This window comes from Bufo gargarizans, chromosome 2, assembly GCF_014858855.1.
Source record: "Bufo gargarizans isolate SCDJY-AF-19 chromosome 2, ASM1485885v1, whole genome shotgun sequence".
NCBI classification, from domain to species: domain Eukaryota; kingdom Metazoa; phylum Chordata; class Amphibia; order Anura; family Bufonidae; genus Bufo; species Bufo gargarizans.
The window spans coordinates 212,002,629-212,146,807 of NC_058081.1; the positions used below are offsets into that span (position 1 = coordinate 212,002,629).

Consider the following 144,179-nt stretch of genomic DNA (forward strand, 5'->3'; position numbering starts at 1 on the left):
TTGCCTAATAAAATATAATGTTCTATGCATACAACAACCGATTTTAAAATGAACAAAAATTAAAAAAATCTAAAAATATTATGTATAGTCACAGTCCTTCTATAAATATAGTGCGGAGCTCTCGTACTATTCAAAAAATCATTACGTTCCACAGCAGTATAAGACAAGTTGATCAAATGTCTTGTCTTGTTAATACTTTTCTTATTCTAGTGTTGTTATTTAGTTTAAAGTTGCCACTCTTTGAAACAGTGCCAAATGTGTGCAGTTGTAATGTGGTAATTCTATTGTCACTGTTTGGATCTGCAGCACTATTTATGCGCAACAATTCGGCAGTATATGATGTAAATTGCTTATCATTTCATATGGAATGCGCAATAATTGTCAGGTGGTTTTCGTCACTCCCACTCAACTCATTCAGCAAATGGTGCAGTTACTGTGCGAAATGATCGAGCAGAATATGTTAACTGCTTACCGGACCTGTTATCTATCTATGGATCATGTGACTTGTAAACTCTGGACCGGACTATGGCATATGAGTACGGTTAGACAAGACCTGGACCGGACTATACTTCATCTTTATTCTTGTATTCCATCCAGACGTTCTTTTGTAAATGGACTCCATTAACAGACTATATTGTTTTTTACATATCATATGTTATATTCTGGTGATCCCTATTCTGGGCTGCAAAATCTTATAACTAGATATCTCGCATATAATGTACTTTCACATTACTTAAATCATATATATTAGAGATTATTCAAACCCTGCGGTTTGTGCTACATTATTCCTAGCATATTGTATATAATTTATACCTCCAAATTGTATAAAAAAAAAAACATGTATTTTTTTTTATACAATTTGGAGGTATAAATTATATACAATATGCTAGGAATAATGTAGCACAAACCGCAGGGTTTGAATAAGCTCCAATGTATGATTTTAAAGAGGGTCTGTCACCAGCATTTCACTTTTTTTTAACCCTTCCCACAGCTCCCTAGCATGCTTACAGTTAATAAAAACGTTACCTCTGGCATCAATCCTGGACTTATAAAGATCGTTTTTGATGGTTCTAGAAGATATGCAAATGAGGGCTCGCAAGTGCCCAGGGGTGCCGTTACTCTTGGGTGCCCTGCTTGCTCAGCCTTTTCATTACGTCCCCCCCCCCCCCCCCCCGCCCCTTCCTACCCTCCGCCCGTCCCATCCTTTCCCTCTGACTGCCTTTCTACTAACTTGTTATTCTGCCGATATCCTGCGCACTGCGATGCCCATTCCATTGTACGGCATCACAGTAACTATTGTGCATGCGCCGATGGACCGCCTCCTTTCGCGTCGTTAGCCGGCGCATGCGCAATAGTTACTGTGATGCCGTACAAAGGAATGGGCATCGCAGTGCGCAGGCGCGGGATATCGGCAGAATAACAAGTTAGTAGAAAGGCAGTCAGAGGGAAAGGATGGGCGGGTGAAGGGTAGGAAGGGGCGACGGGATGCAATGAAAAGGCTGAGCAAGCAGGGTACCTAAGAGAGTAACGGCGCCCCTGGGCACTTGCGAGCCCTCATTTGCATATCTTATAAAGATCATTTTTGATGGTTCTATAAGTCCAGGATTGATGCCAGAGGTAATGTTTTTATTAACTGTAAGCATGCTAGGGAGCTGTGGGAAGGGTTAAAAAAGTGAAATGCTGATGACAGACTCCCTTTTAAGTAATGTGGAAGTACATTATATGAGAGAAGATTTTGCAGCCCATAATAGGGTTCACCAGAATATAACATGATATGTAAAATAAACAATATAGTCTGTTAATGGAGTCCATTTAGAAAAGAATGTGAACAATCACGTCAGAATGGAATACAAGAATAAAGATGAAGTATAGTCCGGTCCAGAGTTTAAAAGTCACATGATCCATATATACAAATAATGATCTTTGTGTCCCTCATTCTCATATTTTCAACCACTGGGGAAGAAACCCGTGCAGTTTCGAAATGCGTCTGGGAATTAAAACCACAGCGGTACATACAGAGTGTGAATTTCCACATTGATCTTTAGTTGCAGAGTATCGAAGTCGGCGTTACAAAGAGACTAGCCTGCATGCGCCAGAGAATAGTGCTGGCACTAGCGCACATGCAGGAAGGATAACATGCGCTCTGTGAAAGAATTGAAATACAGCCACGTATGTACCAATCATCATTGAATGTAGCAACAGGTCCGGTAAGCAGTTAACATATTCTGCTCGATCATTTCGCACAATAACTGCAGCATTTGCTGAATGAGTTGAGTGGGAGTGACTAAAACCACCTGACAATTATTGTGCATTCCATATGAAATGATAAGCAATTTCCATCATATACTGCCGAATTGTTGCGCATATAATATAATAATAGTGCTGCAGATCCAAACAGTGACAATAGAATTACCACATTACAACTGCACACATTTGGCACTGTTTCAAAGAGTGGCAACTTTAAACTAAATAAGAACACACTAGCGTTGTTTAAATCCGGCGTTCAATTCTGACACCGCCACTGCCTGCTGGATCCGGAAAAAAACGTGTGAAAACGGATTACATTTGAATCCTGATCAGGATTTTGATCACAATGTAAAAATGCATTGGAAAAAACGGATCCGTCATTTATGGACTTTAACTTTTTTTTTTTTTCCCTCACATTTTTCGGGTTTAACATGCAAAAGCCCGATCTGGTTTGACTGAACACACGGCGCCGGATCGGTGTTCAGGATTTTTGGCCAGAGGTAAAAATACTGCATGCTACGGTTTTCTGAAAAGCGTGATCAGTCAAAAAGACTGAAATTGATGCATCCTGAACGGATTACTCTCCATTCAGAATGCAATAGGAAAAAACTGATCAGTTCTTTTCTGGATTTGAGCCCCTAGGATGGAACGCGGCACCGGAAAAGAAAAATGCTAGTGTGAAAGTACCCTTAAGAATACATTGTATCGACTTGTCTTATACTGCTATGGAACGTAATGATTTTTATTTTATTTTTTTAAAGTATGAGAGCTCTGCACTGTTTCATAGAAGGACCGTGAATATACATTTTATTTTTGTTCATATGCATAGAATGAAATTTTATTAGGCAATAATAAATGTGGCTATATTAACGTAGAGAACCCAGCCATTTATTACTATGTGGCAATAGCCAGGAACTGATTTCAGCTCTTTAACCCTAGATGCAGCATATCTGTGGTTAAAGAGGTTGTCTGAATCCCCCCCACCCCCCTTTCATCCTCCATGACGGCATACCATGAGATGACCCGCCTCCAACCAGGTAGGGACAGGAAGTATAAATTTGACCCTCCTTCGGCTCTTCCTCAGTGTCTTCCTATCCCTCCAGGTAGGAGATTGATCATCCTCATGGCATACGCTATGAGCCTGTTTCTGTTCCAGGCAGGCAGAGGTGGTAAGAAGAAAAGAAATGCCTTAAGGCACATGAGGGAAGCAGGCAGCACCTGTGCCCTAGTTGGGTATTTAGGGGCTGAGAAGACTATCAGGATCCCTGCTCCTTACTGCCCACACAGCGCGTTGGGCGTGGAGGTCCATGTGCGACTGGACACACAGGGAGTCCCTCCGGTCTGTTAGCAAGCTCCTCATCGCGATCCAATAGTTTCAGCACTCATGCTGACGCCACCGGAAGTCGTATGCGGCTCACATGAGTTCCAAGAGGTACTTCAGGTCTGTGGAATGCACGCTGAGGAGGCGGAGCTACAATTGGCATGCAGGACCATGGTGGAAGTTGCCCGCTGATCTGAGGTCTGTAGGTAAGAGTATTTAAAAGAGGGATCATAGGTGATAGATTTAAATATGTCTGAGCCGTGTGCTGGTCAGATGGAAGACTCTCAGGGACCCTCTATTGTAAGTAAAAAGTCTTGGGGGGAGAGAAAGATGTCAGAAAAAAGCTAGTCCAAAAACGAAAAAAAATGTATTCAGTTAGATTGCCTGACACATATAACAAAAAAAACTGCAAAAAGTGTACCTCTAATATAGTAAAGGACCTGGTCCTGTCTATTAGGGAGAAGCTAAGAGATGTAATAAGGGAAGAAATGAGATCTGCCCTAGCAGAGAATCCTGTTGTTACCCTGGGGACATCTAGCGCAAAACAGAGATACAAAAATGAGTATCTCTGGCTCATCATCATCTGACTCAGAGCAAGAATTAGATTCAGAGGATCTGGACTCTGGGGAGTCATCTGGGTCTGATTCAGAATATAAAAACGTCCTCTTCTCCTCGGAGGACACAAAAGAGTTAGTAAAAGCTATCAGGGCAACTATGGGTCTTTCGGACGAAAGAGTGCAGAGGTTCGTCCAGGACCAAATGTATAGCGGACTGGAACAAAAGAAAAATAATTACACTTACCGGTAATCGGATTTTCCAGACCCCATGACAGAGAGAGAGATCCACCCCCAGGGACAGGAAACCTACAGAATAAAAAGGCGGAGCCTCTCTACCCATTCAGTGGATTTCAGAGCAAGAGAGGGACTCCTACACAATTAACCATTCTGAACCAGCATATAGACAAAATAATCAACATGTTTTATTTATTTTTTGCTACTCCATGTTAACACACAGAACCCATCACCAAGGGAGGGAATTAGGAAGGGTGCTGTCATGGGGTCTGGAAAATCTGATTACCGGTAAGTGTAATCATCATTTTTTCCCCTCCCCACGACAGCACCACAGAGAGAATTAAAGAGGAATAGAACCCTTCCTAGGGAGGGACCACCACTTGTAAAACTTTTCTACTGAAAGATAGATCAGAGGAAGAGTGCAGATCCAAACAGTAGTGACAGGAAAAGGTACAAGGCGAAGACCACGTGGCCGCCTTACAAAGTTGAGCAATTGAAGCCCCTGACCTTTTAGCCCAAGAAGTGGAAACAGAGCGAGTACAGTGAGCCTTCACCGAGACTGGAGGAGACAGAATCTCCTCCAAGTAGGATTGTATAATACCCAGTCTAAGCCATCTAGACAAGGTACTCTTGGTAGCCTTCTTCCCTTTATTCAATCCTGAAAAGAGAATGAACAAAGCAGAAGGCTTTCTCCATCCTTCCGTAACTTTGAGATATTGTAACAAGCATCTCCGGACATCTAGAGTATGAAATGCCATTTTCCCAGAATTTTTAGGATGGACACAAAAGGAAGGAAGAATTATTTCTTTGAACCTATGAAATTTAGAGGACACTTTGGGTAAAAAGGCTGGATCAGGTTGAATAATAACTCTGCCATCCAGAACCCTAGTGAAGGGAGGATTAATGGAAATAGCCTGCAACTCGCTTATTCTTCTAGCAGTGGTGAGGGCTACCAATAAAACTATTTTGTAAGTAAGATTTTTTTTTATGCAGAAGAATCCAGGGGTTCAAAGGGTGCCTTGGTTAATGAATTAAGCACAAGATTAAGATCCCACAGGGGGACCCTGGGGGATAAGACTGGCGTCATCCTATCAACTGCTTTAAAAAAATCTAATGATCCATGGATTTGAGGCAAACTTTTGTTCAAATAGTACCGACAGGGCAGAGACATGAAAGACGTTCTGTAAAAATTCCAGGACCTGGAAAATAGGGACAGATAAGGGTACATTTTTGGGGTTAACTTTACCAAAATCTATAAACTTCCTCCAGGTACTAGCATAGATGAACCCCTTCCTGATCAATAAGTTCTGCTCAAATTCCAAGCAGTCAGATGGAGACCACTGACTGCTGGATGAAAAACCGGACCCTGGGACAGCAGATCCGGGATGTCTGGTAGAATCCAGGGGTCTGGTACCGACATGGTCCGGAGGAGAGTAAACCCTGCCCTCTTGGGCCAGAAGGGGGCAATGAGGATAACCCTTGCCTTGTCCTTTCTGATCTTTTTTAGGACTGCTGGGATCAACTGGAAGGGGGGAAAGGCATAGGCTAGGGGGAAGTTCCACTTCAGAAGAAAGGCACCCAACCCATAGGGGAACTTCCTGGGATTTAGCGAGCAAAAAAAGGTCTATTTGGTTCAAGCCAGAACAAATAAGTAGATCGATTACCGGCATGCCCCAAGACTTTGTGATCATGGCAAATATTGAATTGTTCAGGGACCACTCCCCTTGCTTCAAGGGGTACTTGCTTAGGAAGTCTGCATGAACATTCTCCTTCCCTTTTATATGGAGAGCTGATACATGACTGACTTGTTTTTCTAATGTTCCTAGCAATCTTCTCGCTTCCCACCCTAGGGTTATCGATCTTGTTCCCCCCTGGTAATTCACATATGCCACGGTCACCTGATTGTCTGAGAGAATCCTCACGTGATCTGTGCCAAGAAGGGACTGCGAAGCTTTGACAGCCAGTCTTACCGCCACTAATTCTTTCCGATTGGAAGAGAACAATCTCTGACTTGGGGACCCTGACAACTGTACCCTTGAATATGGGCTCCCCACCCCCAAGGGCTTGCATCAATAGGATCTGGATAGGACCAATGGACTCCCTGAACTAGATTGTCCCTGTCCAGCCACCAGGATAGACTCTTTACTGTCGTGCTTGAAATGTTTATTCTGACATCCAATGCCCCCTTGTATTTTTTTGAAGGCTGTTAAAACCTGACTGTAACTGATGGGAGTGAAGTTGTGCCCACTCCACCGCAGGGATGCAGGAAACTAGAGACCCCAGAACAGACATTGCCTTCCGAAGAGTCAGAGAGGTGGAGAAAAGTGACCCGATTTGTTTCCAAATTTTAGAAATTTTTTCCCTCTGGAAGATATACCTTCTGCGTTTCTGAATTCAAAACCAGGCCCAGAAACCTCTGTATTTTTACAGATTTTAATCTGGATTTTTTGCAGTTTATTATCCACCCCAGTTCTTGAAAAGTCTGTACAACCATCTGAACAGTCTTCTTGCAATTGAGCCAGGACTCCTCTATGGTAAAAAAAAAAAAATCGTCCAGGTATGGAACTATCAACACATTCTTGATCCTTCTGAATGAAATCATCTCTGCTACTACCTTTGTGAATATCCTTGGGGCCAGGGACAGGCCAAAGGGCAATGTCTGGAACAGATATTGTTGAATGTGCCCCTCCATCGGAATCACCACCCTGAGCTACTGCTGAAATTACTGGTGCATAGAAATATGAAAATAGGCGTCTTTTAAATCTATCACTGCCATGAAACAATAAGGAAAAAGAAGCTGGACCGTATTCCTCATTGTCTCCATTTTGAACTTTTTGTACACCAGAAATTTGTTCAAATCCCTCAGATTGATAATAGTCCTGTGAGAACCGTCTGGCTTTGGAACTAGAAAAAGATGGGAGAAATAGCCTTCTGATTGCTCTTCTAGAGGAACAGGAATCAGGACATCTTTCTTTATAAGGTCGAAGGCTGGGTTCAGACCTGAGCGTTTTACAGCGCGTTCCTACACGCTGTAAACCGCTCAACAGGCAAGAACCAATGATTCGCTATGGGAATGGTTCTCACCTGAGCGTTTTACAGCGCATACGATCGAGCTGTAAAACGCCCGACACCCCAAGAAGTACAGGACCTTCTTTGGGGCGTCTTGTCGCATGTTCCCGTACATAGACTTCAGCGGGAACGCGCGACAATGGGCGTTCGCTTGTCTCTGTATGCACGATTGCAAACGCGCATACAGAGCGTACGCTCAGGTCTGAACCCAGCCTAATACTTCCTTTATTATGGGAAAACAGCCTTTTACACAAATTCTTTTTGTAATAACAAACCTTTGCGGAGACCAGGAAATAAATTCTGGTTTTAGACATGAACAAATGACACCCAAGGCCCCGTAATCTTTTTTTTTTTTCCCAGGCTGACTGGAAGAATTTTAGCCTTCCTCCCATTCTTGACCTGGCGTCATTGAGGTTGTTTCTTATTTGTAGAGGAAGAGTTTCCAAATAAGGAACCCCCCCCCCCCCCCTTTCAAATCAGCAAAAAGACACACCTTACCATCGAGGCCTTCTGCAATTTTGCTGATAAAGATATTAGCCACCTCAGCCCCCCTAGCTTAAACACCCTTAATGATCAGACCACTTTTTACAATTCTGCACTACACTACTTTCACCGTTTATTGCTCGGTCATGCAACTTACCACCCAAATGAATTTTACCTCCTTTTCTTCTCACTAATAGAGCTTTCATTTGGTGGCATTTCATTGCTGCTGACATTTTAACTTTTTTTGTTATTAATCGAAATTTAACTAAATTTTTTCAAAAAAATGACTTTTCACTTTCAGTTGTAAAATTTTTCTATATCTATATACAATTTTCCTCTAAATTTATTGTTCTACATGTCTTTGACAAAAAAATAATAATAATATATGTTTAGGGAAAAAATGGTTTGGGTAAAAGTTTACAAACTATGGTACAAAAATGTGAATTTCCACTTTTTGAAGCAGCTCTGACTTTCTGAGCACTTGTCATGTTTCCTGAGGTTCTACAATGCCCAGACAGTAGAAAACACCCACAAATGACCCCATTTCGGAAAGGAGACACCCTAAGGTATTCGCTGATGGGCATAGTGAGTTCATAGAACTTTTCATTTTTTGTCACAAGTTAGTGGAAAATGATGAATTATTATTTTTTTTCCTTACAAAGTCTCATATTCCACTAACTTGTGACAAAAAATAAAAAAACTTCCATGAACTCACTATGCCCATCATGAAATTCCTTGGGGTGTCTTCTTTCCAAAATGGGGTCACTTGTGGGGTAGTTATACTGCTCTGGCATTTTAGGGGCCCTAAGGTGTGGGAAGTAGTTTGAAATCAAAATGTGCAAAAAATGGCCCGTGAAATCCTAAAGGTGCTCTTTGGAATGTGGGCCCCTTTGCCCACCTAGGCTGCAAAAAAGTGTCTCACATGTGGTATCGCCGTACTCGGGAGAAGTTGGGGAATGTGTTTTGGGGTGTCATTTTACATATACCCATGCTGGGTGAGAGAAATATCTCGGCAAAAGATAACTTTTCCCATTTTTTTTTTTTTATACAAAGTTGGCATTTGACCGAGATATTTATCTCACCCAGCATGAGTATATGTAAAATGACACCCCAAAACACATTGCCCAACTTCTCCTGAGTACGGCGATACCACATGTGACACTTTTTTGCAGCCTAGGTGGGCAAAGGGGCCCACATTCCAAAGAGCACCATTAGGACTTCACAGGCCATTTTTTTTTTACAGATTTTGATTTCAAACTACTTCTCACGCATTAGGGCCCCTAAAATGCCAGGGCAGTATAACTATCCCACAAGTGACCCCATTTTGGAAAGAAGACACCCCAAGGTATTTCGTGATGGGCATAGTGAGTTCATGGAAGTTTTTATTTTTTGTCACAAGTTAGTGGAATATGAGACTTTGTAAGAAAAAAAAAAAATAAAAATAAATAAATAAATAATAGTTTTCTGCTAACTTGTGACAAAAAATAATAAATTCTAGGAACTCGCCATGCCTCTCACGAAATACCTTGGTATATGTAAAATGACACCCCAAAACACATTCCCCAACTTCTCCGGAGTACGGCCATACCACATGTGTGACACTTTTTTGCAGCCTATATGCGCAAAGGGGCCTAAATTCCTTTTAGGAGGGCATTTTTAGACATTTGGATCCCAGACTTCTTCTCACTCTTTAGGGCCCCTAAAATGCCAGGGCAGTATAAATACTCCACATGTGACCCCATTTCGGAAAGAAGACACCCCAAAGTATTCAATGAGGAGCATGGAGAGTTCATAGAAAAAAAAAATTGGGGCACAAGTTAGCGAAAATAGATTTTTTTATTTATTTATTTATTTTTTCTCACAAAAAGTCTCCCTTTCCGCTAACTTGAGACAAAAATTTCAATCTTTCATGGACTCAATACCTTGGGGTGTCTTTCCAAAATGGGGTAATTTGTGGGGTGTTTGTACTGCCCTGGCATTTGAGGGTCTTCGCAATCATTACATGTATGGCCAGCATTAGGAGGTTCTGCTATTCTCCTTATATTGAGCATACGGGTAATAAGATTTTGTGGAGGAAAAAAATCTCTGCCCAAAACTGATGGAAAAGGCGTCTGCCAGGACATAGGAGCTCCGCCCAACATCCATACCCACTTAGCTCGTATGCCCTGGCAAACCCGATTTCTCCATTCACATCAATCAACGTGGATGAATAAATCATTGCCGGGATTTATTTTTATTTTTTATATACAAAGTGTTTGCCAAAGCATATGAACACCGCCGCCCCCTCAGCTCATATGCCTCGGCAAACGTATCTTTTACTGCAGAGGAGAAATCTCGTCTTGCAGCGCCGCATACACTGACTTTTGTGTAATCTGACAGCAGCACAATGCTTCTGTCAGAATGCACATCAGTGCTGCAGCTAGTCGATCGGTTGGTCCACCTGGAAGGTAAAAATTAAAAAGAAAAAAACAGGCCGCAACGCAATCAATATATTAACTTTATAATAACATTTGAACGGAACATATAAACTTTATTTAAACTTTTTGAACAGAACGTTAACTTTTTTGCTTACCAGTGATTTTTTTTTTTTTACCTTTATAGGACAAACCTCTCCTTCCCCATGGGACAAATGTGCAAAGCGCCCAAAGATGTGGCGAAGTACATTAAGCTCTGTGTGAATGGGCCCTAATAGCCCTGTGTGCCTGTCCTGTGAGATGCAATCCCTATGCTAAGTGTATCTGTGTGTGGTACTTCCGGAAACACTCCCCTAAGCATAGGGCAGGGTGGTCAGGGCAGTCAGGACAGAAATACCGGGTGTCACGCCTTATTCCACTCCTGCTACAGACACGACATTTTTTTCGGGGTGGCGGTCAGTTTGAGGTACCAGCAACAACACTGGGGAAATGTCGCTCGTGTTGACGGCTCACTAGACTGGTGGATGGGGCCACGGAACCTCCTGGATACAGGAGGTTCTCGATGATCTCTTCCTGAAATTTGAGGAAGGATTCTGTTCTCCCAGCCTTACTGTAGAGAACAAAACTATTATATACAGCCAATTGAATTAAATATACAGACACCTTCTTATACCAGCATCTGGTCCTGCAGGAAAGTAGATAAGGAGCCAACATCTGGTCATTGAAGTCCACCCCTCCCATGAGCAAATTATAGTCGTGGACACAGAGGGTCTTTTCAATGACACTGGTTGCTCGTTCAATTTGGATTGCCATGTCTGTGTGAATGGAGGAGAGCATGTAAACGTCACGCTTGTCTCTCCATTTCACCGCGAGCAGTTCTTCATTACACAAGGCAGCCCTCTCCCCCCTTGCAAGACGGGCAGTAACGAGGCATTGGGGGAAGCCCCGGCAACTAGCTCACGCGGTGCCACAGCAGCCAATCTGTTCTAGGAACAAATGCCTGAAGAGGGGCACACTTGTGTAGAAATTGTCCACATAAAGATGGTACCCCTTGCCAAATAAGGGTGACACCAAGTCCCAGACTCTCTTCCCACTGCTCCCCAGGTAGTCAGGGCAACAGACCGGCTCCAGGGTCTGATCTTTACCCTCATAGATCTGAAATTTGTGGGTATAGCCTGTGGCCCTTTCATAGAGCTTATACAATTTGACCCCATACCGGGCGCGCTTGCTTCGGATGTATTGTTTGAAGCCAAGGTGCCCGGTAAAATGTATAAGGGACTCGTCTACGCCGATGTTTTGCTCAGGGGTATACAAATCTGCAAATTTGTTGTTGAAGTGGTCTATGAGGGGCCAAATTTTGTGGAGCCGGTCAAAAGCTGGGTGGCCTCTGAGACGGGAGGTGCTGTTGTCGCTAAAGTGCAGGAAACGCAGGATGGTCTCAAATCGTGTCCTGGACATGGCAGCAGAGAACATGGGCATGTGATGAATTGGGTTCGTGGACCAATATGACCGCAATTCATGCTTTTTGGTTAAGCACATGTTGAGGAGAAGGCCCAGAAAAATGTTAAATTCGGAAACTTGGACGGGTTTCCACTAGAAAGACTGGGCATAATAGCTTCCCGGGTTGGCGGCTATAAATTCAGTGGCATATCGGTTTGTTTCCGCCACAACTAAGTCCAAGAGCTCCGCAGTCAAGAACAGCTCAAAAAACCCCAGTGCTGAAGCGATCTGAGCTGTCTCAACCCGAACGCCAGACTGGGCGGTGAAAGGGTAAACTACTGGTGCGGCTGAAGTTGGGGGGCTGCCAATCAGGGTTTGCCAACACCTCAGGGTCTCTACGGGCCTGTCTGTGCGGTGGCTGGGACGGGGGAACTAATGCACGTGCCACCGTACCAGATTCAACTGCCCTTCTGGTGCTCGCCACTTCACCATGTTGTACGGCAGTGCTGGTACTAGGTCCAGGATGGGCTGCGCTGCTGGTGTATGCCTCACCACGTAATCTGACAGCGCCAGCTCCACTCTGCTGCCCTTGAAGCGGATCCTGCGCAACCTGTGGTCTAGCAACATGAGGCCAGGTACGCCTGGTGGTATCAGGGACCTCAACCTCCTCATCCGAACTTTGGGTCAGACTGCCACTGCTTTCTACAGGTTCATATTCTGACCTGCTGGATTCGTCAGATGAGGGTTCCCATTCCTCATCCGACTGGGTCAGAAGCCTGTAGGCCTCTTCAGAAGAATACCCCTTGTTTGCCATTTGGTCAACTAAAATTTAGGGGGTATTCCCTGAGACTACCCAAGAAAAAAAAGCAAGCCTGTCTTACAAATGGGAGGCTAGCAAAGTACCGGAGGCCGCTGCGATTGCTAAATATCAAAACTGATTTTTTTATCGCCGCAGTGCTTGTAAAGTGTCACTGCGGCGGGGCAGGCGAACACACGTGTGGGTGACCAATCAGGCCTGATCGGGCAAACACTGCGTTTTGGGTGGAGGGCAAACTAAGGTGACACTAATACTATTATAGATCTGACTGATCACTTACAGATACTATAAGCGATACACTAATCAGCGACTGCGGTGGGCTGGGCGCTAAATGATCGTTAACTACCTAACCAAGGGGCCTAAACTATCCTAAAACTATCAGTCAATACCAGTGGGAAAAAAAAGTGACAGTTTACACTGATCACTTTTTTCCCTTTCACTAGGTGATTGACAGGGGCGATCAAGGGGTTAATTGGGGTGATGGAGGGTGATCTGGGGGCTAAGTGTAGTATTGGGTGTACTAACTGTGAACTGTGCTCCTCTGCTGGAACCAACCGACAAAAAGGACCAGCAGAGGAGAAGAGAAGCCATTTAACACCTTATGTTTATAAATATAAAGTGTTAACTGGCTTCTGATTTGATTTTTTGAAAATCATCAGCCTGCCAGCAATGATCATTGGCTGGCAGGCTGATGACAAAATTGTGCTATAACTTTTGCCGGCCCAAGATGCGCATGCGCGGGCCGGCTTTGCCCGAAACATTGTTATAAGGGAAAATAATAGCATTCTGAATACAGAATGCATAGTACAATAGGGCTGGAGGGGTTAAAAAAAATAAATAAAAAAAAAATCATAATTTAACTCACCTTAATCCACTAGTTCGCACAGCTGGCATCTCTTCTGTCTTGTTCTGTGAGGAATAGGACCTTTGATGAAGTCACTACGCTCATCACATGATCCATCACCATGGAAGAACAAGACAGAAAAGATGCCGGCTGCGCGAACAAGGATTAAGGGGAATTAAATTATTATTTATTTTTTTAACACCTCCAGCCCTATTGTACTATGCATTCTGCATTCAGAATGCTATTATTTTCCCTTATAATCATGTTATAAGGGAAAATAATAAAGATCGGGTCCCTATTCCGATAGTCTTCTAGCAACGGTGCGTGAAAAATCGCACCGCATCCGCACTTGCTTGCGATTTTCACACAGCCCCATTCACTTCTATGGGGCCTGCGTTGCGTGAAAAACGCACAAAATAGAGCTTGCTGCGATTTTCACGCAACGCACAAGTGATGCGTGAAAATCACAGCTCATGTGAACAGCCCCATAGAAATGAATGGGTCCTGATTCAGTGCGGGTGCAATGCGTTCAACTCACGCATTGCACCCGCGCAGAAAACTCACCTGTGTGAAAGGGGCCTAACCGTTAATTTACAAATCTAGATTTCAAAAATGCAATTTCCTGCTGCATTATGGAGAGCTGTCTACAGATCAGACAGTATCCAAACCTCCGAAGAGTGGAACCTGAAATAAAAGCACAACAATTCCTGCACAGAACCCGGTCTGCGATTTTAAAGAGTGGAAAGATTTTAAACAAACAAATCTTACTTTTTTTTTTTTTTTAGATTGTATCCACCTCCAGATTACCTCCCGAGTATCTCCTGAATATCTTAGATGCACTTTTAAATGCAGCACTTTAGAATGCAGCAAGCTCATGTTATGCCATCATGGAGGATTCAAGTAATATGGTTTTCTTGTTAATTACTGGGGTAAAAATATAAATGTCTTGTAAAAGAGTGGCAAAGGACAGGGTGATTTAAAAGTAATCACCTTTATCTGGCAGTTAGAATGTAGGTGACCATATCACAAGCATCATCACTGTTGTCCTTTGCATCTGGTAGTCAACATGGAGAAAGGAGATGACATTGTGGATTTGATGACTTACTTATCACAGTAGGATGATGTTAAAGTTATGGGTCTGACACTGTGCATTTGAGCCAGTGTTCAGAGCATCCCTCCAGCTCCTCCTTCAAGTTAATTTGAGGTCCAATAGAAGGAAGATATTTCAGATAGTTTTCCTGATGATTAATTGTATGAGAACAGTCACCGTTTACACTGCCATGAGACCTTGACTGAATTGTACTTGTGTTAATGGTAGTAAGGGCACCCTTAGCAATAGTGATAGTGGCTCTAAGGACAAATATAGGAGGTGTGAATCATGGTATATCACAGTCTGAGAAAATTGGCAGGGATGATTGTGTGTTGGACAGAACCTGGAGACCAAATCATGGTGACAAGGAGGTGATTACATCAGCAGAGGGTGGTTGACATATGGCCAAAACATAAAAAAACCCTGATGGGGCATATTTGCTTCTACTGCAGTCAGCTCGAGATCAGGGATTCCACTCCTCCTCCTCCTCCTCCTCCTCCTCCTCCTCCTCCTCCTCCTCCTCCTCCTCCTCCTCCCAAGTATCCAAGTATCCAAGTTGCTGGAATTGCAGTCACTGCCCTACCACTTAGTGGATTTCACTGCCTTTGGGAAATTGATGGTATGCACTTAGCCTCAATGGGGGAAAACAAATTCACCATTTTCTACATTTGAATCTCTCCAATTTTAATTTAAGACAAATCGTGAGGTCTCATAAAATATTCATTAATTAACATTCCCCGTAATGTCTAAAACTTTTTTCACAAAAGAAAACAAGAGAATATCCCCCACATTTTGCTACCCACCTTCTAGATATAGCAAGATCCCCAACTGTGGTCATAAACTTATTTTGGGATACGCCAGGGCTCAGAAGGGAAGGAGCGGTATCTGGATTTTCTAACATGGAATTTTCCGTCATGGTTTTTAAGAGCAAAACTTTACATTTTTTGTTGAATGAGCTGCGTGGGGGCTTATTTTGTGCGGGACAAGCTGTAGTTTTTATTGGCACCATTTTGGGATACATTTGGCTTTCTGGTTACTTTGTATCATTTTTTGGGAGGCGGTCACAAAAAAAAGCTGTTTGGGGTCACTCTATAGATTATTATTTACTTGATAGGGTAGATCATGTGATATTTTTATAGATCCGGTCAGTATGGACGCAACGATTAAAAATCATGTTTTTGTGTTGGCATTTTCTACAAGCCATTTTTTTCATTTTTCTGGCTATAGTCTCATGTGAGTGTTTGTTTTTTGTGGGATGAGGTGACTTATTGCTACCATTTTTGGGGTACATACAACTTTTTAATTAACATGTTTGTTTTTTTGGGAGGTGAGCTAACAAAAAAAACAAAACAAAAAAAAAAAACAGTTTTGGTGCAATGTATTTTTTTTTTATTTTTTTTTACAGCATTCGCCTGATGGGGTAGATCATATGATAATATTATAGACCCAGTCATTGAGGACGCAGTGATACCAAATATGTCATTTTTTTCTTCTGTTTTTAACATACTTCTGGGGAGCATTTAACTTAAATTTTTTTTATACCATTAATTTCTCCTGTAACTGGGGCTGACATAGTAGCCCCAGTTACAGTGGAAATACACCCTCTAGAGAGGCTGTACAGCATAATGGAAGACCCGTCAGCTCCTGCACTCACCCGACCCCGGGGTCACGATCACCGGGCCAGGACAGGAAGCAGCAGATTGCCTCCTCGGCTGTATACACAGCGCTCGTTGAGCGCTGTGTATACAGCGATCTAGAAGGCAGGGACACCCAGGAACGGTCCCTGCCTTCTCTCTGGGGTGTCCTGGTGTCACTGACATGAGGCCTTCATACTCTAAAGCAACAGTCTTTGGGTATCAAAGATATGCTGGATTTCTCACCAAATATCATTCCAGTCCATAGCATTCCAGGTTACTTGTTCACGACACCACTGCAAACAAAGGTAACAATGGCTGGCAGTCACTGGCATAACAGGTAATGGGCACCGTCAAATTTAGTTATGCTATGCACCTGATAATGGTGTGTAATGAAGGTGCTGCCTATGTCTGGATAGTGGGCAATAAAACTGTTGGAGCTGCTCATGTTTGTCAACGGATCAAACTATCCTCTTTCCTGGCAGTCTGTCTAGGCCAGGCATGCTCAACCTGTGGCCCTCCAGCTGTTGCAAAACTACAACTCCCATCATTCCCAGACAGCCTAGAGCTATGAGCCTACAGAAGGGCATGGTGGGAGTTGTAGTTTTACAACAGCTGGAGGGCCGCAGGTTAAGCATCCCTGGTCTAGGCCACCTGGAGCTTGTTCACCACGTGTGCGCGCCCTCATTTAACCACTGCTAACAGCTTTGTCAAAACTGCCTAGATGGCAGGCACTTCAACGAAAAAAAACATCTTGCTTCTCTGTCAAATGATGCACACCCTTTCAGAGTCAACTGTGCAAAATATATTCGAATGCACCTTAGGGTATGTTTACATATGCAGCATGCCTGATCCAGCACAAAATGGTAGATAGCGGCCAGATCACCACCGTACCTCATTTTAGTAATGAGAATCCGTTGAACTCTAGCAGCCTGTTCTGTGCTGGAAAAGATGCCGCATATGCAAATGTACCCTCAGAGGCATGTTTAGCAGTCAATGATCTCTCACTAGGAAGTACACTACCCCAAAATAGCCTCAGGTCTTTTTTTTTTAGGGCAGCGAGAGAAGCACTTTTATGGCCTCTTGTGGCATGACCCAGAATATAAAATCAGATCACACCTGTAAATTATATATCTGCATGCAACATTTTGATCTGGGTGAGTTTTGTTTTTTGTTGTCGTCAATGAGTGTGGCAGAGAATATAGGTCGCTCCTTGGAACAGTTGCTGTGCAGCAAGTTGCATGCCTCCATTGACACATGGGAGCAGCTATTACAGCCAGAGACAGAGCATAACTTTCACTGCCCACTGCAACAAAGCCAGATGCTACCTACTGACACCGCTAGGTCTGGTTCCTACACTGGCAGGTGAACGCACATCCTTGACAAACATTTTCCCGTCCTGAACAGAAAACAAGGTAGAGCAGGGGTAGGCAACCTCCAGCTGTTGCGAAACTACCCCTAAATGCTGAGAATCATAGTTTCATAACAGCTGGATTACCAAAAGGTTGCTGACCCCTGGGGTAGAGTGCCGCTTCCACGCCTCTTTCATAAGTTGAAGTGCTGCAATGCTGTCTTACAACTAATGAGCCTGAAAGCCAGACAACAGTAAGCAGCAAGCAGCAATTTTCCCACTGGACATTTCCTTAACAACTACAAATCGAGCAACATAGTCAGTAATTATGGCATGGATAACCAAAGGGCCAAAAGGCTTAGAAAACCGTAATATGCACATCCCAAAAAGTTATTTTATTAGACAAACACCTTAAAAATTTGTATACAAATCGATCATGTGATGGTACAGATAGATCCAGACACAAACACTGCCCACCAATAGGGACAAAGCATATATAGTCCGGAATAATTAAGTAAACAATGTCACAAAAAAAAATAAAAGAACAAGCAAATTATAATATAGCATCAAGAAATATGAAATACCACCCAAGGAGAAAAAAAAAAAAGCAATAATGTGAAATGCAGACTGTGTGAGTGGGCCTGTGTCAGAAAGAGATCGCCCCACACGTATCGCTGGTGAAGTCCGGCTTCCTCAGGGGTAAAAGTCTGTATGTGTCAATGCCCTGTAAATATCCATGTAATTGATGCTTGTGCAAAATGGCCGCAAATCGGAAATGACAGTGTGGGACCACAAACAGGAAATACGCATTTACGAAATGGAAAGAATCTGCGATCCAAATAAAAAAAAAGGAAGTGTAAAGAGTGTAGAAGGAAACAAATAAGGAGTGCTGTTCAATGGCAAACATCGATATACTTGTTAGACCATAAACAATACGTATGCAGAGTAAAAATCAATATGTAGAATATGCATAGTTAGGGTATGAAATACAATAATTTCATAATTCTCAATTGGATATCCCAAAATATTGATCTAGACATGATCATAAGATTGTTTAAGGCCGTCTGGGCAATCCCACAGATCATCCCCCAACCCCCCTTGTACTTGTTCTGCTACTTGCAGGCTGCACAGGCATGACTTCAGAACTTCAGTCCGCAATTCTGCGGCACGTGATCCCGCGAGTGATACCCCTGGGTGATACTAAGTGCATAGATACTTGAAACATGTAACCTCGAAATATCTTAAAGTGTGAGACAACCAACAGGAAATGCGCATTTCCAAGATGGAACGCAAATGCGCTCCAAATAGAAGGAAGTATAAAGACCATAAGAAAAATATATATAACTTACTAGACATAAGACCAAATATAAATCAAGTGTTTATGGCATAAACATCATGGTCGAGAACTGAAACCACGGGCTCACATGATAAATTTGGTGGTGCAACATTTTCTAAAACTGTATTGTGGCTTACAAGAAGGTACTGTCCATGTCTAGGAGTGTGTGCCCATTTCAACTGTTCTAGGAGGGCATTCTTGGACACACAAGTGCACAGTTTGATCTGTCACTTTACAACTCGCCGGAATTCCACATTGCTGGACTGTCTGTACAAGGAGCATTAAATGGTCACTGATTACATCATGCATGAGACCACCCCAGCAGGGTGCATGTGTTATTGTGAGCTCAGGCAGTGGAAGCTCACCAGGGACATGTCATATGCTCAGGCCCTTCAAAGAGGCCACCGGTTTTATTCTTAGGGATAACAGCAGCATCAACTAGATCTACTCCCTGATACTCTTGGAGAAAATGGTCACACTCATGCATCAAGGGATGGAATAGGAAGAACACTGTCCACATCTTAGTCGCCACACTGTAGCTGTTGGGGACCAGCACGGATGGTGTTGTTGGCAGGAGGAAGTCTAGGCAGATGAGAAGCTATGGCTTTGGGAGGATGAGGTTTACACAGAAACAGCTAGGGGACAAGGCTGACACTTATTGTATGAACAAATGTGGTAGTGCGGAGCAGACACTGAAATTGGCTCCTTGGGCAAGCTATTATATTTTTAGCATCAATCACTGGAAAGATTATTAAATAGCCATGCTTTTAGACTATGTCTGTAAAGGGAAAAGTCTGGACTTTACCAGATTCCAAAAGGGAGCTAAAATTGTGGCAAGCTGGATACAGTGCATATCCTGATAATATGCCAGCTTTTGCTAAACAGATGCCTGATAATCACGTGTGACCAGGAACCTCATTCCACTGCCTCTGCCAGCATTACCACTACAGCGTGTAGCAGAAGCAGCTGCCAACATAATTTGCTGAGCATGATGGAACAGTTTTTATATATTTTTTGCACCAAACTGATTCATATAAAAAAATGGATACGCACTGGCTTAATGACTAGGTTCAGTCATACCTGGACTGCCATTTTTCTGGCAGGTACCATGATACATAACCCCATAGACTTTTGGGTCAGCAGATTGCAAGAGTGGCAGGAACTGGCCCAGTTTGCCATCAGTGTACTGTATTGTCCATGCACTTGTGTGATGTCAGAAACAGGTGGCATCACACTGAAGCTTACAAAATTGTCCTCCACAAGTGTGGAAAACATAACATTTGTGAAAAGGAATCAGGCATCCTCACACACCTTTGGGCCGACGCCAATGAATAGATCTGCCATTGACGATAGGGAGGACTTGTCACCAGACCAGGCCACTGCCAGTCAGTTATATTCCATATTGCACTGCTGTTGCTGGGAACGCCATTATGCATGGTATAACAAACCTGAAATGCCTCCCAAAAATGGTTGTTGTTTTTTTTGTGTGACTTTTGCAAAAGCCATTGCTTCTTCACTACATAATGTTGCTATTCCCCCAAAAAGGGCTAGTTTTGGAACCACATTGCATCTTCCAATACCAGCATGTGTTTTTGTTACCACTAGCTGCCATCCATTTACTCAGCCATATACGTCACTGGTACATTGCCTGTGTTGTCTTGGCCTGAAAGCGGTTGAAAAGGGCTGGATACGGTTCCAGGAGACCCCAGAGTGTCACGCACAACTTATCAGTACAACTGGGTTACTTTCAATTCTGGTCAAATTTATTCAGACCAAAAGATAAAATTGGAACAGCAATGACATGACTACAGCGCCAAGGAAAAGAATGCTTTAATAATCTTACAACTATTTACAATATATCAAGGAAAAAGTCACAACTATTAATTTACATAGGTAATTATTACACGTAAATAGCAGATATCTATCATTTCTGTACTGTTTTATTCAAGTGTTTCACACACACTGAAGAGCACAGCAGACAATCTTGTTTTGTAGACTTTATGAAAAAAAACATACATAGAATTTTTTTTTTACTCAAGCAAGTCCAGCTGCTCCTTCATGTAACCTATATTCTCCGTGTATATTTCACACTCTTACGCCAGGTTAGAGGACAATACTTAACAGGAAAAGGGTTCCATTTGAATATATTCATCTTCTCTGAAGTATCTGCAACAGACACCTCCAAGGTTGCACTGCAAGCTAATTCAATGCAATCATTTTCAGTGCCTGCTCCTGTGTTCATCAAAATACGGCATTATGTATACATAATGCCATTTTTTATTATATATAAAATGACATTTTGTATTATATATTTTTCAGCTGGAATGATTTAGAATTATAAATCCCAAACCTTTTTTTTATTTTTTTATAAAAGGACCCCTTGCTTATGTTCTGCAGGTGTTGGGAGCAGGTAAAGGAATGTGAGCAGGAGAATAAAAGGGCGTAATTGCAGAGGTATTTGGGATAGTGAAATTGGAAACATCGGAACCAAAAAAGGGTTGAACGAGACCTGTAATTTTAGTGCTTTCTTATGATGACTTGTGTAGACAGGTGTCACCTCCTGCATGCATGAGTAAGTGAGCAGTGAGATGTCAGGCTGATGAAAGACTTTGCATCCTGCATATTTTGTTGACTGTTATATACGAAGGAAATTGCATTATAATAGAAGAAATTTTACACCCAGGGATTCAAAAGTATGGATTGTTTCACTCATTTGAAAGCTATATGAACAGTTAGTTGCAGGTCTCTAATTTGGATTGACCGATTTAACGTGAGGCGAGACTCCTGGCAGAAGCAGCCTTAATCATAGTAAACATGGGTCTGCATTCCTTTTAGGACTGCATGTTCTGCCTCTTCCCATTTCCTTACTGGTTAGTCTAATTTAAAGAAACATCGTTGATAGATTGCAATCAGCAGCCTTCAGGAGATGGTGCAAAGAAATACATGGCAAGTAATATGAAGTAAACCATTACCAAGACAGTTCCTGCAAAGAGAAACAATACATCAACATTCATCTGAAGCGTTCCTTAGCTATAATCTGTACACAAAGTGGAGAAGTGTTTATACAACAGTCAATTATCCTATAGCTTAAGAATTGCTCCCAGCCCAGAAATCACAGAAGAGTCTACAGCACTGGGGGAATTGATCAGGAGGATAGTCAAACGTATCCAGTGTCATATGTGGTTTGTTAAATTTGGCTAATCTTTAAAGGGTTTCTGTCATCATAAATTACGTTATGTAGCTGACTGACATTAGCGATGGGCTAATGTCAGCAGTACATAACGGTATGCTTTATAACTCCTGCCTGCCGCCGTTCTCTTAAAATAAACACTTAAAATATGCTAATGAGCCTCTAGGAGCTATGAGGGCATTGCTTCAGCACCTAGAGGCTCGGTCCACTCACCCAGGTCCCGTTGATTGACTTGCGAGTTCTCCTCTTCATCCAGTAAATCTCACGCCTGCGCCGTCCCGTTTACTATTCAACGCAGGCGCAGTGAGTGAAGGATGGGCTCCTGCTGCTGGCCTCGATCACTGCGCAGGCCCGTTTAGTAATCTGTGCAGGCAGTGAAGCACACGCTTCAAGCGAGTCCTTCACTCATTGCGCCTAATACCAAGCGGGTCAGCGCCTGAGCAGTGAGTGAAGCCGGCGCGAGCACAATGAGCAAGGCCGGCAGCAGGAGCGCGTCCTTCACTCACTGCGTCGGATATACTGGACGAAGATCAGAACTCGCCAGTCAATCAACGGGACCTGGGCGTGCCAAAGGGTGAGTGGACCGAGCCCTCTAGGTGCTGAAGCAACGTCCTAATAGCACCTAGAGGCTCATTAGAATATTTTAAAAGTGTTTCTTTTAAGAAAACAGCGGCAGGCAGAGACTTAAAGCCCACTGTTAACGTAATTTATGATGACAGAACCCCTTTAAAACAACATTTTTGTCTAGAACTGCTACTCCAGGTTTCCTGTGTCACTCTTGTACTGGAGTAAGTTTGCAACTTTTTAACGTCTCAGTGATAAATCTGGAGTTAAACTCCTTAAATGGCTAACCATGCCCACTTTATAAAACTGGAGCAAGTAATGTAAAATGTAAAAATGATGTAAAATAGGTTCCCGTTTTATGACTTTTTGAAGGCAGAATTCTGGAGTGCAGGGTGTGATCAATTCCCTCCATTGTTCTTTGGTACATCAGGAAACTGTTCTCTCTAGTTCCTCAATATATTTTCCTCTTTACACACTCCTGCAGATACGGAAGCATAGCCACAGAAAAATACTGTATTTTGCGCTTTATAAGATGCACCCCAGATTTTAGAGAAAAAAACAAAAAAAAAAAAAAACATTCTTCAGACCTCAGATCTGACCCCCATAAATATCAGAACATTACATCAGACCCTCATATAAGCCTTCAGAACAGCTGAGGTAGATTTTTTTAATATATTTTAATAGTTTGGACTTTTCAGACGTGGCGATATGTAATGTTTATTTATTGTTTATATATTTTATATGTAAAATTGGAAAAGGTGTGATTTATACCTAATAGTCTTTTTTTTTTACTTTTTATTTAATAACCATTTACCCCCTTAGGGGCTAGAACCTGGGATCTTTTAATCCATTGTCTTATTTACCCCAATAGAGCTCTATGAGGGTGAAAAGGATCTCAAACACCCCGTGGAGCCCTGGGCAGCAGGGAGCTTACCATAGAACCCAGGGCTCCAGTAGCATCGTTGTAACCGATCGCAGCCCCAGGATTACACTGCTGGGGCTCCGATCAGAACTGCCACCAATGAATGAAAGGAGGAGACCCTGTGGCCACTGCCACCAATGATTTTAATACTGGAGGGTTGGCGGCACACTGTGCCACAAATGTTTTTTAATACAGGGGGGGTTGCACTGCGCCACCAGTGATATCTAACCTTTAATACAGATACAGGAGGCAGGTGCCGGCGGCAGAAACACATAGCCGGCACCTGACCTCTGACAGGAAAGTTAATCCCTCAGGTGCGGCAGGATCGCCGTTTAACACCTCTGTGAAGTTCGGGTACCAAACATGCAGATTTTTCTCACGCGCGTGCAAAACTCATCAAAATGTTTTGCACTCACGCAGAAAAATCGCACATTTTCCTGCAATGCACCCGCATCTTATCCGGCCCAAATCCATGACGCCCGTGTGAAAGAGGCCTAAGAAATCCCAGTGGACTAATGAGCTTTATGTCATAAGGCTTATTCCCCTCCAAAAAAAAAAAAATATATTCAGAAGCTCTGCATTCCAGACCTGTATCACTGATGACCTAAGCCAGTAAGGGAATGGTGCTATGTACTACTATTGGATGTACAGTATGTGTAACAGTAAAGCTCCATATATCATGTTCGTGCTGTATGTAAACATAGTGCCACCACTTCATCTCACACTACAGGGCTCTCTACGACCATATAGAAAACGATTGTGTACCATATTTGAATACAGAACTGCATAGAAGGATCAGTGAGCTCTGTCCCATTGCCTTAAAGGTGTATTTCTACATTGGTCCCACCACTAACTACTGACCTGTGCTGGTTAGGCTGCAGCCAAATTTTGACCCATCTACAAGATGTGGCCACTTTTAGATTTTTTTTTCCAAGGCTGCTCTAAGCTCCCAATCTGCCCATGAACACAGACTATACAAATCTACTTACATTTGTGTTAGAGCTATACAAAAACCAACAAGTCACAAAACACATATCGTTCCAGTCCTTACCTTGAAAATAGTCACACTTTCCATCCATAAAGATGTAGTTCATCAAGATAACACTGAACATGCTGGCCCACAGGTGCAGATCACTAAATACCAAAGTGAATGCTGATGGCTGAATGGAGAACAACTTAAAATCAGAAATCATAGGACAAGAATCACATCTGTACTAGTTTAAGCAGTAAAGTGCCACTTCAGCCCCTTGGAACACCTTGATGGACATACAGTATACATCACAGGCATGCGAGAAGTGTATGGAGTGGGTTCAAAAATGGAGAGCCACAGATCAGGGGTGTAGCTTAAAGGCTCATGGGCCCTGGTGCAAGAGTTCAGCTTGAGCCCCCCTTCTCTGTGCTTTATGGCCAGGGGTGCACATATTCTTTGTGCTGCCCGAGGTAAAAATTGATCTAACCCCTTCCCTCCAGCCAGAGGTGTAACTTGACCAGTATTCACTTTCTATAATACCAGTGTCTTATGTGGTGCAAGGGTCTTTGGGGCCCCCTCAGGCTCCTGGGCCCGGTAGCAACTGCTACCACTGCACCCACTATAGCTACACCCCTGCCACAGATAACCCCTAGCTCCGGCAGCTGGAATCTGTGAGGACTCACATTCCAGCCATTTAATCCCTTAAATGCTGTGGTCAATTGCAACCACATTATCTAAACCGTTAATGGGGCACCCCATGTCTGTGCCATCTTGTTTGTCAGCTCTGGAAAGAACTAAACTAAACTAGAGTAAGCGCTGTATAATGTAAGTAATGCAGAGTACTGTTATTTCATTTTTATCTTCATATTCACTTCCATTCTGATGCATTGCTCCCACAAACAGCAGTAAAGTGCATCGAGAGGACTTCTGAGCTCTCACACATAATGGAGAGGACTCAGAGGAGCTTTCTTGGAGCATAAATGTCAGGATGCAAGTATAAAGATAAAAATTACATAAATGGACTCTGCATCACTTACACTATACACGGCTTACTCTAGTTTCAGAGCTGACAGATTCCCTTTAAAAATTGGGTAGTGAAATGCCATAAATGTGGAAGTAAACTGCTCTTTACGTACTCTGCAGGGCTCAGGAGGCAAAAACCACATTTTGGTTTTTGCAACACAGATTTTGATGGATTGGTTTATGGGTGCCATGTAGCTTTTGAACAGCCTCTCAGGTACCAGTACAGCCATTTTCTGACACCCATACTTTTTTCCCCCTAGGATATCCCTCTATGACAGCACAACTGGAGGGAGGATGTCCCATTGATATCTGTAGGGACAGGAAGCGTAAGAGATTAAAAAGGCCCCTTCCTGCACCCATCTCCAGTGTTCTTCCTGTCCCTACAGGGATTGAGAAGCAGAGAGTTGTCAGGGGGGATGGGGTCCTGCCTCTAAAGGGCCCTCAGCTAGCACCTCTCTGGGAAGATGTCCCCTAGCTCCCCCGTTACCAGTCAAGATGAACATCAGCCACGGCTCCTCTCTCTCTCTCTCTCCTCAGGCCTCCAGCTTGGCGGCAGGCCGGCATGGTTTGGAGGATTCCGTATTGGGCACATTCAGGACGCCGGCATGTGTGTGGCCGGCTCTACACGCATCATGTGACAACCAGAATTTCGGGCGGCGCCAAAGAACATGATGCTGGAGGCTCCCAGGATGAGCCTCGTGTCGGGGGTCGACTCTTCCTTAGAAAATTGAGTCCCCCAAGAAGGAGGAGCTGCGCGGCTGCAGGGGGTGGACCTTGTAAGGTAGGACCATTTATGTAGTGTCCCACTAGGTAAATGTGGGCACTACACAAGGGTCAATATGGCCACGTTATTGTCCACGTCCTGTGGAACATGGTCATTGTATTTTATATGATGTTTTTATGTGTTTTTCCTGGTATCTCCTGCATCAGGCCTGTTAGGGGTAGTTCCTCCTCCTAGACAGTAGAGGGAGCTAGGGAACCCTTAGTATATATAGTTAGGCCCAAACAGGAAAGAGGCAGTGCAGTATAGTCCAGGAGGCTAGTCAGTGAAGTCTAGCCTGCCTGAGGTTCCTGAGCAAGAGAAGCTCAGAAGATACATCCAAGGGAAGAGTTGCCTCCTGAGAAAAACTAAGTTCCTACAAAGTACAGTGCAGAGCCAAATTGATTCCAGCCAAACTGAGAGCTGAAGGGCAGAAGGATCTATTTAAAGCAAGGAGACACATACCTGAGGAAGTTTTCCCTAACCAAGGATAAAGCCAGCAATAGGGCATATGGGCCTTGGGATAAAGAGAGACAGGATTCTGAGGAAAGTGCAGCCAGATCTGTAAGTGTTTAACCCTCTAAGTATCTTGCAAGAACATTGTGCCTGCCAATTGATGTAAAGCCTGCATGTTACTACCTCTTACATATGGAACTTTGACCAAAGACTGTATATAGTTAACTGTTCCAGTAAACAGAAGTTTTGGTTCACTGCAACATGTGTTCCTCCATTATTACTCCAATAAATCGGTGTGCCACTGTTACCGGCACTGGCATCCCGAATTTAAAGGGATCTTGCCACCGGCACATTAAAAACACCTGCAACATCCAGGGCACCTCACCTACCATCAGGCCTGGTCCCTATACACAGAGTGCCCCAGAGGAACCCTGTGCCAACCTATCCATCACTGCTGTACGCCTACCCAGGGTATATAAAAGACTGAGTACTACAACCACCCTCGGTTAGTATCGGTGTATCCCATCCTGTGTATTATGTCAAGTATGGGGACGTGAGACCCTTTCTCTATCTCACCCCTTAGGTGGAGAAAGAGATGGGACATAAGTCCCACCAGGAAGAAAAAAGAAAAAGGGGAAGGGCAAGAACAGCCCTCTTTTTGTAAGATTTAAGAGTAATAAAGGGAAGAGGTCCAAGCATCCGTATCCAGCCTAGTCCCTTCTCATGCTACATCTCCGCCACCTGCTAAAAGACCAAGAGCTCTGATGGAAATCAGACTCTGAAGACGAGGATGGTTTATCGTTTTCTGAAGGAGTTAAAGGACGACGATGTGATATCTGTCCATTTCAGCAGAAGAATCAAAGAAATACCTGTTCTGTAATCAAGATCTAGATCCCCAGTTATCCGCGGTCAGACAACCCATGGCAGTGGAAGACCAGACCAAGACCCATACAGGACAAGATGTTTGGGGGTCTAAGAGCAAAAAAGAAAAAAGGCTCTTTCTAGTTTATCTAAATCTCAGAGAGATGATTAAAGAAGAATGGGAGGACGCAGAGAAGAAATTATACTTACCACGTGAATTCAAGAGCTGTCTATTATTTAACTCTGTAGAAACCAGGTTGACATCCAGGTGGCTAAGGTGGCAAAGAGAACCACAATTCCCTTTGAAGACCCCTCACAGATAAGAGATCCAATGGACCGGAAAATAGACCAATAAAGAATGCGTGGGAATCTGTGGCGATTTCAATAAACACAAACATTGCGGCCACTTCAGTAGCCAGAGCAATGGGTCTCTGGCTGGATCAATTAGAAAATCACTTCACAGACTAAAGACCACAAGAGAGGAGATTTTAGACTCCTTACCGCTAATAAAGATGGCTACAGCATTCATGGCAGATGCTTCTGCCAAATTAATACAGTTTGCAGCCAGAAATTATTTGCTCACTAGTACAGCAAGACATGCTCTATGGCTAAATCCTGGTGGGACAAACCAGTAAGGGGAAGACTGTTTCTTCTGGCAAGAATGGACGCAAATTACCAAAAATCAATGGATCATAAACTCAGTCAAGGAAGGATTCAAGCTTGAGTTTCGGTCCTCACCCCCTCACAGATTTCAGATAGCGGAGTTTCTCTCCTCCTTGCTACAACAGCTTGTAGGAGATTTACAAAAATGATGCAACCTACAAGCAGTAGTTACAGTTCCTCAGACAAAGATCTGCGGAGGACGCGCCGTTATGCGGGGGATCTGCGGAGGACGCGCCGTTATGCGGGGGATCTGCGGAGGACGCGCCGTTATGCGGGGGATCTGCAGAGGACGCGCCGTTATGCGGGGGATCTGCGGAGGACGCGCCGTTATGCGGGGGATCTGCAGAGGACGCGCCGTTATGCGGGGGATCTGCAGAGGACGCGCCGTTATGCGGGGGATCTGCAGAGGACGCGCCGTTATGCGGGGGATCTGCAGAGGACGCGCCGTTATGCGGGGGATCTGCAGAGGACGCGCCGTTATGCGGGGGATCTGCAGAGGACGCGCCGTTATGCGGGGGATCTGCAGAGGACGCGCCGTTATGCGGGGGATCTGCAGAGGACGCGCCGTTATGCGGGGGATCTGCAGAGGACGCGCCGTTATGCGGGGGATCTGCAGAGGACGCGCCGTTATGCGGGGGATCTGCAGAGGACGCGCCGTTATGCGGGGGATCTGCAGAGGACGCGCCGTTATGCGGGGGATCTGCAGAGGACGCGCCGTTATGCGGGGGATCTGCAGAGGACGCGCCGTTATGCGGGGGATCTGCAGAGGACGCGCCGTTATGCGGGGGATCTGCAGAGGACGCGCCGTTATGCGGGGGATCTGCAGGAGGACGCGCCGTTATGCGGGGGATCTGCAGAGGACGCGCCGTTATGCGGGGGATCTGCAGAGGACGCGCCGTTATGCGGGGGATCTGCAGAGGACGCGCCGTTATGCGGGGGATCTGCAGAGGACGCGCCGTTATGCGGGGGATCTGCAGAGGACGCGCCGTTATGCGGGGGATCTGCAGAGGACGCCGCGTTATGCGGGGGAATCTGCAGAGGACGCGCCGTTATGCGGGGATCTGCAGAGGACGCGCCGTTATGCGGGGGATCTGCAGAGGACGCGCCGTTATGCGGGGGATCTGCAGAGGACGCGCCGTTATGCGGGGGATCTGCAGAGGACGCGCCGTTATGCGGGGGATCTGCAGAGGACGCGCCGTTATGCAGAGGACGCGCCGTTATGCGGGGGATCTGCAGAGGACGCGCCGTTATGCGGGGGATCTGCAGAGGACGCGCCGTTATGCGGGGGATCTGCAGAGGACGCGCCGTTATGCGGGGGATCTGCAGAGGACGCGCCGTTATGCGGGGGATCTGCAGAGGACGCGCCGTTATGCGGGGGATCTGCAGAGGACGCGCCGTTATGCGGGGGATCTGCAGAGGACGCGCCGTTATGCGGGGGATCTGCAGAGGACGCGCCGTTATGCGGGGGATCTGCAGAGGACGCGCCGTTATGCGGGGGATCTGCAGAGGACGCGCCGTTATGCGGGGGATCTGCAGAGGACGCGCCGTTATGCGGGGGATCTGCAGAGGACGCGCCGTTATGCGGGGGATCTGCAGAGGACGCGCCGTTATGCGGGGGATCTGCAGAGGACGCGCCGTTATGCGGGGGATCTGCAGAGGACGCGCCGTTATGCGGGGGATCTGCAGAGGACGCGCCGTTATGCGGGGGAGCTGCGAGGACGCGCCGTTATGCGGGGGATCTGCAGAGGACGCGCCGTTATGCGGGGGATCTGCAGAGGACGCGCCGTTATGCGGGGGATCTGCAGAGGACGCGCCGTTATGCGGGGGATCTGCAGAGGACGCGCCGTTATGCGGGGGATCTGCAGAGGACGCGCCGTTATGCGGGGGATCTGCAGAGGACGCGCCGTTATGCGGGGGATCTGCAGAGGACGCGCCGTTATGCGGGGGATCTGCAGAGGACGCGCCGTTATGCGGGGGATCTGCAGAGGACGCGCCGTTATGCGGGGGATCTGCAGAGGACGCGCCGTTATGCGGGGGATCTGCAGAGGACGCGCCGTTATGCGGGGGATCTGCAGAGGACGCGCCGTTATGCGGGGGATCTGCAGAGGACGCGCCGTTATGCGGGGGATCTGCAGAGGACGCGCCGTTATGCGGGGGATCTGCAGAGGACGCGCCGTTATGCGGGGGATCTGCAGAGGACGCGCCGTTATGCGGGGGATCTGCAGAGGACGCGCCGTTATGCGGGGGATCTGCAGAGGACGCGCCGTTATGCGGGGGATCTGCAGAGGACGCGCCGTTATGCGGGGGATCTGCAGAGGACGCGCCGTTATGCGGGGGATCTGCAGAGGACGCGCCGTTATGCGGGGGATCTGCAGAGGACGCGCCGTTATGCGGGGGATCTGCAGAGGACGCGCCGTTATGCGGGGGATCTGCAGAGGACGCGCCGTTATGCGGGGGGATCTGCAGAGGACGCGCCGTTATGCGGGGGATCTGCAGAGGACGCGCCGTTATGCGGGGGATCTGCAGAGGACGCGCCGTTATGCGGGGGATCTGCAGAGGACGCGCCGTTATGCGGGGATTGGAGGACCTTGATCTGCAGAGGACGCGCCGTTATGCGGGGGATCTGCAGAGGACGCGCCGTTATGCGGGGGATCTGCAGAGGACGCGCCGTTATGCGGGGGATCTGCAGAGGACGCGCCGTTATGCGGGGGATCTGCAGAGGACGCGCCGTTATGCGGGGGATCTGCAGAGGACGCGCCGTTATGCGGGGGATCTGCAGAGGACGCGCCGTTATGCGGGGGATCTGCAGAGGACGCGCCGTTATGCGGGGGATCTGCAGAGGACGCGCCGTTATGCGGGGGATCTGCAGAGGACGCGCCGTTATGCGGGGGATCTGCAGAGGACGCGCCGTTATGCGGGGGATCTGCAGAGGACGCGCCGTTATGCGGGGGATCTGCAGAGGACGCGCCGTTATGCGGGGGATCTGCAGAGGACGCGCCGTTATGCGGGGGATCTGCAGAGGACGCGCCGTTATGCGGGGGATCTGCAGAGGACGCGCCGTTATGCGGGGGATCTGCAGAGGACGCGCCGTTATGCGGGGGATCTGCAGAGGACGCGCCGTTATGCGGGGGATCTGCAGAGGACGCGCCGTTATGCGGGGGATCTGCAGAGGACGCGCCGTTATGCGGGGGATCTGCAGAGGACGCGCCGTTATGCGGGGGATCTGCAGAGGACGCGCCGTTATGCGGGGGATCTGCAGAGGACGCGCCGTTATGCGGGGGATCTGCAGAGGACGCGCCGTTATGCGGGGGATCTGCAGAGGACGCGCCGTTATGCGGGGGATCTGCAGAGGACGCGCCGTTATGCGGGGGATCTGCAGAGGACGCGCCGTTATGCGGGGGATCTGCAGAGGACGCGCCGTTATGCGGGGGATCTGCAGAGGACGCGCCGTTATGCGGGGGATCTGCAGAGGACGCGCCGTTATGCGGGGGATCTGCAGAGGACGCGCCGTTATGCGGGGGATCTGCAGAGGACGCGCCGTTATGCGGGGGATCTGCAGAGGACGCGCCGTTATGCGGGGGATCTGCAGAGGACGCGCCGTTATGCGGGGATCTGCAGAGGACGCGCCGTTATGCGGGGGATCTGCAGAGGACGCGCCGTTATGCGGGGGATCTGCAGAGGACGCGCCGTTATGCGGGGGATCTGCAGAGGACGCGCCGTTATGCGGGGGATCTGCAGAGGACGCGCCGTTATGCGGGGGATCTGCAGAGGACGCGCCGTTATGCGGGGGATCTGCAGAGGACGCGCCGTTATGCGGGGGATCTGCAGAGGACGCGCCGTTATGCGGGGGATCTGCAGAGGACGCGCCGTTATGCGGGGGATCTGCAGAGGACGCGCCGTTATGCGGGGGATCTGCAGAGGACGCGCCGTTATGCGGGGGATCTGCAGAGGACGCGCCGTTATGCGGGGGATCTGCAGAGGACGCGCCGTTATGCGGGGGATCTGCAGAGGACGCGCCGTTATGCGGGGGATCTGCAGAGGACGCGCCGTTATGCGGGGGATCTGCAGAGGACGCGCCGTTATGCGGGGGATCTGCAGAGGACGCGCCGTTATGCGGGGGATCTGCAGAGGACGCGCCGTTATGCGGGGGATCTGCAGAGGACGCGCCGTTATGCGGGGGATCTGCAGAGGACGCGCCGTTATGCGGGGGATCTGCAGAGGACGCGCCGTTATGCGGGGGATCTGCAGAGGACGCGCCGTTATGCGGGGGATCTGCAGAGGACGCGCCGTTATGCGGGGGATCTGCAGAGGACGCGCCGTTATGCGGGGGATCTGCAGAGGACGCGCCGTTATGCGGGGGATCTGCAGAGGACGCGCCGTTATGCGGGGGATCTGCAGAGGACGCGCCGTTATGCGGGGGATCTGCAGAGGACGCGCCGTTATGCGGGGGATCTGCAGAGGACGCGCCGTTATGCGGGGGATCTGCAGAGGACGCGCCGTTATGCGGGGGATCTGCAGAGGACGCGCCGTTATGCGGGGGATCTGCAGAGGACGCTTATGGGGGACTTGTGGATGGCACTGTTATAGGGGATGTGCGCTATGACGCATAGGGCCATGAGGGGCACTAGCATAAGACACTTGTGGTCATGGCTACGGCCAAGAGATATCCGAAGAGCCCTAAGGAGAGAAACAACGGGAACAACCTAACCCAGCTAGGCGTGTCTTAGCTAACCTGACTAAATGGCTTGTTGTGTGCCCTAAGCCATGATCGTGGGTAGGCCTGTAATGGGCAAAAACCAAGCCAAGTAAGGTAGAAAAGGAACTCTAATGGCATGTGCAAACTAATCCCCAAGCCAACTGCAAGGTGTCAGGGATCTAGAGCGAAAAATTCGGGGTGTATGAGGCAAGGCCAGAAGGAGACCTACAACCCATCTTGTGGGTGACAAGGCCAGAGACATGATGCTCAATATTGCGGATACTGCCCAAAAGCAGAATGGAGGACCGGGAATACGTTGTGAAATGGATCATGAAAACCAACTAAACCTTGTAAAGTTTTGGTTCTAGGGAGTACTGGCAATGCCCTAGCCTCAGGGGATAGTGGGACCGAAACCTAACGCCTAGACTATGCAGGAATGAGGGCCAAAAATAACTATGTAGATAGGAAGAGAATCCTTGAATAGTTCCCCAGACAACAGCTATCTGCTAGCCGTGGTCCGCGCGTTGTTCTACTGTGTTCCCCTGAGAATTGTTTTAACGCTTGAGACGTGAAGTCTGACCTACTATCTGAATCTTCTACCATGAGGAAATGCTGAACCTTGTCCAAAACCCGATTTAACATGGTTGTAGGGAGTCTGAGGTTAGTGCGACAAAAAGCTATGAGCAGGGCCGTCTTTACCAAGAGGCAAAAGTGGCAGCTGCCCTGGGCCCAGTTGCTCCTGGGGGGCCCCAAGGCAGCTGCCTCTTGAGCCCTGCTAGCTACTGCCCCAGGTGTCAGGCTGTCGGCTACACAGGCATCATGATCGTACTGTGTTAATGCTCTTAATTCTAGGACCTTAATGAGTTTTGCTCTAGGACCTTAATGACATCATTACCATGTGACCAGTAACCTAGCAATTACTGGTCACATGGCTATGAGGTCATCACAGGTCCTTGAGTGTTGCAGAAGTTAACTGTGGAGCTTTTTTGTGTAAAGATTACATCAGAAAAAGGTGACAGGGGCTGTTATGTTAATATACTGTAAACTACTGTATAGTGGGGTGCTGTATACTGTGTGGTGGGCTGTATATTGTGTGGTGGGCTATATATGGTGTAATGGGCTGTATACTGTGTGGGAGGGGGGGTGGCCTGTACACTGTGGGCTGTACTGGGGGCCTGTATACTGTGGGGGGCCTGTATAGTGTGGGGGGCCTGTATAGTGGGGAGGGGGGGGGGGGGGAGTGCTATACTGCTGTACTGTATAGTGTGGGGGGCTGTATCGTGTATAGTTTGGGGTGCTGTATACAGTGAGGTGTTGTATACTGTGGGCTGCTATACTGCTCTACTATATACTGTGGGGTACTGTATAGTGTGTGGTGCTAAACACTATAGGGTGCTATACTGCATACTGTGGGGTGCACTGTAACACTAGGGTGAGCCGAGCCCTGGTCTCCTTCCTGCAGAGCGGTGCCCACTTCCAGCCTGAGCCCAGCTGCCAAGAGCACTGATCCTGAGCCGCTGGAGTCTTCAGAACTGGAAGTATTTACAGTCATTCACTGTACTCTACCAGATGTGTGGATTCTTTGTGTGTGTGTTGTGGTGGAGGGCGTGATTGCCTGCCAAGGTGTGGGAAGGCGGGATCCAGGGGGCCCAAGTAAATTTTTGCCCAGGGTCCAATCAATATTAAAGACGGCCCTGGCTATGAGGCCATAATATACAAGATTCTGTCTATGCCCTCCCATGAGTGAGCGAATGCAATTGCAATGAAGCTACCGGCGAAAATGAATTCCTGGTCCTGGTAAAAAGGCACAGACAACCATTGGTTGGAACCCTGAAGCCATGGGGCCGAAGCTACCACCAGGGGCCCATGGGGCTGGGCAGCCGCTGGGGTGCGAACCTTAGAATTGAGGACGGCTGGGAAAAAGATTGGGGCTTAACCCGACGGGTTTAGTAATCAACCGGGACTCGATAACCTAGAAAGACAATGACATGGGGTAAAGCTTCTTAATGAAATGAGGCTGAAATGAATCGCAAGTACTAATCTGTAAAATATAAATGAACAAAAAGAAAACGTCTGAAAGGTGTGCCATGGAAAATAGTATCAGATGGCCATATGACCTACCAATGTCGATGACAATTGTGAAATCCTCTAAGCCAAGAGCCATGCGTGCGAGTCCCTTATGGCGGAAAAAAAAGTATCAGGTGGCCGTGCGAACTACAAGTGTCGGTGCCAATCGTGAGGTCCTATAAGTGAACAGCCACTTGGGCGAGTCTTAGTTTTTTTTTTTTTTTTTTTTTTTTTTTATAAACCACTTATGCAGCACCAGAATGCCTTGGGGACTCGCATAACCATGACCGCCTCCAACAGCAAACCTGGGACACTAACCAGCCTACAACTATGTCGTACCCCTAACAAACAAAACATGAAAAACGGTCAAGGGGCCCCCGGAGCCATGAGGCCGGATCAATCATAGGGCCCCCGAAGCCAGGTCGATGACGATAAGTAATTAAAACGTAAGCCGGACCTGATGGGATATGTAGAGACTTGAATGATTGAATTGGCTAGAAGGTGGCCTAAAGAACATAACTGCCAACAGGCGTTGAAAATAGACATTAGTTATCCGAAGCACGTGCATACATAAAACACTAACCACCACGAACCATAAAACGTAAACATGAAATTGAAACAGAGATGGGAAAAAAAAAAAACAAGAGCCTGAGGCATTGCAAGTTCACTAAGAGAAGTCTCTTATCGTGACAAACAAATGAACAGCTTGTGAAAACATAGCAGGAAACGTAATCCTATTGGCCGACTGACCTCCGCTGAGGAACTGTTTGGTGAACTGGGGCAGGAGACCAATCTAAGTAAATATGAACCAGAAGTAAAAGGAGACCAGTCTGAGTGATCATGAACCAGTATTAAACAACCAGAGCGGTGGGTGCAGACTGCCCCGGTGAGACTATTGAGTAAAACCATGATGTAGCAATGAACAGGAGAATGCAGCTTTGAGTGGAAGCAGAGTACAATACATGATGTAACAACAAATGGGTGAATGGAGCTTTGGATGTCAGTGGTTCCCTAAAAAACATGGTATGGGCGCAGCTCCGAGTATGGGTAGCGCATGAAAAGCATGGTATAAGCAGATGTATAAATGCAATCTGAAAGCGAGCAGAGTATTGATGTGATGCGAAGGCAGATACGTGAACGCAGCTCTAGTAGTGAATGGAGTATAGGACAAGATGTAAAAGCAGACATGAGGACGCAGCTTTGGATGTGAACGGAATATTAACTTGATGTGACAGCAGACATGGAAAGCGGCTTTGGCGAGTGGGGTATACGACCTGGTGTAGCAGTATAAGGGTCCATTCACACGTCCGTTTTTTCTTTCCTGATCTGTTCCGTTTTTTGCGGAACAGATCAGGACCCATTCATTTTCAATGGGTCCTGGAAAAAAATCGGACAGCACAATGTGTGCTGTCAGTTTCCGTTGTTCCGTTCCGCATGTCCGTTTAAATATAAAACATGTCCTATTATGTTCCTGAAAAATCGGATCCTGGTACAATGCAAAGTCAATGGTTCCGCAAAAAACGGAAGACATTCGGATGTCATTCCGTATGTCTTCCGTTTTTTGCGGAATCCGTTCCTGGAAACACATAGCAAATATTTTTCTTTATTTATTTATTTATTTATTTTTCAAAGAAATCCAAACAACTTTATTTGATTATTGAAATGTATACATGTTTCCGTTTTTTGCGGATCCGCAAAAAACGGATGACATACGGAAACATTTTCAGGAACAACGGATCCGCAAAAAACTGACCGAAATTCGGATTATAGAAAAATACTGACGTGTGAATGTAGCCTAAGTGTGAACACAACTCTGGGTATAAGCAGAGCATGAAATTTGGTATAACAGCAGCTCTGGTTGTGAACGGAGCATAACAGATGTAACAGCGACATGAATGCAGTTCTTGAAATGGGCTTGGAAAGAACCTGTAGTATAGGACGTGTGAACGCAGCTCTTGGTGTGAGTAGAGTAAACCCGATATACCGATACAGTGGGGTATGGCAGAGACTTATTCTAACAGCAAAACATGACATAGCGTAGTATCAGCAGCGGCTGAACTTGACGGTCCAATTGTCACCCAACATTTAGCTTGTCCTGGGCGATCCAGGTAACAACACAAATGACATAGAATGGTATCTGCAGTAGCTGAACAAGGTAACATGCGGCCTGTGCACCTGAGAACACACGCCTGTGAGTGAGGCTGTGGCTCGTATATGAAGAGCCTCCGCCCCTCCCACAAATGCAGGCTGACTAATCAGCCTTACCAACATATAGCATCTTATGCTGGTCCCTCTCATAGCCCTATGTGTCCCCCTCATGTTTCCTAAACTGCGCACATAACTGGCTTTGTGTGTAAAGTATTTTACTAGTGTGTGAAATAAGCTCTCTCCCATTGATAGAATGGTCAGCCTCTGTACTCACTGTCACTATGAATGCACTGTAGCGAGCGGCAGCGAGCTGGCCGGCCAGCGCGTGACTGACGTCACTTAGTAACGCTCCTCCCACTTCAGGAAGCAGGAGCGTTACTAAGTGACGTCAGTCACGCGCCAGGCAGCCCGCTCGCTGCAGTGCATTCATCGTGAAAGTGAGTACAGAGGCTGGCCATTTTATCAATAGGAGTCGGAGAGGGCTTGTTTCACACAGGAGCAAAATACTTTACACACAAAGCCAGTTATGTGTGCGGGGCCCCTTCATATATAATCGCTGCATTTTCGGGTCGGCCAAATCGCAGTTGGCGATTAGATTATTTTTTCGATATATCGTGCAGCCCTAGACAAGAGCGGTGCCGACTGATGCCATATGGGACGCGACAAGAGGCATATGAAAGTACCTAACTGCCACCCTACTTTTAATATATGGTATAAGAGGATGAACTTGATATAAGGATTACATCACAATTAGTGTTGAGCGAACTTGGGGGGATGGGGGGGCTGAAGTGTGGGAACTGCCCACCGTTGCATACATCATATCCAGTGTAGGAATTTATATTAAAAAACAAAACAAAAAAAAAAACACCATTGGAGATGGGGGTGGGGAGGGGCCTTTTAATCTCCCACGCTTCCTGTCCCTAGAGAGAATAGGACATTCTCCAGTGGTGCTGTCATGTCAGACTCCTGGAAAACCATTTACCGGTAAGATTAAATCTTAGTTTATTTTTTTAAAATTTTCTCTCGATGGAGCTGTGTGATGTTTTTTGCAGGATGATTTGCAATCATTAGTTCCATTTTGGGGAACATACGACTTATCCCGCTTCCTAAAAAGTAAAAGGGAAAAAAAGGCAGCAATTCTGCCATTTCTTTTTGTGTTTTGTTATTGCGGTGTACACCATGTGGGAAAATGACAAGTTATCTTTATTCTGCTGTCAGTATGATTATAGAGATACCAGCTTTATGCTTTTTTTGTTTGTTTGCTTTTTAAAATGTTCTATCACTTTTGCACAAAGCAAAAAAATAATTTGTTTTTGCACTGTGATTTTCTGAGAGCCGTATTATTTTTCTTATTCTTAGGGCTCTTTCACACTTGCGTTCTTTTCTTCCGGCATAGAGTTCCGTCGTCGGGGCTCTATGCCGGAAGAATCCTGATCAGTTTTATCCCAATGCATTCTGAATGGAGAGAAATCCGTTCAGGATGCATCAGGATGTCTTCAGTTCCGGACTGGAACGTTTTTTGGCCGGAGAAAATACCGCAGCATGCTGCGCTTTTTGCTCCGGCCAAAAATCCTGAAGACTTGCCGCAAGGCCGGATCCGGATCCGGCCTTAAGCTAAACGTCGTTTCGGCGCATTGCCGGATCTGACGTTAAGCTTTTTCTGAATGGTTACCATGGCTGCCAGGACGCTAGTGTCCTGTTTGCCATGGTAAAGTGTAGTGGGGAGCAGGGAAGCAGTATACTTCCCGTCTGTGCGGCTCCCGGGGCAGCTCCAGAGTGACGTCAGGGCGCCCCACGCGCATGGATGACGTGATCACATGGCGTCACTCTGGAGCGCCCCGGGAGCTGCACGGACTGTAAGTATACTGCTCCCCACTACTACTTGGAAACCAGGACTTTAATAGCATCCTGGCTGCCATAGTAACACTGAACGCATTTTGAAGACGAATCCGTCTTCAAATGCTTTCAGTACACTTGCGTTTTTTCCGGATCCGGCGTGTAATTCCAGCAAGTGGAGTGCACGCCGGATCCGGACAACGCAAGTGTGAAAGAGCCCTTAAATATGTTTTTTGTTGTAGCAGTTTCTATTTCTTTATTTTTACTGTGTTCACCTGACGGGACAGATTATGCGATACCCAATGTCTTTTTTTCAATTGTAAATTACTTTATGAGGGAACAAGGTGCTTCATTCATTTATTTTTATAAAAAACACTTTTTTAATTTTTATCTCAATAGGTAGACTTCAACTTTTGAAGGTCTGTGCCCTTTTCCAATGCAGTAAATTATCTAGTGTATTGTACTGAAATGGAACAGTCAGTTTTACATTGACCGTTGCCTAGGCCTCTGTAGCTGGAAAGCTGAGGCCTTCTGCAAACTTCTTAGATGCTGGAATTTTCAGCAATGCCAGCGGATACAGCAAGTGCCCAGATGTCAGTAATAGCCAGGCCCCTGTTCTTGATCAGAGCGCCTTACATGTACGTGGGGATGCAGCAACTGACCACATTCCCCCCCACGTACATGCGAGACTGCATAAAAGGGGTTAATGGTGTTTTTTTGTACTGATCTTTTCCCCCATACTGCCCTACAGTGGAAAACAAAACATGGGTGTACAGGGCTATAAAAAAAAAAAAAAAAAAAAAATACAAGGCATACAAACATTGCTTAGCAAGTAATTGGTTTGAGGCTTCTTTGCCTCCCAAAAAGCACAACATAAAAACAGTGTGGAGCAGCACCCTCAGTCAGTGGAAACGGTCAGGAATGTAATAAATATAAAAAAGTGTAAATTTTATATCAGAGCACTATGACGAAGATACAAAGTAATGACAATGGTACTTACATAGAACACAGAGAACAGCACTAGAATAGGAATCTGTAGCATGCACACCTGCACGGCAATGCAGCTCCCAATCTCTATGCTGGAAAGTAAAGCCAAATATTAATGTAAGGCTGTGAAAAAACGAATGCAAACTAAAACAGGACTGGCAGAAAGGCTCAGAATTTACAGTGCACATCTTTAGGATTGTGTTGTTTCTAACAAAGTTCAGATGATTGTACAGCAGAAGAAACAGAAGTTTCAAAAATCACATCAATATCTCTATCACACACTAGTAAACAGCAGCAGTGGCCTATGAACCAGATTTAGGTGGTGCCAGTGGTTTTGATATACATTGTTGCTTTAATTCTCATTACTTTACCAACCTTAGACTTAGGTTGTTCAGAAGAGCAAACTGGATTCCATTCACAATTTCTGGGAGTTCTGGGATCAATGCTAGGACAGTGACTCCAATAAAATACTGACAAATGAACAAAAATTAAATAAAAATATGAGTGAATTTATACCACAGTAAAACTATACAAGACATTCACATCTTCAAAACTGATGTAAATGGAAAGTCATAACTCACTCTACCTCCAACTTAGCTTTACAGTCAGTAAAACAGACTGCATAGAATTATGTCCACTGCTCCCCTGATGGCAAGACTAACAAACAATGAATGTAATCAAGAATGGTTTCATTCACTGACAGCAAACAAGAATTAAATTATTTTGGTGAAGAATTAAAGCAAAGTATATTTTAAAGTTGTAGAATATTTAAGACTATAATATATTCCATATATCCATAATTCAAACACTATACTTACCTGAGACACAGTTGTTTCTTTTAGTATGGGGCTAATATGTTCAGTAGCCAGATCTGCACAGGCAGACATTAATAGTGTAGAACCAATAAGAATGACCATTGCCCTGCATCTGGACCAGTGGACCACAGGGCTGTGATGATGTCCAGGCACTATGAAGATAAAGCTGGTACATTCAGACTTGTATACCAAATTCTCCATTACTCATAGTAGTACATAGCACCATATAATATACTGTGCCATTTACCAAGATACAGTGTAATTGGGGGGGGGAGTTGGCTGTGCTATGCTGTTTCTGTAGTTCCTATTTACCTCCAACAGTTGTAGAAACACCACAGCAGAGCCGACTAAGCCATTTCTGTAACTCAGTCCACCCCATAACAGGTATTCCGATCTCAGCTGAGGTGGGAACACCGCTTTAGAGAATTCTCATAAAATGTTAGGATAAGTCATAATATAACTAGTGCAGATATACCTGTGGGATACTCATTGATTTGTAGTATGAAAGGACCAAGGTACCTTAGTGCTCCCCTGCAGAGTTCTGATTCCAGCCACCAGTAAAGCACAACAGAGCGCTATACATGTGAACAGGTCTGGTGCAGTTTCCTGCACAGGAGGGGGGCCGAGAGCATTGCTGTGCAGGAAAATACTAAGGGGCTGCAAATGTTTACCAGTGCTGTGGTCCATTTAATTTTAAAGGACCAGTGGGGGTCCAGGCAAATGACTCCCAGTGACCAGCACATAATAGCGATCTGCTATCAATTACTATGGTGGAAAATAACCTAACTTTATAATCATTAAAAGGGGTTGTTTATTTATGCAAAGTTATACAGCCATACCGCAATTACATTATCACAATACAATTCACTTACTAATAAAGCGTTAAAAGTTTGGCCTCCAAATGTCAGTTCTTGTTCCTCTGTCCATGGCATCTAGGATTGCTCCAAACATTTCATTGTATTGTACATTGTATTGTACAGTGACAATAAAAAGGCATCTTATCCCTTTTCTCACCCCCAGTCACATGACAATCACTATCCAGTGTACACTCATGTGACCTTCTGCCCTGTAATGTCGGCAAGCTGTGCACTGCACCTGCGTTCAAAATAGCAAGCGCTTACCTAACTTCAGAGGATGGGGCAACTTCTAGGGGAGGTAAATTGAGGTGGGGGGGGGGGGGGGGGGGGAGAAGAGAGAAGAGAGATCCTGTGCTCGGCAGACGCCATGCCACATCAGTGTATGCAGGATAGTGAAGGTTTACGTGACAGTCAGAAAAGGGAGTTAGAGTCTAAACTGCTAACACTTTATGATTAGTAAGTCAATTGTATTGTGATAACCTAAATCATGTCTGTATAAATTTATATGACTGCAGCCTAAAAAAAAAAAAATATAATTATTATAATAATAAATATATTCTAGCTGCTTGAGTGAATAAATCACCACTTTTTTCACCATCTACCAGAGAGTGCTGCGAATGATTGAATTGCCTTTTTTTCGATTCGCATAAAACTTTGTTTCAATACTGTACGAAGCGAGCTCTCCATACAGAATTAAAATGTATTGGCTCCAATTAGCCAAAGTTATCCGAAGTCTATTCGCTCATCCCCAATTATAACTATAGCCAGTGCAGCCAATAGAGTTTTCTACAGTTTAAAGGGGGGGGGGGGGGGGGGGTCACCATTCAAGAATAAGTCCCTTGCAACGAGCATCATATTAATCACAGTGTCAAATAGAACATGTTAAGTATAAAACAACTGTGCAATCTTACCATGACAGTCGCTGATGTGAATATCATAAATATGGGAATGAGTCTTCAGAGTGAAAATGAGTCCTATGACATAGGCAGCAGGCAGAAGAATGGACACCGTGTATACCAAGGGCCTGCACAAGAGCATGAAAATCCAAATTAACTATAATGTATTACCACTATACAAAGACATTTTGGGTACTTTCTATCACTGATCAAGGAAGAAAGCGCTAGTAATAAATGGTAGGCCTTTCCTCAATATTGATCTGAGAAAAAATAAAATAAAAGTGTCATCATTTATTATGTGTACAACATATGGGCTCCTAGACATGGCAGTGGCAAGGAAAAGTTTAGAAAGTATAATAAAATGGAGTTCGGAATAACATACTATCGTTACACTGACATTACCAATCATTTAGGCTACTTTCACACTAGCGTTCGATCGGATCCGTTCTGAACGGATCCGATCATAATAATGCAGACGGAGGCTCCGTTCAGAACGGATCCGTCTGCATTATTTTAGCATATAACAGCTAAGTGTGAAAATAGCCTCGTACGGATCCGTCCAGACTTTCAATGTAAAGTCAATGGGGGACGGATCCGCCTGAAGATTGAGCCATATTGTGGCATCTTCAAACGGATCCGTCCCCATTGACTTACATTGTAAGTCTGGACGGATCCGCACGCCTCCGCATGGCCAGGCGGACACCCGAACGCTGCAAGCAGCGTTCAGCTGTCCGCCTGTCCGTGCGGAGGCGAGCGGAGGCTGAACGCCGCCAGACTGATGCAGTCTGAGCGGATCCGCTCCATTCAGACTGCATCAGGGCTGGACGGCTGCGTTCGGGTCTGCTCGTGAGCCCCTTCAAACGGAGCTCACGAGCGGACCGACGAACGCTAGTGTGAAAGTAGCCTTAGACAGAATCTGAATTAAAAAAAAAAAACACATTCATGGAATGTTTCAGTCCACTTCATCCCACCATCAATTGGACACTCAACTACTCCTTTACAGAAATAAAAATTTTGGACACTCATCCAGATACAGCCACACTTTTTCAATCCCTACAGACAGGGATGAACACCTTGGAAACCTCAAACCTTTCTGAATCAGGGATATCATCCAATTACAGTGGAAAACCAAATTGCCATAGCCACCAGACTGACAAGTGAGCTTTGACAGAACACAAGAAGACAAACAAACAATCAGGTGCCTATTAGTTGTCACCTACAACAAAAATCTGGAAATTCTGAGAGTTACACTGAGACTACATCCAATACTTCAAAAAGATGACAGCTTTATATCCACATTTCCAGGTCCCCCCACTCCTCTGCTATAGGCAGCCCCCTAATCTTAAAACCATAAATTGTTAAAAAATTCACTGTCCTCTCCAGAGACATTCCCTGCAACCAGACAAAATGCAAGACCTATCCATACATAAACGGCCACTGACAAGATATATATCCCCAATCCATATCAGGACTACAAGAACCCAGGTACCTTCACCTGCACCAGACCAAATAATGTAGTCTACTTGACTATGTGTACCAAATGTCTCAGGCCTATTTCACACAAGTTATTTTTTTTGTTTTCCATATACGGAACTATTCATTTTAATGGTTCCGGAGGAGGAAGAAAAAAGAAAAAAAGAAAAAAAAGGAAAAAAGGAAAAAAAAAAAAAAGAAGGAAGAAGAAAGGGAATGTACTCCGTATGCATTCCGTTCCGTTGAAAGATAGAACATGTCCTATTATTGCACACAAATTACATTCCGTGGCTCCATTCAAGTCAATGGGTCTGCAAAAAATAAATAAAAAGTAATACAATAAATCAGAACACATACAGAAATGCATCCATATCCGTTCCGTTTTTGCGGAACCATCTATTGAAAAGGTTATACCCAGCCCAAATGTTTTCTATGCAATTACTGTATATGCCACACGGAAAAACTGTACAGAAACACAACAGAATTTTATTTTTTTTTAAAAAGGGAACAGATCCGTGAAAAATGGACTGCAAAACACTGAAAAAGCCATACGGTCGTATGAAAGAGGCCTTATGTAGGTGAAACTGGTCAAAAGCTTAGACCAGAATGAGCTCTTATCACCACACAATAAAACGGTTGCAAGAAAAAGTATGTGAACCTTTGGAATGATATGGATTCCTGCACAAATTAGTCAAGGAGAGGACATGGTCAATCTGTGCCAGCTACACGCACAAGTGAAACACCTTCCTCAGGTGCGACAGAACCTTTAGCGGCATTTGGTCGGGCCTAATGCTGCTCTACGAATGGTGAGGCCAGAACAAGTACAGAGGGAACAGGGTTAGCACTCCAGCTCTTAACTCAAATTTCTTAACACAAATCGCATTATCGTGAGACTAAAAACCATTGAAAAGCAATTGAAGGCGTTTTCTTAGATTAGATACAACTCAGAATTCTCAGAAAAAAAAAAGGAGCGTTAACTCTGCTCCATCTGTACAGGCGATAGTAGATTGGGTTGCCGACAGTGCCTTCAGTTCCTTTACATTGTCTCCCACCCAGTCTCCTGCTGAAAGATCAGAGTTGCCATCTGCAGCCGACGTCCATCAGTCAGTCATTCACCTCACCCCCTTGTAAATCAGCCAAGCAGTCTGAGCCGGTCAAGATGAGTACATGGGAGGACCACGGCAGCACGTCTCTAAAGATGACGAAACACAGGTGCCAACTGCTGTGGCTTTCGAAAATGTGCAGACCGACAAACGGAGGGCAGGGGTGAAGACTGGGTGGAAGATGTGGGGTACGATTAGGTACTAGACCCCACATGGAATCAAGGTCATGCGAGTGACCCTTGTAGTTCGAAGGGAGAGGCGGTAGTTGCAGAGCCACCAGTACAGCAGAAGAGGGAGCAGGGTGCAAAAGCGGAGCGACCGTCCCCTAGACAGTACGCCTGCTACTGCCCACCGCAGCAAGGGACCGAGCACACCAAAGCCAGCTACAAGGAGTTCCCTGGCGTGGCAGTTCTTCAGACAGACAATGTGCTGACGACAAGACAAGTGGTTTGCACGCTGTGCAATCAGAGCCTGAAGCGAGGCATAAACGTTCTCAACCTGAGCACAACCTGCATCTAAGTGCAAAGCACGAGCTGCAGTTGAGTAGATGCCTCAAAAACCAAGAAAGGTCTCTGGCTCCTCCTGCTTCCTCTTCTGCTGCAGTCTCAGCCTCTTCATCCACCTCTGGAGTGAGTGGCAACTGCCACCCCGCAAACAGAGCATCTGCCAGCAACACCACCACCTGGGTCACCAAGCATCTCCACAATGTCCCACGGAAGCGTTCAGCTCTCCATCTCCCAAACTCTGGAGCGGAAGATGAAGTACCCCCCTACCCACCCGCGATCCCTGGCCCCGAATGCCAGCATTTCAAAATTACTTGCCTTTGAAATGCTGTCATTACGTCTGGTGGAGACATAGGGTTTTAAAAGCCTTATGGCGGTGGCTGTCCCACAGTACGTTGTGCCCAGCCACCACTACTTTTCCAGGCATGCCATCCCTTCCCCGCACAACCAAGTGGGGGACAAAATCAGGCTTGCACTGCGCAAGGCCATCTGTGGCAAGGTCCACCTAACTACGGCTACGTGGACCAGTAAGCATGGTCAGGAATGCAATATCTCCATAACAGCACACTGGGTAAATGCAGTGGCGGCTGGGCCTGAGGCAGATGGTTTGGCGCATGTCCTTCCACCACAGAGGATTTGACTCCTGTTGCTTCCTCCGGCTCCTCATCCGGTCAGTGTAACACCTTCACCACCAACTTCAGCACAGCCAGGGGTAAACGACAGCAGGCAGTTTTAAAATGTATCTGTTTGGGGGACAAATCCCACACCGCGCAGGAGCTGTGGACGGGCCTTGAACAACCGACCGATGGGTGGTTGGTGCCAGTGAGCCTCAAGCCCGGCCTGGTGGTGTGTGATAATGCGCGAAATCTCGTAGCAGTTCTGGGACTAGCCGGTTTGATGCACATCCCTTGCCTGGTGCATGTGCCGAATAGGTCAGAGCTGCTGCAGAAAGTTCGGGCCGTCTGTGCTTGCTTTCGGCGTTCTCACCCTGCTGCTGCGCGACTTCGGCCTTCCTGCTCACTGCCTCATATGCGACGTGCCCACAAGGTGGAACTCCACCTTGCACATGCTGGCCAGACTGTGCGAGCAGCAGCAGGCGATCTAGTGGAGTTTCAGCTGCAGCACACACAGGTGAGTCGCTCTGCGGAACAGCACCACTTCACCACCAATGACTGGGCCTCCATGCGAGACCTGTGTTCCTTGTTGCTCTGTTTCGAATACTCCACCAACATGGCCAGTGCCGATGACACCGTTCTCAGAGTTACTATCCCACTTCTATGACTCCTTGAAAAAACGCTGCTGGAAGAGGATGTGGCACAGGAGGAGGAAGAGGGATAATTTCATAGGGTTTCCAGCCAGTCATTCACAAGTGGCTCCAAGGGTGGGTTCCTGCACCCACAAAACGCCAGGTACACAATTGTCTAGCCAGGGCACAGTTCTGGATGATGACTAGGTGGAGGATGAGGAACAGTGTTCACAGCAGGGTGGCACCCAAACCAGCTCATGGCCATCACTGGTGCGTGGCTGGCGGGATACAGAGGACACAGACGATACACCTCCCACAGAGGACAGCTTTTCGTTGCCTCTGGGCAGCCTGGCACACATGAGCGATTACATACTGCAGGGTCTCCGCAACGACCACAGAGTTGACCACATTCTAACTTGTCCTTGTAACGGGGATCCAGCACAACGTACACTCCTTAATTCAGTCACTGGAGCGTGATTGTAAGATGTGCGAGTACAAGCGCACGCTGGTAGATGCGCTGCTGGTGGCATTCCCACCTGACAGCGGGGGCACATTGGAAGCACAAGGCGAAGGCAGAGGAGGAGTAAGAAGAAGAGGTTGCCAACGCAGCTGGGGCACCACTAGCACTTCAGAAGGCAGGGTTAGCATGGCCGAAATGTGGAAAAGCTTTGTCAGCACGCCACAACAACTAGCACCACCAGCTGATATGGAACGTCTTAGCAGGAGGCAGCATTTCAACAACATGGTGGAGTAGTATGTGTGCACACGCCTACACGTACTGAATGACGGGTCTGCCCCCTTCAACTTCTGGGTCTCCAAATTGGGCACATGGCCTGAGCTTGCCCTTTACACCTTAGAGGTGCTGGCCTGCCCTGCAGCCAGTGTATTGTCTGAATGAGTGTCTAGCACGGCAGGGGGCGTTATCACAGACAAGTGCAGCCGCCTGTCCACAGCCAATGTGGACAAGCTCACATTTATTAAAATGAACCAGGAATGGATCCCACAGGACTTGTCCATACCTTGTGCAGAATAGACATGTATACCGGCCTTAACCAGCCAGCCATTGTTATACTAAAGTGCAATTGCTCATTGTTATATTTTAGATATTTCACACTCTTTTGGAGTGTACCCTAGTAAATAAATATAAATAAATATGAAAACCAAAAACCAGTGTTGGCTACCTAGTCGTCTTCCACCGCCATGGCTACATCCACCGCCTCCTCAAACTCCTACTCCATATGGACCTCCACCTCAAATACAGTAGTTTTTTTTGTACGCATTTTTAATGTAATTTCACTCATTTGTCTGTTACTCATTCGGTTGAAATTCAACAATTTTTGGCTGTGATATACCCCTGCTCTACCTAGTAGACAGGTTAATAAATTTCACTAAATTATTCTGTTACATTCTTAGGTGACCTTTTACCATTTTTGAAGTGAAATAAACCCCCTGGGTCTTTAAATTGGCCCTTTCATTCGATCCTTCTGCTTTAAAAGGGAGTCCGTCACCTCCATATGGCCATATACAGTGCTTACATGGCTCTGTAGCACACCTATACAGGATTGTAATGGTACCTTTGTCTTTAGACTTGCACCAGCAGGAAAAACGAAGTTTAATTCATATGCAAATGAGCACTCACAAGTGCCCATGGGAGGAGTTCAGTGTGTAAGTGCCCAGGCTGCTCTGCCTTCTTTTCACTTTACTCCTCCCCAGCCTCTTCCTTTGCCCGCCCTCCAAGTCCAGACCCATCGATGAGGCAAGAGACTTGGAAGGCGGGCAAAGGCTGGGGAGGAGTAAAGTGAAAAGAAGGCAGAGCAGCCTGGGCACTTACACACTGAACTCCTCCCCTGGGCACTTGCGAGTGCTCATTTGCATATGAATTAAACTTTTTTCCTACTTGTGCAAGTCTAAAAAGACAAAAAGGTACTGTTACAACTTGTATAGGTGTGCTTCAGAGCCATGTAAGCACAGTATATGCCCATATGGAGGGAGCTACATCCAAAGGGAGCCATTGACCTCCCTTGGATGTAGCATCCTTTCTTACGCTCCCTCTCCGCCATGGAACCCTGATTCGCCGATAACCGTGATCAACATGGTAGGCTCAGAAAAGAACATCGAAAGTTGATAGAGAAGATATCCAGCTGGATCGTGGACGTCACGGGGACATGCGATCAGGCAGAAGCTATCTAGAGTCAAAGCATTAGCCAGGAGAGGCCCTGCTGCTGTTTCCAAATCCGAAATACCCCAGTGACATTCCTTATTAAGCATTCCAATAACAGGGCATCTTAAGTGTCCTGTATTGTTATTTATCATCACTACCTCCCAGAGTCTGGAGTGGGTAATTGCCACGCGCTTCCTCTAATCCTTCAATGCTTCCGTTTTAATAGTTTTTCCCACATTTCCACTCGATCACAATTAAATTTCATCCATTGATCTCCCTTGGATGTGGTCTCTTTCTCACGCTCCCTCTCCGGCGTTGAACCATGATTCACCGCTAACTGCGATCAACATGGTAGGCGCAGAAAAGAACATCGAAAGTTGATAGAGCAGATCCAATTGGATCGTGAACGTCACAGGGATGTGCGACATTGTGGGGGAATATGTGCGCACACGTCTACACGTACTGAATGACTGGTCTGCCCCCTTCAACTTCTGGGTCTCCAAATTGGACACATGGCCTGAGCTTGCCCTGCAGCCAGTGTATTGTCTGAACGTGTGTTTAGCACGACTGGAGGGGGTTATCACAGGTTATACATTTCCCAATGTTTTGGAGTGTACCCTAATTTACCAAAAAAATAGTGTAGGCTACCTCCTCCGCCACATCCACTGCCTCCTCAACCTCCTACTCTATATGGACCTCGTCCTCAGATATCCAGATTATTATTATTTTTATGTATTGTTATTTAAAATCATTTCCCTATGTTTTTTCCAATCCACATTTGTTTGCAGAGCACATTTTGATGCCATTTGCAGCCCTTTCCATGACATTTTTAGAGCCATTTTAGTGCTCAAAAGTTCGGGTCACCATTGACTTCAATGGGGTTTGGGTTCAAGTTCGGGTCCCGAACTCGAACATCCAGGTGTCCGCTCAACTCTACTCATCTCATAATGATGTGCTTCACATAACTTGTCTCATCTACCTCACTATTACTTTGTACTGTTGTGTATACATGTGTGAATCTTTAGATAGGCACTTTAACCCCTTCTACCCCAGGCCAGTTTTCGCCTTCCTGCCCAGGAATATTTTTGCAAATGTGACATGTGTCACTTTACAATATGTGCTTGTAACTTTGGAATGGTTTTAACTTATCTAAATGATTCACAGATTTTCTGGTGGCAAACTTTCATGCCAGCGATAAATTCAAAATTTACAGAAAATTGAAAAGTCACAATTTTCTAAATTTGAATTTCTCTACTTTTAAAGACCTAGTAATTCCTCAAAAATAGTTATTAGTCAACATTCCCCATACGTCTACTTTATGTAGGCTCATCATTTTGTAAATGTCACTTTTTTAGGACGTTAGAAGGCTTAGAATTTTAAGCAATTTTTCAAGAAAATTTCCAAAATCAATTTTAAGCACCAATTCAGTTATGAAGTGATTTTTAAGGGGATTACGTAGTAGAAACCACCCATAAAATACCCCATTTTAAAAACTACACCCCTCAAATTATTCAAAACTAATGTTAAAGTTTGTTAACACTTGATGTGTTCCACAAGAATTAAAAAAAGGAGGCAATTTTTTTTTCTTATATATGTTAATCCTTTTTTACTGCAACACAGCAAGTTTTAACAGCAGAACAAACCTCAATCATTATCCTGATTCTGAAGTTTATAGTAACACCCCATATACAGTCAGGTCCATAAATATTGGGACAGCGACAATTCTAACATTTTTGGCTCTATACACTACCACAATGGATTTGAAATGAAACAAACTAGATGTACTTTAACTACAGACTGTCCGCTTTAATTTGAGGGTATTTACATCCAAATCAGGTGAACAGTCTAGAAATTACAACAATACCTCCCACTTGTTAAGGGATGAAGAGTAATGGGACAGAATAATAATCATAAATCAAACTTTCACTTTTTAACTTGGTTGCAAATCCTTTGCAGTCAGTTACAGCCTGAAGTCTGGAACAGACATCACCAGATGCTGGGTTTCATCCCTGGCGATGCTCTGCCAGGCCTCTACTACAACGGTCTTCAGTTCCTGCTTGTTCTTGGGGCATTTTCCCCTTCAGCAACTGAAATGCATGCTCAAAATCGGATTCAGGTCAGGTGATAGACTTGGCCATTGCATAACCTTCGGCTTCTTTCCCCTTAAACTCTTTGGTTGCTTTTGCAGTATGTTTTGGGTCATTGTCCATCTGCACTTTGAAGCACCGTCCAATGAGTTTTTAAAAGGGGTTGGCCACCATACGCCAAAAAAATAAAACAATTGTCCCAGGTAATAACTAAAGCCAAGAGGTATTAGTATAATGAGAGCTATACTGTATGTATAATTTTTCTAATGTGTTCAGCATAGTATGCTCCCATAGATGACAGTGTGTGGGTGGAGCAGCAGCAAAGTGAAAGTAAAAATCCCAGCATGCATCTTCAGAGGAGTGGTCATATGACATCTCTGGCCAACTATGATACCATAGTAACAGCACCTCAGGTGTCATTTCACCACAGACAAGTCAGTATAAGGGAACATTCACACGACTGCTGGTTTTGTGGTCCTCAAATCAAGGATCTGAGTGTTTCATATGTCTTCAGTTATCTTTCCGTTTCTTAAGTCCGTATAATATTTTTTTTATTTAAAACAGACCCAATGACTTTCTATGGGGCCACGGACTGCAATTAGCGGCCAAGTACAGGACGTGTTCTAAAATAAAAGGAACGGACACACTGAATGGACAGGACACGGATGACAATGAAAGGCATTCTGCAATTTTTGCGGACCCATAGAAATGAATGGGTCCGTGCATTGTCCACAAAAATTGCGGAACGGACACTGAAGAATAAAAAGACGGTAGTGTGAATGCTCCCATTACAGCAATGAATAAAGATTATTACCGTTCACAGAAAATAAAGTGATCAGTACAGTACAAACATGTAAGTCTATATGAAATATCTGCCTATCTATCATCTCATATATATCTATGGTTCATCGTCTATTTATCCCCCATCTATCCAAATCTCATATGTATCTAATATCTATCCCATATCTCCTATTATCTATCTAGCCATCTATCTCCTATCTATTGTATTTTTTGCCCTACAAGACGCACCTAGGTTTTAGAGGGGGACAAGAATTTTATTTATTTTTTTATGACAGGGGAACCCCAACCCCTTAAAAAGAAAGCCCATTTTGGAAAATAAACCCCTCAAGGAATTTAGTAAGGGGTGTACTGAGCACTTTGACTCCACAGGCTTTTTACAGAGTATAGCAACGCTTGGCTGTGAGAATGAAAAATTTATATTTCTGCCAATAAAATGTTGCTTTAGCCCCAAGTTTTTCATTTTTCACAAGCAGTTACAGGAGAAAAAAAGCATCCCATAATATTACCCATTTTATCCTGAATGCGGAAACACCCCATATGTGGTAGTAAACTGCTGTAGGGACAACATGTTGGTATTGAACAGTCTCTGGGGTACCAGTACAGCCATTTTCTGACACCCATATGTTTTTCTCTGTGTGAGAAAATTTCTCTGTGTAAAAAAATTAAATCGGAAAGTTGTGTGCGCCCCAAAATAGAACCAATTACCATGACAAATCATTGTGCAAAAATATTTTTTTCATTTTTGGGAAGCAGGATAAACAAATGCAACAATCCTGCCATTGATTTTGGGGTTTTTGTTATTGATGCATACACCATTCAGGAAAAAAAAATAAAATTAAAAAAAATGACATTACACAGGTCTGCGACTAAAACGCTGTTTGATTATTTTTATCTAATTTACATGTATTTTGGCGAGCTGAAAACAAAATATAAAAAAAAAAAAAAAAAAAAAACTCCTAGAAGAAGTCATGATTGTCATTGCCACAAAGTGCAAAACGTTCTTCAAAATTTACTATTTTTTTTTACATTTTTGGGAAGAACAAGAAGAACAAGACAGACGAAGGACAGACAGACGGCGAAGAAGACAGAAAATTCTCTCTCTCTCGCTCTCTCTCTATATACACACACACACAAAGTACAGACCAAAAGTTTGGTGTGTCATTCAATTTTTCAATAATTCAGTATTTTCATGACTATGAAAATTGTAGATTCACACTGAAGGCATCAAAACACATGTGGAATTATATACATAACAAAAAAGTGTGAAACAACTCAAAATATATAGGTCATATTCTAGGTACTTCAAAGTAGCCACCTTTTGCTTTGATTACTGCTTTGCACACTCTTGGCATTCTCTTGATGAGCTTCAAGAGGTAGTCACCTGAAATGGTTTTCACTTCACAGGTGTGCCCTGTCAGGTTTAATAAGTGGGATTTCTTGCCTTATAAATGGGGTTGGGACCATCAGTTGCGTTGTGGAGAAGTCAGGTGGATACACAGCTGATAGTCCTACTGAATAGACTGTTAGAATTTGTATTATGGCAAGAAAAAAAGCAGCTAAGTAAAGAAAAACGAGTGGCCATCATTACTTTAAGAAATGAAGGTCAGTCAGTCCTAAAAATTGGGAAAACTTTGAAAGTGTCCCCAAGTGCAGTCACAAAAACCATCAAGCGCTACAAAGAAACTGGCTCACATGCAGACCGCCCCAGGAAAGGAAGACCAAGAGTCACCTCTGCTGCGGAGGATAAGTTCATCCGAGTCACCAGCCTCAGAAATCGCAGGTTAACAGCAGCTCATATTAGAGACCAGATCAATGCCACACAGAGTTCTAGCAGAAGACATCTCTAGAACAACTGTTAAGAGGAGACTGTGAATCAGGTCTTCATGGTAAAATATCTACTAGGAAACCACTGCCAAGGACAGGCAACAAGCAGAAGAGACTTGTTTGGCTAAAGAACACAAGGAATGGACATTAGACCAGTGGAAATCTGTGCTTTGGTCTGATGAGTCCAAATTTGAGATCTTTGGTTCCAACCACCGTGTCTTTGTGCGACGCAGAAAAGGTGAACGGATGGATTCTACATGCCTAGGTTCCCACCATGAAGCATGGAGGAGGTGCTTTGCTGGTGACACTGTTGGGGATTTATTCAAAATTGAAGGCATACTGAACCTGCATGGCTACCACAGCATCTTGCAGCGGCATGCTATACCATCCGGTTTGCGTTTAGTTGGACCATCATTTATTTTTCAACAGGACAATGACCCCAAACACACCTCCAGGCTGTCTAAGGGCTATTTGACCATGAAGGAGAGTGATGGGGTGCTGCGCCAGAGGACCTGGCATCCACAGTCACCGGACCTGAACCCAATCAAGATGGTTTGGGGTGAGCTGGACCGCAGAGTGAAGGCAAAAGGGCCAACAAGTGCTAAGCATCTCTGGGAACTCCTTCAAGACTGTTGGAAAACCATTTCAGGTGACTACCTCTTGAAGCTCATCAAGAGAATGTCAAGAGTGTGTAAAGCAGTAATCAAAGCAAAAAGGTGGCTACTTTGAAGAACCTAGAATATGACATTTTCAGTCGTTTCACACTGTTTTGTTATGTATATACAGGTCCTTCTAAAAAAAATTAGCATATTGTGATAAAGTTCATTTTCTGTAATGTACTGATAAACATTAGACTTTCATATATTTTAGATTCATTACACACAACCGAATTAGTTCAAGCCTTTTATTGTTTTAATATTGACGATTTTGGCATACAGCTCATGAAAACCCAAAATTCCTATCTCTAAAAATTAGCATATCATGAAAAGGTTCTCTAAACGAGCTATTAAGCTAATCATCTGAATCAACTAACTAACTCTAAACACCTGCAAAAGATTCCTGAGGCTTTTAAAAACTCCCAACCTGGTTCATTACTCAAAACCCGCAATCATGGGTAAGACTGCCGACCTGACTGCTGTCCAGAAGGCCATCATTGACACCCTCAAGCAAGAGGGTAAGGCACAGAAAGAAATTTCTGAACGAATAGGCTGTTCCCAGAGTGCTGTATCAAGGCACCTCAGTGGGAAGTCTGTGGGAAGGAAAAAGTGTGGCAGAAAACGCTGCACAACGAGAAGAGGTGACCGGACCCTGAGGAAGATTGTGGAGAAGGACCGATTCCAGACCTTGGGGGACCTGCGGAAGCAGTGGACTGAGTCTGGAGTAGAAACATCCAGAGCCACCGTGTACAGGCATGTGCAGGAAATGGGCTACAGGTGCCACATTCCCCAGGTTAAGCCACTTTTGAACCAGAAACAGCGGCAGAAGCGCCTGACCTGGGCTACAGAGAAGCAGCACTGGACTGTTGCTCAGTGGTCCAAAGTACTTTTTTCGGATGAAAGCAAATTTTGCATGTCATTCGGAAATCAAGGTGCCAGAGTCTGGAGGAAGAATGGGGAGAGGGAAATGCCAAAATGCCTGAAGTCCAGTGTCAAGTACCCACAGTCAGTGATGGTCTGGGGTGCCACGTCAGCTGCTGCTGTTGGTCCACTGTGTTTTATCAAGGGCAGGGTCAATGCAGCTAGCTATCAGGAGATTTTGGAGCACTTCATGCTTCCATCTGCTGAAAAGCTTTATGGAGATGAAGATTTCATTTTTCAGCACGACCTGGCACCTGCTCACAGTGCCAAAACCACTGGTAAATGGTTTACTGACCATGGTATTACTGTGCTCAATTGGCCTGCCAACTCTCCTGACCTGAACCCCATAGAGAATCTGTGGGATATTGGGAAGAGAAAGTTGAGAGACGCAAGACCCAACACTCTGGATGAGCTTAAGGCCGCTATCGAAGCATCCTGGGCCTCCATAACACCTCAGCAGTGCCACAGGCTGATTGCCTCCATGCCACGCCGCATTGAAGCAGTCATTTCTGCAAAAGGATTCCCGACCAAGTATTGAGTGCATAACTGAACATAATTATTTGAAGGTTGACTTTTTTTGTATTAAAAACACTTTTCTTTTATTGGTCGGATGAAATATGTTAATTTTTTGAGATTGGAATTTTGGGTTTTCATGAGCTGTATGCCAAAATCATCAATATTAAAATAAAAGGCTTGAACTACTTCAGTTGGTGTGTAATGAATCTAAAATATATGAAAGTCTAATGTTTATCAGTACATTACAGAAAATAATGAACTTTATCACAATATGCTAATTTTTTTTAGAAGGACCTGTAATTCCACATGTGTTAATTCATAGTTTTGATGCCTTCAGTGTGAATCTACAATTTTCAGTCATGAAAATAAAGAAAACTCTTACGCTTTAGGGGGAAAAAATTTAATTCTAATTTCCTCATTTCCCTCAGTTCTTTTCTTGGCCCTTTGTAGGTCATTCCGTACACTTAAAGGAAACCTACAAGAACTTGGAATTGGTTCTTCGTAAACTTAAATATGGAGACCTAGTGTGTGAGGACTTGAAGATCTTTTGCATGCTGCTCGGGCAACAAGCTGGGTATACGAAATACCCTTGTTTTCTGTGTCTATGGGACAGTCGAGACAGACAAAAAAAATAACTGGACCAAGAAGAGTTGGCAGCCAAGTCGGTGGAAAGAAAAAAAAAAAAAAAAAGGTCCTCTGAGAAACTTTGGTACCTTCCCATAAAGTTCTTCTACCTACCACCTCTCCACATAAAATTGTGATTGATGAAGCAAATCGCAAAATCACTTCCAAGAGATGGAGAATGCTTCAAATATTTGGTCAACAAGTTTCCAGGCCTGTTGGAGGCAAAATTGAAGAAAGGTGTGTTCGTCGGACCAGACATTAGAAGGCTTATAGTTGATCAAGAGTTTGTCAATACCATGAAGGATCCTCAAAAAGGATTGACTGCATTTAAAGAAGTCGTACAGAAATGTTTAGGCAATAACAAAGATCCTCACTACAAAAAGATTGTTGGACGAATGCTGAAAGCATTTCAAGCTTTAGGTTGCGTGATTAGTTTGAATGTGCATTTCCTCCAGTCCCACCTTGACTACTTTCCTGTAATGGAGCATTACAATGATGGCAGACTACTGTTGGATGCTTCAGAGAGACTTTCCAGATGCTTCTCACAAGCGTAAATGCACCAAGAGGAGCCCCGCAGGGAAGAATCATCGAGTTTAGTGTGTAGGTGAGCTCATTTCAGTTGAAAAAAGGATTTTCACGAAAAAGTTGTAATACAACTTTAAGTCTATTCTCATTTATTTTGAGGTATTGCCTTATTTAATAGTTACCCAAATTGTCAGGAAACATGATCTCCTATCCCTATGACAAAATGGAGGTCATTTTCGGATTCAGAGCACAAAAAACAAAGATTACGTGGAATAACCAAAACAGCTCTTGAAAATCTTTTTTTGCAGACCCCTGTTATCTTTGTACTGACCAGCAGAATAAAGATAAGTTTATATAGTTTTTTTTTTACAGTATTCACCTGACAGTAGAGCATGTGATATTTTTATAGAGCTGGATGCGACGATACCTAGGTGGTCTATTTTGTTTTACACAGTAAAAAGCTTTTTTGAAAATTATAAAAAAAAATAAAAAATTATCTTGCTTTTGTGTTGCCATTTTCTGCTACTTTTTATTAAAAATTTTCAGGCAATCGTTTCATTTTTAATTTTCTAAATCAGCTTAGAAAAATTAACACACTAATTATCTAAAACTAAAAGGAGACAAACCCAGAATGTTACAAAGCGCACCAATTCCAAATTAGCCAAGTCAATTGACTTCTACATATGTTCATTAAATCGAGCCAGTACTTACTTAATGTCACTATAGAAGACTGTGCTGTTTCGTCCCATCTACAATGAGAGATATGTTGAATGATGCATGTATTTTACATTCTAAGCAAATAACAGGAAGGCCTTCAAGCCTACTTAACCTCTTCATGACCAGCCATACACCATGTCTTGATGGCAGTTGCTAAGCAGCTTTAGGATTAGGCCACTGTAAAATGGCAATGGTCTAGACAAAATTTTATACTGGGGTGCTGGGATTAGAGGATGCTGGTCACAACAGCCCATCTCCTGCTGTAATGGACAGGATAGTAAACACCACAAATCCCAGCTGTTTACACCTTAGATTTTGTTTAACAGTGGCATTTGAGTGGATGCACCACAAGCGGGCTTCCTCCTCTGTTACTTAGGGTTGTTCAGAGAAGCAAACAATGGCCTCCAGGTGTGCCATGTACCACAGTGTAAAACATCTGCAATGCACTGCATTACAGAAGCCGTGCAGCATAATATGTAAGCAATTAATCTACTGCATGTTCAAAATCCCAAGTTTAATTTTAAAAAACAAACGTATTTCCCCTCAAAGTAAAAACACACAAGCTTCCGTAGCAACTTGAATTTTACAACTATTATTTATCCTGCACATAAATGGTGCATAAAAAAGAGCAACATTGGTTTAAATACCATCATAATACAATTTATAAAAAGGGTTTTTATTTTACAAATGTATTAAATAAAATAAAATGTACATTTGGTATTGCAGTAATTGTACCAACCTCCTACAAAATTAAAATACTCTTCTGGGAACCGGAAAAGCTCTAATGTCAGTTAGGCCGAGTTCACATCATTGTTTAGTTTTCTGTTCTTCTGATCAGTCAATCTTATTTTGAGCATCCATTATGCTCATTTTGAATCTGTTTTTGACAGTTCTGTTATTTGACGGGAGAAACAGTGGTCCTTGCAGGGCTTTTTCTTCTGTCTAAAATAACGGATCACAGAAGACCCAACAGACTAAGGGCTCATTCACACAACCGTAGGCAGTTTGCGCCCCTATTGCAGACCACAAGCTGCGGATCCACAACATACGGGCACCGGCTGTGTGAATCCTGTATGTGGACCCATTGACTTGAATTGCACGGATTAGAACCCCACAGAAGCACTACAAAGCACTTCTGTGGAATTTTTTGTCCATGCCTCAGCACCGCAAAAGATAGGACATGTTGTATATTGTGGATCGTGAACCCACTCAAGTCAATAGGCCCGCACCACAATAAGGGATTCACATGGCCAGGCACTATCCGTGGGGCAGCCACATGGGGAAATCGCAGACCCATTCACTTCAATGGGTTCGCGTCTGTCTGTTCCGCAAAAAGACAGAGCAAGTTCTAACTTCCTGCGGTGCAAAGGCATGGAACGGAACCCCAGAAAGCACTCTGTAGTGCTTCCGTAGTATTCCGTATCATATCTCTGGATTTGCGGAGCCATTGAAGTGAATGCGGAATGCACGGGGAACAATGCCCGTGTATTGCGGATCCACAAATGCGGGCAATATGGCAACGGGCAGCACACGTTCATGTGAACGAGCCCTTAAGTAAATACCCTATTAAGTTAATTCTTGTGAACTAGAAGTTGGCAAGTTTTGGACAAACAGTGCTTCAGTTTTGTGATTATTCATGGCACAATTTTTCACTGTTAAAAATTGCATGTTATTTAATGCCCAAGTACACATTACTACTTACCAACTCAGTGTGGCAATTCTGGCAGATATACTTATTTGTTCCATTTTGTCCAAAATTCATACAGTCACCACAAATCATTTTGCCGTATACTTTGGAAAAGAGAGTGGGTGCAAACACACCTGGAATATCATGAATCTCATGAAAAATCTGTTATAAGCACAGCCAATATATACATAACACAAACCAGATTTATGTATGCAGAAAAACACATACAGAAATTCTATTAAAACAATATCATCAGAAGTCAGCTTTTATATATTTGGATGTTAGGCTTGTAAAAACATGTGGAAACTTAACACTTTACTAGAAGTTAGAAATATGTGAAATATTGCATTTACCACTGAAGAAAACCCTACAGCAAATGTGGCCCCTTCTTTTAAACGCCAAGTAGTCAACTTTGCAAGCTGTAATAATTACATCTCCCATTTTCAGATGGTTTTGGCTCTATGCCAGCTGTATCCCAATATGCTGCAGGCCTTTGTTGGACTGTTCCTGTATCTGCATTTGCCAAAATGGAAAGCAATTGCATGTGTGACCACAGCTCCACTGCAAGATGGGGGACAATGGACACTGAATATAATGTGCATTGCTCGGGGCCCTCAAGAGCCACATATGAGGGCCAGATATTGTGTGGAGGATTACGGTAACAGGTGTGTGGGTCTTAGGTGACAGTTGCCAGGGATAGGTAGCAACAAGACACTGTCTGGGCCAGGATAGTTAAACTCTCGCTCTGGATTAACCACCACTGCACAATAGGCTGGCTAGAAGCTAATTTCAAACAATACAAGGCATTCAACTGCAAATAGAAAAATAATTGAGACTCTTCCACTTTTATACATCATAAAAGCCTGAGAGGGGGCGTGGCCTGGCCAGCAATGTAGGAGGAGGATGTGTGTGCTGGAGCTCCCAGGCAGCGCTTGAGAAAATCCTACACCATCCTGTGGCTGTGGTGAATTAAACAGCCAGGCACCACTAATATCCTAAGGGGAACCTCTGTGACCCCAGGCCAGTATGACCCGCTCGGCCCGACAAACAATTTTTTAAAAAAAAAAAAAAAAAAAAAAAAAAAAAAATCACTGACCCCGGCAAAACACGGCACAGCATCTACTAAAGCGGTGGGGGGTTGCAGGGCGCCTGGAACACAATAGAGGACCCTGTACAAGAGGGCACTCTGTCTGGGGCGATGGCGGACCAAGCGGCAGACTCAGCCGATCATTCTGCAGAGCGAGGCTCCTGCTCCCAAGATGGCGGATCCCACGTGGATGAGTTGAAGGCAAGTGCAGGGGGGGGGCTACCCACTGAGCATGGCACACTGCACAATGCCCATGTACAACCCTCTAACCCCACACTACCACTGCTGACCGATCCTACCATCAAGGACATATATGCAGCCATGCACCAATGTAGTGCAGCTCTGATGACCCTTAACACATCCATTGGGTCCCTCCAAGAAAATGTGTCCTTTATTAGACAAGATATTAGGAAAGTTAAAATTAAAAGAATCACTGAAGCGGAGGGGTGGGTAAGCCAACTGGAAAACCAAGTCTCCCCTATGAAACCTGATCTGGCTAAAGTAATACACATCACTCTCCTAATAAGTAAAATGGAGGACTTGGAAAACAGATCGCGACAAAATAACCTTTGCACTTTTGGGGGTCACTGAAAAAGCTGTCCAATTCGTTGAGGATTGGTTTAGAAAGACCATCTCCCTTCTTTGCTATAGAGAGGGCACACACAGTGCCGTTTTGCCCACCACCACCGGGCAAGCTCTCCTAGACCATTGTTAAATGAGGATTTAGACATTTTTAAGATGAGATACCATTCGCTGCAAAGCAAGGGAGTACCAGAATCCATCTATGGCTGGGCATAAGTGTCCATCTCCCCTGACTTTTCAGGGGAGGTGCAGAGACGCCATGCACGATTCCTGGATGTTAAAAAGACGCCTACGATCACAGAATATACAGTACTCCATTCTATATCCCTCAAAGCTCTGGGTAGTGTTTTTTTTAGGAAAGACCCACTTCTTCGAATCCCTGGAGGACGCCAACCGTTGGATTGAACAAACGGAATCCCCTTCCTGCGAAAGTTACAAAAAACGATTGATAGAAAAATGGAAAACGCCGCGCCTGGGACTTAGGAAAACCTAGAGGACTCTGATGACGGGCGGATAAGTATAAGGTTTCCTAATTGTTGAGAGCTCATTCTTCTATGGTCGCCACAGTGCTCCGGAGTAGCAATCTGGTGCCATCTTATAACAATGACTTTAGTAGCCATACTTGCGCTGTTGATATATGTTTAGTTTAACTAGCAAGAGTTAACTGTACCAAAAAGCCATTTGTCATGCTGTTTTACTGCTGCCCAGGTCTCCATTACTGAGACCTGTTCCGTGACTGCAGATATGTTCTTGCCTTCTATGTTGCAGGTTACAGGAACTTTTCCTGTGCCTCATGTCCTGTTCTGGGACCACCAAAAGTTTTTGTTGGGAATATCATGTTTATGGTTTACTTAGGGTTAGGGCCTGCAGAGAGATGATGCAGGCAATTGTTCTTTTACTGCCTGGTAAATGCCTTATCTGGATGCCTAGATCTTTTCTTTTATGTCTTCCACGGGATGATGGCAGATAAAACTCACATTATAGTGTGGAATGTTAGAGGCCTGTAAAAGAAGAGATCCTACTAAAACGCCAAGCGTTTCTTATGGCCGTTCAAAAGTATCAGCCAGCAATAATATGCCTCACTAATACTCACCCCTATAAACAATCCTATAGACTGCTTCACAAACCATGGGTCTCACAGGCCTTTCATTCCACCTTTCCTACACACACTAGGGGGGAAGTTAGTGTCCTAGTCCATAGAGCTATGCCCTTTGAATGTCACTCTAGCAAAATTGATACGGAGGGTTGATATGTCTGCCTGCACGGCTCTATTTTTGGGGTACAATTCTTCCCAATTGCCATGTACATCCCACAGCCATATTCCAGCGGAGCAATAAGAGAGGTACTGTCATGGGTAGCTCAAGGGCCACAGGTGCCAATTCTAATGGGCGATTTTAACAAATATCTAGATCCTTCTGCAGATAAGTTTCCGCCGCCTCATAACATAAATGCGGCGGAGACCTAATTGGCAATGCTACTCTGAACTGGACATGCACGACCTATGAAGAATCAGATTCCCCCAGAAACGGCAATACTCCTGATTTTCAGCATCTCGTAATTCCCTGTCCAGAATAGATTTACCCATTGGGTCTCTAGAAGTAGAGCAAGACCTGATTCTTACACACCCATTTCTCTTCTATCAAATGATGTGAAACTTCTAGCTAAAATACTGGCATAAGGTAAATCGGCATAAGGTAATCACTCCTTTGATACACAAGGATCAGGCTGGCTTTATGCCAGATAGGAGCACGGCCAGTAATCTCCGTCGACTGTTTTTGAATCTCCAGAGACAGTCAATACAGAGGGATGCTGCGCAATAATATCCTTAGATGCTGCCAAGGCTTTCGATAGTGTAGAATGGGAATACCTATGGGAAGTTTTGGAAGTCATGTGCTTTGGATGGGGGTTTGTCTCCTGGGTCAAATTACTGCACAACTCCCCGCTAGCAAGGATTAGAGAGAACGGGATACTTTCCGATCAATTTCCTTTATATAGGGGCACCCGACAGGGTTGCCCCTTGTCCCCTCTACTATTTGCGATAGCAATTGAGCCTCTAGCTTGCCTTCTACGTTTGTCCCCAGACTGGAGGGAATTTCCAGTAGGACCCCAGGAAGAAAATCTTGCTATACGCAGATGACTTATTACTATATGTGGGAGATTAACAGAACTCTATAGACCCTATAATGAATGAGATTGTTGATTTTGGGAGAATTCTAGGCCAAGAATAAACTATGACAAGTCCACAAAATCTCCCATTGGATCCTACCCCCCACAAATTAGACCTCAGCCGTATACCCCTAAGCTAAATGACTTACTTCAAATACCTAGGAGTGATGATAACACCAATACCAGCTAAATACATAAAACTGAATTTAGAGCCACTAATTGCTAAATTAACTGCTCATAATTATTCATACCCCAGGCAAATTTTGACTTAGTTACTTTTATTCAACCAGCAAGCAATTTTTTGACGGGAAGTGACATAGGTGTCTCCCAAAAGATAAGATGAGGTACAAGAGGCATGATTGTGGGAAGGGGGGGGGGGGGGAACATTTCTCAGCTTTTATTTACATTTGAGCAAAAAATACAAAGATGTTCCGCACTGTGGAAAATCTCAGAGGATGTGGTCGGAAGCCAAAAGTGACCCCGGTGCTGGCCAGGATGATAATTAGAGAGGTGAAAAAGAATCCAAGGATCACCACCAAGGCCATCCTAGTGAATCTGGGCACTGCTGGTGGCAATGTCTCAAGGCAGACAATCCAACGGACACTGCACAATGCAGACAAAGGAGGACGCCACTTCTCCAGATAAGGCACACAAAAGCTCGCTTGGCCTTTGCAAAAGCTCATCTGGACAAAGAAGACTTCTGGTCTTCTGTGTTATGGTCAGATGAAACAAAATTTGAATTGTTTGGTCACAATGAGGTTTCCTTCATTTGGAGTAAAAAAGGAGAAGCCTTCAACCCAAACAACACCATCCCCACTGTCAAACAGGGTGGTGGGAACCTAATGCTTTGGGTTTGTTTTTCAGCCAATGGACCAGGGAACCTAATCACAGTAAACGGCACCATGAAAAAAGAGCAATACATGAGGATTCTCAACGACAACATCAGGCAGTCTGCAGAGAAACTTGGCCTTGGGCACCAGTGGACATTTCAGCATGACAATAACCCAAAACACACAGCAAAAGTGGTGAAGAAATGGTTAGCGGACAACAACATTAACGTTGGAGTGGCCCAGCCAGAGTCCAGACTTGAATCCATTGAGAATCTGTGGAGGGAGCTAAAGATCAGGGTGATGGCAAGAAGACCCTCCAACCTGAAAGATTTGGAGCTCCTTGCTAAAGATGAATGGGCAAAAATACCTGTGGAGACATGCAAAAAGCCAGTCTACAATTACCGTATTTTTCGCCGTATAAGACGCACTTTTTCCCCCCCAAAAGTGTGGGGGGGGGGGGGGGGGAATAGCAGTGTGTCTTATATGGCGAATGTAGCCGATTTTGCCCAGTTTTCAATGATACACCCGCCACGCGGATCGCGGCGGGTGTATCAGCTGTGAGGGAGGAGGGGCTGCGGGCCGGCATCTGCATTTATAATGACAGCAGGGCCCGTGCAGTGACTATTCTACTACACAGGCCCAGCTCACTGTATAATCATATCTCTAATAGTTAATTGTTGTATGCATGTAATCGCATAATGAGCGCTGTGTATTACCGTACTTACAACTAGAAGCGCTCGCCGTTCGGAGCAGAGAGGAGGGAGGAGGCAGGAGGCAGGCCGGGCGCTGGCAGGGTGAGTCATAAGTCACGCGCCTGCGCCGCCCACTTTATGAATGAAGCAGGCGGCGTGGGCGCATGACGTATGACTCACGCTGCCAGCGCCCGTCCTGCCTCCTCCCTCCTCTCCGAACGGCGAGCGCTTCTAGTTGTAAGTACGGTAATACACAGCGCTCATTATGCGATTACATGCATACAACAATTAACTATTAGAGAGATGATTATACAGTGAGCGGGGCCCGTGTAGTAGAATACAGTCACTGCACGGGCCCCGCTGGCATTATTAACCACTTCAGCCCCGCTAGGTGAAACCCCCTTCATGACCAGAGCACTTTTTACACTTCGGCACTACACTACTTTCACCGTTTATCGCTAGGTCATGCAACTTACCACCCAAATGAATTTTACCTCCTTTTCTTCTCACTAATAGAGCTTTCATTTGGTGGTATTTCATTGCTGCTGGCATTTTTACTTTTTTTGTTATTAATCAAAATGTAACGATTTTTTTGCAAAAAAATGTCATTTTTCACTTTCAGCTGTAAAATTTTGCAAAAAAAACGACATCCATATATAAATTTTTCGCCAAATTTATTGTTCTACATGTCTTTGATAAAAAAAAAATGTTTGGGCAAAAAAAAAAAAAAAATGGTTTGGGTAAAAGTCATAGCATTTACAAACTATGGTACAAAAATGTGAATTTCCGCTTTTTGAAACAGCTCTGACTTTCTGAGCACCTGTCATGTTTCCTGAGGTTCTACAATGCCCAAACAGTAGAAAAACCCCACAAATGACCCAATTTCGGAAAGTAGACACCCTAAGGTATTCGCTGATGGGCATAGTGAGTTCATAGAACTTTTTATTTTTTGTCACAAGTTAGCGGAAAATGGGGTCACTTGTGGGGTAGTTATACTGCCCTGGCAATTTAGGGGCCCAAATGTGTGAGAAGAACTTTGATATCAAAATGTGTAAAAAATGACCGGTGAAATCCAAAAGGTGCACTTTGGAATATGCGCCCCTTTGCCCACCTTGGCAGCAAAAAAGTGTGACACATCTGGTATCGCTGTACTCAGGAGAAGTTGGGGAATGTGTTTTGGGGTGTCATTTTACATATACCCATGCTGGGTGAGAAAAATATCTTGGTCAAATGCCAACTTTGTATAAAAAAATGGGAAAAGTTGTCTTTTGCCAAGATATTTCTCTCACCCAGCATGGGTATATGTAAAATGACCCCCCAAAACACATTGCCCAACTTCTCCTGAGTACGGCGATACCACATGTGTGACACTTTTTTGATGCCAAGGTGGGCAAAGGGGCACATATTCCAAAGTGCACCTTTCGGATTTCACCGGTCATTTTTTACAGATTTTGATTGCAAAGTACTTCTCACACATATGGGCCCCTAAATTGCCAGGGCAGTATAACTACGCCACAAGTGACCCCATTTTGGAAAGAAGACACCCCAAGGTATTCCGTGAGGGGCATGGCGAGTTCCTAGGATTTTTTATTTTTTGTCACAAGTTAGCGGAAAATTATGATTTTTTTTTTTTTTCTCTTTTTTCCTTACAAAGTCTCATTTTCCACTAACTTGCGACAAAAAATTAAAAATTCTAGGAACTCGCCATGCCCCTCACGGAATACCTTGGGGTGTCTTCTTTCCAAAATGGGGTCACTTGTGGCGTAGTTATACTGCCCTGGCAATTTAGGGGCCCATATGTGTGAGAAGTACTTTGCAATCAAAATCTGTAAAAAATGACCGGTGAAATCCGAAAGGTGCACTTTGGAATATGTGCCCCTTTGCCCACCTTGGCATCAAAAAAGTGTCACACATGTGGTATCGCCGTACTCAGGAGAAGTTGGGCAATGTGTTTTGGGGGGTCATTTTACATATACCCATGCTGGGTGAGAGAAATATCTTGGCAAAAGACAACTTTTCCCATTTTTTTATACAAAGTTGGCATTTGACCAAGATATTTTTCTCACCCAGCATGGGTATATGTAAAATGACACCCCAAAACACATTCCCCAACTTCTCCTGAGTACGGCGATATCACATGTGTGACACTTTTTTGCAGCCTAGATGCGCAAAGGGGCCCAAATTCCTTTTAGGAGGGCATTTTTAGACATTTGGATCCCAGACTTCTTCTCACACTTTCGGGCCCCTAAAAAGCCAGGGCAGTATAAATACCCCACATGTGACCCCACTTTGGAAAGAAGACACCCCAAGGTATTCAATGAGGGGCCTGGCGAGTTCCTAGAATTTATTTTTTTGCATAAGTTAGCGGATATTGATTTTTTTTTTTTTTTTTCTCACAAAGTCTCACTTTCCGCTAACGTAGGACAAAAATTTCAATCTTTCATGGACTCAATATGCCCCTCACGGAATACCTTGGGGTGTCTTCTTTCCAAAATGGGGTCACATGTGGGGTATTTATACTGCCCTGGCTTTTTAGGGGCCCTAAAGCGTGAGAAGAAGTCTGGAATATAAAGGTCTAAAAATGTTTACGCATTTGGATTCCGTGAGGGGTATGGTGCGTCCATGTGAGATTTTATTTTTTGACACAAGTTAGTAGAATATGAGACTTTGTAAGAAAAAACAAAAAACAAACAAAAAATTTCCGCTAACTTGTGCCAAAAAAAATGTCTGAATGGAGCCTTACCAGGGGGGGGGGGGGTGGGGGGGGGGTGATCAATGACAGGGGGGTGATCAATGACAGGGGGGTGATCAATGACAGGGGGGTGATCACCCATATAGACTCCCTGATCACCCCCCTGTCATTGATCACCCCCCCTGTAAGGCTCCATTCAGACATCCGCATGATTTTTTACGGATCCATGGATCGGATCCACAGAACGCATGCGGACGTCTGAATGGAGCCTTACAGGGGGGTTATCAATGACAGGGGGTGATCAGGGTAATCAGGGTGATCACCCCCCCCCTGTCACTGATCACCCCCCCTGTAAGGCTCCATTCAGACATCCGCATGATTTTTTACGGATCCATGGATCGGATCCACAAAACGCAGGCGGACGTCTGAATGGAGCCGTACAGGGGGGTTATCAATGACAGGGGATGATCAGGGTGATCACCCCCCTGTCACTGATCACCCCCCCTGTAAGGCTCCATTCAGACGTCCGCATGATTTTTACGGATCCATGGATACATGGATCGGATCCGTAAAAATCATGCGGACGTCTGAATGGAGCCTTACAGGGGGGTGATCAATGACAGGGGGGTGATCAATGACAGGGGGTGATCAGGGAGTGTATATGGGTGATCACCCGCCTGTCATTGATCACCCCCCTGTAAGGCTCCATTCAGACGTCCGTATGCTTTTTGCGGATCCGATCCATGTATCCGTGGATCCGTAAAAATCATACGGACATCTGAACGGAGCCTGACAGGGGGGTGATCAATGACAGGGCGGTGATCAATGACAGGGGGTGATCAGGGAGTTTATATGGGGTGATCATGGGTGATCAGGGGTTTATAAGGGGTTAATAAGTGACGGGGGGGGGGGGGGGTGTAGTGTAGTGTAGTGTGGTGTTTGGTGGGACTGTACTGACCTACCTGAGTCCTCTGGTGGTCGATCCTAACAAAAGGGACCACCAGAGGACCAGGTAGGAGGTATATTAGACGCTGTTATGAAAACAGCGTCTAATATACCTGTTAGGGGTTCAAAAATTCGGATCTCCAGCCTGCCAGCGAGCGATCGCCGCTGGCAGGCTGGAGATACACTCGCTTACCTTCCGTTCCTGTGCGCGCGCGTTCACAGGAAATCTCGCGTCTCGCGAGAAGACGCGTATATGCGTCCAGGAGGAATAAAGCAACCACCTCCCGGACGCATATACGCGTGCAGCGGTCGGGAGGTGGTTAAAGCAGATGCGACCCCCACCCCCTGTATTGAGGGTCATTCACTACAGGGACACTTATGGAGGAGATCTGTGGATGACACATAGCATAAGATGCTATATATGTGCCATCCAGAGAGGATCCCCCCATAACAGTGCATCACCCACAGATCCCCCATAACAGTGCATCACCCACAGATCCCCCATAACAGTGCATCACCCACAGATCCCCCATAACAGTGCATCACCCACAGATCCCCCATAACAGTGCATCACCCACAGATCCCCCATAACAGTGCGTCACCCACAGATCCCCCATAACAGTGCGTCACCCACAGACCACAATTAGTTCAAAACCCACCAAAAGCGCACCTTTTGGTTCAAAATATTTTTTTTTCTTATTTTCCTCCTCAAAAACCTAGGTGCGTCTTATGGGCCGGTGCGTCTTATACGGCGAAAAATACGGTATAGGAAGCGTTTCATTGCTGTAATAGCCAATAAAGGCTTTTCTATTGCTTATTGAGAAGGGTATGAATAATTTTGGACTGGGCACTTTTTGCTCAAATGTAAATAAAAGCCGAGAAATGTTTTTTTTCCCCACAATAATGCCTCTTGTACATAGTCCTATTATCTTTTGGGAGACACCCATGTCATTTCCTGTCAAAAAATTACTTGCTGGTTGAATAATTATGGGCAGCACACCCATGGTCCTACTTTATAGCTGCACAACTACAACATGTTTGTTAGAGGGTGGATTAAAACAATTGACAGACTCTTCGGCCGATATTGTTGCTTACATTATGAAACAAAGAGCGCCTAGTGCATTGGTGGAAATGAGTAGGCAACAGTCTCTTGGTAGGAAACTTCCCACAATCTCCCTTTTAACCAAGGTTTGGTCAAAATTCTAAGAATTGTCGAATCCGACAGGTTTCAGTGACATTATGCCATTATGGCGAAACCCCCCCAATTACCAGAAATATTCAGGCTAGAATGCTTTGCCCCATGGGAGGAGAGGGGCACTCTTTCTGGGCTAAATTCAATCACATGGAGTGTTTAAATCTTTTACCCAGCTTCAGTAAGAGTTTGGCCTACCCAAAACGGCATTCTTCCAATTCCTTAAATTAAAGCATGCATATCAAAACGCAATTTCCAAAAGGACATAGTAATTGACGCCTCACCTTCCGTGATGAAACAATTACTGGAGGCTAGGTCTGCCAAAGGCCTGATATCCAGGCTATATAAATTTATAATTGATGCCAATCTCCCCTCAATGCCCTTGGTGGTAAAGGGAAAATGGGAAGAGGATGTTGGGACAATATCTCAAGAACAATGGAATGACTAACTACTAGTCTTACACTGAACGAATCTCAGAATGTCTCAGCTATACTTGCTACACAGAGTGTATAGAACCCACAAACTTCTATTTAAAATAGGTGTACGACCAGACTCCACATGCCCTCGTTGTGGAGCAACAGAAGTGGCACTGCTTCACGTGGTTTGGTAGTCCCAATATTTTCCCAATTTTTGGCAAGAGATACGAGAAATCATAGCTGTAACGACTCATAAGATTACCCAATGGACCCCAGAGTCTGTGTGTTGGGTATACTGAATTCTCCAAGAATAGATGATAATACATCTCTATGAATTCAGAATGTTGTTCCAGGCAAGGGTTTTAACTACTAAGCATTGAATAAGGGGTAATCCACCCAACAGGAATATTTAAATAGGTTGAATACAGTTTTACACGTCGAAAGAGGGTCTATGTTAGAGAAAATGTCCAAACAAATTCCTGTCAATATGGAAGGGCTGGCTAGAAACTGGAAACTTTGCTTCATTAGCACTGACAAGGGATTACCCAAGACAGGCATGCTCAACCTGCGGCCCTCCAGCTGTTGCAAAACTACAACTCCCGGCATGCCCGAACAGCTTGCAGCTATCAGCCTACAGCAGGGCATGGTGGGAGTTGTAGTTTTACAACAGCTGGAGGGCCGCAGGTTGAGCATTCCTGACCTAAGAGGACAACTGTCCCTACTGGGCCATTTACCTTAGCTCAAGCTATGTACTAGTGAAAATAGTGTGCTCACTTTAGTATTAGTTTACATTGACATGTTTTTTTTGAGGTACGATTAAAAAAAAAATATTAAAAAAAAAAATGCAATTTTCTGTCTGCAGGGTAACGCAAGGGGGGGGGGGGGGGGGAGGTTGGAAATATGTTATTTAACATTTTTGCATTTATCCGTTTCACATCAAGTTTGTCTATTTGATTTGATATTACGCTGATTTGAGGTTACTATAGTGATGGATCCAGTATGTTGTGGTCAATTTGATAGATAGACTGACAATCTTTGTCATTGTATACAAATCTGTATTTTATTAACAACATTATAACCCAAAAAATGATTGACAAAAAAAGCCTGAGATGGTCAAAGACAAATCGAGAGAACTGCACAAATCCATGGAAAGGGTTACCCCTTCTACCCTCTAAACAGCGGTCACAGGACTCCTACTTATCAGACATTTACAATGGTAACCACAGTGGTTTAGTATTATTTCACCTTTAGCTTTATCATCTGCAATGTTTATCACCATTGTGAATACATTAGCCGAAAAAGTATTAATCTAAAGCAAAGCCTTCATAAGCAGCACTTGTTGTGGCCACGTCTCAAGTCTTAGAGACATTCTATGTCAAATGCAAAGGTTCATGCACAGGGCTTTTAAATATTTTAAACATTAAAGCATCATACACAAGGTATGGGTGGGAACTCCCCAGGTCTTACCTCCAACAGAAATAAAGAGGAGAGCAGAGCCCACACCAGCCGATCGACTATTAAATCTTTGTTCCCGATGCTTTATTCCTCCAATCACCATGCACAACCCCTATAAGTAATCACAGCCCATTTAAAAATGCTTATAGTAAAGAGTTCTTTATTGCATTCATTCTAAACAGATTACAAAACTACAAAAAAATAAAAAAGAAAGAAAAGTTAGCTTCACACAAGGTCAAGTATTTTTATTGCAGAGGACTCACAGGAACGAAGAGGACACACCCCAGCAACGTGCCAGTCAGGGCAGACTTCACCACTTCCTCATAGCACTTGTCATTCTCTCTCTCCCCCTTTATCAGTGCAGTGATGTAGAAGGTCAATTCAATAATGGAGCCAAACGTTGCATTCACCACCGCTCCCATTGCAAAGTTACTCTGGGCGGATATACTACAGTATTCCATAAGAAAAAGGTACAACAAATGGCATGTTAACACTGCACACAGTCTAATACCGTTGTGCACCAATTTATAACTAGGAAGCATACAAACAAATATAAAAACGGGGTCCCTAGCAGCAATATACAAAACAAGCTCAGGCCTCATTCAGATGGCAGTATTACAGCCACAAATCCCAGCCCAACAGCAAGAATGAAGACTAAGACAGTGGACATAAACTGGGCCATGGTTTAGTTTACTGAAAGTATAAGGCCTCTTTCACACGGGCGAGTTTTCCGTGCGGGTACAACGTGTGAGGTGAACGCATTGCACCTGCACTGAATCCAGACCCATTCATTTCTACGGGGCTGTGCACATCAGCGAGAAGTGAATGGGGCTGAGTGAAAATCAGGAAGTGCAGAAGCAGTGCAGTTTTCACGCATGGTTGCTAGGTGACGATCGGGATGGGAACCCGATCTTTGCCATTTTCCCTTTAAACCACAGACCCATGGAAGCAAGCGTCCCTGCAGGCATCTAGGAACTGTCGCCTGCAAGACCACGCGGCCCAAGGCAACGACCGATGCATAAGTATGTACATGGTAAATTTTTGTGAACGTGAGGAGCAGTAGCCGGAAGTGCGATTTCTCAGAGCCCAAGAAGCGCCCACCTCTCTGGCGGAGTGAGCCATGACACCTAAGGGCGGAACCCTGCTCCGGGCGCGGTATGCCTCAGCACTTGCAGACTGAATCCAATGTGCAATCGCCACCTTGGAGGCCGCCAATCCCTGGCGAGTACCCTCCGAAGATAAGGGTTTTCGTACACTGGAAGGGACTGGAGGCTGCCAACGTCCAATAATGTAACTCCCTTCCGTAGGGTGTGAAGGAGAGGGACAGTAAAGGAAGGACAATTTATTCATGATATGGAAGTCAGAGACCACCTTCGAGAGAACCGCCTTATCCTTGTGAAGAACCAGGAAGGGTTTTCTGCAAGAGAGCACCCCCAACTGATGGATGGGAAATAATAAATAATAAATGTCTTCTAGGACAGGAGTCGGAGAGAGACTCCGTCAAGGGCTCAAAGGGAGAAAGGCTGGAACGCTGAGAGAACTATATTCAGAACCAAAGGCAGTAAACAGTACAGAGGAACCGTATGTGCTGCTCCTGGAAGGAAGGTTGCCATGGGCACCAGAGCACACTGGAAAGCTGCCCCAGGACAGATGCGCCAACACCTGACCCATTAGGAACGAAGGGCTAAACCAAGGTCCAACCCTGATTGTAGAAGGATAGGATCGTGAGGCGAGGAAAGGGGGGGGAGAAACACACACACACACACACTTGTTTTTCTTGATACCCATGATGGCACCCATGTGAGGAGGACCTCCCATCTGGGACAGGAAACCTGAGTATATAAAAATGTTCACACCCCCCACCACACCTCAGTGATTACCGGTCTCCGGAATGTGCCAACACCAAAGCAATAATCTAAAATATTTTTTAAATAAGGAGGGAAATTTTGGGGGTGCCGTCATGGGTATCGAGAAAAACAATTACTGGTAAGCAATTATTGTTTTCCCCTCCCCCATGCGAGAATAAAATCAAATTTTAGGGAGTGACAATGGCCTGAAGAACCTTCCTCCCGAAGACCGCGTCCTCATTGCGATTAAGCCTATAATACTTAAGCCTAAAAAAAATAAAAATATTATGAGGGGTGCTCCATGTTGCAGGCCCTACAAATCTGACTAAGGAAGGCATTAGCCCTCTCTGCCCAGGAGGTGGCCACTGACCTGGTGGAATGAGTCCTGAGGGAACCATAGGACAAGAGGATGGCTTTTTTAACCCATTTGGCTAAGAGTCCCCGGGAAACCTTGCGGCCTTTCAGTCTACCCCAATATTCAATGAAGAGATTTTCGTCCACTCTCCAGGGAGCGGTAGATTCCAGATAGAAGATTAAACCCCTCCTGAAGTGTACGACTGGAAGGCAGAAAAAGCCTGGATCTCCGAGACCCTTCTTGCCGAGGTGATGGCTATTAGAAAGGCCAGTTTACAGGAAAGGGTCTCCAAGGATAAATCCTGTAATGGCTCAAAAAGGATGCTAGGCTAGGGCCGTAAGGACTGAATTAAGGTCCCACGGAGGAGTAAGGGGCCGCAACAAGGGATGAGCTCTGGAGGCAGCATTCAAAAAACAAAAAACTCAGTGCTGCCACCTGGATATTCAAGGTGGAAGCCTTAAGCCTCTTTTCTAAGCACGTTTGTAGAAATCCTAGGTATTTCAGGCTCTTTAAGGGGGTCAGGAGTGAAACCCAGGAAAGTGGGGGGTATTTATTGGCCGTGGATTCTTTCCTGCTCTTAAGTAGGGTGGACACGACTTTGACAGGCCCCTGTCTAGCCAGATGTTCCTCTCAACCTCCATGCTGTCAACTTTAGAGTATCCGGGTCAGGATGGAAGAGGGGACCTGAAAGAGAAGATCCTCCCTTGGTGGCAGAGGGAAGGGAGGGAGGCTAACCTCAGGAGCGCTGAAAACCAAGCCCTCTTGGGCCAATATGGAGCTACTGGGACTATGGATGCTTTTTCCCGTGCTACCTTGTTTAACACCTGCGGGATGAGACAAAAAGGGAGGGAAGGCATAACCTGGCTCCAATCCAGAGCATCCACCGCTGTCGGGTAGTCTAAAATATTATATATATTATATATATATATATATATATATATATATATATATATATATATATATATATATATATACACAAAACATTTTTTGAACATTCAATTTAATGAAAACGAATAAACTGAAACAGGCAGTTTTTCAGCTCAAAAGTTTAGGACCACATGCCTTTAAAAGGCCAAATCTGTGCAAAGATGTGGATTCATTGTCATTTTCTCTCCCTTTTTGAACGTGCTCAGGTTGCTGAACTGCATAAGCAGGGTCTGACAGTGTGCCATCGCTGCTGAGATGGGACGCAGTAAGACAGTCATTTGGAATTTCTTAAATGATCCTAAGGGTTATGGAACAAAAAAGTAAAGTGGAAGACCCCAAAAAATTTCATCAGCACTGAGCCAGAGGATCCAATTGGCTGTCCATCAAGACACTGTATGATCCTCGACCCAAATTAAGGCCCTTACTGGTGCTGACTGCAGCCCCATAACCATCAGACAGCATCTGAGACTGAAGGGCTTCAAAAACAAAAAAGTCTTCAAAGACCTCGTCTCCTGGAACGCCACAGAACTGCTTGTTTGGACTTTGCAAGAGAGCACCAAACATGGGACATTCAAAGGTGGAAGAACGTTTTATTCTCTGAGGGGAATTTTTTTTTTAACCTTGATGGTCCTGATGGTTTCCAACGTTACTGACATGACAAGCAGATCCCACCTGAGATGTTTTCTACGCGCCACAGTGGAGGGGGCGCCATAATGGTCTGGGGTGCCTTTTCCTTTAGTGGAACAATAGAGCTTCGGGAAGTTCAGGGGCATCAAACGAACGCTGGCTATGTCCAGATGTTGCAGAGAACATTCCTCATAACTAAGGGCCCTCGTCTGTGTGGTAACAACTGGGTTTTCTCAACAGGACAACACTACACAATGCCCGCAAGACAAGGGACTTCTTCCAGGAGAATAACATCACTCTTTTGGCCCATCCTGCGTGTTACTGTTCCCCTGATCTAAATCCAATTGAGAACCTTTGGGGATGGATGGCAAGTTTACAAAAATAGACAAACAGTTCCAGACAGTAGATGGCCTTCGTGAGGCCATCTTCACCACTTGGAGAAATGTTCCCACTCACCTCATGGAAACACTTGCATCAAGCATGCCGAAATACATTTTTGAAGTGATAAAACAGTAACGGCGGAGCTAGTCATTACTGAGTTCATGTTTGGAAGTTGGATTTCTGTTTTCATTAAATTGAATGCTCAAAAAATGTTTTGTCTCACTCCCATTTCTTCTTGTTAAATGTTGAAGCTCTACTTGGAACCTTGTTATGATCCAGCCATGCTAAATATGAACAGGAATGGGACGTGAAAAAGGTCTATCGAGGGGACCTCAAAATACCTGGACTATCAGAGAAAGGGAAAAAAAATAAAAAAGATGCCGGCCTTAAGTGCACTAGAGGCAGGAAGGGGTTAAATTCCTCCACATTACTAGAGTAGATCCCCAGATATTCCGGCCTAAAAAGGTGGCTGGGCAGTGAAGGGTTAAGACCATTTTAAGAACCGGGGTGGAGCGCAGCACGTTTCAGGGGGGGGGGGGGGGGGGGGGGTAAGTAGGGCAGGAAGAATTTGCGCTAGAGTGCACCTCACCCTCCCAAAAGGGGACAAAGTTGGCAGCCCAGCAGGCCACAAAATGGCAATTCAAGCCCCTGCGCATAGCCAATTAGGGCATTGCCAGCCCCTGCATCGGCCGCACTACAGACAAGAGCAGTGCGCAAAATGAGCCTGCCCGGAAACAGACGGGGCTCCACCCCGCGGGCGGACACCAGCGCGGGCCGGGCAAAATAAAAAAATAAAATAAAAGAAGAACCACGAAAGAAAATGAAGAGAACCACCCAAGAGAGTTAAACATACTTACCTTATCTTCATCCTTCCTCTTCTCCAGCAGGGTCACCCCTTCAGCTACTGGCACCGTAGTGGCAGGACACTGGAAAAGGGGCTTGGATGGGTGACCATTCTCCTGGCAGGATGCAGGGGAGCGAGGCTGCCCTGGTCCACCTTGTCTTCTTGTGGGGGGAGGAGGCAGCGTGGCAGACCAACGCTGGCGAGCTCCCCTGGGAGAACAGGGAGGCAAGGCGATCACTTCTGAAAAAGGAAAATAAAAAAAATCTTCGGGAGCTACCTTTTGACACTAGAAAAAAAAACTGAAGCTCTCTCTCCAGGCTGGAGGGGGTATAGCTGCCAGGGGGAGGAGCTAACAGCTTGTACTAGCGTCAACGCCTCCTAGAGGACATCGCTATACCCACTGTTCCTGTGTCCCACAAGGAATATGGGCGAGAAAACTAAATTGTTAGATTGAACGTTAGATGACAGTTCCCGATTATTAATAATGCTCACCAATAGATTTCTTTTTGTGGTAGCCACTTTTTAGATCTATTAAATAAGGGCATAATATTTATCAGTTGGCTGCAATTTTGCTGCATTGTCTAATGGGCATTTAGGGTGGTCCAAAATCCAACTCCTGGCTTGAATGGGAGCTGAGCTGCAGCACACCGGCACAGCTACTACATCCTTTTATGGGATGTCACATTAGATATCTGCCAAGATTTCATATTGGCTTGTTAATTTTCTGTATAGGACAATTACTGTCACCTCAGAAAAGGTGCATTAATTATTTCACAAGCCATCCAGCAAAGGGGTGCAAAGTCCACTTACCTCGCTATAGCCATTCCAATGTAGTAGGACAGTGGCATAATGGAGAGCAAAGACAGTGTGAACTTCACAGGGGAGCTTGTGTAATAGTTGCGACTGTCCACATATCCAAGAATCAGCGACACAACCACCAGTACTATGAGATCTGCAAGAGATAGCTAAGGGGCTTTCCTTCATAATGCTGAAAGCCATGTCATGACAGGAAAGGGTGAATAAATTTGAATGTATTAAAGTCTCTCATTTTGACAGAACACATTTGCCCTATTTTCTGTTTGACAGTAACGAACAGATTGTACAAGATAGAACTGTTCCAATCCGTCTTGGCTATGTTACAGATAATACAAACGGATCCGTTCATGACGGATGCATGCGGTTGTATTATTGTTTGGTAGGGATCGACCGATATAGATTTTTTAGGTCCGATACCGATAATTTATGAACTTTTAGGCCGATAATTTATACCGATATTATGTGAATCTTCATTTTTGAAAAAATAAATAAAATTCCTGCTGAAAATGAATGTTTATTGTTAACGTGCATCTATTTATTTTTTTGTAAATCTCTTTTTTTTTACACTAACTTTTAGCCCCCTTAGGGACTAGAACCCTTGTCCTATTCACCCTGATAGAGATCTATCAGGGTGAATAGGACTTCACACTGTCCCTGCTGCTCTGTGCTTTGTGCACACAGCAGCATGGAGCTTACTATGGCAGCCAGGGCTTCAGTAGCGTCCTGGCTGCCATGGTAACCGATCGGAGCCCCAGCATTACACTGCTGGGACTCCGATCGGAGGAGGAAGGGATCCTGTGGCCACTGCCACCAACGATCAATAGGGGGGGGAGGGGGGGGGCGCACTGCGCCACCAATGTTAGTTAATACTGGGGTGGGGGGGGCTGCGGGCGCACTGCACCACCAATGTGGTTGATACTGGGGTGGGGGTGGGGGCCGCACTGCACCACCAATGTAAGTTAATATCGGGGTTGGGGGGCCGCGGGCGCACTGCGCCACCAATGGAAATAAATCTCATTCATTCATATACAGTAGGCGGGAGCTGGCTGCAGAATCACATAGCCGGCTCCCGACCTCTATGAGCTGTAGCTGCGATCCGCGGCACCTGAGGGGTTAACTACCGCAGATCGCAGCTACAGCTCAGAGGTCGGGAGCTGGCTATGTGATTCTGCAGCTCCCGCCTCCTGTTCAATTTGAATAAATGAGTAAGTTAACATCATTGGTAGCGCAGTGGCCATAGCTCCTCCCCTCCTCTTGTTCCCTGTTCTCCCATTGGCTGTAGCAGCACAGGGGGAGGGAGACACTGCTTCCTTCTCCCCTGTGCTGCAGAGGGAACACGGAGAGCGCTGTCAGCAGCGCGATCTGTGTTCCCGATTTGTTATCGGAATATCAGCAAAATAAATGCCGATACCGATAAGTTAAAATCCTCAATATCGGCAAAACCGATAAATCGGTCGATCCCTATTGTTTGGCTCCGTTTTGTCAAGCAGACAGCAAACCTCTACAAGCAGCGTTTTGGTGTCCGCCTCCAGAGCGGAATGGAGACTGAACAGAAGCAAACAAATGTATTCGGAAGGGATCCTTTGCCATTCAGAATGCATTAGGGCAAAAATTATCCGTTTTGGACCGATTGTGAGCCCATGACGGATCTCAAACAAAGCCAAAACACGAGTGTGAAGGTAGCCTTAATAACGCTCTTAACAGTGATCTAATGCAAATTCAGACAGGCAGAAATCATGAACATATTCTTTCACAGCAAAAGGATACTAACAGCAAACACGTTGAGTCCATCCACAGAGAACTTGTAATAATAGACATTAACAGCATAATAGCAGCAGAGAACAACAACATCAGTGTTATTGAAGTCGTCCACCTAGAAAGTTTATTAAGAAAATGAAAAATGATGTTACAAAGCAAGTAGAATAGGCAACCAATATCCGATCCATGAAGGGCAGACAGTCGGCACCCCCACAGTCAGCTCTACACACCAATTCAAATTACATGACTACTGAACAGTGGACAGATTGTTTCGATTCTGGTTCCGCCTTGAGACGGATGACCTAAGGAAAGGCTGGAAAACCATTCTAACTTGGCCTGTTGCCAACAGTGTGACAACTTACTTTCTCTGAGTTAGTCTATTCATAGGTTGTAATACATTTTGGTAGGATGATTGCTTTAATATAATAGGTTACCTATCCCCATAAATACTTGGATATCCCAGAAATTGTCAAAGAAAAGCTTAATTATACGGTGTTAACAGACTTCCAATACTCATTATGCTCAGTTCTCTCATTTTCACTGGTGGGCCATCGTAGCAAGAGTGTCAGAATTCTGTGAGTGGTAGTCATGATTAAATTAGGATAGCTCTTCTCCTGGTAATACCATTACTAGTGCACCTCGATAAATTAGAATATCAAAGTTTATTTCTGTAATTCAATTCAACAAGTGAAACTCATACAGATTCATTAGACAGAGTGATTTCAAGCATTCATTTCTCTTAAGTTGATAATTATGGCTTACAGCTAATGAAAACCCAAAAGTCAGTATCCCAGAGAGTTTAGACTACAAATCAGACCCAATATAAAAAAAAAAAAAAAAGTATTGAAAGTATGTACAGCATATGCAGTCAATACTTGGTCGGTGCTCCTTTTGCATGAATTACATCAACGTGACGTGGCATGGAGGTGATCAGCCTGTGGCACTGCCGAAATGTTATGGAGGCCCAAGTTGCTTGAAACCGGCCTTCAGCTTGTCTGCATTGTTGGGTCTGGTGTCTCATCTTGCCTCTTTACAATACCCCATAGGTCAGGTGAGTTTGTTGGCCAATCAAGCACACCGATACTGTGATTATTACCCCCTTCAGAACCAGGCTGAAGTTCTAATTTTTGATGAAGTGACCAAAAAAAACTGAATCGGTGCCTGAAGGGTTAAATGTGAGATATTGACTATTGCAGACCATACACATTAGTCCCCAGTGCCTGCTGTTTAAAACAGGCACCTAGCAGCTATGGCACCAACTGCATTCGCGAGCCATTGCCATCTTTAAATACCCGAAAGGCAACATAAATTTTCATTATGCGGTGGGGAAGGGGTTAAAACAGGTATTCGTACTTTGGCAGTGTGGCATGGTGTCAAGTCCTGCTGGAAAATTAAGCCAGCATCTCCAGAAGGCTTGTCAGCAGAGGGAAGCATGAAGTGCTCCAAAATTTCCTGGTAAACGGCTGCGCTGACTTTGGACTTCATATAAACACAGTGGACCAACACCAGCAGATGACATGACTCCCAAAACCATCACTGACGTGGAAACTTCACACTGGACCTCAAGCAACTTGGATAGAGTGCAGATGCACATTCTCCAGACTCTGGGATCTTGATTACTAGTTGAAATGCAAAATTTACTTTTATCTGAAAACATGACTTTGGAAAACTGAGCAACAGTCCAGTCCTTTTTCTCCTTAGCCCAGGTAAGATGCTTCTGACGTTGTCTCTGGGTCATGAGTGGCTTGACACAAGGAATGCAAATATTGGAGCCCATGTCCTGGATACATTTGCATGTGGTGGCTCTTGAAGCACTGACTCCACTCCTTGTGATTCTCCCTCAAATTGTTGAATGGCCTTTACTTGACAATCCTCTCAAGGCTGCAGTTATCCCTGTTTGTGCACCTTCTTCCTACCACACTTTTTCCTTCCATTCAATTTTCCATTAATATGCTTGGATACAGCACTTGTGGAGGGCGTCTATGACTATCTTTTGGACAACTGCCACACTATCCCGTAAAATAAAAATACCAAATTTCCAAGTTTTAAAATTTCTCTACTTCTATAATACATAGTAATACCTACAAAAATAGTTATTTACATTCCCCATATGTCTATTTCATGTTTGGATTTTTTTGGGAATGACATTTTACGTTACAAGGCTTAGAAGCAAATCTGGAAATTTCTCAGAAATCTTCAAAAAACCAACTTTAAAAAGGACCAGTTCAGGTCTGAAGTCACTTTGTGAGGCTTACATAATAGAAACCACCCAGAAATGACCCTATTCTAGAAACTAAATCCCTCAATGTATTCAAAACTGATTTTACTAACTTGGTTAACCCTTTAGGTGTTCGACAAGAATTCATGGAAAAGAGAGCTACAATTTCAAAATGTCACTTTTTCTGCAGATTTGCCATTTTAATAATTTTTTTCCAGTTACAAAGCAAGGGTTAACAGCGACCCCATTTTAGAAACTATGGGATAGGGTGGCAGTTTTGTTGGTACTAGTTTAGGGTACATATGATTTTTGGCTGCTCTATATTACACTTTTTATGGAGGTAAGGCACAGTATTTTTTTGTTATTTACAACATTCATCTGACAGGTTAGATCATGCGGTATTTTTATAGACCAGGTTGTCACGGACGCGGCGATACCCAATATGTATACTTTTTTTATTTATGTAAGTTTTACACAATGATTTCATTTTTGAAACAAAAAATAAAATCATGTTTTAGTGTTTCCATAGTCTGAGAGCCATAGTTTTTTCAGTTTTTGGGTGATTATTTTGGGTAGGGTATGAGTTTTGCGGGATGAAATGACTGTTTGAGTGGCACTATTTTGGGTGCGTATGACTTTTTGATCACTTGCCATTACACTTTTTATGATGTAAGGTGACAAAGAAAATGGCTTTTTTTTTACGGTATTCACCTGAGAGGTTATGTCGTGATATTTCTATAGAGCAGGTTATTATGGACGCGGCAATATGTATATTTTTTTAATTTACTTAAGTTTTACACAATAACCGCTTTTTTTAAAACAAAAATATAAATAAAATAAAAATGTTTTAGTGTCTCCATATTCTGAGCCATATTTTTTTGAAGCGATTGTTTTAGGTTGGGGCTAATTTTTTGCGGGATGAGGTGACTGTTAGATTGGTACTATTTTGGTGGGAATACGCCTTTTTGATCGCTTGCTGTTGTACTTTGTGATTTAAGGTGACAAAATGTTTTTTTTTAGCAGTTTTTTTACGGTGTTCATTTGAGGGGTTAGGTCATGTGGTTTATAGAGGCAGTTGATACGGACGCGGCGATAACTAATAGGTCTACTTTTTTCCCCCCTAATTTTTTTTTTTTTTTTACTTCATTTGGGAAAAAAAATTTCACTTTATTTTTTGTCCCACTTTGGGACTTCAACTTTTGGGGGTCTAATCCCCTTTACAATGCATTCCAATACTTCTGTATTGGAATGCATTAACTGTATGAGTAATAGTGTGCATTACTCATACAGCTTCCGGCCTGTGAGATCCATGAGGCGGCACGCCGGGCATGCACCGAAGCCATGAGGCATCAAGTCAGACATACTAAGCCAGGATGCTCGCCTAAAAGATTAAAGTCTGCAACCTTGTCATTTAAGTGCAGCCAGAAGCTTTTAACTCCACCTTTAGATCTCATTAGTTGATGCTGCCATCATCTGAGCATGCACATAGACCATTTAGATCCACACACAGATTATTTATTAAAATAATTATAACTGTCGAGGCAATCCAGCTGGTTAAACCCATGCATTCACTTACCTGACAGTTTGCATGGATTACTTACCAATCTTGGAGTATGTGCTGCCAAAGCAAGCACTAATATTGTCATGCAGCCTCTGCCAATACTTGCATATGCAGCGTTGGTAAGACAAGGCGCTATCCCAGCTGCTGACTGTTTCAGGCGCACTGAGGCGTGATCCTGCTGAACTCCATTAAGAAACAGCAGATCTAAGCTCCATAACCCCATAGTTGTCCATAGTGAGGTAACCACCAGGTGACATTACTCACTTCATGGGGGTTAGGAGCAAGCCAGGGGACCTCCAGCTTAGAAGGTACTGGCACGGCCACTTATAGGCAAGGAAGGATGAGGGTGAACCCACCTATTGGCTCCGACTCCAGGTGGGTTCCGTGCTGCTAAGGGTGTTAGCAAGGCTATTCGAGACCAGGAAGGAGAGGCTGGCCACCCCACCCCCCTTCCCGATCCTTGACCCAGCCTTAGGCCCTAAAAAGTTATTGTAGAATCTCTTCAACCCTAGAGCAGGAAACTCTCTGCATCTATCCACTGTAGGGACAGGAAGAACACTGGTGGGTGGAGGTGGGAGGGACCTTTTAACCTCCGTTTCCTGTCCCAAGAAGGTCAAAGGGGAACAACCTCCTGTGGTGCCGTCAGGAGGGAAGAGCTGTATATTAAAGTTAAGCAGCTATATTATTGCTGCATCAGTATCAGATATGTGGGGTCTGACACCCCCTCCGATCAGCTGTTTGAGAAGGCACTAGCGCTCACAGTAGCGACATGGCCTTCCTCAGCTTACCAAGCACAGCGCTGTACATTGCATCATGGCTATGCCTGGTATTGCAGCTCAACCTCATTTACTTCAATTGAGCCGAGCTGCAGCTACACCATGTGACTGATGAACGTGACATTACATGGCCTTGGTTAATCTGCCCAAAGGCCACGGCACTACTGCGAGCTCTAATGCCTTATCAAACAGCTGATCGGTGGAGGGCTCTAGTGTACGACCCCCACCGATCAGATACAGACGATATACTGATGACCCAAGTCTCAGAAAAGCCCTTTACATTAGAATTACAGAATATATATATAAAAAAAAAAAAAAAAAAAAAATTGGGGGCGACAATACATTTTACATCCTTAGGGCCAGGCATTTACAGTGAACACCTTGCCTTTATCATACCTCGTTTCCTTGGCGTATGTGGACATGCTCTGGAGGCATTAAAAGCACAGTAGATAAAACCCTGCCATTCATCTTTGATATAGGGATGAAAAAGACAAAAATCCAGGAAAAGAAACAGGCCAGTCCATGGACTACTGCAAGCACAGGATATCCCCCAAACAACCAAACGTAAGTACTGGCACGGCTCTAGTGAGGGAAACAAACAAAAAATATACCGTATACATAAAAAACATGGTTGCAAATATAGAACCTACAAAAAGTATCCTAATGCAAAAAGCAAACTAATATAAAATAATGTAACCAATATAATTTTTTATTTAAAATGCAACAAAAGGGGTCTGAGGTGGAGGATGCACCCTGCTGCTGACACAACAGGTCAAATAAGTCTAAAGAAGTGGCGCAAACAGGCACATCTACAATTTATACACTTTTTGGAATACAGTACTTCCATGTATCACAGTCTAGCTGCAGGTTTATCCAACCCAAACTTACAGCATCATAGACTAGTTTGATTTCAGGTTAGACCGTGATACATGCGAGTAATACACTCACGCGAACAGCTCCTTCACATTAATGCATGGTTCAAAAGTCTATTTTCAACAAGGTAAGAGCTGTAGTCAGAAAGCAATATTAAAAAAAAAAAAAAAAAAAAAAAAAAAAAGTTAGATTTACCCAATAGTTGACCTCAGGACTGTGGGAATATGCATGTACTTGCTCACATTTTTCTATAAGGGGAGAATTCTCCAGCTCATCAACCTCTGGTATGGCCTCACATTTGCAGAACCTCACACTGACTTTTTTAGGGTGCATTATACGATTCTAGACAAAAGAAAGATTATGAATAGCATTATACTAGTGTGCCAACATGTTGGGTTCAAGGATACAAAAAAAAATAAAAAAATTTGCAATGTTAGACATCACATGCGACACAAACCTTCATGCATAGTAGTCTGGTGCACCATGTGACACAGCAAGTGTATTGCCTCAAATATAAAAACTGTCCCGTCACCCATGTCTATCTACCCCAGCCCCATCTGCAATTGTAATACCTGCGGGATTATCACAATGGTGCAGATGCAGGTTGTGCATATGCAATCAGATGGAGATGGTGCAAAAATATGTTGTAGTGTGTAAAGCTAAGGAAAAAAGGAGATTTTTGTATAACTTACCAGTAAAATCTCTTTCTCGCTCTTCATTGGGGGGGGGGGACACAGGAACCGTGGGTATAGCCATGTCCTCTAGGAGGCGTTAACACTAGTAAAAGCGGTTAGCTCCTCCGATGGCAGCTATACCCCCTCCAGCCTGGAGAGAGCTTCAGTTTGTGAGAAGCAGTAGGAGAAGCAAGCCAACCAAAGAGAAAAACATGGAACACCAACCATGCCAAAAGACCCAACAGGGGTCTAACCAGCAACTGCCACACTGTGGCCGAACAACAATACTGGGTGGGTGCTGTGTCCCCCAATGAGGAGCGAGAAAGATTTTACTGGTAAGATATACAAAAATCTCCTTTTCTCACCCATATTCATTGGGGGACACAGGAACCGTGGGACATTCAAGAGCAGTCCACGGGGAGGGAAAAGCCCCAGACCCATGGAAGAAAGCAGCCCTGCTGATCGCTAAGAGAACTGCCACCTGCAAGACCTTGCAGGCCAAGCAGCTGCCACAGATGCAAAAGAATGCACCTGGAAAATTTTCTTGAATGAGCGTAAGGAGGACCGGAAGCCGCGTTACACAACTGCGCAGCCGAGGCGCGATGCCTCAGAGCGCAAGAAGTGTCCACTGCTCAGGGGAGCGAGCCGTGACACTTAAGGGCGGAACGGTACAGCAATTGCAGACCGAATCCATCGTGCAATTGCCCATCGGAGGCCACCAATCCGTTGCGTAGAACGGATTGGATGACCAAAACAAACAAAAAAAATTAAAATAAATAAATTAAAAACCTACCTTCTAGGACAGGAGCCGGAGAGAGATATCTCCCCAAGGGCTCAAAAGGGAGAAGACTGGAACCCAGAACTATATTCAGATCCCAAGGCGGTAAAGGACGGTACTGAGGAACCGTATGTGCCACTCCCTGAAGGAAGGTTTCCATGGGCACCAGGGGAAGCCATGCAATCAACCAAGACCCTAAATGCTGATGTAAGACCGGACCGTAAAGAAAGGTTGTCTGAGTGGCAGTGACAAGGGACATCTAGAAGGAGAACGAGATCGGCGTACCACGTGCGACGGGGCTAATCCGGAGCGACTAGGATTTGTCGGAAGGCCCTCCATCTGATGCTCCATAGAACTCTGAGTAGGAGAGAAGAAACACGTAAGGAGGGAGAAACTCCCGCCAAGGAGATGTCAGGGCATCCATGTTGTATGTTTCTGGAACTCCTGCTCGGGAGTGGAGTGAAGGTGGGGAGCTTTCGTGTAGATACCATTAGCACACCCAGACTAATGGAAGGAGTCCCTATCATAGGCGTGCGCACGGGGTGTGCCGGGTGTGCCTGGGCACACCTTAATCATCACCTCCGTGCAGCACTGCCATCTGCCAAGTGCCAACTCCTGATCCCATGCTTTACATAGGCTCCAGGCGAGTGTACTGAAGCCTATGAGACAGTAGAGCCCTAGAATGGATTTGCTCCAGGGAGGTATGCTGATCGGAGGAAGAGGCGGAGTCTCGTCATACAGGGGGCGGGGCCTCAAGAAATGCAGGAGATTCAACAGAGCACGTTGGAGAGAGGAGCAGAAGCTACAGGTCCGTATGTGGAGGAGAAGATTGGCTGTTTTGTGAACTTGGGGGGGCTTTTTGCAGGGGCTGAAGGGAGGAGGAATAATCCTTGTATTGGAGACTATGTTAGAGGGGTCTGAAGAGAGGGGGGTGAAGTGATATTATTTACATGGGGACTGTATGCTGGAGGGGCTGAAGGCAGAGAAAATGATGTATTTTACATGAGACTGTATGCTGGAGGGGCTGAAGGCAGGGGGAGTTTTGTATTTTACATGGGACTGTATGTTGGAGGGGCTGAAGGCAAGGAGTGATGTATTTTACATGGGACTGTATGCTAGAGGGGCTGAAGAGCGCCATAATTATTACTATTAGGGTCCATTCACACGTCCGTAGTGTTTTGCGGATCCGCAATACACCCGGCCGGCACCCCCATAGAACAGCCTATTCTTGTCCGCAGCTGTTCTATTTTTTTCCAGAGCCGCGGACCGGAAGTTCGGCAGGCCGCTCCGGAAATGCAGATGCGAAGAGCACACTGTGCTTTCCACATTCATTCCCTCCCCATAGAGAATGCATGGGTCCGCACCCGTTACGCACAATTGCGGAATGGATGCGGACACATTCTGCGGACGTGTGAATGGAGCCTAATACAGAGGGGGCCATTATAATATTAAGAATAATAATAACACAGAGGGGCTAGTATATATTATAATTATACAGAGGGCACTACTGGGGGAGGGGAGGTCTGTTATCTGACGATGATAGTAAAGTGAGAAATCTAAACATTTTTCTGTGAAACTCTGCAGGGTCGCGGCTGAAAGAAGGCATCATGGCGGTCTTCTCTCCGAATGAAGACGTTGAGGAAGGTCTACATCACAGGAGACGTCACTGGATGTAACGGGTATGTGCTGCTGTACTCTACTGTATAGTGTGTACCATTATATGTAATGTCCATCCACATATCTGTTTGGGGGGGGGGGCTCTAGGATTTGGCCCACACTGTCTAAGCCTGGCCCCAGACTTCAGGTCACACTGTGTGTGTTCTGAATTCTGGGGCCTCACACCCATCTACTACATTATCTGTACTCAGAGTTACCACTGTGTCATCTGTGGTGTTACATAGGACTGCAGGTGACATCTGCTACATTATCTGTACTCAGTTATCACTGTTATCTGTGCGAACTCACTCTAAGCCACTGGAACTCTGCCCTGTATGTTCCCTGCTGCTTGCTACCCCCGGTCATTTACACCCCTGTATAATGTACCCTGATACCCCTCAGTTATATGATGCCGTATAACTGAGGAGTATCAGGGTAAATTACAGGGGGTAATATAACTGAGGAGGGCTATCGGGGATATTATACAGGGGGTAATATAACTGAGGAATCAGGGTAAATTATACAGGGGGTAAAACTAAGGGGTATCAGGGTACATTATTATACAGGGGTAATATAACTGAGGAGGGCTATCTCAGGCGACATGATGAAGGGGAAATATAACTTATATAATATAAGTTATATTACTCCTGTATAATTTACCCTGATACCCCTTAGTTATATTACCCCTATATAATAATGAATAATGTACTCTGAAACCCCTTAGGGTATTTGTGTGTATATCTATATCTACACACACACACACACACACACACACACACACACACACACGCGGTGTGTGTTTGTGCTTTAGGGTGCACACCCTAATGCAATAGGCTGCGCACGCCTATGGTCCCTATAGCAGGAGGGATGTGGAGGGCGCCACAGCCCACCAGTCGGGACCGGAGCGTGCCTGGAATGGAAGGCCACTAAAATACCCTGTGCAGATGCAGATAAGGGAAGGTAGTAACATAGGAACTACTAAGGCATGCAGGGTGTCTATGAATCCTGATCCAGAGGAGGAAAAGGACAGGGGAAGAATAGGCTAGGTCCAAGCCCGTTTCCAGTAGAGACTGGTGCTATACAGAAGTAGCTAAGGATTTCAGTTGTAGAAGAGTCCATCACCTGACGCTAAGCAGACACACCCCAAGTATGTAGTGGTATGCAATACCGCTCCCACAGTAATAGCCAGTGCTCGCTCCATCAGCGCAAAAAAAAAAAAAAAAAAAAAAATAAAAATAAAAAAAAAAATGAGAGGGAGGCCTGAGACTATCTGTAGAAGCCACGTACCATACTGCCCCAGTTTAAATAGAGCAACCTTAAAAACTCTACCTGGAAACAGAGCTGAACAGGAGCAACTGCCAAGCTGGCGCCAGGGTAGGGCCCCTGCTTAGGGGATGTCCCACTGCAGCGACCACAAACTCAAGCATTAGCGAAAGGCTGCACCTGAGGAGGAGAACATGCTGTAGCTGCTACCAGAGCACCAGCATAACCACTTTCCCAGAGAAGGAGGAGTGGTGGTTAGAGAATACAGTCAGTGAAGCAATTGACTCGCTGGAACGTACTCACCATATACGCGCAATTGTGTACGCACTACTAATGACGCGGACAGTATCATGACCGACTGGAACAATGAAGACCCATGGAGATGGGAGTCTCCAGGACACAAGTGATACTAGTAGACCCCCTGAGAAGACAGAGGAGTTCTAATCATGGCCAAAACCAGCACCAAAAAGAACACAATGAGAATAGCCACCATATCCACTGGCGGCACTCATACAGCACTACAGTAAGGGTAACGGGCACCGTCGAGTACCGACTGTTGAATTGCCGTATCTGAAGATATTCAGTTATTCCCCTGCTAGTGGATCACTTACGAAAGGGAGTAAGGCAGGCAGGAAGTACAGTGATGTGTAACTCTCCGGCTATGGGAGGATAGCGTGACAGTTGGACCGTATCCAATGGTGGTGCAATTACCCCACCTATGGAAGGTGGAATGCGTATGGAGTACTTAAGCCAGTGGTAGGGAAAATACCCCACCTAAGAAGGAGGGTTAATGTCCACGATGAGAACTAGTGCATATGGCGAGTCCTGTACCCTGTAGGAGTGCAATTAGCTCCTAAGTAAGGGGGTAATGCATACAGCACACCTTGTAAACAGAGATAATGTCATCCCGCCACCTGTGGAAGGAGCTATTGAATACGGCAGGTACTGAACTCAATGTTATTGTACTATAGTCCACCTATGACAGGGGACGATGTATAAGGTCAGTACTGTATCCCAAAGTAGTGCAATTACTCCGCCTAAGGAAGGGGGTAATGCCTACGACAAGTTCTGCTGGCCACCGTAGACAGTCTTAGGAGATTGCTTCGGATTCATGTCAGGGTCTGAATCAGTGATTCCTTCCCCCCCCCCCCCCCCTCCGACAGACCCGCTCCTGAGTTTTACTCTGGGAGGAAGGGAGGGGATGCGGAGATATTCGAGGAGATGACCTGCTGTGGTCCGCTAGCGCGCAGGTCGCCCCTGGCAGTTGCGGACTGCGCAGGAGGGGGCTTAGCAACCAAACCACCTAGGGGGTGGAATGGGAACAGAGGTCTTGTATAAAATTGCACCGGCTGAGAATAGTCAACCAAACGACCCGGGAGGGTAGATTGGGAATCCAGAGGTTCTCCGCTATATTGAGCAGGTGGAGACTCAACCAAAACGGCCCCGGAGGACGGATTGGGATCCTGCAGTGGTCTTTCACTGGATTGCGCAGGTGGAGAATCAGCAACCAAACGGCCCTGGAAAGCGGATTGGGAACTATGCGAAGTCCCCCTTACCCGAGATAGGACACGACCGGGTGGCCCTGCGGCTGAGGAGGGGGACCGGAATGGACGCACATTCCCTTTATTATTATATACATTTTTTATTTATTTTTTTATACTAGGAAGCCAGCCTCAACGATAAGCAGGTAGGCGTTAAAATCCTCCACTCCTTTTTAAAATGCATACGTGCCCTATATTCAGATCCTACAGCAAAGGCAAGGGTTAATGGGTTATTATCCGCACCCATACCGATTCGGAATGGGACTAGGCAAGGTTGCCCACTTTCCCCCCTTTTATATGTATTAGTGATGGAGCATTTGGCCCTAGCCCTCCGTAAGAACTCATCCATTCACGGCCTTACAGTCGGGAGCAGGCAGTATAAGACAGCGTTATACGCTGACGATCTTTTATTATATATCACTCAGCTGCGTATTTCTATCCCTTTGATCCTAAAAGAATTTGAACAGTTTGGCCATTTGAGTAACTTTAAAGTTAATTACACAAAATCCGAAATTCTTAATGTAACTGTTCCACATAGTGACTTTGCGAGTCTTCTGTCAGCCTTTAGATTCAAACATCAACCCATTGCCATTAAATACCTATGGGGTACACATACCAGCTGATAGTAAACACTTATTAACACTGAACTACTCCCCTTTACTGGAAAAGATAATTAAAGATCTTGAGACTTTCAACAAAAAGTAGCTATCGTGGTTTGGACAGATTAATGCCTTAAAAATGGACATTTTACCGAAATTTTTATATGTATTTCAGGCACTTCCACTTTCGCCACCAGCCTCCTTTTTCCGGAGAGCCAAAACGGCATTCACTCGTTTTATATGGGGGCAGATTAGCCGACGGCTAGGTCACTCTACTTTGACCAGATCTAAACCCCCAAGGGGGCGTAGGTTTACCGGACCTCAGGTTGTACCATTCAGCTGCAGTACTCAGAGTGTTAGACTGGCATCACAACTCCGACACGAAACAATGGGTTAGTTTAGAACAAACCCTATGCACCCTTCCTCTTAAACACATTACTTGGCTATCACCTGTGGATCGCCCACGATCTTCTAACCACTCCTTGTTATTACAACACACCATCAGACTCCAGGACTCATTAATTCGCAAGGGGATGGGTATCAGAAGACTTAGCCCAATTACTCCTATTTTTCATAACCCAGCAGTAACAGGTAGGGATTCATTCTTGGGCTTTAGGACCTCGGATGACCCTCGCTTTCATCATCTGATGCAAGGAGGTGCATTTCCGTCTATCAGTTATGTCCAATAGATTCCCGGACAAAAAGATGTCCTGGCTGGAATATGAGCAAATTAAATCTTTCGTCTTGTCCAGGGGAGCACAGTATTCTTTTGGGGCCTCGCTCACAGAATTTGAAAAATCGTTTACTTTGTCTTCTCCACCGACTCACCTTGTTTCCTACCTGTATCAGATCCTTCTAAAGGATTCTCAAAAAGGTAGCCCGAATTTCATCAAGCGCTGGGAGTCAGATTTAGGCACTAGCATAGCAGAAGCCAATTGTCAAAAAGCTTTCCTATACGCTCACAAGCTGTCTATGGCGTGTGCCGCTCAGGAAAAGAACTACAAAATATTATCCCGTTGGTATAGATACCCGGTCAGACTCCATAGAATTTTTCCTTCAGTTTCAGAGTTATGCTGGAGATGTTGCAAAGAAAGAGGTACAATGCTCCATGTATGGTGGGGCTGCGACTTAATTAAACCCTTTTGGGACTCAGTATTCCAAGCATTCAATAAAATTTCTCCAAAACCAGCTAATAATTCTCCTCAGGTGGCGCTCCTCTCCATCCTTCCGGGATCTATGTCGTCTCAAAAGGGGTCATTACTACGATTTTTTATCACGGCAGCTAGGACAGTGATCCCTAGATACTGGCGCTCAACACAGGTTCCCACGATGAGGGATTGGTTTCAAGAAATGCAACAAATAGCCAGAATGGAGGAGATCTCGGCGGAGTCATCCGATTTGTCGAATAAATATAACAAGACATGGGCGAGCTGGGTTACGGCAATAGAATCCTCAAACTTTCTCGCTATTCTGGCTACATGAGGTAGGAGGACCTTAATATAGGGTGGTGATGTAAGCTTTAGGCTCTATATCTCCTTTAGCGAAAGAGATATGGTTCCTTCCCCTCCCTCTCCCCCTTTCTTTTTTTTGTTGGTCACTCTTTGTTGACAATCTGAACAACAAATTATGACAGGACGAAATAAATTTGATAGGATTGTGCGATCTATGTAAGTGCTTGCTGTCTTGACTTATTGTACCAATACTGTCATAAATTGTCATGGCGCTCCTACTTGGGGCTTTGTTATTCTGTAAAGTTTAACCTGAAAACTTCAATAAAACTTGACTAATCTAAAATCCTCCACTCATGAAACAGCCCCGAAGCCCCAGATCATCAGGTGCCGAACTAAGAATGGTGGTGGCCAGGAAGGGTTAAGGCAGTCAGGAGACCCAGTGAGGAAGCTCAGCAGGTGTCTGGGGGAGGGGGAAGAATTTCACGCCAGAGTGCTTCCCCCCCCCCTTCCCGCCAAACGTTGCACCGGCCGTGTCAGAGACCGGCCGGCCTGACTGGAGGCGTTCACCCCGCAGATGACAGGCGGGTAGGGCAGAGAGAAGCGCAGGCCGGAACACCGATGCTTGTGCACGGCCGATCGCGCTGCAGTTAACCCCTTCCGGAGCAGCGCGCCGGCATCCGCTCCAAGGGGTGTAACTTGTTGATTGAAGGTTTCCAGGGTGTCGGGGAGTGGGGATTACGCAGGTGAGCCTGCTCTGCATGTGTGACCGAGCGTTCGGACCAGCGGTGGGCTCAGTCCCCACATGCCCGCCGCTACAGCCACCAGGAAAGCCTGCTCACTCCATGGAAACGACCCCGGAGGGTGCACTGCGCTGCAGGCAACTCCCTCTATTTAGCAACCCCGTGCAGCCGCCCTTCTCCTTTGCTCTAGGCCCCCACTGAAGTCGCCGAGCTTAGGTACATCGCAGGGGGAGGTGGGTAAGACCAGAGATGGTTGCTGACCATTGACTATGTCAGATGCCATCTGTTTGTATAATGGCGCGGGCATTTCCATTAACCCCCGATGGAGTGGATGTAACTCCCTGCCTTCTCCTCCCCCTGCCCTTGCCTAGTAAGGGGGGGGGGGGGACGACGACTAGAAAGCCACAACAGGGATTGCCTCTGGAAGGGTTAAACTGGCTAGAGATGCCATGAGGTAGGTGGCATGCCTTAATCGTACGTGCGCTTGGGCCCCTGAGTGATAATGAAACGAGGGAGGGAGGAGAAGAGGGTTAATACTTACCTATTCCCATGTACTCACCTCATCCTCCTGCCATCTTCACCCCTCCTCTGGTCCAGCAGGGTCACGGGTCACCCCTTCAGCTACTGGCATCGTAGTGGCAGGATGCTGGAAAAGGGAGGCTTGGATGGGTGACCCCTTGGCTGGCGGGATGCAGGGGAGGCTGCCCTGGTCCACCTTGTCTTCTGTGGGGGAGGCAGCAGTGCGGGTGACTGGCACAAATTGACCCCGGGAGAACAGGGAGGCGAGGCGTCCACTGTTGTCCCATCTGAAAAAGGAAAAAAAAAAAATAGGGAGGTCTTGCCTCCTATTGACACTAATAAAAAACTGAAGCTCTCTCCAGGCTGGAGGGGGTATAGCTGCCAGGGGAGGAGCTAACAGCTTTTACTAGTGTCAACGCCTCCTAGAGGACATGGCTATACCCACGGTTCCTGTGTCCCCCAATGAATATGTGAGAGAAAGATGTATGTAAATTAAAATGATGCTTTGGTTCTTGACAGCTTCATATGTCAGAATGTACACATATCCAAACTGAGAGAAAAATTATATATTATATTATAATTATACATACCCAACACACATTTCCACTCTTACCTTCAAAATAACTTTTCCAAATGGCCAAACAAAGTACTTTGCAAGCCTCCAACACAGCACACCTACATAAGGAGAAATATATGAACTACCATAAAGATTTCATTATATAGTTAACATGGCTGAAAGTTTGAGCAACTCAAGGATGTAAGGCTACTTTCACACTGGAGTTTCTGGGTCCGCTTGTGAGATCCGTTCAGGGCTCTCACAAGCGGCCCAAAACAGATCAGTTTAGCCCCAATGCATTCTGAATAGATAAGGATCCTTTCAGAATGCCTCAGTTTGGCTCCGTTCAGCCTCCATTCCGCTCTGGAGGCAGACACCAAAACGCTGCTTGCAGGGTTTTGATGTCCACCTGACGATGTGGAGCCAAACGGATCCGTCCTGACTTACAATGTAAGTCAATGGGGACGGATCAGTTTTCACCGACACAATATGGTGCAATTGAAGACGGATCTGCCTCCCATTGACTTTCAGTGCAAGTCAAAACAGAACCGTTTGCATTATCATGAACAAAAATGCAAACAGATCCATTCTGAACAGATACAAGCGTTTGCATTATCGGTGCAGATCCGTCTGTGCTCTTTATACGAGGAGTGCACAACCTGTCTCTGGCCCCCATCCCCCTGAACAGACACAGCAGATCGCACAGGCAGATGAGCAGCAGGACTTATGTAATACATTTGTACAGTTAGTTCAATGCAGTATGTGCTAAATATGGTTTCATAAGAATTCGGGGAAATTATGAAATGTCTGTTCTTTTCCTGATCTAAGGATCTAGGCTTTTAGTTGGGATGAATGTGTGCTGCCCTTTAGGCCTCATGCACACGACCGGTCAGTTTTTTTGCGGTCCGCAAACCATGGATCTGCAAAAACAGAAGCCGCCCATGTTGCCTTTCGCAATTTGCAGAACGTGCGCCCGGCAATATAAATGCCTATTCTTGTCCGCAAAGCATGGACAAGAATAGGACATGTTATATTTTTTTTTTGCGGGGCCGCGGAACGGAGCCACAAATGCGGACAGCACACGGAGTGCTGTCCGCATCTTTTCATGGCCCCATTGAAGTGAATGGGTCCGCATCCGAGCCGCCAATACAGTGGCTCGGATGCGGACCCAAACAACGGTCGTGTGCATGAGGCCTTATGTAGATGTTCAGTAAAAGCTCCTCCGCTACAGAGGAGAGGAAAAAGGCACTGTGAAGGAATGGCTGCACGCCTCTCAGATCTGCTAGAGAAAAGGAGGTTCTCTCACTAGTTACAAAGATTAGCTTTCAACATAAAGGGCCAATCGCCTGGCAGTCCTTCTCCCTCTGCTGGTACATATGGATCAGGTGGGCTTCGTGCGTAATAGGGAAGGTAGAGATAACACCACTAGAGTTATCAACGCTCTGTTATGCCAGACATACCTCTACTCCTCTTTTACTTCTTAGCACCGACGCTGAAAAAGCGTTTGACCGCATAAATTGGAATTACCTACGACATGTTCTATCCTTCTTCGGCCTACCTGATCCATATATCAAAGCTGTATTTGCTATGTATAACCAGGCTACCACCCGAGTAATGGTCAACGGTGAACTATCCTCTCCCTCTCAAATCCAAAACGGAACTCGATGTGTATGGTACCGATTTACACCACTGTTGGTGTACTGTTACAATGTATATTTTCCTGAGTGTAAAATAAAAAAAACTTAAAAAAAATAAATAAAAACATTTTCTAAATCCATTGGTTAGTAGATTTTACTTTAGTTATGAACTATATATAGAGTCTAGACCAGGGATGGGCAAACAGCCCTCCAGCCATTTTTAAAACTACAAATCCCATCATGCCCTGCTGTAGGCAGACACTGGGAATGATGGGATGTGTAGTTTTACAACAGCTGGAGGGCCGAGTTTGCCGATCCCTGGTCTAGAAAGTTCAGCAGGTCTCACGGCACTCAGGTTTCTATGGTAACCTGTATACCTGATTAGTAGAGAGCAGGAGTGACCTCACCCCCGCGGAATGATGGGACTGAGCTCTGAGGGAACTAAAGGTTCAAGTGTTGTTCAAGAGGACTGAGAAGCATGGCTTTACCTGTAATTGTGTTAGAAATCACAATCTCCTGCTCTGTCAGAGTAAGTTAAAGGATAACTGTCACATTTAGACCCCAGTTTCAATTTTCATATATGTAGTTACTAATAACAGGATATTCCAGAATCAGTTACTATTAGATTGACTTACCCCATATTTAATAAGATTCAGCCCTTAGCAACCAGTCTGCATAAAACTGCAATTTCACTATTTAATTAATATGGCCGCCACTGCCCTCACCCTGAGGCTAATCCCGCCTGCCCTCACTAGCCAGTAACAATAGCCCCCCAAAAGTGTCAGTAACCACAGCCCTCCCCCTAAAGGGTTAATCTCCTGCAACACAAAGGGGTCCTCTTACCACATGTTGCTTTCATTTATACACTGAGCAGATGGCAGATCTCCCTTCCCTGTTGTGCGCTGCTTCCACTCTGCATCCTCCAGGTCTGCTGAGTGAGGGAGCGTCTGCCAAGCGCAGGGACAGAAAGAAGTGCACACAGCCCAGGCACTGTTATCAGCTGCTGGGGAGGACCTGGCTTTAATCATTTACTTACAGTCCCTGGCTGTCAGTAATGTGACCTTGCAGGGAGCATGCTTCTGCGTCCTCTGTCCTTCAACTGATAGACGGACCATGCCTAGCAACCTTATTTTAACTGCCTCCGGACTAGCTAACGCACAGATGCGTCCTGGAGGCAGTCGATTCATTCCTCCTGGACGCATCCGTGCGTCATCTCGCGAGAGGCGAGACTTCCTGTGAACGCGCGCACGTTCACAGGATTGCGATTTTTTTTTAACCCCTAACAGGTATATTAGACGCTGTTTTGATAGCATCTAATATACCTGCTACCTGGTCCTCTGGTGGTCCCTTTTGCTTGGATCGACCACCAGAGGACACAGGTAGCTCAGTAAAGTAGCACCAACCACCACTACACCCCCCTGTCACTTATTAACCCCTTATGAACCCCTGATCACCCCATATAGACTCCCTGATCACCCCCCTGTAAGGCTCCATTCAGACATTTTTTTGGCACAAGTTAGTGGAAATTTTTTATTTTTTTCTTACAAAGTCTCATATTCCATTAAAATAAAATCTCACATGAACTCACCATACCCCTCACGGAATCCAAATGCATAACATTTTTTAGACATTTATATTCCAGACTTCACGCTTTAGGGCCCCTAAAATGCCAGGGCAGTATGAATACCCCACATGTGACCCCATTTCAGAAAGAAGACACCCCAAGGTATTCCGTGAGGGGCATATTGAGTCCATGAAAGATTGAAATTTTTGTCCCAAGTTAACGGAAAGGGAGACTTTGTAAGGAAAAAAAAAAAAAAAAAAAAAAAAAAAATATATATATAAAAAAAATCATTTTCCGCTAACGTGTGACAAAAAATAAAAAGTTCTATGAACTCACTAGGCCCATCAGCGAATACCTTAGGGTGTCTACTTTCCGAAATTGGGTCATTGTGGGGTTTTTGTACTGTCTGGGCATTGTAGAACCTCAGGAAAACATGACAGGTGCTCAGAAAGTCAGAACTGCTTCAAAAAGTGGAAATTCACATTTTTGTACCATAGTTTGTAAACGCTATAACTTTTACCCAAACCATTTTTTTTTTTTTTTATCAAAGACATGTAGAACAATAAATTTAGAGAAAAATTTATATATAGATGTCGTTTTTTTAGAAAAATTTTACAACTGAAAATTTTTATTTTTTTGCAAAAATTTTGTTACATTACGATTAATAAAAAAAGTTAAAGTCAGCAGCAATGAAATACTACCAAATGAAAGCTCTATTAGTGAGAAGAAAAGGAGGCAAAATTAATTTGGGTGGTAAGTTGCATGACCGAGCAATAAACGGTGAAAGTAGTGTAGTGCAGAATTGTAAAAAGTGGTCTGGTCATTAAAGGGAACCTGTCACCAGGATTTTGTGTATAGATCTGAGGACATGGGTTGCTAGATGGCCGCTAGCACATCTGCAATACCCAGTCCCCGTAGCTCTGTGTGCTTTTATTGTGTAAAAAAAAAAAACTATTTGATACATATGCAAATTACCCTGAGATGAGTCCTGTACGTGAGATGAGTCAGGGACAGGACTCATCTCAGGTTAATTTGCATATGTATCAAATCGTTTTTTCGACACAATAAAAGCACACAGAGCTATAGGGACTGGATATTGCGGATGTGCTAGCGGCCATCTAGCAACCCATGTCCTCAGCTCTATACACAAAATCCCAGTGACAGGTTCCCTTTAAGGGTGTTTAAGCTAGGGGGGCTGAAGTGGTTAAGCACAGGTAAAAGTAGGCAGTACAAGGAACAAAACTGTGGAATTAAGGGGTAATTGAGTACACAGTGAAAAGTTGAAATAGGGCCACCAAGGTAATATTAATCACCACAATCCAATACAAAAAAAAAAAAAAAAAAAAAAAAAAAAAAAAGTGAGTGCAAACTGCCTGTCAGCCAGTGAATCAACGTGCTGAGAAAACCCCTTTAAGGCAAGTACTTAGTATATCTAAACTTTTAATAAACTGTGCATGAATCAATTGTCCACTGCATGTTCTCTCTGTATGCTTTAGTGTGCTTTTCCTCTGAGCTCATGTTTGGAGATGTTAGCTGCTCTGATGGCTTCTATAATGCTATACATAGACTATAAGGGGGGGAAAACTGTTTTCTAACATCTCAAATTCAGAAACACAAAATAGCTTAAATTAAGTTATCGCTTAAACATGCGCCATGTATGAGGGAGTGGGAGTCAGGAGAAATTGAGGAGTCGGGGCTTTGGATTACCGACTCCACAGCCCTGGGCGAAACCAAATATGGAGATTTTTTATTTTTACATTTTTTTCCCTTTGAAAAAGGTTTTTCAATGGACTATAATAGCTAATATTTACATTGCTTCTAAAATACAATACATTACAGAAATGATGTGCTATACTCACATTCGCCAGCAGGCTGAGACAGAGGCACAAACTGCTAGGAAACTAAAGGTAGGCTGGGGAAGGGGCTTCACTAGGCCCCAGCCTGTCTACACTGACAACAGCACCCCACAATCTTAACTGAAGGGTGCTGATGGGAGACAGAGGGAATCCACTCCTACTGTAACCGCTTACATGCCATGGGCACTATTGCTTGTGGCATGTAAGGGGTTAAAAGGCCTGCATCAGCGCTCCTGTGCATAGTTTAGACTTGGCTTTTTTTGCAGCCCAGCCTAAGGCCCCTTAGTGACCACCATAAAAAGGCATATTGGTGGTCACCAAGGGGTTAAAATTCAATTTGGACACCTTAAAATAAAACGTACATGAGATTTTTCAAACCTCATTCACTTTGCTGGTATTACTCAGCTGTATTATGCTGGAGTTGTTCCTGCACAGAACTTTTTTTAAATTCTGCAGAAGCCACCCATAGGGTCCTGCCACATGTCATGGCTGTGCTTTGAGGGTGGTTTATAAAACAACAAAACAAACCTTAATTTATGGCTTTCTTCCAGCAAAGGGAAAACACACGCCAGACTTCTATTACAAGATTGAGTTACAATAACGTAATTCATTTTTACTCCCCCCCCCCCACCCACACTTTGCAGTTTTGCTTACACCACCCCCCCCCCCCATACATTGAAAAGGTGACAAGTGGTGCCTAAAACCCCTAAAAAGTTGCAAAAGTACACAGCTGTGTTGCATAGTATAGATAGAACTGCACCTCTGCTCCCAGTGCAATGAATAGGAGCAGCACAGCAGTTATACCAACTCTGCTCTACGAAAGGACAGAGGAGTGTGCTTAAAGGGGTATTCCCATCACAGACACTGGGGGCATATCACTAGGATATGCCCCCATTGTCTGATAGGTGTGGGTCCCAGAGGTGGGACCCCACCTACAAACGAGAGCGGAGCGGGTAGAGTTGTGGCTGGAGGACCCCTGGTTTCCCGGGGTCCGGCCACCACAAAGTGCTGGACCTAAATACGCACGTCCCCTGCTCCTATTCATTTCTATGGGGCCGACGGAAAGAGCCAGCGCTCGGCTATTTACAGCGGCCCCATAGAAATTAACGGAGGACGACTGCACATGCGCTCTCCACCACTTTCCCCATGGGTCCCAGAGGTGGATCCCGCACCTATCAGACAATGGGGGCATATCCTAGTGATGTGCCCCCATTGTCTGTTAACAGCCGATTACCGGGTGGCCAACACGCCTGCCAACCAGATATTGATAGTCAATCCTGAGGATAGGCCATCAATATTAAAATCCCAAACAATGTAGACACTTTTGCCTAGATATGTTACTTCACTTATTCTAGAGCACCTGTAACAGTAATATTGTAACATTGAGACACCATTGATAAATCAAGCCAAATAAAAAAAGGTTTTTTTTATTTTTTAACCATACCGTAAGGAAATCCAAGAATGGAGATAAACATCATAAATGATATTAGGAAATAAAACAGGCTGATCCACCATCCAAATAAGAGCAGATAGAGAATATTCCCAAAAGTTAGAGTTGAATCTGAAAAATATCAGTAATATTAGACCAAGACATTAGGGCACATATTTCATGTGCATCTCATGCATATACGCAGATTTACTAAAAAAAAAGTCCTAAATTCAGAATATAAATTTTTCACAGTGGGTCACACTGTACGATCAATGATAAAATTAGTTTTATGCCACCTCTTTTTTGGTCTGAGGACCATATTGTCACATTGTTCTATTTCTATTGCTACCACAGTCTTTCCTCCCTCATTCAGTTTTACTGTTGACCAGCAGTACATCTCTGACTACACAGGGAGAAGAGGTGCCAATAATAGTGCATCTTTCATTATAATGAAAGATGCGAATCAGCCTTCTATTGGCCAAGTGGCAGCACAAATATACAGGCCACTTACCAGGACTGCAGAGGACAGCGCTCATTGGGTTTTACAGCCTCCTGTCACAGACTTGAAGGTAATGTCTGTGTGATCAGTGCTGTGCAATAGCCAGTAAGCCCTTTCCCTTACTAGGGTGTACAGGTTCAGGTTCTCTGACAGTTTTTGAAGTCAGGGAAAAAAAAAAAAAAAAAAAAAAGTATTTGCGACTGATTACTGTTCTCTATTTTTTAATCTACTCCTGGTTTTAGCATCACAAAATGCATCAAAATTACCTGAAAGTGTGGTCCCATCATAATAGCCAGAGCATGCCCCATCTACCGCCTTAACGTTGACCTTAAACTTTTCACATCCATACTAGCTAGTCACCTTACCACTAATGCATTCCGACAAGGGAGGGTCGATTCAAGGTTGGCAAGCACTAGATAATGCGAGGAAGGTGTGAAATAAATATTCAGTGGGCCAAAATGAAATCTCTTTATTAGCCCTTGACAAGGATTTTGATAGCCTTTCTTGGTTCTAAACTTTACCAAGGCATGACGACCATGGGAATTTCTGGAGCCTTCCTAGGTTCTATATAAACTCTTTATTCAACCCCAACTGTGTATATTATAGTGAAGATATTAGTGGAGGCAGGCATCAAGGATGTCACCTTTCTCCTGACATTTTTGCTTTGGCTACTGAACCACTGGCCATAATGAGCTGTACCAATCCAAACATTGCAGGCATGAAGATTGGATCTGGTGAATACAAAGTAAATCTTTTCACAGATGATATGCTCCTTACTATTACAAACCTTAAGGACATGACCTAATATTTTTGACAGTCTGTTTGGTCGGTTCTCTGGCCTGGGGGTCAATACTGCCAAGTCAGAGTTCTTACATTGCAATTCCCACTTGTCAGTTCACAACTTAAAGAGGACCTTTCACTAGCCCTGACATTACAATATTAGTACCTGGCAACATAGGGCATGATGACTCTGTGCACCAATTTATTATTTTTTTTTTTTTCAGATGCCGTCAGTTCCCCTTCTGTGCCCCCCGTTCTCTTTTGCTGTCCTGTATGCTAATTAATAGCATCGGTACGGGGGGGGGGGGGGGGGGGAGCAGACGGATCGCGTTTTTCAAGGGGCGTCTCCTTCTCCCTGGCTAATCACAGCAGAGTTAATTGCATGACAAGCATAATGCCGCTCTAAATGATTCCAGAGAACGATTCTCAAAAATATGGAACCCATGGTTAAATGGTGCCAGCTCTCCTAACTTGCAGTACTTCCTGTCTCTATAGACGACCTTCTCTCCCTTTCCTACTTTTCCTCTTGGGCCAAGACAGTCACAGGAATTAAGCTTTTTTATCATACTGCATTAGGCCTCATGCACACGTTGGCAAACAGTGGGCTCGCATATATGGGCACCGGCCGTTTGTGCACTACATCACGGATGCGGACCCATTCACTTGGAATGGGTCTGCAATCCGGAAGGTACAGTGCAGAACAGAACAAAAGCACTATGGAGTGCTTCTGTGGGTTTTCTCTCCATGGCTCCGCCCTGAAAAAGAGTAGTGCATGCACTATCTGACTGTCTGCATCGCAGAATATGGACATGGTCTGTGCCCTACAATTTGTGGTCTGCAGCATGAGCACAGGCCAATAACGGCTTTGTGCATGACGTCTTATTCATGTTGTAGGTTATGTTCTTATACATACTGCTTCTTCATATTATATTATATTATATTATATTATATTATATTATATTATATATTATATTATATATTATATTATATATTATATTATATTATATTATATTATATTAATTTATATTAATTTATATTAATTTATATTAATTTATATTATATTATATATTATATTATATTTTATTATATTATATTATATTATATATATACACACACATACATACACACATATACATACAATAGCCAGAGCCTTTTAGGCTACGTTCAGAGCGGATCCATCTGCATTATATTGTAGAAAAAATTCTAAGTGTGAAAGTAGCTTCAGACGAATCCGTCCAGACTTAACACTGAAAGTCAATGGGGGACGGATCCGTTTGAAACTTGAGCCATAGTGTGTCAAATTCAAACGGATCTGTCCCCATTGATTTACATTGCTTGCCTCCGCACAGCCAGGCGGACACCCGAACGCGGAGCGGAGGCCAAACGCTGCCAGACTAATGCATTCTGAGCAGATCCGCATCCACTCAGAATGCATTAAGGCTGGACGGATGCGTTCGGGGCCGCTTGTGAGAGCCTTCAAACTGAACTCACAAGCGAAGCCCCGAATGCTAATGTGAAAGTAGCCTTACTCTGCAGTGAAGGAGAGTGCTCATGAAACCCTTTAGTGAACAGGCCTAAAAAAAAAACCACACAACACACACACACATTGCCAGCATTTATATAAATCAGACACTTTACACATTTATATTAATTATCAAAGATATACACATTAAAGCTGGCCATACATAGTTGTCGCTTATATGGACTGAGCAATTGAATCCGATCTGACTGATCCTTGTACCCCCTCCCCCAATATCAGCCATCAGGAGAGAGCAGGGAGGCCATTATCTATATTAGATGGTTGGCCGATACATATCTAATGTGTATGGTCAGCTGCAGAATATCATTTCTTTAAAAGTTTTCCCTTCCCAACAATAATCTTACGGCCATTATATATATGAAAGTTATCATACCAACTGACATCTTCACTACATTCAGCTCAGAGTAGAGTTCTTTTACAATATCAGACCGATCCTCCCATGGTCTTTCTGTTACATGACTTTTCCATTTTTTGAAACCAAACTGAAAAAAATAAATAGATATATATTCTATACACACAGAACGAATTTAGTATGACAGTGTATTGTAATAATGCACAAACAAAAACTATAGATAAGGAAACCTACATAAATAGAAATTATATACAAGTAGAGGTTACCTAGGAGTCTATTATATGTGTGTGGCTAAGGGGCTTTTCTGGGGGGGGGGTCACAATATTGATGACCTGTTCTTAGAACAGTCCATCAATATCAGATCGATGGGGTCCACCATTCAACTGTTTATAGGTACTGTTGTTGGGATGAGCAGTGCACCCTGTTCCTTGTTTACTCTACACAATGCAAACTTACTGGTGGCTATACATGGCATTTGTGAAAGTGAATGCCTTTAAAGGGAACCTGTCAACTGCACAGTGCTGCCCTCACTGACAGACTGGATGATTTCAGCAGTCAGAACTTTTACAGTGTTGATCTGCTGAACCCCACCTCCGTACTTTTATGTTGTACATAGGAAACAAACCTGTCACTCATTGTCCAGAGCCGGCAGGGACAAGCGCGCTGATCAGGTGGCCACAGGGGCTTAGTTTCTGACAGCCAGACCCCTGCTGTAACAGCCATAGGATGTAACTACAATGCCAGCCATTTAAATCCTTAGATGTGGTGTCAATGGTGAACAGTACATTTAAGTGGTTTACAGAGTGAGGGGGCTCATTTTCTTACCCCATCAGCATCCCGTGAGGTGACGATAGTTGCTATGGCAGGCCAAAGTCTTACAAAGGCCTCTGGGTGTACCAGCTATTTTTTTATATTGCTGCTCCTGCCCGTGCCCCCCAGAGGTTTACTAACACCTGGCATTGCACATTGGTACCCTGTACCCATATACTATGCCAGGATTAGCCAAGCGGAGTGGGTTCCTGCTTCACTAAGGTAAGAACTGCATGTTAGCTCCCTTAGCGGAGCAGGCAGAAGCAGGAGCCCACCCCGCTCAGCTAATCCTGGCATAGTATTTAGGTACAGGGTACCCATGTGCTATGCCAGGAGTTAGTAATCCTCTGGGGGGGGCATGGGGAGGAGCAGCAATATGCGCTCCTGCCTGTACTCACTGCAGTGCTGCGGCCCCATTCATAAAGTGTCTACAGCCCGAACTCCGCTGAGCTGTCAGCGGTGTACAGAAATGTCAGTTTTAAGTGCACAGGGAATGGTGCGCTTTAGGTAGCGAGAAGACTAATAAAGACATAAAATCCCCCCCCCCCCCCCCCCCCCCACTTGCCTTGTAGTTGTTAGACAGTTTAAGAGCCTCCACCTCGTTCTCTGCAGTTATGGTGGTTTTCATAAGGCACAGGTCACAAGGCTGTACCTCTTCCGAGTGATGAGGACAACACGGTGGAGACGAGACTGCTCCTACAACAACAATGTAAATGTTTATGTCCATAATACTTTGAACATGGAAGGAGGGAAGAAAGTGTCTCCTCCTGTCTATGAAAATCTGCTACCACTTTAGGACAAAAGGAGTGATCAAATTTAAGGACAACCCAATACGCTAAAAACCTAAGAAAAAGGTTGCTTTACCTTAAGACCCTGAAACTCATGTACCCTTATGGGCAGATGTGATGGCAACTAAGAACACTGTTTTTAAAGGGATTCTGTCACCTCCCCTAAGGCAAAAAACGATTTAAAAGCAGCCATGCAGCACAGCTTACCTGGATTAGGCTGTGCTGTTCAATCTTGAAATCCGTCCAGCAGTTAGTTCAAAAAACGAGTTTGATCAATGAGGAAATGCGTCCTGAAGGTGCCCAGAGGGGCGTTTTTCTTCTTCTGAGAGAGCCCAGTCCCGCCCCTTTTTCAGTGCCCAGCCCGCCTTCCTTTTACTTCCTAACCGCCGCCCCCAGCCTGCCACAGCCTCTCCTGCCTCTCCTCCCCCTCCCTCTTGCCGAACGAAGTCTCGCACAGGCGCAGTACCCACTGAGGGCTGCGCCTGTGCGATCATCAGGAGACTGAGGGCGGCAGCTTCATCTTCGTCACTGGGCATGCGCCGAGCCCAGTGACGTCCGATGCTCGCTCTTCCCTCAGTCAGCAGGGAAGAGCGAGCATCGGACGTCACTGGGCTCGGCGCATGCCCAGTGACGAAGATGAAGCTGCCGCCCTCAGTCTCCTGATGATCGCACAGGCGCAGCCCTCAGTGGGTACTGCGCCTGTGCGAGACTTCGTTCGGCAAGAGGGAGGGGGAGGAGAGGCAGGAGAGGCTGTGGCAGGCTGGGGGCGGCGGTTAGGAAGTAAAAGGAAGGCGGGCTGGGCACTGAAAAAGGGGCGGGACTGGGCTCTCTCAGAAGAAAAAAACGCCCCTCTGGGCACCTTCAGGACGCATTTCCTCATTGATCAAACTCGTTTTTTGAACTAACTGCTGGACGGATTTCAAGATTGAACAGCACAGCCTAATCCAGGTAAGCTGTGCTGCATGGCTGCTTTTAAATCGTTTTTTGCCTTAGGGGAGGTGACAGAATCCCTTTAAGGCAAGAAATAAAAAAAAAAAAACACGCATAGCACCCGCACTGAATCCTGACCCATTCGTTTCAATGGGTCTGTATACATGAGCATTTTTTTTTTCACGCATCCGTATGCCATTCGTTTGTTTTTTTGCGGATCCGTTGTAACAATGCCTAAAACGGACAAGAATAGGACATGTTCTATATTTTTTGCGGGGCTACGGAATGCACATACTGACGTGGACGCATTTTTTGGAGGACCCTTTGAAGGGAATGGGTCCGCATAAAAAAAAAACAACAAAACAGAATGGACACGGAAACCACGTTCGTGTGCATTAAGCCAAAGAGATGATGTTTGTAAACCTTCCATTTTTTATCACGCACATGAAAAACGCATTGCGCCCACGTGGGAACAACTGAACGCAGACAAAACTGACTGAACTTGCTTGCAAAATGGTGAGAGTTTCCCTGAACCCATCTGGACCTAATCAGTCACGCTCATGTGAAAGAGGCCTAAAGGGGGCGCGTAAACCTTGACAAAACTAGACCAAAAAGGTCCCAAGGTGCAATAGTTGACCTAAGCAAAGGTGGAGACCTGCACTCAGAGTGCTAGGTTGAATACCTTTTTTTAATTACAATAGCACGCCTGAATTCAGTGAGCTTTGTAGAACAAGCCCAACAAATTTTTGTAAAAGCAGACTGTATGGCTAGGTGCTGGATTTTATACACCTGTGGCAAAGGGACTGAAGAAACACTAAAATTCAATGATTATGAAAGGTGTACCGGTACTTTTTTCCATATAGCACATGTCTAATTTATGTAGTCCCCTTACATTATAATAAAAACAATCCTTATAAGTCACCTGGCAAAAGTCTTGGAGTAAGCAGACTATGTTGATGAGATCCGGAATGAGTATCTCCCCAATCAGCCTGCAAATTACCGGAACAATGTCTGTCACATAGGGATCCTCTTCGATGGTGTGAATCAGCACGATGTTCAAATTCACGTGGGAAGTCTGGAATGAAGGAAAAATAAAAAATGACCAAGCCATATGTAAAATAAATTACGGTATATTCCCTGAAAAAGAGTACACAATTAACAAAAGCACAAACTACTAATCTATTGGTTCTGCATAAAGCAGATAAGAGCAACCATCATGTGTTCTTATTATAAGTACATACATCATATCAGCCACTAAGAGCAGAAAAGGACAGACATCGCTCAAATGAGAACGTCAAGAGCCCATTCATTGTGCTACAACATGCTGCCTTTTATACAGTAGTACCCTGCTCTCCTGTACAAAATGCTAAGAGCAGGAATATACTGTACCTACTTGATAAAGAAGAACGTGTCGGACATTCCCCATTTACAGCGACTTTCAAAACTGTTTGGATGACTACTGGTATAAGCGCTGAGTGGATTTTAATGGTGTTGTGCAGTGGTTTAATATTGATGACCTTGCCTCAGGATAGGTCATTATAATAGAGATGAACCAATTTCATACTTTGAAATTCGTTTGGTGGTTATAAGCAGAATTGCGTTATGGATTCCGTTACCACGGACCATAACGCAATTCTATGATGGATTGCATAACGGAATGCCTTCAGAGGCATTCGGTCATAATAGAAGTCTATGACCTGCATAACGGATCTGTCCCGTTTCCTTTATGCAGGCCATAGACTTCTATTATGAATAACAGAATGCTTCTAAAGGCATTCAGTCATGCAATCCGTCATAGAATTGCGTTATGGTCTGTGGTAACGGAATCCATAAGGCTATTCCGCTTTTACCAACAAACGAAGTGTGAATGAATGTCATAACATGAAATTTGCTTATCTCTAGTCATCAATTTCAGATCAAAAGGGGGTCACTTAAAGGGGTACTCCAGGAACAATAAATAAAAAAAATAATGACGATAACTAAATATTATTTTATAATATATTCACAAATACCTCTCATTACTTAGAATGTCTTGTTTTTTGTAGGGAGCAATCATTAGGAGAAATAAAATGGCTGCAGTCCTATCAGTACACACAAAACCTGTCCTAATCGCACAGGAGGACAAGTTACTTCACCACAAGGAGCCATAGTGCTGCCTCCTCCTCCTCTCTGCCTGTCAGGAATCATGATCCTGAATACAGGTGAATTTCTGTGGGAATGGAGATGATGAGGAGACATGAGGAGGTGTGGCCAATGAGTAGCAGCACTTGTATGCAGTCTCCATTACCACAGTCCGTCCTCTGTACTTCATATGTCTCTTCATGACCTAAATTCCCCAGAGATCCAGCTAAAGTTGTTATCGGTATTCAGGATCATAATCCCTGACAAGTAGAGAAGGATGAGGCAGCTCTTTATTTCAGTGTTGTGAAGTAACTTGTCCTCATGTGTGATCAGGACAGGTTCGGTGTGAACTAATGGGACAGTGACCATTTTGTTTCCCCTGATGATTGCACCCCAGACAAAACGAGCCATCATAAATAATGAAAGGTATTTGAGAATATATTTATAATATTTTTATAAAAGTAAAATGTAAGTATTTTCATGTTCTTAATTCCCAGAGAACCCCTTTAATGAGACAAGCAGTTGTAATGACACTATGCTGCCTCTATGAAGGAGACAACACGCAGGTAATCTTGAAGAGGATGCATGCTCACACAAGTGCCACTACCTCGTCAAACTGCAGCACTTTCCCAGGAATTACTTTGATTTGTGACTTCCTCTTCCAATCAGGTATCTGACATGAAGGCAAGGGAGAGCCAATCATTGTAATTCAGGGAAAGATCGTCAGAACCAAAGCAGAGTTAGTTTTGAAGTTTTAAAGTTGTTTTTCAATTTTAAAAATCAATTACTGAAGTTATTCAACGAAGTCACACAAGACTTCACGAATAACTTACTTTGACTCATCGGAGCCCATACGGTCTAATACTGTACGGAGACTGATCTCTGTACAGTATTATTCTGAAGTTTTGAATAAAGTGACTTCGGATGAAGCATCTGAAGCTCGCTTTGCTAAACACTAGTTATTACTTTCAATGGGACCAATTAAGCCTCATTCACACGTCAGTGTGCTGTAGGTGTTCTCCACTGACAGCACACGTCCCCATTTATTTTAATGTGTAAACATTTTCAATAGATGGTTCCGCAAAAACTGAACTGATACGGAAGACATACGGATGTGTTCTTTTTTTGCAAACCCATTGATTTGAATTAAGGGCTCTTTCACACTTGCGTTCTTTTCTTCCGGCATAGAGTTCCGTCGTCAGGGCTCTATGCCGGAAGAATCCTGATCAGGATTATCCCAATGCATTCTGAATGGAGAGAAATCCGTTCAGGATGCATCAGGATGTCTTCAGTTCCAGACCGGAACGCTTTTTGGCCAGAGAAAATACCGCAGCATGCTGTGCTTTTTGCTCTGGCCAAAAATCCTGGACACTTGCCGCAAGGCCGGATCCGAAATTAATGCCCATTGAAAGGCATTGATGCGGATCCGGCCTTAAGCTAAACGTCGTTTCGGCGCATTGCCGGATCCGACGTTTAGCTTTTTCTGAATGGTTACCATGGCTGCCGGGACGCTAAAGTCCTGGCAGCCATGGTAAAGTGTAGTGGGGAGCAGTATACTTACAGTCCGTGCGGCTCCCGGGGCGCTTCAGAGTGACGTCAGGGCGCCCCACGTGCATGGATGACGTGATCGCATGGCACGTCATCCATGCACATGGGGCGCTCTGACGTCATTCTGGAGCGCCCCGGGAGCCGCACGGACTGCAAGTATACTGCTCCCCACTACTACTATGGCAACCAGGACTTTAATAGCGTCCTGGCTGCCATAGTAACACTGAACGCATTTTGAAGACGGATCCGTCTTCAAATGCTTTCAGTTCACTTGCGTTTTTCCGGATCCAGCGTGTAATTCCGGCAAGTGGAGTACACGCCGGATCCAGACAACGCAAGTGTGAAAGAGGCCTAAGCCACGGAATGTGATTTGCGGGCAATAATAGGACTTGTTCTATCTTTCAATGGAACGGAAAAACGCAAATACAGAAACGGAACGCATACAGAGTACATTCCTTTTTTTTTTTGCGGAACCATTGAAATGAATGATTCCATATACAGAATGCAAAAAAAACTGCTCGTAAACGGGGAGACATGAGAGGAGATTTCACCGGGACATCCGGGACAAATCCGCATGAAAAGTAGCATATGTGTATGTGATGAGAAAACGCAGCAAAAACCGCGCAAAATCTACAGTAAACGTACATAGACCGCTGTGTGTTCTCTTATAGAGCTGCATCTTGGGGTATGTTACCATCTGCAGCAGCAGGCTTTGCCTGGTGATAACAGCCTGCCAGATTTCACCGGATCAGTCATTGCCGGATTCTACAATTCACAACCACATCCCAGTTTACTATAATGGGATCCGGCTGCTTTCCTATATAAATGCTGGGTTTTGGACGGACTATTACAACACATTTACCAGATTTAATAGGAGATGAAATTCATGCACACTACCTGTTCTAATTTCAATGGCCCTGAGGGTCCTTACACACCAGTTTTATACCGGCAGGGTTATAACGGAACTCAGACCGAACGCAAAACGGAAGCCTTTAAGAGACACATCTGTCATAATAGTCTATGGGCAGCAGAACGGATCCGCTTCGTTTCCGTTATGCAGGACGGAAAGAAAAACAGACGGATCAGTTCTGCTACCCATAGACTATTATGACGGATGTGTCTCTTAAAGGCTTCCGTTTTGCATTCCATCCAGGAATTCTGTTATAAATGGAACCTAAAACGTACCCCAACACAAGAACATTTTCAGCTCTGCAAAGATTTACTATCATTTATGTCTGAAAGAAGGTGTAAAAGGGGAGTGAAAACGATGGCAGTCATGGGCTGGTGTGCCTAGTGTTGTCAGAAATCAGGCAACCCTCCCGGCAGTGCAGGGAGCAAACAAGTGGCGGCGTAAACATTTGTGAAAATGCCTGAAGCCGTGACAAGAGCTGCATCATGGGGTAAATATTAATAATAATATTATGTTTTTACTGCAAAAAGATAAATATGAAGGTCCAAAACACAAACATGCAGAAAACACTAAAAATTCCATGTGAAGTAATATTAACATCGGGTTTTATATTTATTTTAATTGCTCCTATGGCACCAGTATATTTGGCAGCACTTTCTTATCACTTTTTTCTTTCTTTTCGATGCAGGTTGCTTTGTACTTTTCATCGCCATTCAGGGTCTACCACATAGAGGCACAGGTGACATGTCTTAATTCAATTATCAGAGAGAAGCCTAGGGCCTCATGCACACGACCGTATGCATTTTGCAGTCCGCAAAAAAAAAAATTAAAATTACAGATGACATCCGTGTGCATTCTGCAGAACAGCTGGCCCTTCATAGAACAGTACTATCCTTGCCCGTAATGCAGACAATAATAGGACATGTTTAGTGTTGAGCGAACTTGTGTTTTAAGTTCAGGTTATCGAAGAATCGAGCCATGGATTCCGCTACCACGGACCATAACGGAATTTAAAATCCACAACGCGATTCTTCGATAACCCAAACTTTAGATGCCAAACTTAAAACACAAGTTCGCTCAACACTAGACATGTTCTTTGCATAACAGAAATAGGGACATACGGAAACAGAATGTACACGGAGCAACTTCAGTTTGTTTTTTTCAGACCCATTAAAATGAATAGTTCCATATACGGTCCACACAAAAAAAAAACAAAAAAAAAAACCCCACACACACGTAACAGACACAGAAAGACAATACATTCATGTGCATGAGCCCTAACCCTCCACACTAAACAGCTGCCTCCCTGTAATGTGGCTCAGCCTCTGAGCACTATGTGACTTGTAGTTCCAGGGAACTGTGAGGAGCCTCAGACCAAGGAACAGGTGTAACCGCACAGAACGTTCACCTGCTGCAAGTCACGATATTCACGACATAAAGACCGGCGTAGAGGCGCGCAATGGTTCTTACCGAAGGTGTCATGTGTGTACCTCCTGCGCCGCGAGTGCTCCACATCCATAGACATGACTGCAGACGAGCCTCTCCGCCCGACACTGCCTCAAACGCGCCATCCACCGCTCCTCTACCCTGTTATAAGAAAGGATGGCTGATGTGCGCATGCGCGGTTTGGGTTGCTCTGAAGCACGCTGGGATTTGCTGTTGTAATGTCATTCAGGATCACTAGGGGGCGCCCGCTCGAAGAATAGCGATTTCATCGGGAGGAGAATTGGGGTTCTCTACCTGTCCTATCAGATCTATGTATTTACATGCTGATAGCCATTTTATCAGAAGGTGTCGGGCTTTTTGTGGTAAATAGAAGCCATATAATGTGAATTCTGAACTATTGCAGTCTAATAGTGTTCACCTAGACTAGAGGTCTGGGCACTAGTGTGGTGAGGTATGGCATCTTCATGTACTGCTGCTGTGGTGGACTGTCCAAATGGGCACATAGGCACTGACTACACATCAAGGCAACAATGCTTTGCATCAAATGGCAACATTTGGCTTTCTATAAACATAAATTTGGTGTAAATGGCTACAAAGCTGTTATACTGGGGAACTGGTGACAATGAAAACTGGCCTAGGTACCCATAGCAACCAATGACACCCTACCTTTCATAAATTATATATTTTTTTTTACATTGGAAGTCTATGGTGAACAGACTCCACTGTATGGCATCAGTCTGAGGCATCAGTTTATGGTCCATTCACACGTCTGTGTGTTTTTAGCGGATCTGCGGATCCGCAAAACACGGACATCAGCGATGTGCGTTCCGCATTTTGCGGACCGCACATCGCCCGCACTTAATAGAAAATGCCGGAACAAAATTGAGGACGTGTAAATGGACCCATGCAGATATACAGGTCCTTCTAAAAAAATTAGCATATTGTGATAAAGTTCATTATTTTCTGTAATGTACTGATAAACATTAGACTTTCATATATTTTAGATTCATTACACACCAACTGAAGTAGTTCAAGCCTTTTATTGTTTTAATATTTATGATTTTGGCATACAGCTCATGAAAACCCCAAATTCCTATCTAAGGGCTCTTTCACACTTGTGTTCTTTTCTTCCGGCATAGAGTTCTGTCGTCGGGGCTCTATGCCGGAAGAATCCTGATCAGTTTTATCCTAATGCATTCTGAATGGAGTGAAATCCGTTCAGGATGCATCAGGATGTCTTCAGTTCAGGACGGAACGTTTTTTGGCCGGAGAAAATACCGCAGCATGCTGCGCTTTTTGCTCGGGCCAAAAATCCTGAAGACTTGCCGCAAGGCCGGATCCGGAATTAATGCCCATTGAAAGGCATTGATCCGATCCGGGCTTAAGCTAAACGTCGTTTCGGCGCATTGCCGGATCCAACGTTTAGCTTTTTTAGAGTGGTTACCATGGCTGCCGGGACGCTAAAGTCCTGGCAGCCATGGTAAAGTGTAGCGGGGAGCGGGGGAGCAGCATACTTACCATCCGTGCGGCTTCCGGGGCGCTCCAGAGTGACGTCAGGGCGCCCCAAGCGTATGGATCACGTGATCGCATGGCACGTCATCCATGCGCATGGGGCGCTCTGACGTCACTCTGGAGCGCCCCGGGAGCCGCGCGGACTGTAAGTATACCGCTCCCCCGCTCCCCGCTCCTACTATGGCAACCAGAACTTTAATAGCGTCCTGGGTGCCATAGTAACACTGAAAGCATTTTGAAGACGGATCCGTCTTCAAATGCTTTCAGTACACTTGCGTTTTTCCGGATCCGGTGTGTAATTCCAGCAAGTGGAGTACACGCCGGATCCGGACAACGCAAGTGTGAAAGAGGCCTAAAAAAATTAGCATATCATGAAAAGGTTCTCTAAACGAGCTATTAACCTAATCATCTGAATCAACTAATTAACTCTAAACACCTGCAAAAGATTCCTGAGGCTTTTAAAAACTCCCAGCCTGGTTCATTACTCAAAACGGCAATCATGGGTAAGACTGCCGACCTGACTGCTGTCCAGAAGGCCATCATTGACACCCTCAAGCAAGAGGGTAAGACACAGAAAGAAATTTCTGAACGAATAGGCGGTTCCCAGAGTGCTGTATCAAGGCACCTCAGTGGGAAGTCTGTGGGAAGGAAAAAGTGTGGCAGAAAACGCTGCACAACGAGAAGAGGTGACCGGACCCTGAGGAAGATTGAGGAGAAGGACCGATTCCAGACCTTGGGGGACCTGCGGAAGCAGTGGACTGAGTCTGGAGTAGAAACATCCAGAGCCACCGTGTACAGGCGTGTGCAGGAAATGGGCTACAGGTGCCGCATTCCCCAGATCAAGCCACTTTTGAACCAGAAACAGCGGCAGAAGCGCCTGACCTGGGCTACAGAGAAGCAGCACTGGACTGTTGCATGTCATTCGGAAATCAAGGTGCCAGAGTCTGGAGGAAGACTGGGGAGAGGGAAATGCCAAAATGCCTGAAGTCCAGTGTCAAGTACCCACAGTCAGTGATGGTCTGGGGTGCCATGTCAGCTGCTGGTGTTGGTCCACTGTGTTTTATCAAGGGCATGGTCAATGCAGCTAGTTATCAGGAGATTTTGGAGCACTGCATGCTTCCATCTGCTGAAAAGCTTTATGGAGATGAAGATTTCATTTTTCAGCACGACCTGGCACCTGCTCACAGTGCCAAAACCACAGGTAAATGGTTTACTGACCATGGTATTACTGGGCTCAATTGGCCTGCCAACTCTCCTGACCTGAACCCTATAGAGAATCTGTGGAATATTGGGAAGAGAAAGTTGAGAGACGCAAGACCCAACACTCTGGATGAGCTTAAGGCCGCTATCGAAGCATCCTGGGCCTCCATAACACCTCAGCAGTGCCACAGGCTGATTGCCTCCATGCCACGCCGCATTGAAGCAGTCATTTCTGCAAAAGGATTCCCGACCAAGTATTGAGTGCATAACTGAACATAATTATTTGAAGGTTGACTTTTTTTGTATTAAAAACACTTTTCTTTTATTGGTTGGATGAAATATGCAAATTTTTTGAGATAGGAATTTTGGGTTTTCATGAGCTGTATGCCAAAATCATCAATATTAAAACAATAAAAGGCTTGAACTACTTCAGTTGGTGTGTAATGAATCTAAAATATATGAAAGTCTAATGTTTATCAGTACATTACAGAAAATAAGGAACTTTATCACAATATGCAATCAGCTTTCCTTTGCACCAATTTTGTTAAATGTCCCCCTTTGTGTGTTCTGCTCAAAGGATGTTCTCCCAGAAAGACAGTGGCTCACATTTATTAACCCTTTCAGGACCCTTCATTCTCTGGGTCAGTATGATTACAACAATACCACATTTATGTAGTTTTTTTTTGCGGTTTCTGTCACTAGAATTATCACTATTAAACTGGCCGACATTAGCGATGTGCTAATTCTTGTGATTATTCATGCCCCCGTTACTGCAGAATTCCTACTTTTATAATATGCTAATTAGCCACTAGGTGCAGCGGGGCATTGCAGCTGCTCCTAGAGGCTCCGTTCGCCCACCTCTTCCAGTGCCCTTCTACTCTTGATTAACAGCGCCAGGCAGCTTTCGCATCCTCCTGCCAGCCCTGTGCGCTCTCGCCGTTCATTATTCGGCACAGGCATGGTGAGGAAGCTGGCAGCCAGTGAGCGTCCTTCCCTCACCACTCCGGAGCCGAATACTGAATGGCGCAAGATTTCCCAAGTGCACAGGGCCGGCAGGAGGATGCGAAAGCTGCCTGGCCCTGTCAATCAAGAGTAGAAAGGCGCTGAAAGAGGTGGGCGAACGGAGCCTCTAGGAGCAGGTACAACGCCCCCCCTGTGGCTAATTAGCATATTATAAAAGTAGGAATTCTGCAGTAACGGGGGCATAGATAAAAGTAGGGTATGTAAAAGGAAAAATAGTTGAAGTGGCACTACACACTGATTTCCTCTGTAGTACTCCCCTATGGGTGTACAGGTGGTCACTAAATTAGCAGCAGAGGTGTATATATTTGTAACCTGGCGGTGCTCCACTGTGTAGACTGTATTGAAGGACAATGATATGTGGCTTTAAGAAAAATCAAAAAAGTCCAGTGGCACTCACCATTAGTTGCGGTTCTTCTTTATTGTATATTCCAAGATGAGGATACATGTAAAAGAACACAGATGGCAGCGAGTGGACAACGTACTTGCAGTGCAAGGGAAATGCGGCGACGGCCGTTTCGCGGGTATATCGCTTTCGTCAGGCCAGCATATCAGCGGCAAGAAAATGCCTGCTTTCATACCTGTGTACCTACCCCTTGTCCGACGTCACTGGGCGGCGCTCAGCCGTGGCGCTCACCTGTGAGCTCAGACCAGGGTCAAAGGTGTGCTCACCATACAGAGGCTGTCTGCATTCGTTAAAACCAATAAACACAAACACATATAAAGAAACATAAACTATAGCAATTCTACAGGAACACTCCCATATCTATTTTCTCATTTAATCCCAAGGGACCCATCGCATCGGTGCGCAGTATCCACCTGCTTTCTCTTCTAAGTAACTCCCGATGCCTGTCTCCGCGATCTTTACGATCTCAATACCTGCAAACCTGAGTACTTCACTTCTTCCCCCATGATCGTGTTTTACATGATGTATGAGGCGCGGACAACCCTTCTCAGAAGTGAGAGAACCAAGATGTTCCTTTATTCTCTAATTAAGTCCTCATGCACATGACAGTTGTTTTTCTCGGCCTCCGTTCCGTTTTTTTTGCGGATAGGATGGGGACCCATTCATTTAAATGGCTCAGAAAAAAAATGCTGATTGTTTATCCGTTTGTGTTCCGCGTCCGTCGTCCGTGTTTCCCCTCAGCAAAAAAAATAGTGCATGTCCTACTTTTTTCACATTTGCGGACAAGGATAGGCATTTATTACAAGGGATCTGTGGGAAAAAACGGATCCTCCAAAAAAAACGGATGCCACATACTTTTTTTAGCGGACACACAATTTGCGGACGCAAAAAACAACTGTCGTGTGCATGAGGCATAAGGCTCCCTATTGTTTTATCTATATAGAGCCTGCCACACATACATAGTATGAGGTAGACTACAAATCTACATCTGCGAGTAATCAAAGTATTCACCATGTGCTGTACACCCCCGAATATCAAAGTTTCCCACTGTGGATTAAACTTGCAGCAGGGGCAATTTCCACAACGGCGGTTACCCGTGGGACGCCACCCCTGCAGCCAAATGTTACTATGGGATGAGTGCCTCTGATGTCACTTAAACTCTCGTTATTTTCTATTAACTCCCAGTTATGTTTTATGGTTTTCTTTATTTGGTCAGATAAGGGGCTAAACTTAAAGCAAAACACACAAGGATTTTTATTTTTCGTTGTATTTATCTTTTCAGCCTGTTCTATTTTCGATTTCTTTTTAAAGCCTAGATGAGTAACCCTCATCATTGCATCATTCAAAAGACTACTAGGGTACCCCCTGGACAGTAAGCGATTTCTCAGGTCCAGAGCCTGCTTTCTATAATCTTCATCCCTTTTGTTGATGCGTCTCAACCTGACAAATTGTCCATAAGGGACTGCTTTTTTCACACTAAGTGGATGGTAGCTGGCTTAATGTAACAACGAGTTGGTGGCTGTGGGCTTGCGATATCCCTCAGTCACCAACTCGCCACCCCTAGCAGATATAAGTATATCTAAAAATTCAAGCTGTAGGCCCCAAAACTTGTATGTAAACACCATATTCATATCATTCGTCTGGTTGAGATGCTCAACAAACTGTTTAAAGGTGTTTTTCGTGTCTGACCATACAATAAGTATGTCGTCCACAAATCTGTGGTATGTTTGTATGTACGGGAGAAAAGGGTTTGTGACTGACTGAATAAATGTATCTGTCCTCAAACCTAGCAAGGTACAAATTTGCAAAAGTACATGCGACTGGCGTGCCCATTGCTGTCCCAAACTTTTGCCTGTACCACGCATCCCCGATCATGAAGGCATTATGTTTAAGAACTAGGCTGAGGGCATCACTAATGAAGTCCTAAGGACTTCACTTTTATCTGTGTTGCCCAAAATTTCTGTGACAGCTTTTATGCCTTCATCTTGTGGGATGCGCGTGTACAGGCTTTCAACGTCAAGGGACACTAATCGAAAGTTCCCCTGCCACTGCACAGACTGCAGTGCCACGAGTAAATCGGCAGTGTCCCTCAAATACGACGGTGCATGCCGCACCATGGGTCTGAGCAGCCAGTCGAGGTACTTGAAAAGTGATTCAGTCACTAACTCAATCCCCGAGACAATGGGTCTGCCCGGGGGCCGAGTCAGCGACTTATGCACCTTGGGCACAAAATACCAAGTGGGTCTCTTTCGAAAGAGTGGTATTAATTTTTCAGCTACCTTACGTGACAATACATTGAGCTCTACATATTTAGCTAGGAGACTCCTTAAGAGGCCCTGTGTTGGGGGCGTAGCCTAACTGTTATGGAGTGAGGACGCTTCTGGCAACGGCTCCTCTAACGTCCGTTGAATATCCTGGCCATCCGTGCTATTTTGCCTTAAGGAACTGGAGTTCCTCTGAACGAGCGAAACTGAGCTGTCTGGGGTCATATCCTTATTCTCCTGGGACTTTCAACCCTGTAAGGCCTACTACCTGTCTCCGATCCACCTGTCCCGGCGCCATCTTGGATTACAGCAACTCGGGCTGTCAGTGCTTGTCTCCTGTCCGGGGCCCGCGGACCTGTGACTGCTGGTGAGCTGGTAGGTCGATTTCCCCGTCTCTCTCCTTGTGGTGCCCCTGGGACTCTAAACCGTGGCCTGCTGGTGATCGTGGCCGCGCAAGTACATGAAATAAATCGGGCGTACATGCCGGGACCTGCCTGAGCTGTTGCAGTGAGGGGAGGACGCTGTGCTGCCTGTTCCAGGGTTGTGAAAGGGGTTGTGGACCAGTGGGGCTGACCGGTGGCCCTATTATTAACACTCTGGGTCCCTACCCGAACCTTACTAGTTCTCCCTGCGCTTCTTTGTCTGGCGACACCAATATATGGAGATTGGACTGGCAGCATATCCTCAACAGGTACTGGGGAAGATTGTTGGGGTTCTACACCTCATAGACTGTACTATTTCTTACTACTGAGGCCCTTGGGACCGGCAGGGTCCCTCTTACACTGCGCACTGCTCTCCGTGGGAGCTCGGTCTGACTGACCTAGAGATCAACTTCTCCACTCGGGTCTGGGGGACTGACAGCCCTCTTCTGGCACCCTATTTCAAGCCGTATACACATGGGTCGCAAGACGGGCGTTTCTGGTGGGCCCCTTCCTCCTAAATTAATGGTGGAGGTCATAAGTGAAACCGAAGACAAGGGTCTTGATAATCCGCCTGACCAAGAGGCGATCGACTTGAGTAAAATAATGTCAGCTATCATGCAGTGTCAGTCCACTCTCACAGTTAAAATAGATCACCTAAAATTATAGCCGAATTGCAAAGCTGGCGTACTCTCCCGCTTTCACTGATGGGGCGCAATCATTTACTTAAAATGATGTCGATGTCCAAATTATTGTACCCAATGCAAACAATACCCTTGCTTTTAAAACACGCCAACGTGAATAGGCTGAGGAGTGCCTTTACTGACTTTTTATGGAAGGGTAAACCACCAAGGATTGGCTACCACAAACTGACAGCGCCTGGGGAGTTATGCGGCATAGCCTCTCCTGACGTCAGACGCTATAATCTTGCATGCATGGCTAGACACATAGCGGATTGGGTGAACAAAACCAACTATTACTCCGATTTCCTATTGGAAAGTGCAATATTGACAAGTATTCCAACAGCAATTAAAAGCTCTATTCTTAGAGCAAGATTGACAAGTATTCCAACAGCAATTAAAAGCTCTATTCTTATAAAGGACACCATAGCGTCTTGGAGAATATTAAGACGGAAGTATTGGCTGCCTTACCGCATATCCAAACACCTTCCCTTGTGGGGAAACCCTGAATTTAAGCAGGGCCAGACTAATAGGCTGTTTACTGAGTGGAGGTCCAAAGGTATCACGCATGTTAAGCATCTCCTGCACGACACTGAGCCAAGATGGTTGCCTGTCCACGAGATTATCAATAAGTTCTCACTGCGCCCTTTTCAGACAATACAATTTACTCAAATAAAAAATGCTTTCCATTCTAATTTGCTACTTGTACACAAGGAGATCAAAAGAAACGTCTTAGACAAACTTCTTGATTTGGGAGGGGGAGGGGGAAGAAATTCAGTGTCATCTATATACTATGGATTCCGTTAGGAAGATGCACAAACTTATAATGTTAACAGATTTGATAAATGGGAAGAGCAGTTGGGGGTAGACAATATTGCCCCAAAAATACAGAACGGGTGGCTGAGGATCAGAAAGCATATAGTGAATGAAGTGTGGAGGGACACGCAGTTAAGGATCATACATAGGGCAATCTACGGATTTAATATCCCCCCTCACCCGCTTAAGCCAGACCGCTTAGTTAACTGTCCTAAATGTAACTTGGGGTTCACAGATTTGCTACATGGCCTGTGGACTTGCCCTCAAAGTGCGCAATTGTGGACCTTGGTTGGAGAAATGGTTCACAAAATCTGGGGGATGAGAGTTCGTATGAATCCCTTGCTCTGTATCTTTCACTGTGAGGAGGAGGAGGCTGGGGAGAGATGTCTTCCACATCTTTTTCATTCCATATGTATGATAGAGTCCCAATTGAAAAAGGTATTCCACTTAGAAAGGATTTTCATAATGAATGCAAAAGAAAAGCACGCACAAAACCTTTTTAAGAAATGGAAATCTTTTATTGTTTGTTACATGTCGGACACGGAAATAAGGAGTATAATGCAACCGCTCACTTTAACGGGTTGGTACCTGTTGGAGCAATTGAAGGGCAGATTGGGTAGGTTGGAAATGCGGGACACAACTAATAGTTAACTATTACCGAGGCATTGTCTACCGATTGCCAGATAGCGAGCCACAACAAAAGGGAGTCGTTTTCATGTACTGCACACTGAGAACCAGGCCTCCACTTGCGAGGTGGGTTCGGCAACTATTAATGTCTCATAGAGTTAGACCTGAGACCTATGACGTGAGTTCCTGAATTTGACTGTTTGTTTACTTAATGATATACTTACTGAGAAGTGGGTCTACGCACCCTATATGCTTTGCACATACATTGTATTGCTTGTCGGGGTATCCACCCGAATGTTGTGTTTGTGATAATTACCAATCAATAAAATTGATGGAAAAAAATAAAAATAGATCACCTACAGTCTGACCTCATCTGTCTTAGGCATGACATTGATAAAATCCGTGACAGAACCACTGAGGTGGAGAGGAGATTTGGTGAGGACGTGGCCCACTTGGGAGAAAGTCACGTCAGAGTCCTGCAGCAGCAGGTGAAGGCCTTGCAAGCAAAAGTGGATGACGCCGAAAACCATAATAGGCAAAATAACATACGTATTATGGGTCTGCCCGAGAGGGCTGAGGGCCAGTCGCCTGAGATCTTTGCAGAGCAACTTATTAAAAAATGTTTGGATCCCATCGATCTTTCCACCACATTTGTCGTTGAGAGAGCGCACAGAATACCTACCAAACCCTTGTCACCGAGTGCTCCGGTGCGCCCCTTTATATTGAAAGTTCTGAATTATCGGGACCGTGATACTATTCTGGCGGCGGCCCATCAGGATATTAAATTTGAAAACTCCACGATCTCGTTCTACCTGGACTTTTCCTCGGAGGTCCATAAACTGCGATGCCAGTTCTCTGCGGTGAGGGCACGCCTGAGGCAAAAGGGCCTCCGTTATGCTATGTTGTATCCAGCTCGCTTAAGGATCCAAGATGGTGACTGTTAAATTCTTTACTACTCCTCTGACTGGCTTGACGGAAGAGGCTGAGCTTCCAGGGCCCCCTAGGTCTCAATGTCTTTGTGCACCGTACGGATGTCCAAATTATCTGCGGGTCTAAAACTGGGGACTGTTTAGTATACGTTTATTGGGTCTCTTCGATTTAGCAAGAAATTGCTAGCCTTAAAGTTTGGGATGATAGGTTCAGATAGGTTGGGGTGGTCTGGGCAGGGTGGGGGAATATGCCTAACATTGCTACTGTTATGGGTTACTAAATGTTATGTATGTTTGTCTTTTGTCTTGTGGTGTGTGTGGATGAGTGAATGGCCTAGATGTTCTGAGATTTTTGTGACTTATGTGGTTGGCCCTATTACATGATGTTGTGCTGTAACTTTATCTCCTGGAACGTCAGGGGACTTAATGACAAAGTGAAAAGATCTCTTGTTTTCAATTACTTGAAGAAATTCTCCCCAGACATGGTATTTCTACAGGAGATTCACTTGAGAGGCCAAAAGCTGTTAGCATTAAAATCCCTTTTAAACTGCATTCGGTGCAGACTGATTTGTCTGGGCGGTATGTTATTGTACATGCTGCCATGCAGGGAAGAAACTACATAGTGGTGGGCCTATACATCCCCCTCCCTTTTCAGAGAGGAGTGCTAGATGACATTATGGGAAAGGTATAGACTTTGCCGACTGATCCTCTAATTATGATGGGTGACTATAATGCCGTTTTGGATCCGATTGCAGATAGACTCCGCCCCCAGGCTTCGCATAATACGTCACTTATCAATTGAGCCAATGCCCATGCTCTGACAGAAGGATGGAGATTTCTTCACCCGAACGACCGTCAATAATCCTGTCACTCGGCTTCTTTTGATACCTTGTCCCGTATAGATTTGGTGTTTGTTAACAGGGAGCTATTGCCGTGGCTATCGATGAGGCAAGAGACTTGGAGGGCGGGCAAAGGCAGAGGCTGGGGAGGAGTAAAGTGAAAAGAAGGTAGAGCAGCCTGGGCACCTACACACTGAACTCCTCCCCTGGGCACTTGCGAGTGCTCATTTGCATATGAATTAAACTTCGTTTTTCCTGCTGGTGCAAGTCTAAAGAAAAGAACAAAGGTACTGTTACAATCCTGTATAGGTGTGCTACAGAGCCATGTAAGCACTGTATATAGCCATATGGAGGTGACTGACTCCCTTTAAGAGGAGACTGTGTGAATCAGGCCTTCATGGTAGAATATCAGCTAGGAAACCACTGCTAAGGACAGGCAACAAGCAGAAGAGACTTGTTTGGGCTAAAGAACACAAGGAATGGACATTAGACCAGTGGAAATCTGTGCTTTGGTCTGATAAGTCCAAATTTGAGATCTTTGGTTCCAACCACCGTATCTTTGTGCGACACAGAAAAGGTGAACGGATGGACTCTACATGCCTGGTTCCCACCGTGAAGCATTGAGAAGGAGGTGTGATGGTGTGGGGGTGCTTTGCTGGTGACACTGTTGGAAATGTATTCAAAATTGAAGGCATACTGAACCAGCATGGCTACCACAGCATCTTGCAGCGGCATGCTATTCCATCCGGTTTGCGTTTAGTTGGACCATAATTTATTTTTCAACAGGACAATGACCCCAAACACACCTCCAGGCTGTGTAAGGGCTATTTGACCATGAAGGAGAGTGATGGGGTGCTGCGCCAGAAGACCTGGCCTCCACAGTCACCGGACCTGAACCCAATCGAGATGGTTTGGGGTGAGCTGGACCGCAAGTGAAGGCAAAAGGGCCAACAAGTGCTAAGCATCTCTGGGAACTCCTTCAAGACTGTTGAAAGACCATTTCAGGTGACTACCTCTTGAAGCTCATCAGGAGAATGCCAAGAGTGTACAAAGCAGTAATGTCACCACCAGACATCTGAGAAGCTCTGTCAGACGTTCTTCAGAACCTCCTTGTAACGGACCGTTTCAGCAGACAAGGGGTTAAAATCCGTTTAGGCGATATGCCCCTTTCTGAGAGACAGCTACTGCAGAACACCAACCTCCCGAACTGGATACAAAATAGCACTCCAAACTGGAACCTCACAAATAGCTGCCAGCAGACGAACAGGAAAAGCATACAATCCGCTTACACTCCTGGCAATCAGTGTCCAACAGCATACAGGTAATCCCCCTAATAACGAGACAAGGCTCCGTGTTGAGGGTCAAGCAGTGCTCTGACGTGCTGGCACACCCAGCCTGGTTTTTATTACAGTTGTTGCAAATACAGGTCCGCCCACAGGGTTTTGAAATACAACCAATCAGTAATTTACAACAATTACAATGTAAATACAGCAACCAATCGTTCACGCCCCCAGAGGACCAGAAGGGAGACTGCGACACAGGACAGATACAACATATCCCCACAATACATCATGGTTTCCTCCTCTTTGCCTGGGAGACAACCGAGGGCAATCCAATTATCTCTCAGGACAAAGGGAGGTCACCAATACACATGTGGAGACAACAGGAAAGACATCACCATTCAAACACACAATGGGACAATAGAAACACACCCAGCATATTCCTCCCAAGCTGACAAGTTACACTTATTATAAATTGCTACAACTTTGTGAGGTTACATTGTCCATACATATAACTTACATCAATTTAAGCAGTATAACTTGGTGGACAAACCTATCCAAAATTCACTTGAATAGGTTCAGGGGTTCAAAAGTTAGCATGGGCCATAATCCTGAGGCAAGAGGCCTTCAAACAGCCCCCTCCACAACACCGTGGCGAGGTTGGTTTCGCCACACTCCTGCTTGAGGTTCCTTTTGTTTTGCTTTCGTTTTCTCATCTCGTTAGCCTCTCTCAGCTGTCATGTAGTTGCACTGATTGCATCCCTTTAAATCTCTTCCTATACTGCATCACTTTGCGGTTTATACAACTTCCTGGAGTGTGTGCATGCTGGATGCTACTACTGAGTCTTCTACAGATAAGTTTTGTTCATTCATTTGTGTTTTCCTGTTTGCTGGATCCCAGGTGACCCTGACTCCCTCCGTATCAAGTGTAGGGAGACGGTGGTCGTGTCCCCTCACTATTATAGGGTGTTCAGGTGTTATACAGTCGAGGAACGAGGATATGCGATCATCTACCATTGAGATTTTTGCATAGGCTGAGCAGTTAGGGAGAGAGCCAGGTCTGTTGCAGGGCTTTCCCTTTGGTTCCTTAGTTTTGGATCCAGTCAGTCGGATCTTCATTTTGTGTCTTCTAGTTTTCTGTACACCTTCCGTGACAAGTAATCAAAGCAAAAAGTGGCTACTTTGAAGAACCTAGAATATGACATATTTTCAGTTGTTTCACACTTTTTTGTTATGTATATAATTCCACATATGTTAATTCATAGTTTTGATGCCTTCAGAGTGAATCTACAATTTTCATAGTCATGAAAATAAAGAAAACTCTTTGAATGAGAAGGTGTGTCCAAACTTTTGGTCTGTACTGAAAATCCTAGCTAAACTTTTCGCTAGACGTCTCAGGGATGTAATTTTGTCAGTGATTAATCCTGATCAATCTGGTTTCATGCCGGGTAAGACCACTGATATTAATCTTAGAAGATTGTTTACCAACTTACAGGTCTCACAGGATAACGCGGGATCCCGAGCGATTGTTTCTCTCGATAATGAAAAGGCATTCAACTCGGTTGAATGGAATTTTATGTGGGAAATATTGCGCTGTCTGGGCTTCCCCCAATCCTTCATAATGGGTACAATTACTATACGATACCCCTATGGCAAGGGTTAATGGGTACCTGTCGCGCCCCTTTGGCCTTCATAGAGGTACTAGGCAGGGGTGTCCCTTATCATCTATGTTATTTGCCCTAGTTATGGAACCACTTACCCAATTAGTTAACGGATCGGGTCTGATTGAAGGATGGTCCATAGCGGGAATACAGGAAAAGATTTAGCTTTACGCTGATTACCTACTGGTGTATCTAGCTGATACTGGTCCCTCCTTGGAAGCACTATTGGATACCATAGATTACTTTGGGAAATACTCAGGCCTCAGGGTTAATTGGAGTAAATATAGTCTCTGCTTAATAGATGAGATGGATCCCGCAGATATAACGCCCTTGTCACGTTTGAAGGTAGTTCAATGTTTTGTCTATTTGGGGATAAGGATACATAGAGATCCCAGGCAGTTTTATCGGCTTAATATAATCCCCACTATGGAGTATATTACGCGTAAACTGGAAGCTTGGGGAAATTTGCCACTGACATTAATAGGTAGAGCGAATATGATAAAAATTGCATTGTTACCGAAACTTCTATTTTACAAAGATCCTCCATAAATACTATGATTCCCTGGATAAGATTTTTTTCCCCTTTTCTGTGGAAACACCAGTCCCCTCGCATTGCTAGGAAATCTTTGAAAGCCTTATATAATCAAGGGGGTTTGAGACTACCAGATATGTATTTGTACTACATCGCTGCCCAATTAGTGTATGCCTCTTGGTGGATTAGGGCAGATGCCAATAATCCTGAAATTGTATTAGAGGCGGCTCTGGAGGGGTCTTATGAGGCATTGGCCAACTTGGTGTATCGGGGGGGAGTGACCTCAGCCTTGCATTACACTGAAGCGATGGCTACAGTGGTGATGGCTTGGAAGCAGTTTGTGGTGACACACATTGAGAGTGAGAGGAGTGTTACTTTGTCCCCGTATATACCATTGTGGCGCAACAAGCAGCTGCAAGAACTGTTTCACTTATCCGACTATGAATTTTGGCCCCAAAGGGGTGTGTAGTACCCTACTCAATTGTATGTGGATGGGGTCTGGATGGGGTCTTCTGTTCATTTGAGAACCTTCGCCGGGAATACAATTTGCCCCACACATTCTATCAGTACCTCCAGCTGAGGCACGTCTGTGAGTCCCAATTTAAATCCTTATCCCTTTGTTTGAAATGTGGCCCCATTGAATCTGTGGCTCGGTTGAAACAACCATATAAACCTATTTCATCATTCTATGTTGAAATTATAAAAATGCAAGATTTGCCGCTCTGTTGCTCCTTCGAGCGTTGGAGGGTTGATATCCCAGATCTGGTGGCGTCTCACCTGGAGGAACTGAGCTCTGTTTGGAAGAACATGGTAATAAGCGCTCGTGACCAGCTCATTGAACTTGACGCTGGGTTCACACCTGAGCGTTCGCGATGGAGCGCTCTGTATGCGCGATTGTACCGTCGTTTACAATCGTGCATACAGAGACAAGCGAACGCCCATTGTTGCGCGTTCCCGAAAGTCTATGAACGGGAACGCGCGACAAAGCGCCCCAAAGGAGCTCAAGAACTTTTTTGAGCGTCGGGTGTTTTACAGCGCGATCGTACGCGCTGTAAAACTCCCAGGTGAGAACCATTCCCATAGGGAAGCATTGGTTTCTCCTTGTTGAGCGTTTTACAGCGCGTAGGAACGCGCTGTGAAACGCTCAGGTGTGAACCCAGGGTAAGTGGGTACAAAGGGTTTATCTCACTCCAGTGCGTCTGCATCATATGCGTAGGCTCCCAGACCCTTCTTGTTCCAGGTGTGAAGAGCCGAGAGGATCTCTATATCACATGGTATGGACTTGTCCTGTTATGCAGAGGTACTGGAGTGAGATTTGTGATTTTATCTCCTCGAAGTTGGGGCTTCCGGGGATACTTTCCCCTATAGTCTGTCTGTTGGGATTGGTGACAGAAATAGTTCCTACCAAATATGGAAGGAAGTTGCTCCGTTTACTTATGTTCTATGGGAGGAAAACAATCCTTTTGAATTGGAAACCACCCCAAAACCCTACCCTTGATTCCTGGATCCAATTTATAAACGCTGACCTACAGATGTACAAACTCACTTATGCAGCGAGGGGGACTCCAGGATGAATGAGTGTGTGTGTGAATGGTTGTCTGGTCCTGTACTCGTAAATATACCGTGATGTAACACGGGACTGCCTATTTGATTGGTAACATACTGCCACTGTTTTATTCTGATGTATCTCCAGTTTAGGGATCCTTGTATGATTACTGGATTACGGACTCGTTGTCTGGCTGTCTTTGTTTTGCAAATTTAAAATGCTTTCTATAAATAAACACTATAACTTTTTTTTAAAGAGGCCCTGTGTTTTAAACGTAGGGTCAGACCGCAATACTTCATATGTTTGCGTATTCCCCAGCTGCCTGTGAGCTTCACCTAGTCATGAGAACCACGATACCCCCCTTGTCCACTGGTTTAACAACAATATTATTTTGGCTTTGTAGTCACTTTAATGCTTTTTCGTCCTTTACATCTATGTTTTTGTCTGCCCGAGGGTAAACCAGGGCTTTAATTCCCTCTAGCACTCTACGTTGAAAGATGTCTATACTATTGCCGGCGGGCAAGGGGGGATTAAAATCGTCCTGTGGAGCCTCCTGTGGTTGAGTACCCAGAGTGGATTCAGTCATCCATTCCAAACAAGATATTTCCATATGGTTGAAGTCAGCAGTCATGTTGAACCCCAATGGTCCTATGGCCGCCGGGGCTTCTCACCCTTGCCTTTCTCCCGACTACTGCATGGTACCCTGCTGAACAACCTTCTCAAGTTTAACTTTCCCACAGATTTGAACAAATCAACTTCAAACCCGACTGGGTCAAACTGCTCCACCAGGCTGTAATTAAGGCCTCGGTTGAGGACTTTCTCACAGCCTGGTGGTAGCTCGGAGCCAGTCAGATTGGTGACCAGATTATATGAAGTAGTGTCCTCTTCAATTATCGTCTCCAAGAGACATGTTTCCGTTTGTAGCCTTTTTCATATTTGTTTTGCCTTTTGCGTCAGCCCCTTCTGATTTCTTTTCTAAAGGGCGGTTGATGCCAGTACCACTGGACATGCCCTGGGACTGTAGATCGTCTGAGGCACTAGAATCAGACTCAGTTGTCCAATAGTCACTTTTTTTCCAGCGCTGGCGTGTGCGTTGCCTTGCTTGTTTCTTCTGGTTCCAATCGAAGACCTTCCCTGTGTCAAAGTCCTGTTTGTCTCTCAGGAACTTGTCTCTCTTTTTCTCTTTTATATCTCCTTGGATCACTAATTATTTTTTATCCAGGCGTTCAGTGTACACTTGCAGTTGGTTTTCTGTAATCCGCCTGGTCAGTAACATTTTCTTTGCTTTCAATAGTTCTTCACTTATTATTGTATACTCTTTTTTCATTTCTTGTGAGCACCGTTTCTAAGATCTTTAAAGAAAATTGCAGATGTATGTGCTGCCAGTCATTTGTGAATTCCACGATGCGATGGGTCCCTTGGGATTAAATAAAAAAAAATAGATACGGGAGTGTTCCTGTAGAATTGCTATGGTTTATGTTTCTTTATATGTGTTTCTGTTTATTGGTTTTAACGAATGCAGACAGCCTCTGTATGGTGAGCGCACCTTTGACCCTGGTTTGACAGGTGAGCGCCAAGGCTGAGCGCCGCCCAGTGACGTCGGACAAGGTGTGTGTACACAGGTATGAAAGCAGGCATTTTCTTGCCGCTGATATGCTGGCCTGACGAAGAGCTATACGCACGAAACGGCCGTCAATGCAATTCCCTTGCACTGCAAGTACGTTGTCCACTCGCTGCCATCTGTGTTCTTTTACATGTATCCTCATCTTGGAATATACAATAAAGAATAACCGCAACTAATGGTGAGTGCCACTGGACTTTCTTTGCTTTTTCTTAAAGCCACATAGATAAAAGTAGGAATAGGCAGATTAGGTGCAGCTGACAGTAGCACATCTCTAATGTCAGCCAGTTTAATAGTGAAAATTCTAGTGATAAAAACCCTTTAAGGCCTCATGCACACGACCGTTCGTTTTTTTGCGATCTTGATGGCGGAGGACAGCAGCAAGCGTTTTTTGTTTTTGTTTTTTGAGGGGGGGGGGGGTCTGTAGGCTCATAGAGGATTCAGGAGGACAATGTGCTCCAGTGTGCTTTCCTCCTACTCCATCCCCCCCCCCAGGCATTTTGGGGGGCATTGTAGGGGTTATAAGGCTTTCCTTTAACTCCTTGCTGCTGATGCTGGGTGTGCACATAGCCACCAATCATATCCCCCCCCTCCCCCCCAGCACATCAGTCACCCCTAATGCCCCCCAAAATGCCCAGGGGAGGGATATGACACAGACAGGAGGAGCTATCTGTATGCGGGCTCCTGCCCTGCACTCGTTCAGCTTTGCTCTCATACATATCGTGCCCTGTATCCACTGTCCTGTGCCCACTCTGCTAAAGCCTGACATAGCCCATCTATGCCCGGCTTTACCAAAGCAGACAGGCAGGAGCAGTGATGTTTGATGTGATCATATATATTCTATGTATGTGTGTGTATGTGTGTCTGTGCCTGTGTGTGTCTGTCCCTGTCCCTGTGTATGTGTGTGTCTCTGTGTGTCACCATCACCATGCCCACAGTGTTCCTATGTCTTGACACAGCTGCATGAGGACGTTCTGTGCGGGGGAAGAAGAAGGAAGAGGAGGCAGCGCCACCAGCATGGAGTCCGTGGGAGAGGCATAGAGAGACAGACTAAGGACGTAAGTAACACTAGCACATGATCTACACTAGTGGTATCTGTGGTTTTACATAGGACTGCAAGTAACACTACCACATGATCTACACTAGTATTATCTGTGGTTTTACATAGGACTGCAGGTAACACTCCCACATGATCTACACTAGTATTATCTGTGGTGTTACATAGGACTGCAGGTAACACTACTACATTTTAGGTAATCAGAGAGCCATTACTGTGTTATCTGTATTCAGAGAGTTATCACTTTGTTATTTGTAGTGTTACATAGGACTGCAGATAAAACTTTTATGGAATATCCACAGGAGTCTCATAGATACAGATACCACAGGGTTTTGTTCCTACAGCATTCCCTTTGTCGCAAAACTGACCTGTGTCCTTCATTCTCTGGGTCAGTACAAATACGTACCAACATATGTATACATTTCTTTATTGGCAAATGGGGAGGAGCCAGGACAGGAGGTGGGATAGGCCAGGAGTGGGTAGTGGGCGCAGTTAGGGGACCCAATTCATATTCTTGCTATTGGGCCCAGTGATTTCTATGTACGCCCCTATGTGCAAGACTTCTTTTTGATCAATTTTTATATAAAAATTTTTTTGGGGATGTGAAGTGATGAAACAAATAACAAATTGGCCATCTGTTTGTCTATGGCATAAATATTGTAAAATCTTAAACAGTAATGGCATTTTCAGACACATCAATTTCCATGATGTTTAGTTTTTGCATTGTTTAGTTTTATTTTTTATTTTTTTAAGTCGCCCTAGGTGACTATAAAATGCAATCATTAGATAGACAATTGTATTCTGTAATGGATTTCTATCCATTACAGAATACAGGATTCAGTAAATTCCTATGCAGTGCTGCCACCTGCAGGCCAGCATTAGAGTACACCAGTAATTAGCCTGAAAGCGTTGTACAGGCTCAGGCCTATTAGGTCCCTTCCACACGAGCGAGTTTTCTGCGTGGGTGCATCGCATGACATGAACGCATAGCACCCGCACTGAATCCTGACCCATTTATTTCAATGAGTCTGTGTACACTTCTGCATTGCGTGAAAATCACAGCATGTTCTATATTCTGCGATTTTCACGCAGGTACATGAGACTCATTGAAATTAAAGGGTCAGAATTCAGTGCAGGTACATGAGCATTTTTTTTTTCATGCATCACTTCTGCGTTGCGTGAAAATCGCAGCATGTTCTATATTCAGTGTTTTTTACGCTGCCCTGTGGATAACGCCTCCGTGTGGATAACGCATTGCATCCGGATGCAATGTGTTGCGTTAGCAATAATTGAAGGTAAATTCCACAGAAAATGAGCATTTTGTGTGTGTGGCTCCTGCGTCCTGTGCAGAGCTGCTTTATTGGAAATATTGCTGCCCTTGCTGAGCCACAGCCAAGATGCCAAGGCAACCCACCAAGCCTATGGATGTGGAGAAGCTTATAGTGATGGTCCAGGAGAGGCCCTGCATTTGGGACACCAGGTCGGGGGACTATCATGACCGATACAAAAAGAATGCCGCCTGGGTGGAAGTAACACAGGAGGTGTTCTCAAGTGTGTGGTCAAAACACCCTGAACCAAAGCGCATGAGTTTAGGTAAGTGCACTGTACATAGATATGTAGATAGCTGCCGGGACCAATTTCGAAAAGAAATGACCAATCAAGGCCGCAGTGGGTCGGGCGCACTTAAGAAAAGGCCCTATATGTTTAAGGAACAACTAATGTTCCTTCGTGACATAATGGACGTGCGACCGTAAGTATATATATATATATATGTATATATAATCATATATGCTTGGTAATGTATAGGAAATTATTGGATTGACCAAAATAAAAATTGTAATCTTTTGAAGAGAGTGCCTGAGGATCTTTACTTACACACCCAAGGCGCACTTGGGATTGTTCTGGAGGCAGCCACTCCTCCAAATGACCCCACCGTTGTCTTTTGGGTCCTAGAAAACTGGCGGTCATATCGCAACATCAATAGGCCACCCCCTAGGGCTCCTCCACAGATACCCATAAGGCATCCCCACTACCCTCCTCCTCGCCAAACATTTGCCCCTCCACCTAAACAATATGGGCAGAAATACATTGGTGACACATCATATATGCACCAATCTTCTCCGGCATCTTAGGCTGCTCCACCCCAGCACTCAGGACCCTTTTCTCAGGGCACTTACCAGCCCTCTCAATGTGAAGTTTCCCTGGCCACACCATGACGTTATTATAATTTGTAATTATGTTTGTTATATTGTAAGAAATTATCACGACATTGTCAGATCAGACTATTGTTTTTTATTTGTTTATTTTTCAATTGAATAAACAAAAGACAAAAAAGTAATTGGGTTTATTTTTTATTTAAAGTACAGTATTTTTTGCCCCAGAAGATGCATTTCTTCCCCCCAAAAGTGGGGGAAAATGCCCCTGCGTCTTATGGGGGCAAATACTATTGAGCGCTTCCGTTATGGAAGCGCTCATTAGTACCGGAGGACCGGGAAGCAATGAAGGCTCTGTACTCACCGCTTCCTGGTCCTCGGCTGTCGGCTGTGCAGTGGCTGGGCACAGCGTAAGGGCGCTCTGTGACCTCACGCCATGCGCGCCGGTTCACAGCACAGCCAACAGCAGGGGGAAGAAGATCGCTGGCGGTGAGGAGCGGCGTCGGCGTCCAGGAGCAGGAGAGGTAAGTGATTTATTTATTTTATTAAACATGAGGTGCTAGGGGCCAAAATGAGAGGCAATAGGGGGCTACAGAGGGCTCCTATGAGACAATAGGGGCAATATGAAAGGCAATGGGGGGCAACAGAGGGCTCATAGGAGGCCATGGGGCAATATGAGAGGCAATGGGGGGCTACAGAGGGCTCATATGAGGCAATGGGGGCAATATGAGAGGCAATGGGGGCTACAGAAGAGGGCTCCTATGAGACAATAGGGGCAATATGAAAGGCAATGGGGGGCAACAGAGTGCTCATAGGAGGCCATGGGGAAATATGAGAGGCAATGGGGGGCTACAGAGGGCTCATATGAGGCAATGGGGGCAATATGAGAGGCAAAGGGGGCTACAGAGGGCTCATATGAGGCAATGGGGGCTGCTGGGGGCCAAAATGAGAGGCTATGGGGCTACAGAGGGCTCATATGAGGCAATTGGGGCTACAGAGGGCTGATATGAGGCAATAGGAGCTGCTGGGGTCCAATATGAGAGGCAATGGGGGATACTGAGGGCTGATATGAGGCAATGGGGGCAGGGCCGGTGCAAGGAATTTTTGCCAACACAAGCGAAGCTACATTTTGGCGCCCCCCCCCCAGAGGTTTTAGAGGAGGATAATAAGAAAAAAATATTTTCCATTACACCTCAGGTCAGACCAGCAATCAGACCCCCAATGTTAATCAGACCTCAGATCAGACCCCCAATGCCTCAGATCAGCCCCCCATGTCAGCCATCACGCCCCCATGTCAGCCATCATGCCCCCCATGTCAGCCATCATGCCCCCCATGTCAACCATCATGCACCCATGTCATATTTCTCCCCCTCAAGGCCTCCATGTCACATTTCACCCCCTCAATGTCACATTTCTCGTCCCTCCATGTCACATTTCTCACCCCTCCATGTCACATTTCTCCCTCTCCATGTCAAATCACCTATGTCACATCAGCCCTCACATTTCTCCCCCTCCATCCATGTTGCCACATTTCTCCTCCTCCAATCATGTTGCCACATTTCTCCCCCTCCATCCAAGTTGCCACATTTCTCCCCTCCATCCAAGTTGCCACATTTCTCCCCCTCCATCCAAGTTGACACATTTCTCCCCCTCCATCCAAGTTGCCACATTTCTCCCCCTCCATCCATGTTGTCACATTTTTCCCCCTCCATCCATGTTGCCACATTTCTCCCCCTCCATCCATGTTGCCACATTTCTCCCCCTCCATCCATGTTGCCACATTTCTCCCCCTCCATCCATGTTGCCACATTTCTCCCCTCCATCCAAGTTGCCACATTTTCCCCCTCCATCCATGTTGTCACATTTCTCCCCCTCCATCCATGTTGTCACATTTCTCCCCCTCCATTCATGTTGTCACATTTACCCCTCCTCCATCCATGTTGTCACATTTCTCCCCCTCCATCCATGAAGTCACATTTCTCCGCCTGCATCCATGTTGTCACATTTCTCCCCCTGCATCCATGTTGTCACATTTCTCCCCCTCCATCCACGTTGTCACATTTCTCCCCTTCCATCCATGTTGTCACATTTCTCACCCTCCATCCATGTTGTCACATTTCTCCCTCCTCCATTATGTCCATTCCCCACCCCCCCATGCCACATACAGACTACTCAGAGACATTTGTCCACAAAGTTACTCACCACCAACAGCTCCGCCTCTAGTCTCCAGACCTTTGCTCCCCAGTCTACACCAGTTGCTGCTGCCTGCTGGTCGCCACCGTGCCGCCACTCGGCAGTCACACCCCCCCTGACCCAGTGACTGTCAGTGTTGCCGATGCCGTGCTGCTGCATTTCCTGTGTGCCGCTCAGTGAGGATGGTGAGGGCCGGGGCCACACGGCACACCTGCAGGCTGGGGCGGGCGGCCGGGCCCGGAAGGGCAAGTCCGCAAGTTATATATTTAAAAATATATATATATTTCCACCCTGGAGCCTCCCCACTTCTCTGCGCCCTCAAGCAGCCGCTTGGTCTGCCTTATTATAAAGCCAGCCCTGAATGGGGGCTAATATGAGGCAGTGGGGGCTGCTGGGGGCTGATATGAGGTCTGATTGGGGGTCATTCATATTGGGGTCTGAGCTGAGGTCTGATTGTGGGTCTGATCTGAGGGCTTGTTGGGGTCTTATTAACATTGAGGGTCTGAAGTCTGATCTGAGGTCTAATGAAAAATATTATTTTCTTATTGTCCTCCTCTAAACCTAGGTGCGCCTTATGGGCCGGTGTGTCTTATAGGACGAAAAATACGGTAATATACATTGTAATTTAATTGAAATATAGTTGTAAAGATGACTTATTACTGTATATTGTAATAATGAGGAATTAGTTTATATTTCACACACATTTCAACTTACATTTTGCATGCAAAATATGTAAGCTCGCAACCCACGTCAAGGGTCCTCATCGTTTTGCAAGTCCCTAACTAATAAAAATCTAAAATACTAACAAAAAAATTAGCCATCCGGGATATATACACTGTATAGTCAGCTTGAGGGTAAGGGAAAAAAATTATGTTGCTCCACGTGAAGAGTGCTATTGCTGAAAATGGAATATACCAACTGGAGACATAAAATAGTCAGAAGATAATTCCCTCAATCTCAGTCCTGCTGAACCAGCTCTTCCAAGTTGAGAGGGGTCTCCATGGGCTGCTGCTGTAAAGATGTCTGCATCTTCATCAAGAGTGGCCTCATATATGCGAATGTAGTTATAGAGAACTACACAAGTGTTTATAACATTATTAACATTTTCCGGGGCCAGCTGGATGGCCGAAAGAAAGATACACCATTTGCTGGCTAGGATCCCGAAGGCACACTCCACAAACCTTCTGGCCCTGCTTAAATTATAGTTGAGTGTGCGCCTTTTCTCATCCAATCCTCACCTGAGGAAAGCACGTATGAGGTTTTGCGATAGGGAAAGCCAGGGAGCCAGGAAGAGGAACTGGCTGGGGAATGTCCAGTTGGTTGGACTGAAGCCAACAACCCATTCTGGAAGCCCGGAAGATGCGAGCATAAGGAGAACTTCCATAGGTCCCGATATCTACAATTATAAACCTGTAGTTTGTGTCAGCCAAGCCCAACAAAACTACAGAGAAAAACAGTTTATAATTATAGAATCGGGACCCTGTGTTCGGTGGCTTCTTCACCCGTATGTGCTTCCCGTCAAGGGCACCAATACAGTTGGGAAATTGTGCCCACTCCAGTAAGCCCTGGGCAATCTGAAGGCACTGCTGCCTTGTTGGTTGTGGCAGCACAGCAGCTCGCAGTCGCAACCAAATGGTGGCACAGGTTGCCCTCACTATCCCAGCAATTGTGGAGGTCCCCATGCGGAATTCAAAATGTAACGAGGAAAAAGAATTTCCTGTGGACAAAAATCTGTGAACAAAAAATAAAAACGATCAGGCAATGGTCAAAACACTATCACCATCCACTATATTTATTTAATATGCATAATGTGGAGAGAGAATCTGAATCGCACCTCCTCATTCCTATACTAATGACTACTGTACGTATTTTGCAGCATTTCTATTGATAAACCATGGCTATACAGCACAAGTATCAAACATTTGCTGTGCCCTAAAAGAGGCATTAGTATACAGTTTGATCAAAGAGCATAGGCCCACTTACCGCGACAAGGTTGCCTCTTGTTAAGTGGGAACCTACTCTATCCATAGCGCAGTGCCGTGCGGCGACCACCGCACCTCCACACCGCACCAGCAGGCAATGGGATCCAACAGCCACAATGCGGCCCCACCGTGAGGCAGAGCCACCTAGGCCTCGGATCCCATCACTCCACCAGCACGGCACAGAAGCAGCGGCGGCCACCGTCCAGCGCCGCATGTGAACTGGTGCAAAGGGATCACCTGTTCACGGCTTCTCAGGAACCTCAACTGAGATGGGGTAGGAATTATTTAACCCTTTGCAGACTACTGCTAAATTAAAAAGCACCTGTGCCACATGGGGAGGAGTGCTGACTCAGAGGGGGGAAAAAGAAGTTAAAGCATATAAATTGTATAATGTGGAGAGAGAATCTGAATCGCACCTCCTCATTCCTATACTAATGACTACTGTACGTATTTTGCAGCATTTCTATTGATAAACCATGGCTATACAGCACAAGTATCAAACATTTGCTGTGCCCTAAAAGAGGCATTAGTATACAGTTTGATCAAAGAGCATAGGCCCACTTACTGCGACAAGGTTGCCTCTTGTTAAGTGGGAACCTACTCTATCCATAGCGCAGTGCCGTGCGGCGACCACCGCACCTCCACACCGCACCAGCAGGCAATGGGATCCAACAGCCACAATGCGGCCCCACCGTGAGGCAGAGCCACCTAGGCCTCGGATCCCATCACTCCACCAGCACGGCACAGAATCAGCGGCGGCCACCGTCCAGCGCCGCATGTGAACTGGTGCAAAGGGATCACCTGTTCACGGCTTCTCAGGAACCTCAACTGAGATGAGGTAGGAATTATTTAACCCTTTGCAGACTACTGCTAAATTAAAAAGCACCATTGCCACATGGGGAGGAGTGCTGACTCAGAGGGGGGAAAAAGAAGTTAAAGCATATAAATTGTATAATGTGGAGAGAGAATCTGAATCGCACCTCCTCATTCCTATACTAATGACTACTTTATTTAATATGCCACATGAAATCATGTGCACAAATATTTACATACCTCAGAGTTAGCTGTTCCTCAGCTGAAACACTACGCCGCATGTTGGTGTCAAGCCAGGCCTCAACTCCGCCAAAAGAAGATCAAAAGTAGTGATCGGGGCGGAGCCTGGATGCCGAGGTGGATGGCAGCGTGAGTTCTCAGCTCCTCCACTCTTAGGCGACTGAAAGCCAGAAAAGAAGCGATACCCGACCAAAAATGGTTAAATATGGCAGAGATAGAGGAGTAGACCCCTCAGACACCCCGAGATCGCATAAATGGCAACAAGAAATGCAGAAGTTCTTTAAAAAGAAAGCGGCTCACTCACCGGGCTTGAGCGCTAAGATGGCGGCGGCTGCAGCGCGGGCCGAAGAGGAGGAGGAATCTGAGGCGGACAGCGTGAGAGAGGAAGAGGCAGAAAACCAAGACGTGGCACCAGTCTCTAAAGCCTTTCTTACTAAGGTATTGAGCCAAGCCCTTGAAAGAGCTATCAAGCCCGTTCTCACTGAACTGTCCGACATAAAAACGGAGTTGAAACAAATAGGCCACAGAGTAGAGGCCCTCGAAACGACTGCAGTAGAAGTCGTGGCGCACTCTGCAGGAATGGCGGAACATGTAGAACTACACACAGCGGAGTTAAATAGGGTCATGGTCTTACTTGAAGACCAGGAGAACCGGAGCAGGAGGCGCAATGTGCGCATAAAGGGTTTGCCGGAGTCCTGGGCGAATGAAGCGCTGCGCAAGGTGGCACTAGAGATTTTCACTGACCTGGTAGGTCAAGAAGCAGCCTCGTCCATCACAATAGAACGCATCCACAGGGCCTTGAAGCCGGTCCCAAAGCCCTCAGAGAGGCCTAGAGATGTGATCTGCGGTATCCTATCATTTGTAGACACAGCTCGCATACTAGCCGCAGCAAGAGAAAAGGATCGCATAGAATATGATGGAGCGGAAATATCCTTTTTCCAAGACATAGCGCCGTCCACTCTGGCAAAAAGGCGCATTCTGAAACCCTTGCTGGACAAGCTGCGGAGCCAAAAGATACCGTACACATGGATGTACCCCTTCGGACTTTCAATCCTGAAAAGCGGGAAGAGGATAATAATTCACACGCCGGAAGACCTACAAAAAGCGTGGCCGATACTGGGACTCCAACCAGTAGAGATTCCAACATGGATGCCGGTCGTACATTCAACGTCACTACCAAATCTACCAGCAATTGAACCCTGGAGGAAGGTAACTGCGAGCAGAGCGGGAAAAGCAATGAGAAGCGTCAGCAGATCATCTACCCCTCCACCGTGATCCCCAGAAGAACGGACATTTCCTTGCTTATTCACTTAAGGGTGATAGTTCCAGATAGGTCCATTCCCTCTGTCCTGGAATAGAGGGATGACAGTGTAATGGACCCGAATTCTAATTCTAATGTTATAATGTTATGCATTAACCTAGTAATTCCTCCCTAGGATATGTCGTTTTTTATGTGAGGTTTCTAGTGAGGAGACTAAAATTGTCACTGTATACCGCACTAGCCTCATAACTATACCGGGGTTATGTTTATTTCATACAGGTCAGGCTAGTTTGTATTTTCCGGATAGTGTGTATGAGAGACGCTTAAGATATTAGGAAGATATGTATGCAGTGCTATGTGATCCTACTGAAGGTTTTTTGTTTCTTTACAGAATTGTTTAGATTGAGACGGGTAACTGCATGATTTTAGTTCACTGCTCTGGCTTTCAGCCTGAGGTGGCTGAAGGCGTACATAAAGAAAAACCCCTATATACACCCCCCCCCCTCCAACAATAATAACAACAATTGTTGTTGCGTTACCATTATATTGGAGGTCCATGCATGGGATCAACCCATGCTTAAATAGTGGACATATAAGGAACAGTTGTTCACGGACGAGACCTCCTAGTAACACCTGGTACATATAGGGGACCTTGTACCTGTTCCTGTCTACCTTACAATAGACACAGTCGTGCCTATTGGGGTCGACGTCAAAGAATAGATAAAAAGTTATTTGTTTGTTAAAGCTCCTTACCCATTTGTCCCTGACTCACTCCCCCCCCCCCCCCACACCCATTCTGACTCCTCTTACCTTAGAAGAGCCAGATACACCAAAGGGTACCTTAGAAGAAGACTACTACTACTAACTTAAAAATCACAACATTTAATGTTAAGGGGTTAAACTCACCACCCAAACGTAGCAAATTAATGCTTATGCTTAGGAAACTCCAGTCCCACATTATTTTCCTTCAGGAAACTCATTTTCGCCAAAACAGCATTCCAAAATTGCAGACTCATCCATACAATCAATGGTTTCATAGCACGCACCCTACCTCTGCCTCTAAGGGAGTCTCGATTGCCATTCATCATACCATTCCGTTCACACTCAAGCAGCAGCTTACGGATGCAGAGGGAAGAATGCTGCTATTAAAGGGAGACATAGGCAACCGCAAATTCACTTTCGTGAACTTGTATGCTCCTAACACTGCCACGGTCACCTGGTTAATGAAAAGCTTTAAAACAATACAAATTTTTGCAGAGGGACACATAATACTGGGAGTGGACCTTAACTTAACTCTCTACCCCTTGATGGACTCGTCCACAGCGAAATCCCATATCTCACAAAAACACTTAAGCGCGCTACACAAAAAACTACAAGAATTAAAATTGGTAGACGTATGGAGATGTCTTAACCCCACAGTCAAGGATTTCTCCTTCTACTCTATTCCCCATAAGTCTTATCAGAGACTTGACTTCTTACTAACTTCTGCCTCTCTTTTGCCTCTCTTTAGTGCTGCTGAGATAGGAAACATCACAATCTCAGATCACGCCCCGTGCATGGCGAATCTCACCCTGGCCTCCCTTCCCAGGAGAGACTGGAACTGGAGACTGAATGAATCACTCTTGAACAACGAGCAAAACCTGAAACAGGTCAGATCACATTTGGAGACCTTTTTTGATGTCAACTCTCCCACACACAGCAAAAGAACTGTTATCTGGGAAACGCACAAAGCGTACATTAGAGGAATTTTCATAGCGTTAGGCACAAAGGTTAAAAGGGACCAACAAAAAGAAATAGACTCAATACTTGCCCAATTAGCGACACTGGAGAAATTAAATAAGCAGTCGGAGAGCAGGGCCTTTCAGGACGATCTGAAAGATCTTCGAATAAAACTACATAACCTACTTGCCCGGAAAACTGCCAGACAGTTTCTATACTTTCAACACAAAATTTATGCGCATGGTAATAAAGGGGGGAAATTGATGACATCACTTCTCAAAAAGAACAGACAGGTGACACATATACCCAAAATTAAGAATGCGAATGGGAAAACTCTCATAGATACCCCGGCTATAGCAAAAGCTTTTCAAGAATTTTATGCAGAGCTATACAATCTCAATAAAAAAGAAGGCTATGAGGACTCAAAAACAAGACAGGACAACATCGCCAAGTTTCTGAGTTCTTTAAGTCTCCCCTCCCTGACACCTGAAGGAGCCTCTCACCTAACGAGTCCAATCTCACCTAATGAGATTGAACAAATAATTAACAGCTTCCCTCCGGGAAAGAGCCCAGGCCCAGATGGGCTGCCCCTGGCCTATTATAAAAAGTTTAAGGACGTGCTTATTCCCAAATACACTGAGGTATGCAATGCGCTTCTCCAAGGAGAAAAATTGACGAGACAAACACAGGAATCCTTTGTTACTTTGATCCATAAAGAGGGTAAAGACCCAGAACAGTGCGGTAGCTACAGGCCTATCTCTTTACTAAACCTTGACCTTAAAATATGGGCAAAAATACTGGCCACCCGCCTCAGCGGGTTTCTCCCGGATTTGATAGGTCCTGAACAGGCGGGGTTTGTGAGGGGGAGAGAGGGTAGAGATAACTCTCATAAGGTTTTCCATGCCATGCATATAGCCCGGATGAAAAAGCTGCCACTAATATTGCTAGGAATAGATGCTGAAAAGGCATTTGACAGGGTTAATTGGAGTTTCATGAGAGAGGCCCTCGGTAGGTTTGCCTTCCCTGAGATTTTTATTAATGCTGTCTTTACTCTATATGAACAACCAAATGCCAGGCTGAGAGTTAATGGCACGCTCTCACCGACATTCGATATTACAAATGGGACCAGGCAGGGCTGCCCTCTCTCCCCCTCACTATACATTCTAGTAGCTGAAACGCTGTTACAGGCAATCAGACAGGACCCGAACATTATGGGAGTAAGGTTTGGCGAGAGAGAGATTAAATGCACAGCATTTGCAGATGATCTCCTATTCCTTGTAACGAACCCCAAAGTGGGATTGAATAGTTTAGAAAGGACTTTAGTGGAATATGGTGATCTCTCAGGCTTTAAGGTGAACACTTCAAAGTCAGAGATCCTCAATATAACGCTGCAGGAAGACATAGCCCTACAACTTAAAAAAGCATCCCCCTTCTGCTGGACAAAGGGACCTATAAAATACCTAGGAATCAAAATCCCACAGAATCTAGATGATCTGTACAAATATAACTTCTTGCCACTAAAAGAGGAGATCAGGCAGATGCTTCAAAAATATAATATACCTTTCTTGTCATGGATGGGAAGGAAGAATGTTTTGAAGGCCTATGTAATGCCTAAGATCTTGTATACCATGCAGATGGTACCCATACATATCCCTAGGCGACTTATTTTAGATCTGAAGCAGATGTTTTCCAGCTTTCTTTGGGCGGGGAGGAAGTCTCGCATATCACACAAAGTGCTAGTAAGAAGCAGAGAAAGGGGTGGCCTCGGACTACCAGATGTTGACACGTATTATACAGCGATTCAGCTTAATAGATGGTTAGAGTTATCGGATCCGAAAAGACAGAAAGATGTTAAGGAGCTGTGCGAATATAGTGTGGGGGACTCCTTCCAAAAATACCTCTGGCTTCCGGATAAAAAATCGGACGCAATAGATAGCATGGACCCTCTATTCAAAGGGGTATATGAGACATGGGGCTCTCGGAAGAGCTCTCTAGCCCCTATACCTTCACCAATGATGCCAGTGAATCTTCTCCCGGATCTCTTAAAACTACCAATAAAAACATTCCCAGAAGTGTGGTACTCTTTAAGGCAGATCAAAATGGGCGACTTTATGAGAAATAGAGAACATTATTCAAAGGACTTGATCACGGACTCAATAAAAAGGTCTCCAATCTTCTTTCTAATAGACTCACATGTTAAAGCTGTGTGTGGGAGAGCGGCTAGGAAATATAAGTTTCAGAGGTCTCTGACAGACTTCGAGTCATTGCTCGAAACAACCCAGATAAAACAAAGAGGAGTGTCTGCAGTCTATTCGGTTCTGGGAGGTCGGGGTGTGATCGAGAAACCGTCGTACTTATTGGCATGGGAGAAAGAACTAGACATGGAGCTTTCAGAGCGAGAAACTAAACAAATATTAGCAACGTCACACGGTTTTACACAATGTGTACGTATGCAAGAGAATCATTACAAATTGCTTGTACGGTGGTATAGAACGCCTGAGTTCTTGTTCGAGAGAGGTCTTTCTGAGTCCCGGCGGTGCTGGAGATGTGAAGGAGAGGTGGGATCTTTATCTCATATCTGGTGGTCATGCCCCCAGATTAGTAAATACTGGGAAGAAGTAAATAAGGCAATTAAAAAAATTGCGCTACCTGATTTTGAGATAACGGTTGAGATGGTAGTTCTCTCGAAAGCTTCCTCACTTTACACCCCTTCAAAGAAAAACCTAATAACTCATTTATTAGCAATAGCTAAATCCTTGATACCACTACATTGGCTAGACACAAAACCTCCCACAATTCAAGAATGGAAAGCCAAGGTGGATCAAATCTACAATTTCGAGGAGATGACTAGCTGGATAACTAGGAGTCATGATAGGTTCCTCAAGACATGGAAACTTTGGGATCTGGTGAAAGCCGATGGATAAGGAGTTTGGGAAAATAGGATTTTGAGACTGCTTGCACATTATCTGTTACTCGAGATGTCCTAAACA

General features: G+C 45.1%; 1 protein-coding gene across 1 annotated transcript; it reads right to left on the bottom strand.

The window, feature by feature from the left end:
* Positions 1 to 20,706: 20,706 nt before the first annotated feature.
* LOC122927787 (putative cation exchanger C521.04c) lies at positions 20,707 to 112,581 on the bottom strand. Its single transcript, XM_044279991.1, has 20 exons — positions 112,444 to 112,581; positions 107,317 to 107,469; positions 105,242 to 105,372; positions 103,888 to 103,996; positions 100,711 to 100,827; positions 94,267 to 94,328; positions 84,628 to 84,774; positions 83,956 to 84,141; positions 79,014 to 79,119; positions 77,241 to 77,382; positions 71,713 to 71,896; positions 71,462 to 71,561; positions 59,408 to 59,526; positions 57,700 to 57,737; positions 42,564 to 42,676; positions 40,799 to 40,947; positions 40,356 to 40,450; positions 39,994 to 40,072; positions 24,565 to 24,673; positions 20,707 to 21,820 (listed from the first exon to the last, which is right to left on the bottom strand). Exons 1-20 carry the CDS (start codon positions 112,496 to 112,498, stop codon positions 21,747 to 21,749), a joined length of 2,268 nt encoding a protein of 755 aa, XP_044135926.1. The 5' UTR covers positions 112,499 to 112,581; the 3' UTR covers positions 20,707 to 21,746.
* Positions 112,582 to 144,179: the final 31,598 nt, after the last annotated feature.

Excerpts from the sequence above, each read along its gene's own strand:
- LOC122927787 (XM_044279991.1), bottom strand. The coding sequence starts at position 112,498 with ATGTCTATGGATGTGGAGCACTCGCGGCGCAGGAGGTACACACATGAC. Across the intron at positions 84,775-94,266 it reads TTGGAAAAGTTATTTTGAAG|AATCGTATAATGCACCCTAA; the intron begins GTAAGAGTGGAA and ends TCTTTTGTCTAG. Across the intron at positions 40,948-42,563 it reads TCACATCAGCGACTGTCATG|TGCCTGGACATCATCACAGC; the intron begins GTAAGATTGCAC and ends TTATCTTCATAG.